This window comes from Globicephala melas, chromosome 6 (genome assembly GCF_963455315.2).
Source record: "Globicephala melas chromosome 6, mGloMel1.2, whole genome shotgun sequence".
In the NCBI taxonomy this organism is placed as follows: Eukaryota; Metazoa; Chordata; class Mammalia; order Artiodactyla; family Delphinidae; genus Globicephala; species Globicephala melas.
Genome location: NC_083319.1, coordinates 4,743,524 through 4,885,761, shown reverse-complemented (window position 1 = coordinate 4,885,761; position 142,238 = coordinate 4,743,524). Strand labels below are relative to the sequence as shown.

At 51.7% G+C, this 142,238-nt stretch overlaps 1 protein-coding gene across 4 annotated transcripts; it reads left to right on the top strand.

Moving 5' to 3' along the window:
* The first annotated feature begins 66,996 nt into the window (after positions 1 to 66,996).
* NTNG2 (netrin G2) lies at positions 66,997 to 141,798 on the top strand. 4 transcript variants are annotated; one of them, XM_060300258.2, is made up of 9 exons: positions 66,997 to 68,043; positions 72,021 to 72,711; positions 99,361 to 100,004; positions 128,275 to 128,447; positions 130,961 to 130,987; positions 136,841 to 136,942; positions 138,373 to 138,540; positions 139,960 to 140,094; positions 140,796 to 141,798. In XM_060300258.2, exons 2-9 carry the CDS (start codon positions 72,499 to 72,501, stop codon positions 141,029 to 141,031), a joined length of 1,698 nt encoding a protein of 565 aa, XP_060156241.1. In that variant the 5' UTR covers positions 66,997 to 68,043; positions 72,021 to 72,498; the 3' UTR covers positions 141,032 to 141,798. The 4 variants fall into 4 exon arrangements, with proteins under 4 accessions (XP_060156241.1, XP_060156239.1, XP_060156242.1 ...); XM_060300256.2 differs by having other exon boundaries at positions 71,650 to 72,711; XM_060300257.2 differs by lacking the exon at positions 66,997 to 68,043 and adding an exon at positions 68,112 to 68,721 and having other exon boundaries at positions 71,650 to 72,711.
* Positions 141,799 to 142,238: the final 440 nt, after the last annotated feature.

The window sequence follows — 142,238 nt, the reverse complement described above, 5'->3', positions numbered from 1 at the left end:
GATGTAGAGAATGGACTTGAGGACACGGGGAGGGGGAAGGGTAAGCTGGGACGAAGTGAGAGAGTAGCATGGACATATATACACTACCAAACGTAAAATAGATAGCTAGTGGGAAACAGCTGCATAGCACAGGGAGGTCAGCTCAGTGCTTTGTGACCACCTAGAGGTGTGGGATAGGGAGGGTGGGAGGGAGACGCAAGAGAGAGGAGATATGGGGATATATGTATACGTATAGCTGATTCACTTTGTTATAAAGCAGAAACCAACACAACATTGTAAAGCAATTATACCCCAATAAAGTTGTTAAAAAAAAATCACAGGTGAGTGAAAGAGCTTAACAACCGAGTGAATGGCTTCCATGTTTCCTTGAGAAGCCAAGAGTGTAATCCGTAAGATATTCTCCAGAATAATGAATTGGCATGGTCAGCTCTCTGAGTTAACGCCTCTAAAACATGGTCAAATAAATTTGTGCTTGTCTCTAAAAAAAAAAACAAAAAAACTGACATCTGACAAACTCAAAGACGTTAGACAAAATAACTATTGACCTATACTTTCTCACAAAACACTTGTGTCACGAAAGACCGAGAAGGACGGAGGAGCAGCCCCAAATTAAAGGAGACTAAAGAAGGCATCCCATAGAGCTTCCCTGGTGGCGCAGTGGTTTAGAGTCTGCCTGCTAGTGTAGGGGACGCGGGTTCGTGCCCCGGTCTGGGAAGATCCCGTATGCCACGGAGTGGCTGGGCCCGTGAGCCATGGCCGCTGAGTCTGCGCGTCCGGAGCCTGTGCTCCCCAGCAGGAGGGGCTGCGACGGTGAGAGGCCCACGTACCACAGAAAAAAAAAAAATGCCTCCTATAATCTGGGATTTTCTTTTGCTGACCCGATTGAGACAATTGGTGAAATCTGAATAAGTTTTGTAAGTTAGTTCATAGTATTTTATAGGTGATGATGTCATGATTTTGTTCATCGTATTGTGGTTATGGAAGAGGATATCCTTGTTTTGGGGGAAGTATACCCTGAAGGGCATAAAGGAGCATTGTTACGTCTGCATAAAAAAGAAAATAATATGGATATGTTTATTTAGAGAGAGAAGGACAAAGCAAATATGGTAAAATACTAACAGTTGTGGAAACCGGATGAGGAGTATACAGAAATTATTTGTACTATTCTTGCAATTGTAAGTCTGAAATTGTATCAAAATACTTTGTTTTCAATGGCCATCGATAAGGGGCATAGAAGGTGTAAACACGATCTAGGTGGCGAGAAAAGCCTTCAGTTCTACCAGGCTGTGCGGACCAGGATTTTTAAATTCTTTAGTTTATCTCAAGCCCACTTCCTTAATCATTCCGCCACTCTTCTCCTCCTCACTCCCCTCACACCCCCTCAATTAAAATTCTCTAGTTCTGGAACACTAAAGATAAATTCTGCTCAAACACTGGGCTCTGATGTAGCTCTCCATGAGTATTTAAATTTAAATACCATTAAAATGAATTAGTAGTCCCATAAGAAAGAAAGGTGTTTTATTGTCTTGGGTTTATAGAGTTGCTTTCATTTTCTGACATATACCTCACTTTTCTAGTGTGGCCATTTACAGTGTTTCCTAAGGAGAAAGGGTAGAGATAGCAGGAAACTTCTAGGTGTGGAATTTTAAACAAGTCACTGAGCCTCACTGAGCCTCAGTTTTCCCATCTGTAAAATAGGTCTAGTAATAATACCTTTTCTTATAAAATAGCTTTGGGATTTATAACACCTTGCAGGCAAAGCTTTTGAAATATTGTTCAGCATATAATAATCACTCAGAAGATCATAGCTGTTGGAGGATGTGCTGAGAAAGTTTCTGATGGGGCTGTGACGTGTGCTCCCATCCCCCACTTGAAGATTCTTTGCACAGAATCAAGACAGGATTAGCAAGAGATCTATTCAACTTATCTCTAATGACATGACCCTGTTGCCAAGAGCTTGTCAGTAAACTGTGTGCTATAATTCACTTTTTTTTTTTTTGCGGTACGCGGGCCTTTCACTGTTGTGGCCTCTCCCGTTGCAGAGCACAGACTCCAGACGCGCAGCCTCAGCGGCCATGGCTCACGGGCCCAGCCACTCCGCGGCATGTGAGACTTTCCCGGACCGGGGCTCGAACCTGTGTCCCCTGCATCGGCAGGCGGACTCTCAACCTCTGCGCCACCAGGGAAGCCCTATAATTCACTATTTTTAATGGCCTTTTCTTATCTCCTTTGTAGTGTAGGGGGGTTGTTTTTATTTTTTTACGGTTTCTGTAGAAAATAATTTTTAACTTTTCCAAAGTAAAGTATCCGTGTCTGTTGGCTTGTTTTGGTTGTGGCTTCAGTTCATTCATTCTTTCTAGGGGAAGAGTAGAGAAGGCTAACTCCATTATCGTTTTTACTCACCTGAGGCTTAGAGAGTGTGATTCCTGCTGTATATTTTGTCCCGGGGGGGGGGTGGGGTGGGAACTGTACCAGTCTATTTCTGCCCACACCCACGTGTATCTATAAACACGAAGTTTTGCGTACAATTTCAGGGGGTTCACAGCCCCCACTAAAGCCCAAGCATGAACCTCTGGTTAGAAACATGCTCTAAGGCAGACACCACGGGAGGATGGCCGGCAGCTAACTTGTAACCATCAGGTCTCCAATGCCTTGGGCACAATAGATGTTCACTCTGTGAAAGCAGTGAGTTAACCCAATATGTTATATTTGCTTCTTAGATCCTCTCTCCAAATTATTTCCTCTCTTTGTGTACTCAGATACCACCTCTCCTTCCTGCTCAGCCTTCCTCCTATCACCCACCCCGACACACACACATACAGACAATTAGATTTTCCTTTGTCTCATTCTCTGATTCAGTGGTTTAGACTCTGATTGGCGCAATAAAGTACAAATACGCTCTGCTCCCACCGTCATTAGTTTTCAGGGTTTCTCTTGGGCTCTGCTCTTCTGGGAAACTCAGAAATTGATCAGGGGAGATATACATTTCCCCTGAACCTAGTAAGGAGTCTTTCATCACGTCAACAAAAAACTTTTCATTATGGAAAGGAATGGACAGAGTTTCTCTAAGGTGTTGTAAATTCTTGAGAATGTTGGCACATATATGCTTGCATCTGTGTGTGTTTGTGGGATAAAAATTACTTCAAAGGAGTTCATTTTGAGACATATCAGACTTTAATTATTATGATCTTATGTTTGGGTAAAAGGCAGCACCCTGCTACGAATACCTTCCAGAACGAACAAGCCATTAGCTTGGTGCTAGCAGCTCAGGCGTATTAGAATGAGCAATCAGGATTAAAGTTGTTAAATTAAAGTTGGATTTAATTAAAATATGCTGCGACTCCCATCATATTCAGAGAGCATGTGTTAAGCATTCAGACTGAGAAAGCACCTTCATCAATTAATAATTATTAAGGATTCACTAGACGCAGAACACTGCATTGGACGGTTGGGCAGAATGTCACCAGATAGATTTAAAACCAACTTTTCCTTGGATAAGCCACAGCGGAACTGAGCCACCTGTCATAGTCAATGTGGCACAAGGCCTAAGACCTTGGGGGTGGCCCTGAGGATTACACTGAGGCAGCACACGGTGCTGGGGACACGGTAGGCATTCAAGTTAGTCGTTCAACAAATACAGATAATGAATGTGCTCGACATTTTGCTAAACACCTGGGGAACCAATGGTAAAACCAGGTCCAGCCTAGCCTGATAAATATCACTGAAAATATCTTGAAGTAGATAATGTGTTCTTCCCCATTCATCTGTTTAAGGCTCAGGGCATCAGTCATTTTTAAATTGCTTAGGACCAGGTTTACTCTAATTAATTTAAGCAAGTTTGGTAAAGAATCCTCTTTTGGTCTCTTCTGAACCTACCCCCACTCCTGTTTTCCTCTTTTTTCCTGCTTCTCATGATTTTGACACAGTGATGATGAGGATGGTAACAGGGATGATGGTGACCAAAGTGGTCCCAAGGACAGAGGATTCCTGGAGGTCAGGAAATCAGCCCAGGCTCGGCCCCACTGGGGTCTCTCAGTTAACCCTTTTGAACCTTAGTTCTTGCATCTAGAGAATAAGGAAGTGGGATGGCCCCCAGAGCGAACCATCAGCCGTGTAAGATTAGAGGAACTTTTTATTAATTCAAGAGAGGGGAAAGGGAGAGAATCATTTGCCTTTAATGCCAATCACAAGCACTGCCCCAGGGTTCCTGCACTCCCAACGCATTCATTTACCTGGAGACATCCACTGAGTGAAAGCATTAAATAAGGATCCAAAGAGAGCACATTCCTGTCCTCATGGCGTTCGCTCACAGCCTAGCAGGGGAGACAGTCACAAACGGGACATGAAAAGCAGTGAGGTTCACGTGTGGGGTAAGAGACCTGAATGGAGAATTTTGGAGGCCTTAGAGAGGGTGGTCACAGCGTCCTCCTACAGAGGGGAGGCCTGGGCGAAGCTTGCCGAGGTGACTAGGGGCTATTCAGGTGCAGTTGGGGTGGGGGAGGGGTAGAGGTAAGAGAGTTCAATAGACAGTTCTAAGTGGAGGTGTGATGTGTGGAGATTAGATCTGTGTTTGAAAGTCCATTCTCTAGCTGCAGAAGTGGTCAAGCCTAGAGGCAGAGAGACTAGGAAGCCGGGGGACCTGCACCTGCAGAGCAGACAACAAAGGACCACATGAGAGCCATACTCTTCCCATCTCAGGAAGCCAGGAGGTATTTTAAATATTTTAGTAAATTATTGATTGCCCATTCAGATGCTCACTTAATCAACAACGAGCGTGTTGTTAGGGACCTCCGCTTTCTGCCATGTTCATACGTAATTAAGTACAAAACATCTCGGGAATGGACCCTTTTACCAACACATTAGGCTGAATCAAAGTGGAACAGAACACAAGTTGTTTGCGCGGGCTTGACCGCAGCCCATTTGAGGGAGGAATTGCCTTCTGATTCCATTACTGTGTTAAGTGGATGGTGCATTTTAATTAAGAGGAACCATGGACGGCCAGCACCGGAAGCTACCAACCCTGGAACCCTCACCCAGAACCTGGGGGCAGATGCCGAGCTTGTGGGCTCCCAGGGAAAGCCAAGACGTGGGACAGCCGCAGCAGCGTGAGGATCTTTGTCTCAGAAGCTCTCACTCAGCACCCCTCCTCCCCGTCACATGCCCTTCCAGCTCCATGTCCCCTCCTCCAGTTCTCGGTAAGCCTCAGGAAAGACAACACAAAGAAGGCATATTGGATTCCCGACAAAGAAACGATCCATTCACCTTGGCGATGAAGTCTTATTTTTTTTTAATGTGTTGCTTTATTTTTCCTAATTACAAATACACGCTTCCTTTTGAAATCTTGGAAGGTGTAGACAAAGCCTACGTAAGAAGATAAAGTTATGCATAGTTCCACCTCTCGACATACTGGCTATTCACACTTCCACATTATTTTACAAAATTGTAAGCTTACTATTTTCTGACCTCCACTTTTTATAATAGAGCCTAAATACCTTTCCCTATCATGAAATAGTCTTCGAAAACATTTTATTTATTGCAAGGATTCCATTCGATGGTTTACAGAATTTCTTGAATCCCCTATTGTTGACCATCTAGGCTTTTCTACCTTAAACAATACAGCAGTGGACATCCTAACTTGTAAATTTTTGTGTGTAAAGTGAACCCATTCCTTGCAGTTGATGTCTGTTCACCATTTGGCTGCAAATCACTTTCCCTGTTTGGGGATAAGAGGTGTAGAGGAGAACCAGGAGACCAGTTTCCACCTCCTTGGTATCACCAGTCCATTCTTAGAAGGCAGTGGACAGGGGGCAGATGTAGAGGGAGCACAGGTCTGGGAGGACAGACAGACACATGTTCAGGTCCCAGCTGCACCATGTAGGAGTGATCCCATGAGAGAAGTGTTTGTCTGCAGCTAACAATCACAGGAAAAGCTAAAGGTAGTTTAAAGAGAGGAGGGCTTATTGGTCTCACGTGGTAAGTGGTCTAGAGGTACCTATGGGCTGATGTAGTGACTCATCAGGGACCCACACCCTTTCATCTCTCTGCCCCAGCACCCTCAGCCTCGTTTCTGTCACTTCTTGGTTGCAAGACAACTGGGTCCCAGCTCTGCCTTACAGGCGGGAAGAAGGAGGAAGGAGCAGAAGTGGCAGCAGCAGACTTGCGCTCACACCTCGTTGGCCAGAATGACGTCACATGGCTACCTTTACCTGCAAAGGAGGCTGGAAAATCAAGTTTTATCTTTCTTTTCCAGCACTGCTGTCCAATAGACACATAATGTGAGCCACATATTTTCTACTAGTCATAGTAAAAAAAGGTAGAGAGCCTCACACCTACTCGGATGGCTACTATTTTAAAAAAGAATGAAAGAAAATAAATTTTGCCAAGGATTTGGAGAAACTGGAACACTTGTATGCTGTTGGTGGGAAGGTAAAGTGGTGCAGTATGGAAAACAGTACGAAGGTTCCTCAAAAAATTAAAAATAGAACTGCTATATTATCTAGCAGTTCCACTCTGAGTATACATTCAAAAGAATCAAAACTAGGGTCTTGATATTTGTACACCCATGTTCATAGCAGCACTATTCACAATAGCCAAATGGTGGAAATAACCCAAATGTCCACCAATAGATGAATGGATAAGCAAATCATGGTATGTACATACAATGGACTATTATTCAGCCTTTAAAAGGAAGGAAATTCTGACACATGTCACAACATAGATGAACCCTGAAGACATTATGATAGTGAAATAAACCAGTCACAAAAAGATAAATACTGTATGATTTCTCTCATATGAGGTACCTAAAATAATTGAATTTATAGAGACAGAAAGTAGAATAGTGGTTGCCCCGGGCTGGGGATAGAGGAAAATGGGGGGTTGTTGTTTGATGGGGACCAAGTTTCAGTTTTGCAAGATGGAAAGAGTCCTGGAGATTCATTGCACAACAATGTGAATGTACTTAACGCTACTGAACTGTACACTTAAAAATGGTCAAATGGTCAGCTTTATGTTATACGTATCTTACCACGATTGAAAAAACTAAGGACAAACCAGGTGAAATTTCAACAATAGATTTTACTTAACCCAATATATCCAAGATACGATCATTTTAATATAAACATCACTAATGGGATCGTTTACATACTTTTTTGCCTACTAAATCTTTGAAATTCTTTGCGTGTAGCTAGTGGCTATACTATTGAACAGCACAGCCCTAGAATAAAGGCAGGCCAGGGAGAATCAGGAGTGGGAAACAGAGGTTGGGTCAGCCAGCTTGACCCTTGGTCAGGTTAATTAATCTCCCTGAGCTGGGGGATGGGACACGGGTGGTGTTCCGTGTGACTGATGCAAGAATTATGTTGGTTAATATGTGGAAAGCCCCCAGGAAACTGTCGGGCACAAAATAGCCGCTGCTGTAAATAGTAGTCATTGCTATTCATGTTTTCACGTATCCATGGAGAATGGAGATAACAATTAAAAAGGACATTATGAGAACTGTTTCTTTAAAAGTTTGTAAGGCAGTAAGGGAAATTTGAACATATCTTGTGGGGTTTTTTTAAGGGTCATCTTTTAGAGGGACACACTGAGCTACTTCTGGATAAGACGATATAATATACGAGCTTTGCTTCTCAATAATATGGGGGGACAGAGGTAAGTGAGGGAAAGGGTGAGAGAAGATTGACTGTCAGCTGATAATTGTTGAAGCTGGTGATGCGTTTGTGGGTTTCATTATATTGTTTGATATTTTTCCATAATGAAAAGTTTGTTTTCTTAGGGATATCATGTGAGTATTGAACACGCCTTGAGTTTTTCAGAGTCTAGGTCTTTTTTTTTTTTTTTTTTTTAAGGATTTGTTGGTTCTGTTGACAGCCTGGTAGACATCAGTGGTCTAAGTGGCTTCTTGGGCACCAAAAGCAGTCAGCACACTGTCCACTGTGACGGTCGTTGCTGGAAAGGGAGAAGAAAGCATGGTATGGCCCATAATCATTTTACTCCTCCTGTATAATTTCCCCAAGAAAGAGACTTCCATTTTCTCTCCACCCAAAATGTGACGGCTTGTGTTATCTGCGCTGAGTTGAAGGCTGTTTACGTGGTATTTGACTCTATTCAACGACTTGATTTTCAGGTGGGTTTTTGTGTTTTCTTTCCATAATTGAAAATATGTAAGAGCTAACTATAGTAATCACTTTTATTAAGTGTTCAGTTACTGAAAGGCAAAGAACTTTTTAAAAAATAACAGCTTCATTGAGATAGAATTCACATACCTTAAAATTCACTTTTTAAAGGTTTTTTTTTAGCATAGTCACAAAGTTGTACAACCATCGCCACTATCTAATTCCAGAACACTTTCTGCTCCCCTTAGTCCCTGGAAACCACTCATTATTTTCTGTCTCTGTGGACTTGCCTACTCTGCAAATTTCATAGAAATGGAATCGTATGATATATGGTCTTTTGTGTCTGGCTTTTTCACTCATAGTGTTTTCAAGGCTCGCCTATGTTGTAGCATTTATCAGTACTTCATTCTTTTGTGGCAGAAAGGAATAGATATGTCACCTTTTGTTTATCCATTAAACAGTTGATGGACATTTGGGTTGTTTCCACTTTTTTTGGCTATTATGAATAATATTTCTGTGTACAAGTTATTGTGTAGGTATATGTTTTCAGTTCTCTTGGATATTTATCTAGGAGTAGAATTGCTGGGTCAAATGTTAACTCTTTTTCAATTTTTGAGAAACTGCCAGGGTTTTCCGTAGTGTCTGCACCATTCTACATTCTCCACGTCCTCACCAACACTTTTCGATGTCTGCCTTGTTGCTTATGCCCACCCTAGTAGGTGTGAACTGAAATCTCATCGTGGTTTTGATTTGCGTTTCCCTGATGACTAATGACGTTGAACATCTTTTCTTATGCTTATTGGCCATTTGTATATCTTCTTTGGAGAACCGTCTATTCAAATCCTTCGTCCATTTTTAACTTCGTCTTTTTATGGTTGTGTTTTAAAAGGGCTTTTCAAATTAATTCTGAATAATACCTGACATTGTAGTGAGCATAACTGAGCACATAGTAAAAGTTCTTTGAGATATTCATCATACCACACCTCACCCAAACTGCTAACCAGCACCCCAATCTGTACTAGATATGACAAGCTTTCATTATGAATAGCTACCATAACCAAAATATCTCCAAACCCTTTCCATGAAAGAGAACAGAGGGAGGAGGAGGATGCCATTCGTTTTCATATCTTGTGTCTCCCGGGCAACTGCTGGCATCTGGCTGAGTGATAGCTCTCTGGGTACTGCTCTTAACAGGAGAGATATGAATGCAAGTCAGCTAAAATTCAAACTGCTATTAAGATCAAGGCCATATGAATGGTGACCACCGAGTCTGAAAAGAACTTATAGAAGGGAGAGTCACTTTATCTGGGAGGCAGAAAGGGCTCACGTAGGATGTAACGTTCAAGCTAATCCAGCTATTCTCAAGTCTGTCTGAAGGATATTCTGGGATTGATATCCATAGATTGATATCCACATCTTGATTCTCAAACATTTATTCAATAAATATTGATTAATCAAATATTATAAGCCCAGGGGATTCAGCAGGGTACACGGTGAGATACAGTCCCTGCCTTACAGAGCCTACATTCTAGTGAAGGGAAGCAGATGGTAAAAAAGAACAGCTGTAGCTATAATATGTCACGTAGTGAGAACGGTTCAGAGGGAAAATAAAGCAGGATGAATGGACAGAGAAACGAGGAGGCAGCCGTTCTTATATGTTGGTCTGATAAGGAGAGCTTTGAGTGGTAACTGGTGTGAGGTTAGGGATTGAGCTGGGTGGATACCTGTGGGAAGGGCATCCCTGCAGAAGAGAAGGCAAAGGAGAATTCACAGGAGACAAGATCACATGCAAACATCTACCGTGGAACAAAATAGCTCTTGGGCCACACATCAATGTTACGTTGATGCATTCCATCAGGTCTTTGTTGGAGTCATCTCGCTCATCTCACTTTAATTCTGGCGAGTTTGTTGTCATGTTGTTTGCTGGTGGAAGATGAGAGGGAACCAGTAGGAGCAGAAGGTCTGGGGGGTCTTCTGACTGAGTGGTGTGGTCTTTAGGCCTTTCCCTTTGAGAACCTCTGTACTGATGAGAATCTGGTTTTCAGCAAAGTCCATACCTCCGAACAGACCATACCTAGAAGCTGTGGAAGGAATAGAAGTTTGGGGATTCAAATGAAATAAACAAAATATTGGCCAAATCTGGCTTCACAGAGGTTCAAGACATCTTCTCCTTTGTCTCCTTTGTCCTCTCCCCTATGGACAGGTTCCTAAAAAATTATGATATTTCTTACTGGAGAGAACCTACCAAAGTCGCGTCCTCTTCTTTCCATAAAGGAGCTGGATGTGCTTCATTTGTAGCAGAGAAGATGAGAACAGGAAGAAGGTCGTGATGGTGACCCTCAACTTACCTTTGTGTCAACCATGGGGAAGACTCCTGTGTAATCTAGTGGCAATAATGAGAACCAGTTGTAGGGAGGAAGATCTCAACCTAACATTGCAAAGGACTTCCTAGAATCAGGAAGGCAGTGAGTCCAATGACTAAAGGTATTCAAGTAGAAAAGAAATGGGCATTTATCTGGAGTCTATGCCGGGGATTCCGACACTGGTTGGTAGGGTAGACCAGAACCCCCTTAGAGCTAAGAGTCTATAATCACATTGTACTGTCTTTCTTCTAGGTAAAAATCAAGACCATTCATGAATGGGAACCCCATGGAACAACTTGAAGGTCATTTACAGTGCACTCTAAGTGTTTTTCCTCGAGTTACATGCTGTTAAGGGGGCTTTAATTAAGCTTTCCCCGCCGGGCACAACCAGGCTGTTTGTGGTGAGTGCAATATGCCGTCCCAGAATATGTCAAACTTCATTTGCAAATTATCAGACTGCTGTTTTTTTCCCAGAGCCAATCTGCAGAGTAATACGTTCAATAACTTTTGCTCTTTTCACTCTCAAAGATAGGTCTCTTTTTGGAGTCGATAGCGCAATAAATGCGGAATCTGGTGCAAATTCCAATGGAAAGAAAAGATATTGTTATTTAAAGGCCAAATAACGGCTTAAAATTAGAGTTGTGAAGGCATTGAAAAACACCAGACTTCCCAGATGGCTTGGAGATAATTCACTGTGCACTCAGTCCGTTCACACGCTAAAAAAAATACTTTTGACTCTGTTTCTCCTCAGATTGAAAGTTGGTGCCTGCATTAAACATATGTGCTTCTCTCTTTAAATTTAGCTCTGAGTCATGTTGTATTACATTAGGAATTCAGCAGGCAGGCACTTGGAAAATGTACATCAATGCGTTTATTTTTAAATTAGACAAAAATAAAAATATATGTTTAAATATATTAGGCTGTATTTTTGCCCAGTTTCAAAATGGTTGTTCTCAAGAACAGATTAGATAAAAACAATAATAACGATGATGACACTCTGATTCTGGAACGCTGCCCATTCCCAAGGATCCCAGAGCAACTTGACAAATCCTATAGCTCCTCGCCCCCAGCCCAGCTAAGCACGGGATTCGTCATTGAAACCTCCGCCTCCATCAGGGACCAGGCAGCTCCCTTAACAGCTGCAGGGCGGCCTAATTAAGATGCTCCTTCCCCGAGAGTGTCGGGTTGCTGGGCAGAAGTCAGCTAGGGGTAGGGACGGTCAGAGGGGCAGAGGCGGACAGTCTGTGGGGACATCTTTAGCTTAGAGTCTACACTGCTGAATTATTGGGCACAGAAGGACAATGCTGGGTTCAAATCCTGCCCTGTCCCTCCTAATCCATGCATCCTTGGAAAAGTGATGGGATGGGGGCCTCATGTGGGTCTCAGCTTCCTCATCTGTGAAATGGAGAATGGTTCCCATTTAGGGGTTGCTGTGAGGACTGTTGAATAGAATTCATTGAATTAATTTAGTCATTCACACAGAACAAATGTATTAAGATCTATGGGACAAAGTGGTGAATAAAACGAACGGACCCACAGTCCCAGCCCTCATGATGCCTATGGTCTTAGTGGGTAGAGAGACACTTAAGGAATAATCATAGCCATCACTATTTAATCTGAATTATGATGAACACAAGAAGAGAGTTTGCAACGTGGGACCCATCCTGATCTGAAGGCTCAGGAGAGCTCCAGCAAAGAAGTTAAAGAATGCAAACTGTTGCGTGGTGCCCAGGCACGTAGTAGGTCCTTTTTAGTCCTTTGTATGGGTTTCCTACGGCTGCTGTGACAACTGAAAAGTTAGTGACTGAAAACAACACACACTTATTCTCTTACAGTTCTGGAGGTCATTGGTCCTGAATGGTTCTCACCTGGCTAAAATCATGGTCCCCGCAGGGCTGTGTTCTTTTTGGAAACCTGAGGTAAGAATCCGTTACCTTGCCACTTCCAGCTTCTAGAGGCCCCCTGCATTCCTTGACGTGGTCCCTTCCTTCATCTTTAAAGCACATCACTCCGACCTCTGCTTCCATCTCCACATCTCCCTTTTCTGACTTTGACCCCCACCTCTGCCTCCCTTTTATAGGGACCTTATGATTATACTGGGCCCAACTGAATAATCCTGGGTATTCTCTCTGTCTCAAAATCCCTAACTTAATCATCATGGCAAAGTCCCTTTTGCCATATAAGATAACACACTGACAGGTTTCAGGGATTGGTTGGGGGGAGGTTATTCTGTCTACCACAATTCATGAAGTTTAACATCCAAAAATAAGACTAAAAGAACAGAGAGAATAGAGGGGTGGAAGTTATTAAAAAAAAAAACTATGCACAGCAGTTTCCCAGAGCTGTATGTTTCCAGATTTAAAGAGCCTTCAGAGCGCCTAGCACAGAAGCATATCAAAAGCTCCAGAGAGAGAATGTCGTACTCAAAGGATCAGTGATCAGGCACTGAACTTTTTAACACCATCACTGGAAATTAGAAGATACAGTGCAGAACCTTCATAATCCCGAAGGAAAATAAATTCCCAGCCCAGAATTTATGAATAATTTTAGCAATTAAGTCTAAATGTGGACAAAATACATTTCAGATGTACTAGGTCTCAACAAATTTTCCTCTCATGTACCCTTTCTCAGGAAGCTACTAGAGGACGTGCCCCATCAAAATGAAAGCGTAGGGCTTCCCTGGTGGCGCAGTGGTTGAGAGTCCGCCTGCCAATGCAGGGGACACGGGCTCGTGCCCCGGTCCGGGAAGATCCCACATGCTGCGGAGAGGCTGGGCCCATGAGCCATGGCCGCTGAGGCTGCACATCTGGAGCCTGTGCTCCGCAACGGGAGAGGCCACAGCAGTGAGAGGCCCGCGTACAGAACAAAAAAAAAAGAAAGCGGAAACCAAGAAAGTAGAAAACAGAGAATCTAGAAAAGAGCAGATGTAACACAGGAGAAAGGCAAAGCTTACCCCAGACAACCCAGACCACTGGTGTGCTTGGCTCACAGGTGTGCATCAGGTTCAGCACAGCAATCAGGCCCAGGGTGTAGGGCTCAAAGCAAAACATGGAATTTATAGGTTCCTGAGGTTTTTATTATATCAACAAGAATTTTATAGTTATGATGTAGTTTGGAGATATAGTTAGCTACATAGAAAACTAAGCGACCAGAAAAATTACTAACTCTGAGAAACACAAAATTGTACGAAAATGTAATCATAGTACATTGTGTGGTCTTGGCAAACAATATTTACATAAAGCATAGGACAGTAAGCACTGCATATTGATTTAACTAGAATCTATGAGATTGAGAAGATGAGTAGAGGGGAAGTATGAGAGAGGTGGAGGCGGTGAGAGAGGGAGAGAGAGAAAGGGAGAGAGCGTGTGTAAGAGAGCTAAATCCTCATTTTCTCTAGTGGAAGTCAATTAGAAGTTGCCTACAGCTGAAAACTCGAGACGGCTAAAAGAGTTGAAGGTGGCTGCCTCTGGGGAAAAGATCAGGGTCAGCAAGGGGGACCAGTTTAAAAAATAAGCCTTATATGTCTTTTTGACTTTATAAACTATGTCCATGTATTAAAGTGATCTTCAATAAACTTTAAAAACATTTTTAAAGGAGAGAGATGGGAAGAATGCTCCCTGTAAAATGCGGCAGGTGGTGGGTTCTGGGAAATGTAGCCCCTCTGTCAGTTTCAGGTTTTCTCTGATTTCAGCCTCATTAAATGGTGGGAGGGAGATGATTTCAGTAAAGGACATTACATCTGTAGGAGGTCCGGCTAGGTCACAAAGCCCCCTGCCCTCCCCAGCAATCACAGTGGCTGCTGCCAGGAGATCAAGCAGGGTGGCGGACAGGGCCCTGTGAGGTGCAGGCAGCTGTCACTGCCTGGAATCCTCCCAGCAGGCCTGGTGGCCCCGGTGGAGGGGTCAGCTTGGGAGTGACAACGCTTCCTGGGACAGACCCGGGTGGGGAGGCAGAGAGGAGGACTGGAGAGAGACTGGGGAGATGGGGTGGGGGGATGGGGCTCTTTCTTGCATTCCACTCCTGACACTCACTGGGAATGTGAATATAATTCAGCTTGCTCCGGCAGCCCAGCCAGGGCCAGTCTCCATCCTCTGCTATCCTCACCTCTCTGTTCCACCTGAGACGAAGGAAAGGGGGCAGCCCTGGCATGGGGACTTACCTGGGGAGCAGAAGGAAATGTTGCCCTCCATCAACAAGGAGGTGTCTGGCTCCTAACGGGACTACTCCTGAGATCTGAGCAAGACCCCGCGCTGCACAGGCTCTGACACTCTGGTGGTGAAGAGTTTAAAGAACATGGTCGGGCTTCCCTGGTGGCGCAGTGGTTGAGAGTCCGCCTGCCGATGCAGGGGACCCGGGCTTGTGCCCCGGTCCGGGAGGATCCCACATGCCGCGGAGCGGCTGGGCCCGTGAGCCATGGCCGCTGGGCCTGCGCGTCCGGAGCCTGTGCTCCGCAGCGGCAGAGGCCACAACAGTGAGAGGCCCACGTACCGCAAAAAAAAAAAAAAAAAAGAGTTTAAAGAACATGGTCACTTCTAGTCCAGGGATGGGAGAATGGCAAGTGACTCTTGTTGGTTTCCTCTATCTCTCTTTTAAAATGTGATTATGATCACCATCGAATTATGCTGGGACCTCAAAAGCAAAGCACATTTAAGATGTGCTGTCAAAACATTGGAGCCCAGACTTCCAGGGCCTGACATCCTGAAAGGGAGATGGAAAACCAGTCTGGAGGCCCTTGAACAGCGGACTTCTCCCTCTTGAGCCCAGGGAAAAACAAGCTTAGCCCCCAAATTCTCCACGGAACTGAAACCCATGTTTTATGCAACTGACTAGCCTGGCTGATTAGTAACAGATATTTAAAAGGTGTGTATAGTGGAAGGGTGGGTTGTCTGGGGTCAAGTGAGTTTGGAAAATGCTACGTTAAACAAAGGAAGTGGGCAGGGATGCTAAATAGTTTAATATTCATTGTAAATATCCAAAGAAGGTTGTTCCTTTTGACAGTTGCACCTGTTTCCAAGAAGCATCCCATAGGGTTAGAATTCCATGGAAGATGCTTTGGAAAACACTGGCCAAGCATCTGGAGCACCTGAGGGCTTGGGAATCCTGAGCCCTCATCTGCAATGTGCTTGGTCAGAACACACATTCATGTTCTTCTCTGTTCCCCAACCCCCCACTCCGTGAGGCTACCCTGAAATGTTTGCAGGCGGGACTCTACCTTTTTCTCATGCACCAGCCATGTAGTGCCTGGTTTTCATACAAGACATCTTTGTTTTTAATTGATTTCTTTAGACACGGAGAAGAGCCTTGGGAAGTAGAACCTTAGGGGACCTGATTCTTCTGGTTCTTTCCTGAATTCTTGGATCTCTTTTCAACCCCCTCCCCCCCAAAAAAATTATCATGAGAATTTTTAGGCCACACCACCCTGAGAATCAGAATTGTTTAGTTTCATGCCTTAGGGCCGAGAAATACGTATTTGCTAATAAAAGTCCTCATGCAACAGTTTCAGAAAGGGCCCCTTTATACCTTTTTCAAAGTCAGAGTACCATAGGTCTACTTGCAAGAGTCTTCTCGTGCAGTATTTGTTTCAAGGCCATGGAAGGATACAGGTGACAAAGATAATCTCATGAATATCCCTTGGTTCATACTCTCCGAGGCCACTGACTTTGCACATCTGAGCCTGGTGTGCCATTAACCCTCTCTTCCTTCCTTCCTTCATTCATCTGTCCAACATATATTTAACTAAGCACCAGCTCTTGAGTCAGGCACTGAATGAGATGCCTGGATACGGTGAGCAAGACAGATGTGACCTCCGCCCCGGTGGAGTTGACAATCCAACTTCATAACTGATATTAAATATTTCCCGTGGGGCCACCATGTGTGGTTGTGCAGGGTGTTCACTGCACAAGGGTTCCAGGCCAAAGGGGAAAGTGGAAGCTGAAATCTACCCCTCAGTCCACTCACGAAGTCGATACAGTTTGGCGCTGCATCTATCTGGAGGGGCCCTTTTTCTGATTTGCACAGAGGTGCCGCTGTGTAGCTCAGCAGCAACTCTGACTTCCTGTAAGGTTATAGGGATTAGAGACCTGTAGGTAGCCTCCTGTCAACGATTTCTGGGTTTATTATTAGGGTCTTTAAGCCCCAATGTTGAGCTGAGTGGTTGTTAGTCCCACATTACAAACAGCAGGCTTGCACTAGCTCATCTGAGTAGTGAGAAAGAGAAGAGCGGACTTTGACCAATTCTATTAGAATGGGTGTCAATTATTTCCGGAAACAAGGTCTGTGTCCTCTAGCTATCCTTCGAGAAACTGGGGCATTCAGCCTTAACCACTCGGATTTGTAAATAAAAAGTTCCCCTTCCCGCACTGTCTGATCCATCCTGAATAGCACAGGTGTGTGTGGGGGCGGGGCCGGGGGCGGGGAGATCGGCAGAAGCGCACAAATTCCACCTGGCAATTTTTACCGCTTAAATTCAATGTTTTCTCATTCTGGGTGGGGGGAATACTCTTTTTTTTTTTTTTTTTTTTTGCGGTACGCGGGCCTCTCACTGTTGCGGCCTCTCCCGTTGCGGAGCACAGGCTCCGGACGCGCAGGCTCAGCGGCCATGGCTCACGGGCCCAGCCGCTCGGCGGCATGTGGGATCTTCCCGGACTGGGGCACGAACCCGTGTCCCCTGCATCGGCAGGCGGACTCTCAACCACTGCGCCACCAGGGAAGCCCGGGAATACTCTTTAAAAGCTGAATGGCAGCATTTGAGAAAGTGTTGAAGACAGAACGGGGGAAATGTGATCAATCTTTCTGATTTCCAAAGTGTGTTCTATGTTTGAGAGGGAGATCATTTTTGTGTGTGAGTTTCCTGGTTCAGTGCTTCCCAATTTTTAATGTGCAAATGAATCACCTTGATACTTCCTAAAACTCAAGTCATGATTCAGCAGGTGCCTTTCTAACAAGTGCCCAAGTAATGTGGATCCTGCTGGTCCACATACATCGCAAAGCCCTTGCATTCCACATGCTCTGGCATTGGAGACACCGGAGTTAGTGCCGTGCTCTGCCATGTACTCGCTGTGTGACCTAAGTGAGTTAATTACCTTCACTGAGCCTTCGCTTTTTCCTCTGTAAAACAGACAGATGAATACCCACTCCTTAACCTTCTTGTTAGGATCACATGAGATGACAGACACATGGACAGCAGCGTGATGTCTGGCACGTTGGAGGCACTCAATCAACGTGGGCATTATTTTCCCTCTGCCTTTTAAAAAAGGAATATCGGAAGAAGGGAGAAAACTTAGGAAAACAAAACCTCAGTTGTCACGGTCACCTGGTCTTTGTCACAGAGTCTAAGCCACAGGGGCTCAGAATCTGTGTTTCTAGTCTCAGTCTCCCCGAGGGCTGCGCCTGTGCGTGGCACCTAGTTGCTGAATGAATAAGGCACTTCCGTCAATAATAGTAGCTGTAGGTGGCAGTGGAGCCCACTTCCCCCCTATGGTGGCAAAATTAGAATATGTGGGAGGTGGGGGTAGAAACTAGATGAGAAATCTCTCTCTGAGGCTCTGATACCTCCCCCAAGGGACATCCCTTCTTCCCATTGAGGAATCAATAGTCCAAAGGAGCCTCCAGAAAACGTAATTTTGCCCTCTCTAAAATCATGCATTGCTCGGTACTGTTCTTTCATGTGAGTCCCCAGAGAGGAAAAGAACTGCAAGGGTGGCTTAGGAGGCTTTATCAGCTGTGCTGGGATGGAGAGTCTCCCTCCTGGGATCCCCAGCCTTGGAGACCTCATAGTTCCTTAATCTCCTCCCTGGGGTTTTAGCATGGAACTCTTTGTAGGGTTGGCAGGTCTTTGGCTAAAGACTTTGGCTAAAGTTGCACTGTCAACTTTGCAACTTGCTCTCACCAGTGTGTCTCACGGCTGCTCTGCCCCTGCCCCTGCCCAACCAGAGAGGTCTTGGCATCCTTCTGCCCAGGCATGAAAGTTCCAAGCCTTTGCCCCCCTCTCCAGGCCAGATTGAGCTGTCTCAACCTCGCCTTTCATTTTCTTTCTCTGTGGGTATAATTGTGTTGACAGCTACGAGGAACCAAATGTTTCCCTACATGGTTTAGAAGCGTGCGGCCCATGAGGTTCCTTTTCATTTTGTTGTTTTCACCAGGACTGCAATGAGCACAGCTGTCAGGAGGAAAACCTCAAAACATTTTGGGGAAATAGCAAACTTAGCATCCCAGCAATGTGTTACCATTAGACTAATGAATCAATCAGGCAGTCAAATCACATTTACTGCCTGAGAAGAATGTGCCTCGCTCTGAGCAGGTGTAGTTCAGGATGCCAAAGCCAGGGCCCCCTCTAGTACAGCCCAGCAGCAAATGAAGCCCAAACCCAAGCGAGAGCTGGGAGGAAATGGGGGGCAAACAAGGTGGGACACATGTCAGTTGACGGGTAGGCAAATTACCAAAAGCTGTGTTTAAGAGCTGAGAACTGGGAATTAGAAAGACAGCAAAGGTGGCAAGAGAAACAAACACACCATCTCCCTGAATCCATCAAACTACATCTCTCTCCAGTAGGACTGGATTAGATTTATTTTTTGTCTTAAAGGGATTTATATTTACCTGTTAAAAACAACTTCGAAAATAAAGAAGTGCATGAAAAAGAAAATTGTTCACAATCCCACTTTTGGCTGGATATACCATTTGTATATATCCTATTAATATGTGTTTACTAGCTTGTGTGGTTCAGAAGAACCTTGAACAATTGTTAAATAAATACATCCCTGCTCCTCTTTACCCTAGAGCAGCTTCCTGAAGCTGTCCACGTGAGAAGCAGTCCAATTGCCAACCAACATCTACAATTCTGAGCAACACGCTCATGACCCTTAAGGCTCGTATTAGAATTTGCTCTTTGTTTCTTACGTCCGCAGTATCTTAGTATGTGTGGTATGTCATCAAGTCATCAAGTCCTGATTGTTCCACCATCAAAATGTATTTCATATCCAATCACCTCTCACCACCTCCTCTGATGCTTCCCGTGTCACAATTATCTCTCATCTGGAATGTTGCTTTATCTTCCTCTCTGGTCTCTTTGCTTCCCATTTTTGCCTTCCTATGTTTCATTCTTCTCACAGAAGCCAAAAGCATCTTTTGGGATTGACATATACACACTACTATATATAAAATAGATAACTAATAAGGACCTACTGTATAGCACGGGAAACTCTACTCAGTACTCTGTAGTGACCTATATGGGAAAAGAATCTTAAAAAGAGTGGGTATATGTATATGCATAACTGATTCATTTTGCTGTACACCTGAAACTAACACAGCATTGTGAATCAACTATACTCCAATAAAAATTTTCTTAAAAACCTGTGAATCAGGTTATGTCATCCCCTTCTTGTAACTCTCCTGTGACTTCTCATTGCATTTAGAATGAAATCTAAACTCAGTGCTCTGCCCAAGAGGACCCCAGCCAACCTTCCCACCTTACCTCTTACCACCCTCTCCCAGGCTCACTCCATTCCAGCCCTGCTGGTCTTCTTGTTGTTCCCTGGATGTGCCAAGTTCATTCCCCACCACAGGACCTTTAGATATGCTCATCCATCTCCCAGGAATGCTTTTCCCACAGATCTTTGTATAACTGAAGGCTTTCCTCCGTGAAGACATTCTCTAACCACTCTTTCTTTAAGGGGGAAAAAAAAAAGCTAACTCTCCAAGCCTATTTTCTTTCTTTTTTAAAAAATATGATAGTTACTATGAAATTATTGTTAAAGTACACAGTCACTCTCAGAGAACCTTAAGCTGCAGACTTCCAGAATCTGAGAATCATAAAATTTTGGAACCTAAATTTCACAGTCATGGGATCTTCATTATGTCAAAGCTGAGAGTTGAAGATTTCAGAAATTGTCCATTCTAAGAAATTCACTGTATAGATGGAGAAACTGGTCCCACTGGGATTGAATGACTTGCTCAAGGTCCAACAGCTAAGGGGAGAACTAGGATAGAACCAGGTCTTCGAACTTCGAAGCAGTGCTATGCCTCTGTACCAGTGGTTTTCAAACTGGGTTTCCCAAGGCACCCAGAGTTCCTCAGAAGTAACATGAAGGTTATGCCTCAAGGGTAGAGGTAAGAAAAGGGATGGTCAGAGAGGGGATTCTCAGGCCCTCTTCAACTGAAAGAGTTCTACTTTTATCCCATTTATATTGAGAATTGAGTAGTTGTCTTTCTATTTTTTTTTAATTTTTTTTTTCAAGGAGGAATTTGAACTTTATTCTATGGATGTGTTTTAAAAAGAGAAGCAGCCTGATTAGATTTGAGATAAGGATACATTAGACAGCAGTCCTGAGAATCCTTGCAAATTCTCCTGGGGGGGAGGGGAGGGGACTTTGGGAGATAGTAGATTTGCCCAAGGCATAGACACTGGTGATCCAACAAGACCCCCACTAAGATCGGGAGATTGGAGATTTAAAACAAATTTTTAGGGTTTTTTTGAAATAACTATAGATTTACAGGAAAGTTGTTTTTTAAGAAGAGTTTTGTGTTCTTCTTTGCTCCTGCCAAAGTTTCAAAAACCTCTGTGCTATACACTATGCTCAATAAATAATCATGAGAGGCAACAAACAAATGAAGAAAACCCCCAAAACAAAACCCCACACACAATCACAGTGGTACAAATGAGATCTTTAGAGGTATTGGTTAGCAAACCCCAGGTTGATACATACATTCTAACTACATTTTCCTGCAGGTAGTTGTGGTGGATGCAGAGTGGTTAGGACGAGATCTGTCTACAACAAAACACAGTCTAAAAATCTGCATCTGAGCTCACTTCTCAAATAGAGCCTGGCAATTTCAGGTTCTGGACACAGAGAGGAAGAGAAAAGACTGTCCTAAAATGTACTTCTGGCATCATATCAGGAGCCAAATGTATTTACAAAGAAGGCATACACTCCTTTGTGACAATAACATGCCTGGAGGATTGGATCCCAGTCCTGATTAAGTCCTTCAGCGACACAAGGAAAATCTCTCCATTGATCACGACTGAAACTCCCAGTTACCACCCTCCAAAATGCATGTTTCCCATCTAGTGAGGCTACACCCCCAAAATTCAAAAAAAAAGTAACCAGGTCAGGATTCAGAAAGTAGCAATCAATGAGAATAAAAGGATTCACAACTGGTTGTGAAAATGCATTTGTCCAGGTCTGCAATGTCAATGTTGAAAAGTGGTAGAATTTTCATAGATAAGCTTCTTCCACTCTAGGACACTTTGTGAACAGGGAATAGGGCACCCAAAGAGTACACTCTTCCAGTTCCCTAACTTTCTCTTTGTGTCCTCCACCCTCTAGTAGGTTGATTAGAAAGACACATAAACACATAAAATGTGTTTGTAAAGCACCTTGGTCCCCACGATGGGAAATCTCACTTCCACTTTGCTCGGGTCCAGATTTGATTTCACTGCAGTTCAGCATTTCTGCGACAGCTGAAAGATTAAAGATAAGAGATATTACCTATGAAAGCTAAGAGCAGAAGTAATTCTCAAGAGTGACAAGCCCCTGTTTATAGAGGTCTCTTTGTTTCTAGTGGGTTTTCAACCCTGTGCAACCCTGTTCCCTTACTTTGCTTTTCTGTTTCTGGTTGTTTGTTTTTCACACCCATTCAACTCAAGAGTCATGAAAAGCCTTGACTCACAAGACAGCAACAATACATTATTTTTTAGCGTGCTTTATTTTCTTCATGGCTGGCGTGACTTTATAACTTATTATTCAAATGACACTATGAGAGTGAAAGGGGGTCACAATTAATAAATGGTCTATATTGTGTACATTCGGTTTCTGTCACTAGAGCATCCGAACTCCCTGAGGGCAGACTGTCCGGTTGCCGACGGTGTTATCAGCACCACGGACAGCGGCCCGTATAGGGCACGCAGGGAGTGGGCGGCAAGGCGGTGGACATAATGGGAGGTAGCTAATGGGGTGGCTCGGATACACCTAATGTGAAACTTGAATGACGAGCACGGGCTTGCTACATGAACAACTGGGACAAGAATATTCCAAGTGGAAAGTCTAGCTTGTGTAAAAACCGTGAGAAGAGAGTAAGACTACAGCTTGTTAGAAAAGCTGCAAGAATACCAGCATGGCTGCTGTGGGGAAGGCGGCTGGGAACGTGAGGAGGGATAACGCGCGCGTCCAGGGCCTCCTGGGGGTCGAGACTTTACCTCAAGGGATGTGGAAAGCCACTGAAGTTTATTCTATGGATGTGTTTAAGGGGAGCGGTGACTTAGTCACTTTTCTGGGTCCATCCACATTGAATGGGATCTATATACTTCAGGGTATTTTTTGCTTTACTATTTTTTTTTTTTTTTTTTTTTTTGTGGTACGCGGGCCTCTCACTGTTGTGGCCTCTCCCGTTGCGGAGCACAGGCTCCGGACGCGCAGGCTCAGCGGCCATGGCTCACGGGCCCAGCCTCTCCGCGGCATGTGGGATCTTCCCAGACTGGGGCATGAACCCGTGACCCCTGCATTGGCAGGCGGACTCTCAACCACTGCGCCACCAGGGAAGCCCTGCTTTACTTTTTAATAGACAATACTTTCACATCGTTCAAAATTTGGAAGGATTCACTGAAAAGTCTCTTTGCCCTCTTTTTTTCCTGGAGTCAACCATTGTTATTAATTTCTTTGAAGTCTTGTGCCTGTAAAAGTGTATACAGGGCTTCCCTGGTGGCGCAGTGGTTGGGGGGTCCGCCTGCCGGTGCGGGGGACACGGGTTCGTGCCCCGGTCCGGGAAGATCCCACATGCCGCGGAGCGGCTGGGCCCGTGAGCCATGGCCGCTGAGCCTGCGCGTCCGGAGCCTGTGCTCCGCAGCAGGAGGGGCTGCGACGGTGAGAGGCCCACGTACCGCAAAAAAAAAAAAAAAAAAAGTATATATATATATAGTTTATATATATATGATATATATTCATGTATATTTTTCCATCCTTTTGTTTAAAAAATAATGAAAGCATACTTTACACACTCTTCTGCATCTAGATTTTTTCATCTGATACAATGTATCTGGGAGATCTTCCTCATCAGTTGTAGATTTTAGTTTAGCATTCAAGGCATCTCATCTCTCTAAAACTGTTTCCTGCAATTTCTCATAATCCATCCTTTTCTGTGAGACCAGTTAATGTCTTTCATCTAAATCTTTAGATCATTCTTTTCTAAACTGTGTTTCACGTTTACTGACATTCTTTTCCCCACCCCACCTCCAGATGAGTTTGGGAAATGCCAGGTTAAACAAGGATAAGTAAGGTTTTGTATTTTCGTTTGTTTTACTGAAGAACTTCTCTGAACTTCAGTGGACTTTAATGTCCATGCAGACTCTCACAGAGGGCGTGTGGTGTGCAGCATTTCCCACCTGTCCTGGATTTTGAAACTCTTTCCCCAAGCATTTCAGGGAACTGAGGGGAGCTAATGAAAAGGCATTGAAAATGCTGTCTCAGACAGTATACCTCTCCCGTGGGCCCTACTAGATAAAGACTGACTAGTTCCTGCTACCCAACTCCCCTCCTTTTATGCTTGATGCTGACCAGTACTTTTCCCTTAATAGTTTCTCTCCAGACAGGTTAGAGCACAATCGATTGGGTTACCGCTTTCTAAGTCAGTCCTGATGCTATACCCTAGTCATCCTGATTAGATTTGAGTGTTTCCAAGTCAGCAAGGCATTCACAGACTATTTCTCCAAGAGCATAAATGTCTAAGTTTATATGTTCCATGCTGATTCTTACCAGATCCATGTTGAATGAGGGTCTTCAGCTCCAAACTTGGGGCACCTCACCCCAGCTTCCTAAGGACTAACTAAGGCCAGAGGGCTTTGGACCCCACCTCCGGTGTGCTCTCTACTGCCCCACAGAGCCTCCCCAGTCCCTGTTCCCATACTTGATTGTGAAGGATATTTTATTGGACACCAGTCTCCTCTCTCCAGCATAACTGAAAAGTCTTTCAAGTCAGAGACTTTGTTTTCTTCTTCTTTGCATGTTCTATATCAACATCCCTCCTGTACAGTGCCAGGCACACTGGAGTTGATTAATATTTAATTTCTTTTTACAATAACTTTATGGGAGAGGACTAGAGCTATGTCTATAGCTTCTCTCTCCGCTCAGAGAATAAAAGATGCATTGCCCCATGACAGCTCTGTAAACTAGTGTTCACGTGACCTGGCAGGCAGCAGGTACTCAGCAAAAGCAGATGGACACGGTCTGCCCATCTATTTGAATAGTCACAGAACCAAGGATTATAAAGGCTGGGGGGTGTTTCAGAGGCCATTGAATCTGTCTCCCCTCACTCTATTTAAAAGGAAGCTGTCAAAGCGGGTCAGAGCTTACCCAAGTCCACACAGAGCTGAGGCTCAAGTCCAGGTCTGCTGCCCTGCCCTGGCTGTCTGTCACTGGCAATGCTGCCTTGTTGGTAAAGTGGTGTAGGTGATGCCCACCTTGTAGGACTACTGCGAGGCCCACTCAGCTGATAGGGTGCATGTAGAGTTCTTAGTGCCTGGTGCTACTGCTTCCACTCAATGTGTGATGGTCATTATTGCTAAGCAAATGTCCTTCCACCCAATACCCTGTAAGCTTGAAAGAGTAAAGCTGATCTGCATTTCTAATGACTATCAGTGCCCAGTAGGCCCAGCAAGCACTTGACGATGATAACCCAGCAATCTGATGGCTCATGAAACTTCCATCTTACAGCCCTGTCCTCTTCCTAAGGACCAGAAGGTCGACTCTGAGGGAAAACTGGTTTCCTACGTGACTTTTTTAGACAAGACTCTAAACTTCCCTCTGCCTCAATCTCCCCTGTTGGCTCACTGAGCTTGGCCAAAGGAGGAAGATGCAGCAAAGCCTTGATTGATGGATTCATTAGGGCTTGGAAAAGACCTCTAGTCCTTAGAGCGAAGCACTGTTATTTAAAGAACACTGATGGAAGAGTGGAGTTAGGTATTCAAATCGCCCTCGGAGGACTGACAAGGCAGCCAGTCATTGTAGGGCGTTCAGAGGGCTAATTCCTTGCTTCAGTATTTAAGGTCTTCGAAAAAGCTACATCCATCTTCCAGGAAGAAAAGAAAAAATGTATTTGCTTCTTCCTGCTATCTAGAGATTATTTAGTGCTCTGATATTGACACTGCTTCTGTAGAAAGATTTAAAGATAAAAGTGCAATGTATTCAAGTGCTGATCATTTTTCATTGTCACTTAGTGACAGTACAGCCTGGAGTCGATCGCTGCAAATTTATCTTTTGTGATATCGATTGTGTGCCTGTGTGCCTAAGCTGTTGGCAAGTACCTGGCTTCATCAATGAGGGCACGCTGCAAGTGATGTGGGGGAAGGTATGGGCAAGAGAGAGGGGGCCCAGTGGGGACCCCGCCCCTAGCTTTCTGCTGTACCGGGGTCTGGATGGGCACTGCCAAGAAGGTCCTGGAGTAGGAGAGCTAGAACAGATTGACCAATAAATGCCTGTTTAATCATCGCGTGAAGTCCCTGAGGTGCAAAGGACAAAAAGGCCCAGAATGATTTGTGTCCTGACGTGTATTAAAAGTGTGCAGGGCTGGATTTTTAGGCTTCTTTGAAATTCGTCTCTCTTCCTTAAAGTGGTAAACAGCTTCCCAGTTTGGGAGGCAACTGAGCTCTAGCCAAAACCCACTTTTCTTCATAATGACAGCGATATCATTTACAGAGCACCTGCTATGTGCCAGGACCCTCACTGGAAGCTTCCCTGCATCCTTCTTACAAAGAGCAACCCTGCAGTGTGGGTGGGGGACTGCAGAAGTTGGAAGAGGTTGGTGGTCATTATCATGCATCTTACAGAGAAGGCTGAATCTTAAGAAGTTACAAGACTTGCCGCAGACCATCTGCCTTTCTCTCCTCAATCATTTTCATCTGTCTTATCTCCCTGGCCCTCTTTCCTTTGAAGCTTTGCCCCAAATCCCACCTAGTCTCCCTAATAGGAGTGGTTCTCACCAGACCACAAGCCCTCAATTAAAAAATAAATGACAGTAGAATATAATTGAAGAAGAAAAATCAAAAAGAAAGAAAAGCATTGGGTTAGAGTTAGGAATGTAGCGTTCTAGACCTGACTCTGCCACTAGCTTATATGGTGACTTGCTACTTAGCTACTGAGGACTCAGATTCCTCACTTGTAAAATGGAAATTAAATGATAGATTTCCTGTTGCATAGGGTTGATATGAAAGTGTACTGAGATAAAAGCATCAAGTGCTATTGCTAATTCACTAGTGTAATAAATATTTCCAGAGGCAGGACTAAAGTTGGGACACCCACTTGGTTCTGTGCAGATTATGTTTTCTAAGGCAGTGGAGAGCTCCCAGCTTTAGGGTTTGAATCCCTCTGCCACCTCTTGCTTATTGTGTGATCCCAGGCAAATCATTTAACCTCCCTGACCCTCAGTCTCTTTATCTGAACTATTGAGATAGTTGTTCCTGCTTCATAGGGCAGTTATGGGGACAGGAGATCACTTATGTAAAGATTCTCAGGAGGGGGTGCCCAGCCCAATGGGACACGTGTTGAAAACACAGCAGATACCAGAGGCACTCAAATGGCTTTCATATCCAGGGTCTCTGCTGTCTGCCCACCCATGCCTCGCTGCCTGCTGGCTTCCAAGTGCGCCTCCCCAAACTCCCCATATCTCTAGCCATCATGGACTTAAGCACTTCAGGTCCCATTAGAGACCACAGACCCATCCAGAAAAGGTCTACTTGAGCTCTACTTCAGGATGGCTGAAGCATCCTTGTTGTAAATGCCGGGAGTTTCTTTCTTTCTTTCTTTCTTTTCTGTAATTTAAGGCCAATTTTAATAGATTCATAAAAGTCATATATACAAAACACGTTAAACTAACCACTGTAGCCATATACTTTTTACACTGCATCATGTATCTCCTAACCTGGAACACAGCAGCCGTAAACTGAGGTCTGTCCCCCACTATCGGTGCTGTTAACGGGGAATGCTGGGAATTTCTAAGAAGGATGAGCTCTCACTGTCCTTGATAGGTAGTCTACATCACCTGTTTCTAAATTTCATCAATCATGCCTCCTCCAACCCAGCTAAATCATTCCTGCCTCCTCCCCATGACTAAACTTTTCAACACTGGTCCCCTCGTTTTGTCTGACATCCGTTTTGATGCTTCTAAGACAACCAGGAAATGGGGACCTCATCCCTGTCCCGCCCCAGCCATGGACAGCCTGAGTTTTGGAAACTGGAGAGTCCATAGAGATTATTGAGAGTCCAGCCTTCTTATTTTACAGATGGAAAAACTGAGGCCCAGGGAAGCGATGATCTCAGTAAAGTAACAAGATCAATGTTTTCAAGACAGTTTGGCCTTCTGGGTATAAATACATATAAAATTAAAATGAATAAGCCCTAGGACTTTATTGGATAAGTTAATGCACATCAGTGTCATGGTTAAGGTCAGGTGAGTAGAGTTATTAGCTTAGCCACAGTTTAATACTGTTTACTGAGCACTTCCCGCTGGTCAGGAAAAGGACTTCCAAGGCAGGTGATTTAACTCATTCAATTCTCACAGCAATCCGAGGAGGTGGGTGCTCTTACCTCCACTTCCCTCCCGAGAAGACTGAGGCTCAGAAAGGTTACATAACTTCTCCGTGGTCACACAGCAAACTAGAGGCAGAGCTGGGTTTCACATCCAGGTCTTTCTAACTCAAAGCCCATCACTTCAGTCTTGATGACATTTGAGATTGGAAGTCAGAAGAGTGGCAATAAAGCATGAAGAGGCTCGAATTCCAAAGATGGGAGAAGAAAGGGCAAAGAGCTATCTTTGGGGAGCAAGGAACTAGGCATAGCAGTTTGTAGAGTTGTCTCTTCTGCACTGGGAGCATCCTGGGCACAAGGTTGGGGCTTATTCATCTTTGTATTGGAGCATGGCACAGAGAAGGTGCTCAATAAATGTTTGGTGAATAATAAATGAAAAGTGTGGAACATAACTTTACCAAAGGGAAGACTGGGGGAAAAAAAGTACCACACAGAAAAACATATTATAGTCCAAAGTATATGCGTCACCAATATTACACACCGGGAGAATGAGAGTGTGTTGTCATGACCCCAGACAGACACAAAGTATAGACAACCGGCCAAGATGCTACCTCAAGCTGCTCATACAATGCCAGTGCTGCCAATTGTCTTGTGCATAGTGATAAGGTCATAAGAGTTACATTTACTGAATTCTTACCAAGGGTCAGGCCCAGCACTGAGCACTTTAAACAAATTGTTTCATTTAAGCCTCACATCAGCTCCCAACAGGTAGGTGCTGTGGCTAGTCCCACTTTACAGAGTAGAAAACTGAGTTTCAGAGAGGTTAGGTGATTTGCCCAAGGTCACACAGCTAGTAAGAGGTGAAGCTTGAACTTGAAACCTCATCTGCTAATTTCAAAGGTCTGTTAACTCAAAATTAACCAGTTAAATTGAAGTTATTGTCTGATTGTCCTTGTCATTGAATTGCAGACTTGAGACCCAAACAGCCATCAGCCTGGGAGCCAACACTTGAAAAATATTGTCCTAGTGTCAGTGTATCAGAACTTGACAATGATCTACATCTTACCTTCTGGTTCTTGTTATTCATCTTCATCTTTCCAGATCCCTCTCCCCAACTCTTTAATCACTGCTTGTCACCTGCTGATCTCCTGGAGTTTTTTTTTTTTTCCTATTTTTTTTGGAGGGGGGAGGGGTGGGAGGATTTGTGCAATCATCTGGAGGGTATCTTCCTAGAAAAGAATATAATCACAACAGCACCCTCTTCTAGATTCCTTTAGAGGCAGGTGGTCACTGAAGCACCCGTATTACGTTCACTAGAGTCTAAGTTCTGGGAAGACAGGGCCCATGTCCGTTTGGATGCTGGCAGTGTAGTGGATGCCCACAAAATATTTGTTGAACAAATGAATTTAATATCTCCATTGAGCAGAAATGGTACTAACATCTCCAAGCTGGGTAAGATGCCTTCTGCAGTGCATCAACATCCTTGATTTCCAGGTCTCTGGGAAACATTTCCAGCTTCCAGAGCTGTAATTTTTTCTTTCATCCAGAAAACCACACAGGGCTGTCTGCTGGGTCAGCCTGACTGGCCTGACTCCACTGGCCTTCCAGGGGCCAGACTTTCCTGGTCTACAGTGCCCTCCCAGAGGATGAAGCTCCTGGGAAATGTATATCTAGTTTCCATGGAATCAGGATGACCTCAGAAAGGAAATTCCCTACTGCCCTGTAAGGACACTTTCCTAAGCAGAGGTTCTGGAGTCTGAGTGACCTGTGTGGCCCAGGATGGAGTCTTTGGAGTCTATGAAACTCTGGGGGAGCAGGGGGCATGGAGATCCCACTATCAGCATGCATGTCTTCTTTGGAATGTCCTTCCTAATCTTGACCATTTTCCCCCACTTTGCACTTCAGCTAAGGTTGTTCTCTGCCTGAACCTCTTCCAGCATTATTTTTGCATTGTTCTTTTCTCCAGGGAATATCCCGTTTTAGACTTTCCTCACAATTGAATTTGTCTTTCTCCCTCTGAGCCAAATCTTATTTTGTTATTTTCCATTGATATCTTTAACCCCCTCTGAGGCACCTGCAACACTTCTCTGCCCTTCTGGGTGATAGTAGCACCTCTCAATTAAGGACCTTCTGCAAATTTCATTAGCATGCTGTTTACTCCATTTTCTAGATCATTATTAAAGATGTTTAAGAAGAGCGAAACAAACAGCAATTCCACACACCTTCAGCAAAGCTGTGCTCTGTCATTTATCTTTGGTTTGTCCGTGTGCATAGCTCCATTTCCAAAGTAATGCTCTTCTCCATCCTGTGTTGAATTTATTTCGTAAGGAAAGTCTCATGACATATTATGGTAAACATTTTACTAAAATTGAATCTGATAACTACCCCCTGTATGTGTGGTGCCAGCAGAAGGATGAGTTAGCTCGAGGACCTGCTTGTTTTCAGTAGAAACATTGCCAGGGAACCCATGGTCTTTGGGACACTAGCTGAGTTTCCACGAATCTCTCTATCACCTGGTCAACCAGCCGAGACCTTGTATTAAATACCTACTGGATTCTGACTTCCACTGTGCTGGGATGAGATAACGTGGAAGAAGTGACCTTTGTCCTCAAGAATCTTACAGTTCAACTGAGCAGAGAGAACATTCATACACGCATGTACCCACCACACAGAGAGCCATGAACAGGTCTGGGTTCTGATGAAAGCAGCATACGATCAGGTACAGGCTGCATTGAAAAATACTTGAGTGTGGCATGTGTTTTTAAACCTTAACTTTTTTTGTTTTGTTTTGTTTTTTGCGGTACACGGGCCTCTCACTGTTGTGGCCTCTCCCGTTGCGGAGCACAGGCTCCGGACGCGCAGGCTCAGCGGCCATGGCTCACGGGCCCAGCCGCTCTGCGGCATGTGGGATCTTCTCGGACCGGGGCACGAACCCGTGTCCCCTGCATCGGCAGGCAGACTCTCCACCATTGCGCCACCAGGGAAGCCCCAAACCTTAAGTTTTTATTATGGGAAATTTAAACATGCACGAAACGCAGAACGAGTATGAGTCCACAGGCACTCATCATTCAGTTTCAACAGTTACAACATTTTACCGTTCTTTTTTTCTTTAATAAATTTATTTATTTATTTATGGCTGCGTTGGGTCTTCGTTGCTGCGCGTGGGCTTTCTCTAGTTGCAGCGAGTGGGAGCTATTCTTCGTTGCGGTGCACAGGCTTCTCCCTGCAGTGGCTTCTCTTGTTGCGGAGCATGGGCTCTAGGCTCCCGGGCTTCAGTAGTTGCAGCACGCAGGCTCAGTAGTTGTGGCTCGTGGGGTCTAGAGCCCAGGCTCAGTAGTTGTGGCGCATGGCCTTAGTTGCTACGTGGCATGTGGGATCTTCCCGGACCAGGTCTTGAACCCGTGTTCCCTGCATTGGCAGGCAGATTCTTAACCACTAGCACCACCCGGGAAGTCCCCATTTTACCATTCTTATCCCATCTCCTTGCCTCTCCTTTTTGCTTTTTTTTTTGGGGGGGGAGGACACTTTAAAGCAAATCTCAGACATGATATCATTAACATCAGTAATGACTTCAGAATATACCTCTAACCAATAAGGACTTAAAAAGAAAAATAACCATAATACCATTATCATATCCAACACAATTCAACTATACTCCAATACAAAATAAAAAATTTTTAATTTTTAAACAATAGCTTGTGCAGTTATGTTCATGTAGGTATTTGTAAAATTCGATATGCAACATAAAATGTAATAAATTTGGATGTGAATTTAATTTCAATAAACCATAAATATATGAAGCATATTTCAAAAAAGGATAATTCCTTATGACAGATCATCTAATACTTGGTTTCCTTGTTCAATTCTTCCCCTTGATGTCTAAAAACTGTCTTTTTACAGTTGGTTCATATGAATCAGGACCCAAATAAGGACCACATGATGTATTTGGTGGACATGCCTCTTCATCTACAACATACCCTTTTCTAAAATTAATTAATTACTAATTTTAATTTATTTTTTATTTTTGGCTGCGTTGGGGCTTCGTTGATGCGCACGGGCTTCCTCTAGTTGCAGCAAGCAGGGGCTGCTTTTCGTTGCGGTGCGAGGGCTTCTCATTGTGGTGGCTTCTCTTGCTGCGGAACATGGGCTTTAAGCGTGTGGGCTTCAGTAGTTGCAGCACGCGGGCTCAGTAGCTGTGGCACACGGGCTAAGTTGCTCCGCGGCATGTGGGATCTTCCCGGACTGGGGCTCGAACCTGTGTCCCATGCATTGGCAGGAAGATTCTTAACCACTGCACCATCAGGAAAGTCCTGGGATTCTTTTGTATGGCAAATTGTTCCTCTGCAGATGAAAAAAACATATACATTGCATTGGCCAAAATGTTCGTTCAGGTTTTTCCATAACATCTTATGGAAAAACCTGAACGAACCTTTTGGCCAACCCAATATTATTCAGCTTAGCAACAATTACAAAATATATTTATACAAATCTATAGTAAACATCTATTAACCCAAATGTGCTATGTCTGGGAAGGGCCCTGAAGGGAAGGGAAGCACAAACAAAAGAGAACAAGAGCCACACTTCCCTGGTGGTGCAGTGGTTACGAATCTGCCTGCCAATGCAGGGGACACAGGTTCGGGCCCTGGTCCGGGAAGATCCCACATGCCTCAGAGCAACTAACTCAGTGCCACAACTACTGAGCCTGTGCTCTAGAGCCTGCGAGCCACAACTACTGAGCCCATGTGCCACAACTACTGAAGCCTGTGCGCATAGAGCCTGTGCTCCACAACAAGAGAAGCCACCGCAATGAGAAGGTCATGCACCGCAACAAAGAGTAGCCCCTGCTCGCTGCAACTAGAGAAAGCCTGTGCGCATCAACGAAGACCCAACGCAGTCAAAATAAATAAATTAATAAATTAAAAATTTATTTTAAAAAAAAGAGAGAACAAGAGGACCAGAAGTATAAGGAAATCCCAGCCAGCGTTAGAGAAGCTGAGAAGGCCCAGAGTGGGTGGTGGGTGGCTACAAGAAAAGATGGCTGAAAATGTGTCTCCACCAGCCCTACACTCCTCTGTGTTTAAGGCTCCACGGATCGCTGGGGTGAGAGGGAAGCAAGGCCTGACGTGTGACACCCAGCCAAGATGGAACGGCTCAATCTGACACGATCCGTATGAGAGTTCTGCCTCCATTTGGAGCAAAGGCTTCAACTTTTGAGCCCAAGTCTCCTCCCCAGGGACCTGGGTTCACAGCTCTCATCTCAAGGGTCACTGCGGTGTGAAGCTAAAGGACAGCGGTGTCTGCTGCTCGGCCGGGGCTCCGTGGAGAGAGCTGTGTCGTGCGCCTGGTGGGGCTCAGCTCAGTCTGTAGCTCACCAGGCAGATGACCCGTTCTCTCTGCCTGACAGCAGGTCATCGCCTGGGGAAACTATCAAATTGATCGGCTCTGGTAACAGGTTGATCGGGTGTGGGGATGGGGGGGCGGTATGGGAAAAGGGAGCAGTTCGTTCTGAGTCCTGCGGGGAGGTGGCCTTATGGTTGCGTTCCAAGTTTGGGTGAGTGATTTGAGAACAACTTCCCTGTCTTTTCTGAGATATTTGTACCACATTCAGATCATCTTGCACTTCTGGTCTCAGGTTTATCCTGTATAATGTTCCCAAAATACTAAGTAGGTTAGGTAATTCCTCCAGGGCCCTCGGATGCTCTGCCCCGATGTGCTGACGGTGCATTTGTTTACCCAGAGGGAACCAGGTGAGGAGAGAGCCTGGGCCCCTCCTTCCCGGGAGTACCTCTCAGAATCTGTGTAGCTTGTCCACACGCAGAACTGCAGGGTTCCATTCACTCAACCTTAAGACGGGGGAGAAGGACCTCAGCTTGCCCCTCTCGCCCCTCCCTCCCCTGCCGCCCCTCCACAAAGGGATTTGGAGGGAAAAGTTGAAATCCTCCGTAAATGATTTGGGCCTATCACAAGAGAGCGGCAAAAGAGATACGAGCTGCTATGGGCATCATCTCAATATTGATCAAGGCTTACAGTGCTTAATTCTTTACTGTTATCAAGTCTCTCTTAACTCCCAGCCGTCTTCAGTCCTTGTTCATTTCAGCTTTCTGTCGAAACAAGGTCAGCGTGGCAGCTGTTGGGGCACTGGGGGCCGTATCTCATCTCCCTCCTCTTATATTAGTAGACGCTTTGTCCCGCCACTCTTCCCTTTTCCATGGCCAGCCCCCAGCAGATGGTATGGTTTCAGGAGACCACCAGAGACACGACAAAGCTTTTCTAAGTCCATTAGAAATCCATTATTTAGGGCAGCTGCCCCTACTTCCTCCCCATTCCCTCTCCCCTGACCACTAAGATCTCATATCAGGAAACTCGATGTTTGGTTTCCTGAGGGAAAAAGCCTGTCTGCATCCAGAAAGTGACACCACGTGCCATCCGATGTCGGAATGAAGGTCTTCCTGTTTGGACGCCTGGGAGCAAAATAGCTGTTTGCACTCGGCACCATCTCAATTCCAAACTCACCTGCCGGTGGACTTGAGAGCGCGCCAAGTCCTGGCAGGGAAAGAAAGCGGGAAACGGAGCGATGTCTGAGTCCTTCAAAGCCGGCGATTCAGACAGAACTCTACTGCTAGTGATTTCAGCCATCGGCTAACTTCGTTTCAAAGAGCAGATCTCAACAGTCTATGCTTCTCTCCACAAGCCCCCAAAATAAAGCCGGCCGATCATGAAGAGTTGCCCCTCCTCTGTTTCTTGTTCTCAAAGCTGACTTGAGTTTCTTTCTGAACACGAGGATTTCCTCCACCCCCTGCCAGGGACCCCCTTGTCCCTGAAATGTGAAAAAGAAAGCAGCAACAGAGAGCTGATGTCTTCGCAATGAACGAAGACAGCGACGGGCAGCCTGGCCCGCTGCCTCGCTGGAGATCTGCCACCGTACACGCTCCTTCTCTCAAAGCAAGGCTCACAAAGTGCTCATTCCAGCTTCTCCAATCACATCGTCATTGTATTAATAACTTAGCCCTAGGGTGGGGTTGTCTCTGCTGGCGAGTGGCTTTGGGGCTTCAAGGTATCAACATACTCACGCTCCCAATTTATCAGCCTGGCTGATAGAGCATCAGAGCTTTCTAGGGAGGTGTCGGGGAGGGGGACCTGGAATAACCTCCGTTCCTCCGCTGAATGGAATCCCTGAGACGGGAAACACAGTCCAGCCTGTCCTGCATCGCTGACCTTCCTAGAACATTTGTGAGAAGACTTTAGCTTAGACCTTGGAGTCAGTTAGACACTGCCCCACTCCCACCCCCGCCCCCCAGCCAGGGATCAAGGGCAAAGGGCGGATGGCTGGTATAGCAAACCTGATGATTTGGATTTGTGAAATCTGGTACGGGGACCCCCAGTGGAGTCTCCTTATGGTTTATTTCACTGCCTGCCAACATGTGGGACGCATGGCCCTGGTGGTGAGTGGAAGAGCGTCAGTGGAGTCGAGCCTGATGTTAGGTAATGTGAAATCACAGTAAGAATTACTCTCTTTCCCGTTCTTTTTCAAACGTCACGTTGCTTAAAGGGAAATCTGTGACTCTGGGGCTCCTGAATCTTTCACGCCTCCCTAATATCTGCTAATCTCCCTCCTTAACAAGGAGACCTGTCCCCAGGCTCCCCGGCCTACGATGGGAACAGTACCTCCTGAAACTGACAGCCTTGTTGGGTTTTTGTTGTATTTATTTTTATAGTTACCTTATGTTTGCAGCCAGTTGTACTGATTTCCCATTTAGCATTGTGATATAAAGTTTCTATTTAAAACAAATATTATTAGGTTAAACATTAGATGATTCAAAATTTAAATTTTGGGCACAAACCCATGCCCCCTGCATCAGCAGGCAGACTCTCAACCACTGCGCCACCAGGGAAGCCCCGTGAGCCTTGCTTTGAGAGAAGGAGCGTGTACCGTGGCAGAATGCTTGGAGTTTAGGGAACCTGGCTCTGTTTGAGTTGTTATGGGAGATAAGGCCCTGAAAACTGCCCCCAGAGTGGTGCTGGGAGAAGGAATGGGGGCTGGGGCAGGCAGGACTGCTCTGGGAAGCCGGAGATCACTGCTTCTCTCTTGTGGTCATTTTCTCCTCCTTTCCCTCCCCTCCCATCACAGGTGTGGGGGGTTGTACTAAAGAGACCCCTCCTCCCATTCCCCTGGTGTCAAAAACTCCCTTTCCTTCAGGGAACTATAATGATTGGTCCATGAGTGGTCATGCGACTCAAGCCAGACCAATAGAAGTCCTTCCCTGAAAGTTTTCATACTGAATCTAGGGGGGAAAGTCCTCATTTTCCTACAATTCCTTGGTAAGAAATTATAAGGCTGTGGCTGCCCTATAGCTGCTCTTTCTGAGAGGATGGTGTTCATCCACAGAGAAGAGTTGAGATGGGAGACAGAGAGGCAGAAATAGAAATCCTTGATTCTGTTCAAGTCCCTGGATCTAGGGAACCCTGCCACCAACCCCTCTATTTTTGTTGACTGCTGACCTAAAGCAATGCATGCCTTTTGTGCTTAAGATGGTTTGGGGTACATTTCTCTCATTTACCTCTAAGAGAGCCCTGACTAATTAAGCACATGAAAAGGTGCTTGACATTATTAGTCATCAGGGGATTGCAAATCGGAACCCCAGTGAGATACTCTACACCCACTAAGATGGCTAGAATCAAAAAGACAGAAAACAGCAAGTGTTGACAAGGATGTGGAGAAGTCAGAACACTCACACATGGCGGCCACTTTGGAAAACAGTCTGGCAGATCCCCAAAGGGTGAAACATAGAGCTACCATTTGATCTAACAATCCCCCTCCCAGGTATATATCCAAGAGAAATGAAAACGTGTCCACACAAAAACATGTACGTGCACGTTCACAGCAGTATTATTCATAATAGTCAAAAGGTAGAAACAACCCAAAGGTCCATCGGCTATTGAGTGGATCAACAGAATGTGCTCTATGTCTGTTCAGTAGAATGTTTTTAGGCAATGAAAAGGAGCGAAATACTGATACGTGCCACCACAGAGATGAACCTGGAAAACCCTATGCTGAGTGAAAGAAGCCAGCCGCCAAAAACCTCACATATTGTAGGATTCCATTTATAGGAAATGTCCGGAATAGGCAAATCTCTAGAGACAGAAAGTAGATTAGTTGCTACCTAGGGTGGGGGCTGGGGGTCGGGGCGACTGGGGGAGGTGACTGGGGAGGGAGGGTGACAGCTAAGGGGAGAAGGATTTCTTTTTAAGACAATGAAAATGTTCTACAATTGATTGTGCTGATAGATGAACAATTTGTGAATACACTAAGAAGTCATTGAATTGTATAATTTAAGTGGATGAATTGTATAGTATGTTAATTATATCTCAATAAAGCTGTTTTTTTAATAAAAGGAGCCCTGAGTAATACAGTGGTTATGGGTTGAAAGAAGACTTGGGAGAAGAGTGCAACTTGGGAGTTTATGAAATTTGTGCAAACACCTCCCTCTGCATCAGGCTCTGCCCCAGGCGTTGCTTGAACCCACCCCAGCCCCGCCACAGCTAGTTGAACCATCTCCATTGCCTCTGCCAGCTGTGGGTCCTGGACCTAATGCAGGACCTCAGAGGCCACAGCAACAGGGGATGGGACCTGATGGCTGTCACCCTTTTGATCTGGGTCTTTTATTTTGCATAGAATTTAAATATGCAGATCAGGAGGAAGGGAAGGAAGGGCATTCTGGGCGGGGGTCAGGAGTAGTGGGGAGGTGGGGAGAACAGCCCAAGCACAGGCAGAGAGGTGGGAACTTGTGGCTCAGGTACCAGGAATGACAGGTGGCTGAGTTTGGAGTAAGGGGTCTATGGGATAGGAGAAGGAGGAAACCTCAGGGGCAGGGAAGCCACTTTTCTTTCGAGCTCCCCTGTGACATTCGTCTCATGATGGTCCTCAGTAAAAACTCACTGATCGGACTTCCCTGGTGGCACAGTGATTAAGAATCCGCCTGCCAATACAGGGGACATGGGTTCGATCCCTGGTCCGGGAAGATCCCACATGCCGCGGAGCAACAAAGCCCGTGAGCCGCAACTACAGAGCCTGTGCTCTAGAGCCCACGAGCCACAACTACTGAGCCCATGTGCCACAACTACTGAAGCCCACGTGCCTGGAGCCCGTGCTCCGCGACAAGAGAAGCCACCGCAATGAGAAGCCCGCGCACCGCAACAAAGAGTAGCCCCTGCTCACCACAACTAGAGAAAGCCCGTGTGCAGCAACAAAGACCCAACGCAGCCAAAAATAAATAAATAAATTTATAGCAAACAAACAAACAAAAAGACTCACTGATCCATCATCTCTCTGGGTCTAAATTTAACTCTGTCTGACCAAGACTGGAATTGTATCCAGGTGTCTCACCACTCCTTCTTTGTGTCCACCTAAGGAAGCAGGATTCATCCTCCCCATGGCTGTGCCTGTATGATGCCAACGCGTGGGCTGATGTGGTCCACCTGGCCCAAAACAGCGTTTGGAAGAACAGAGTCAGACTAGCTGCCTCACTAACAAATAAAAATAATAACTAATAGCTGACATTTGCTGCTTTCATATTGTGCCTCACACACATGCCTTATCTCACTGAATCCTCGTACCAACCTAGGAGGTGGGTCATATCCCCATTTTATAAATAAGGAAAACGAGGCACAGAGAATCTAAATGCCAGTTGTTAATGGGTTAATTAATATATTAATTTAAACCATCTTCTTGGTGGTCCCCTTGTAGGCAGTTTAAATGAAATGTAGGTCTATTGCGTCACTTCTTATAGAACATGGATGACAGAGAGTAGGAAATAAGAACAGCTCACCAGTTTCGGGCCAGGCAGAACTCCGAGTGCTTTGCATGAATTATCTGTGGGGAGTTCTTTCCAAAGGGCTGTGAGGTGTTTTTTCTCACCCATGCTTTGCAAGTGAAACACAATTCAAGCAATTTCAGTGACTTGGCTAAGGTCACTAGTAAGTGGCAGAACGGGGACCCAACCCAGGGCCCCGTGACTCCAAGTCCCACCGCCCTGCCCATCCAGCCTGAGCGCATGGAGCTCTGTGGCACAGGGGCGCCCGCCGCTGAGATCAGTCACGAGTCCCACGGTCCCTGCACTGCCCGTGGCGCCCTACCCTGGGCCCAGCCTTTCCTGAGGCCTCCTGGTCTCTCGGCATTTTCCTCCAGGCCGACTCAGCACAGAGCAGAACTCTGCCGGTAGGACGGCCACTCCTGAACCCTGGCGTAAGTTGGGGCCTGGCTTCCCGTGTGAGGCAAGGCTGGGGTGGAGCAAAGGAAGCAGGAGATGGGAACTTCTCAGCTTCCCGACCTAGAAGTGGGGATATTTAGGTTACTTCAAGAGCAAAGGAGAAGTCCGGGAAAGACCTTATGAATGGGGAAAGTGCTAGAAAAAGGTCAGGCTAGAGATGGGTATGGTTAGTAAAGCCATAGAGACCTCCCTGGCAGTTCAGTGGTTAAGACTCCGTGCTTCCAATACAGGGGGCACGGGTGCGACCCCTGGCCAGGGAACTAAGATCCCACATGCTGCGCGGCACGGCCAAAAAATAAAATAAAGCATTGCAGTAATAAAGATTAAAAAACATTGAAAACAAATAATTTCATATACTGTATTTCCTTTAACCAGCTGGTCACAAACTCTTCAGAAACCCGGATTCCAGCCCTGAATGAGTGAGATTTAGGAGCAGAAGGCTGAGTGCGCGAACGTTTGTGCCAGGCTCTGTGCAAAATGCCTTTGGACGCTCAACCTTCCTTCCCAGCAGCCCTGGAAGTGAGGAGGGCTGTCCTCATTCTCAGGTGACGGCAGAGGCTTAGAGAGGGGAGGGAAGTAGCCAGGGGTTATGCGCATAAGGAAGGGGAGCTCTGCTCACAGCCAGGAATCTGACAACACACCTGCCCTCCTGCCTGATCTTTGTAACAGCAGGTAATGACATGGTCCCCCAATCAAAACTATGCAAGAAGTTGTACACTGAGCAGTCTGGCTTTTCCCCACCATCCTTCCCCTACCTCCCCTCCACTGTTGGCAAGCATTTTATGACCTTCTTATTTATCCTCTGGGTTCTATATGCAAGCACAAGCAAATATATGTAATATATCTGTCTCTCTCTGCCCTGAACTGCCCTGTAAGAAATTGGATGACTCTGACGCTGCCATGCTGAAGAGACCCATGGCAGGCGTGCAGAGGGACAGGTCCCCCAGCTACCCCAGCTGTTTGAGACAGACGTGTGAGTGGGCGAGCCCCTGGAAGATTCCAGCTCCAGCCACTGTCTAACTGCAACCCTGTCTGGGACCCCAAGCAGGAACTGCCTAGCTGAGCCCAGTCAGGTCCCAACTGTGAGAGACTACAGTCCCGTTTTCATGCTGTTTAAGCCACTAAGGTATGCAATAGTTTTGTTACACAGAGTCAGAAAACATGGGTCAAGGATGCAGTTGGTAATTTGGGCTGGAAGTATAGCAGGGAGATCAGAGGTCTGTTGGCAGGAATCTTGGTTCCAGGTGTCCCATGGCTACGGCTGATTGGAGCTGGGATTGTGAGGAAGACGATGCTTTTCTTTTTTATTGGAGTGTATCGTTGATTGACAATGTCGTGTCAGTTTCTGCTTATACAGAAACTGACAGTTTATACATACGGTTTATAAACTGTTTATTTATACAGTTTATACATATACATATATCCACTCTTTTTTAGATCCTTTTCCCATATAGGTCATTACAGAGTATGGAGTAGATTTCCCTGTGCTATACAGCAGGTTCTTATTAGTTATCTATTTTATAAGCAGTAGTTCATATATGTCAATCCCAATCTCCCAATTTATCCCTCCCCTCCTTCTCCCCTGGTAACCATAGGATTGTTTTCTACGTCTGTGACACTATTTCTGTTTTGTAAATAAGTTCATTTGTATCAGTTTTTTAGATTCCTCATATAAGTGATATCATATGATATTTGTCTTTCTCTGTCTGACTTACCTCACTCAGTATGCAACCTAAACGTCCATCAACAGAGGAATGGATAAAGATGTGGTGCATATACACAATGGAATATTACTCAGCCATAAAAAAGAATGAAATAATGTCATTTGCAGCAACATGGATGGACCTAGAGGAAGAGGATTTTTATGGCGGCAGCTTGGGCGCCCCCCACCTTTACTCCATGCCCCCTCCCTCCCCACCACTAGGACCCCCTCTGCTACTCCATAGCGTCCACCCTTTGTCAACCTCATGAATCAAGTCTGCTTTGGGAGAATAATCTGCATCGCGTCAGTGTTTTTCCTTCTAGGGCTGTGAGCTAAACCTAAACCTTAAACCTGAGTTCTTCTTGTGAAAGGAAAGATTTTACTCCATGATAAAAGGATTGAAGAAATCATTAAGCAGGGAGAGGAGGAATGTCAGAGGACAAGGATGGGGTCAGCACTGCACTGGAGTTGCAGGTCAATCACCAGGGCTGATTATTCAATTTTCAGGAATTTTGTGAGCTGGTTGCTAAACACAGCCGTTATTAAAAATAGAATTACAGGGCTTCCCTGGTGGCGCTGTGTTTGAGAGTCCGCCTGCCGATGCCGGGGACACGGGTTCGTGCCCCGGTCTGGGAGGATCCCACATGCCGCGGAGCGGCTGGGCCCATGAGCCATGGCCGCTGAGCCTGCGCGTCCGGAGCCTGTGCTCTGCAATGGGAGAGGCCACAACAGTAGGAGGCCCGCATACCGAAAAAAAAAAAAAAAAGAATTACATAAACTTATAATTCAATAAATAATATTAAAAGCAAAGGTAATAAGTACCCTAAACTCATCCCTTCCTAATTTTTTAACACAGTTTTCAATTGCCTGTGCCCTTGATTGTATTTACATCTATTGTGTGTGTGGTGGAAATACTGCATAAGGATGGCCGCCCAGCATCTCTTCCTGACCCCATGGTCAACAGCATCACGTTGGCAGTGTGAAACCAGCCACTGTGGGAGTATTTACACCATGGAAATTGGCCAACACGACAAATCAGAGCTTTGTTTTTCCTCCTTGAGAACAAGTTGCAAAACCACTTTGATTCTGGGGAAATGATTTGGAGACAGGATTGAGATAGGGTCAGACCAGATTGACACCCCCTGCAGCCAGATGTCTCATAGAGTTGCATCTGGCAGCACGTGGTTTCACATGATGTAATGACAAGACACACGTGTTGTTCTCTCCAAGGCCTGCAGAGCCGGTTGTCCCCTTCTCCACATTTTGTTTAGTGTAATGATATGTTCCTCTGGCTTGTGTGAACAGTCTCAGGCTGTGGGTTCAGGCCCTCTCCCCGCCCATTGCAGATACAGATGCCCTGTGGCCCTCACTGAGCCACACACATCCAGGAAGTAGGGGACAGAAAAGAGGTGAAGTCAAAGGACCTCTCAACCATTGGCTCCCTCGACCCTCTCATTTAGACCTTTAATCTTCACTTTCCCATCTCCCCTCATCACTACTGGGGCAACTCAACACAACAAAACCCACACCTATTCTTTATTCAAAACTATTTTTATTGAGGTGAAATCCATATAACATAAAATTAACCATTTCAAAGTTTCATTCATTGGCATTTAGTACATTCACGATGTTATGCAATGACCACCCTATCTTGTTCTAAAACATTTCCATCACCCCAAAGTAGAACCCCTCACCCATTACGCAGTCCCTCCCCCAGCCCCTGGCAACTGCTAATCTGTGGTCTGTGTCTATGAACCTGTCTCCTCTGGCTATCTCATAAAAGTGGAATCAGACAATATTTGTCATTTGGTGGCTGGCTTTTTTCACTTAGCGTATGTTTTCAAAGTTCATCCATGTTGTAGCATGTTACCGGTACTTTGTTTCTTTTTATGGCTAAATAATATTCCATTGTATGGATAGACCACATTTGTTTAACTGTTTATTGTCCATTGATGGACGTTTGGGCTATTTCCACCTTTTGGTTATTGTGGATAGTGCTGCTGTGTACATGTACTTGTTTTTGTATCTGTTTTCAATTGCTTTGGGTCTATACCTAGGAGCGGAATTGCTGGGTCATATGGTAATTCCATGTTTAAGTTTTTGAGGAATCACTGGTGCCCACACCTATTCTTGCCTAGTGATATTGAGAGCAGAGAATTCCTTGAGTGGCCACATCAATCATCACATCCCCAGGGTCACACAGATCTGGGTCCTCATGTGGAACGCTGAGCTCCTCTTTAACTCTGTCTGATACCATGTAAAATGGGAATGATAATGGAACTTACCTCTTAGGGAGATAGAGAGCATTCGCTGAGTTAATACACGTCTTCTTCACCCAGTGCCCGGCCCACAAGGAGCCCTCCGTTAATGGTCGTGGTTCTCACGGTAATGCCAATAACTGTGGCTGAAACGTAAAATGACACGGCTGGGAGAACTTTGGAGACCATCTCATCCAAGGGGACACAAAAGCCCGGGGGCACTCATCCTATGTGTCAGCTCTGGTACAGGTCTTATTTGCCTCCTTTCCTAGTGGCCTTGACCCTGGTGCGGTTCTGACCAGAAAGAGATGGTGGGGGCTGGTGAGAATGCCTCCCTCCTCTGCCAACTCCAGGAGCCCATGCAGGGGTAAGCCGGCCCCCACCAGCTGCCCTCCCCCTCCGTCGCCCTCCCCCTCAGCCTGCTGATCCAGCTCGGCCCTGGTAGCAGCACCAGGATAGGCAGCTAAATTGGGGGGTGGCTGAACTAACCGACCCGCAGAACCCTGAGGTCACAGGAAGAATCAGAGAGGGGCCACCCCCTCTCCTGCTGGGTCACATCTCAACTGAATGTTGACTCCCAAGGACAGCATCTAGAAGCCCGGCTCTGGAGTCCTGGGGGATGGAGCTTGGCCCACAGGTAGCGAGGCCCTGGGCCAGTCCTGAGACCTCCAGGTCTGTTTCCACCTCTCCGAAAAGGGATGATAATGGGACCAAGTCCATCGTGTTTGGAAAGTTCAGTCCTCAGTGCCTTCACATCAACTCACAATCCACATAACACAATAAGCATGCTGCCCAGGCAGAGCAAGTGCCCAGTTAGTGGTGGTTTTAGTCAGTTAGTACTAGCTTGTAAGATTGCAGGCACCACTAGTGATAATATAGAAAAGTGAGAGGGAAGGTCATGTTAATAGACCTGGAAGGGGAAAGTCACCTGTGCCAGGAGACAGAGGCCTGGAACCTTATAGCCATGCGAGCTCGGGCAAATCCTTTCCCTCATGGGTCTCAGTGCCCTCATCTGTGAAATGGAGGGAAGGGCCCTGGGGATATCTCCGAGGTCCCTTCCAGCACTGGGATGTGAAGATCCCAGGACGGCCTCCCACAGATGCTCTGGTGTCCCCAGATCCCCCAGGGGCAGCTGGCTCACCACCTCAACCCACCCCACAGGCTGTGACTCGCCCGCCCCCAGGCTCTCCTCCCTGCTGGAGACGGTGTTCCTTCCCAGAGAAGGGTCCAAACAGCTCTCCTGCCACTTGTGCCCCGCTGATGGGGGAGCAGTCTTGGTGCAGAGGCTTTTAAACCTTCCTGGTTGCAGCCAGTATAGATTAGCCTCGCTCCTTAGTGGGATTCTTCTGCGCTCACCGCCCGCGTCCCCTGCTCCTTCCCCCATTACTCTGGGCCTTCCTCTCTGTGGCTGGCGGGCTGGGGTGCTGGGGACCCTGAGCCCCTGCCTGTCAAGAAGGACAGCTGATTTCTGAGCTCCCTGTCTGCGGGTGTTGGCTCAAGTCCTCCGGGCCCTCTCCCAAGCCAGCTAAGCCTCGCCCCCCAGGAAAGACCCTGCGACGTCTTTCCTCCCTCCTAGGTCCCTGCAAGCATGTGTGGGTGGACTTCCCACAGCACCGGAGCCTGCCTTCTTGTTCTTGCCAAAGAACCCCCAAATGTCACTGGTGAATGTTCTCCCACCTCACTCCTGGGTTTCCTCATCTTTGGGTAATGATGGTGGCTTTCAGGCCGGTCTGTTGCTATGGAATTCAAACTTATGACAGCTTGGTACCGTTTCGTTACCCATCAGCCTTTTGTTCCCCTGACTTCCTTTACAGTCAACTCAATAAAAATGTCACCTCGCCCTCCTCTTTTTAGTATTTATATTTCAGATCGATGTGAGGCCCGAAGCCTGTCAATTGCCCTCTGATGAGCTGCAAAAAGGAGATGAAAACGGCTAGTGGACCCGGGGAAGTCACCGGGAAAATGAATCAAGTCTTTTTCACACATGGCAGCGTCCTTTTTTTTTTTCCATTGAAGTATAGGTGTTTACAATGTTGTGTTAGTTCCTGATGTATAGCAAAATGATTCCGATATCTATATATTATATATATAATGTATATGTATATTCTTTTTCAGATTCTTTGCCATTATAGGTTTGCTATTACAATGTATTGAATAGAGTCCCCTGTGCTATATGGTAGGACCTTGTTGTTTATCTATTTTATATATAGTATCAATAGTTTGTATCTGCTAATCCCCAACTCCTAATTTAACCCTCCCCACCCCCTTTCTTTTACAAAACAGAAACTCACAGACATAGAAAACAAGCTTACGGTTACCAAAGGGGAAAAGAAGGGCAACATCTTTTATTTCTACAATTGCGATGTCTGCCTCTGTTACCTTCCTGCGGCGTGAGGGGACTGCGTGTCCACTCCTTGGTGCTCTGAATCCTGCCAATTTGTACCGGGTTGTCACAAGCCCTCACAGCAGCCTCGCAGGAAAACTCAGCCTGAGGAGCAGTGCAGAAACGGCTCCTGGGTCATATGTATATGTATAACGGATTCACTTTGTTATAAAGCAGAAACTAACACACCATTGTAAAGCAATTATACTCCAATAAAGATGTAAAAAAAAGAAAGAAACAGCTCCTGGGTGGGTGCCCGGTTCCTGGCACACAAAGGAAGCTGAAATCGCCTGCTCCTGGCTCTTCTGGGATGAGAACGTGCTTTTGCTGGGGCATGTGCTCCTGATGGCCAATCGATACACAAGTTGGGAGATCAACTGCCCTCGGTTTAGGTTTCCAATAGCCCCCTCCTCAGTCCATCAATAAAGCGGGAAAGATGGTCATCTCTAACATGGTACTGGCCCCAGGGCTGCTTTCACGGATGCCAGAACACCCCCCCGAGGCCCGGAAGGGAAGACGACTGTCTGAAGGCTGGACTTAGGCATCCACACGGGGACGCCGAGACGGGCCATAAACACGCAGCTCGGAGACCGGGAGCTCAGCCCTGCTCTCGTCCACGTCCTCTGGATGGTGAGGCAATGGGGATAAAAAGGACGACAGTCGAGGCTTTTGAAGCCGGGAGAAAAGTGTCACAAAGACATGGCAAAGGGGGCGGAGGGGGGTCAGGGAAGAGATTGTGTTTGTTCGTTTGTTGTTTTTTATTTGTTTTGTTTTGGCTACGCCATGCGGCACGTGGGATCTTAGTTGACCGACCAGGGATCGAACCCATGCCCCCTGCAGTGGAAGCGAGGAGTCCTAACCACTGGACCGCAAGGGAATTCCTTCGTGTTTTTAAAAATAGTTTATAAATTAGGAAGCAACAGACCATAATGACTAAGAGCATAGACTTTGGAGCTGGACAGGCCTGAATTCCAGGTCTGGTTTCTCTACCTCTTCACTGTGTGATTTTGGGCAAATGACTTAACATCTCTGGGCCATTGATTTCCTTACCTGTAAATGGAGGGTAATAATCGTGCGTGATGGGCTGGTGGGAGGTTAAACAGCATAATACAGGCAGAGACTGGCCACCCGTCTGAGCTAGAGAAAGTGCTCGGTCCTTTTTAGTTGGTGCAAAATTTGACCCTTGCTCTGTGCCAGGCACTTTGAAGCCCTTTTCTGTACATTAACTCATTGGATCCTCAATAATGGGGTAGCTAGCCAGGCGTCACAATAGTTTCTAGAAAATTTCTTGCAAAATCTGAGAACTTGACTGGTATCCATGCCAGGTTTAGAGCCATTTCTCTCTTTTTTTCTTGTGCTATTAAAATTTTAATTTATTTTTTAAATTGAGAATGACTTTAATAGCAAATACAAAACACCATGTCAAGTTGAGACAGAGAGATCATGGAAAAAAGGATAATGCATTAGATTCAGACACTTTTATTTCCTCTTTTAATTGAGGTATAGTTGACTTACAGTGTTGTGTTAGATTCAGGTTACAGCAAAGTGATTCAGTTATACATATATACATATATATATTCTTTTTCAGATTCTTTTCAATTATAGGTTATTACAAGATACTGAATATAGTTCTCTGTGCTGTATAGTAAAATCCCTCTTAGAGAGGGAGGGGGAGGGGCTATGATTAGAAATGCCGGGGCAGGGGACCAAGGGCCACCTGAAGGAGGCAGAGCGCGCGCAGCTCGTGTCTTCTTGCCTGGCTGCTCACACACGCGTTTTCTTTTCTAGCCTCTTCTTTTGTTTGTTTCCTGAGGTGAAATTCACATAATATAAATGAACCATTTTAAAGTGAACAGTTGAACGGCATTTAGCCCCTTCACGGTGTTGTGAGACCACCTCCTCTGTCTAGTTCCAAAGCGTTTTCATCACCCCCAGGTGAAACCCCGTCCCCGTGAGCAGTCATTCCCAGCTTCTCCTCCCCCAGCCCCCAGCAGCCACCATCTGCTTTGTCTCTGCGGATTTGCCTGTTCTGGACGCTGCATATAAATGGGATCAGACAGGATGTGGCCTTTCGCCTCTGCGGCTCCTTGCACTTCGCGTAACGATTCTGAGGTTCATCTGTGTTGTACAATGTATCAGTACTTTATTCATCTTTACAGCTGAATAATATTCCATGGTAGAGATCGACCCCCTTTTGTTTATCCACCATCCATTGACGGACACTTGGGTCGCTTCCACGTTTTGCTGGTTGTACATTGTGCTGCTGTGAAGGTGGGCACGCAACTCACGTACTCCCGCTCTGTGCTACTCTGATCTGCAATTCTCAAACCTGTTCGCTTCTCTCTTTCTGCCCTTGCACAGGCCTGTCCATGCCTCTCCCCTCTCTATTGACTCCTACCCACACTGCAGGGCTCAGTTTCATGCCACTTCCTCCAGGAAGCCACCCTGCTGCACTTGGGCTGGCTGGTGGTCTCCTATACCACCCGGCCATCTCCAGGCAAGCCCTTCTGCACATGGTGGTTATTGCTGGAGCAGCCGTCTTCCCCGATGGGAATGTGGCTCTGTGATGGCTCTGATCGTCATTGCATCCTCAGAGCCTATTAAAGTACTGGGTGCGTAGTAGGTATTCCTAAAATGTTTGTTGAATGAATACGTGACCATCATCTCTGCAATTGCCAGGTCTTCTGTGGCAGCCTCGTGGATTGTCTGACCTGGGAGCAATTGCCAGATGGCAGGCTGGAGTGGGGCTCCTTGTGGGGAGGGGAGCTGCCACCTCCAGTTACTATTCCCAATGGCCCCTTGGGAGACTTGTTGATTAAAAATGTAGTATGAAAATGGGAGCAAAACTGCCATTAAAAATGATCAGAATCCTGCTCATTATTCTATTTGGAACGATGCTATTAATATTAATGACCCTTAAAAATACTTCATATACAGGCACTTTCCCCTCCTGCAATGCGGTCTTGTTCCTACCCAGACTCTCCAAAGCTTAGGTTCTTCCCCCAGCTCATCCCCTCTGGGGAGGGGGGCGCACCAGGACAGAGTTCCTACCACTCGCTCATTCAGGGACTCTCACCATTATTTTCCCCACCCCCAGCCACCCATGCGGGCAACTCAGCAAGTGCTGTCCCCCGCCCCCTACCCCGCCCGGGAAGCAGGGAATATGGGCCTTTTTACAGTTTTATTTTGTAGTTAAGCGCCATGGTGGTTTCTGGGAAGGGGAGGGCAAGGTCTGGCGCTGGGGGAGAAGGCTAAGCTTTCCCTAATCAGAGGGCAGCAGAGAGATGACACAGACGGAATGAAAAGGGCCGCTTCAGTAGAGGAAATGAAAGGAAATCATTCACGGGAGGGCAGAGTGAAATGTCCTGTGGGGCGGCCTCCTCTGGAGCCCATCCGCCCCGTGGCAGCTTCAGCTGGGGGACACCGGACCACAGCCCGAGAAGCCTCCAATTAAAAATATTAACCCCGACGCCAGGGGTCCGACCCAGGGCCTGGTCACGGGGGGAGCAGCGGCTCTGCTGTTTGAGGAAGACTTGGGGGGCAGCACGAAATTGGGGGAGGAAGTGGTGAGAACTCAGCCTTACTGGTCGTTTTGCCTGTCCTGGTGGGAGCAAACCATTCTTGGCACTTGGTGCCTGTTTCCTGCCCTTGTGGCGTATCGACCATCCACCTGCCACTTAGGGACCCCTACTTCTGAGGCCAAAGGCATGGCCTCGACCCCACTGAACTCCTCAGCGTGGGGAGCCTGCCCACCGTGCTCACTGGTGGAGCATGGACCCTGCATACAGCAGGTGCTCCGTAAACACTTTCTGAATGATAATGATATGACATCATCACTGGTTACTTGGCCCTAATTCATTATCAGCAAGATCCCCAGCTGTCTTTGGAAATGATCAAGGGGAGGGGCGGAGAGCATTTAAGCATCTTTATGCATCTTGGGTGTGTTTCTTAGGCTTACATTTCTTAATAAATGTATTTATGGCAGGAATTTAGCAGGCATTTTTTTTCTCCAGGTCCAAGACGTGTTAATCACTTTTTCTTCCCCTTTCAACAGAATTGACATTTATTGGGCACTGGGCACGCACCCGGGCCTGTTCTGAGGGCTTTACTTAACCCTCACACACCTGGGAGGCAAGTGTGAAGGCAGCCTTACCCCACAGCTAGTTAAGCGCAACTTCCTCAGTATGTCCCAAAGAACAGGCACTCGCCCCCTCTTCCCCACGCGCAGACCTGCACATACACACGCGCACACGCACATGCACACCTGCACCTACACAGCTTCATGGTCATGTTTAGTAATTGGCTAATATAAAAAGCTTCTACAAAGCATCACGTGTTACAAGAATCCCTCACTTCACCCCACAGGTACATTCCTCACCTTGTGGCCTTGATCAGGAAACTGAGGCTCAGAGAGGTTAAGGAACTTCCTGAAGTCTCACAGCTAGAAATCAGCAGACTATAGGATATGGTGTTTGTTTAAATGCCAATGTGTTTGAAACCCAGCCCAGCGGGATCTTCTGATTTGCTCTCATGTGACCTGCCCCCTGCCCTTCTCTGGCAGCAGGCTGGTGCTCTCCACACCTCCCTTGCCTGGAGCACCACAGGCTGCCCCTGGCACCGTCTGGTGGCACAGGTAGGCGGCGCACTCCGCACCTTGTCAGATGGCTGCACTCTCTCTAGATGATCAGGCCAGGCTTCCCCAGCCTACTGGTCTGTCTTCAGTCCTCTTTAATTAAACAGCAGCTCTCCCTGGAAAGCAATTGAATTATCCGATTATGCGCTCCTAACCTGATTGCTCTGGTTCACGCAGGGGGCTTGGAGACTCCGGTGTGGGTGGGGTACCAGAGGACCCCCTCCCATTCCCACCTCCCTCCCCTGCCCCACCCTACCCTACTTACCCAGGGCCGGGTCTGTGGTTGGTTGGGTATTGTCCCAAATAGTGACCAATCTGGGACCCCACGGCTATGTCTCCCAGGGCCTCCGCTGCCATTAAACTCTCCCGAGTGGCTGCTTCTCCAATGCCAATGGCTGCGAAGGACCGCCCCCAATCCCCCTCAACACTTAAGCTCTCGGATCTCTCTGTGGCCCCTACAATATTAAGCTCCTGGGTCTGCTGATCCGTTTGTGTAGTACTCCTCCTCAAGCTTTCTCGTAGGCATCTCCTGTGTACAGGCACCCGGCCAGCAACTGGGCATGGGAGACAGAATCTGCTGTCACCTGGCCACAGTCCCCGGGCGTGGCCTTCACCCCGAGCAACCAAGGCGGGCACCGCCAGGTTCACCCCGCCTCTGCCAGGGCGCAGCTCAGATCTCCACCCAGAGGGGTGTTCAAGATGTCATTGTGAAAATAAATAATAACTATTCAGATACAATTCTAATGCTGTGTGCAGATGTAGTAATAACTCTGCTATTGAGTGAGCTTCCTATAGGTAGCAAGTGCTAGGTGCTTTATAATTAAATGCGGCTGTTGCTGTATTTTGCTTTTGAATTTGAAAATATTTCAAACCTACACAAGAATAGTAAAATTAGTCCCTGTATACCCTTTGCCTAAGTTCACCAACTGTTAACTTTTTGCCCCGTGTGCTTTATGGCTTTCTCTCTCTCTCCCCACGTGAACATACATGATCCTCATAGCCGCTATTGTTGGTGTTTTGCTGAATCATTTGAGATGAAGTTGCGGACATCACACCCCTTCACCAGCAATTGTATGAAGCTTGTGTATCCTAAGAACAGGGACATTTCTCTTTCTTTCTTTCTTTCTTTTTTTTTTTACATATTTTAAAATTTATGGAGGTCAAATTCATATAATGTAAAATTAACCATTTTAAAGAGAACAATTCAGTGACATTTAGTACATTAACGATGCTGTGCAACCACCGCCTCTACCTAGTTCTAGAACGTTTCCATCCTTCCAAGATAAAACTCTATAACCATTAAGCAATTGCTCCCAACCCTCTTCCCCCGTCCCGGGCAACCACCCATCTTCCTTCTGAGGGACACTCTCTTTAAACAGCCTCAAGATGGTGATCAGATTCAGGAATTTAATATTGATAGAATACTGCTTCCCTATATACAGCCCAGGTGCACATTTTGCTAATTTTCCCAATACTGTTATTTTCAGCAATTTTATTTTTTCCCTTGACCCAGGATCCAGTCCAAGAATCCACACCACATCAAGTTGTTCTGTCTAATCTTTCAGTCCCTTTAGACCAGTTCCTCTGCCCTTAAAAAAAGAAAAAATATATATATATATATTATTTTTTGAGGAAAATATTTAGATTTACAGAAAAGTTGCAAAGATAGTACAGAGCGTTCTCTATACCCTCCACCTAGTTTCCCATCATGTTATCAGCTCGTATAACCAAGATACATTTATCAATACTAAGAAATTAACATTGGCACAGCACTATTTTTTTAATATATTTTTAAAAATTTAATTAATTTATTTTTGGCTGCGTTGGGTCTTGGTTGCTGAGCACAGGCTTTCTCTAGTTGTGGCGAGCAGGGGCTACTCTTCATTGTGGTGCGCACGCTTCTCATTGCGGTGGCTTCTCTTGTTGCAGAGCATGGGCTCTAGGCGCACGGGCTTCAGTAGTTGTGGCACGTGGGTTCAGTAGTTGTGGCTTACGGGCTCTAGAGCACAGGCTCAGTAGTTGTGGCGCACAGGCTTAGTTGCTCCGCAGCATGTGGGATCTTTCTGTACCAGGGCTCGAACCCACGTCCCCTGCGCTGGCAGGCGGATCCTTAACCACTGCGCCACCAGGGGAGCTCCCGGCCCAGCCTTGTTAACTGAGCGTCAGACTTTGGATTTCACCTGTTTTTCCACTAATGTCTTTTTCCTCTTCTATGATCCAACTTTGCACTTAGCCGTAGCCGGTTTTTTTTGTTCTTCTAGAGGCTGACCAATGTTAATTAGGTCCTTCACGTGCCCGTGTCATTTTATCTATTTATTTTATAATTATTATTATTATTTTTTTGGCCACGCGGCTGGCAGGATTTTTGTTCCCCGACCAGGGATTGAACCTGGGCCCTCGGCAGTGAGAGGTGGGGTCCTAACCACTGGACCGCCAGGGAATTCCCGTGTGCCTGCGTCATTTTAAACAACTCTACGATGTAGGTGTGTTATCGTTGTTCTAGAGAGGAGAGAAAACTGAGATCAGAGGTGACGCGACTCGTCCAAGGTCACTCAGTAAATGAGGCAGGATTCAAACCCCATCAGTCTGGCTCAGGCTTGCTCTCCTTCATCCACATGATGACTGCCACACACACACACACACACACACTCACACAGACACACACATCACACACACACACATAGAGACGTGGCTTTATGAATTTATTGAGCAACTGGGTAGTGCAAAAGTTTTTCACAAAGCATCAAATGTTTAAAGGATCCTCGCTTTCCCCAACAGGTCCATTCCTGAAAAGTTAACTGTAGTTCTCTAGAAGAATTCACTAGAAAGTAGGTTTTTATTGATGGCTTGCTAAGTGCTTTGCATGTGTTTCTTCATTGGATCAGTACAGAATCCTGGGTGGGATGTGTTGTTACACCCATTTTGTAGATGTGAAAATTGAACCACAGAGAAGGGAATGGGCTCGTTCCAGGTCAAACAGCAAGGTCTTAGATGAGCTGGGATTCAAACTCAGTTCTTTTTGTCCCCACTGCCCCATCCATAACCACTAGGCTTGACTTGGTTTTAGGTCTAAAAGGCCCCCACCGTTCTGCATCGTAGCCCAGGGGCCCTCAGGAGCGTTGGGTGGAACGGCCAGAGAGGCTCCGGGATCCGGCCAAGCAAGGCTGCCCACTCTCCTGTCCCTGGGGCTCCAGCGTCTCCTGAAGCTGTTCAGCTGGTTCACTTTGTCATCACACAAATATGCTAATCCTGGGGCCCCGCTTTAATAATGGGTCCAGCTGGTAGGAGCTTTTCTTTCAGGGAAGTGCGAACGCTGTTGCCATGGAATGCAGCCTTATACCCAGGGAGCAGGCATTACCGGGAGCAGAAGCCGCTCTGGGTTGTTTTTCCCTTTATCCAAATCTCATTTCTCTCCGTGTGTTTCACCGTGGATCTTCATTTCAGTCCTCATGGAAAACTGGCGCACGAATGACGGTTTGAGTCAAGGCTCTCAGGGCTTCGTCTTCCCCGCTCTCCATATGTTTACACGCCACCCCTTCTGGGACAGGAGGCGGGGATGCGATGGTTATTTTTCCCACCCTGTGTGAAAATAGCAGGCAAGCAGTGAGTAGAACGGGATTGGTCCAACAAGCCAAACATCGACTCCTCTTTCTCAACAGGACAGCCGTCCCCAGACTGCTCCTCCGCCACCCTTAGCTCCTGCTAAAACTTGGTTTAAAAAGTCTCTTACCACAGAGGACAGACTTGTGGTTGCCAAGGGGTGGGGGGAGGGGAGGGAAGGATTGGGAGTGCGGGATTAACAGATGCAAACGATTACGTACAGGATGCATAAACAAGATGATCCTATTGTATAGCACAGGAAACTATATTCAATATCCTGTGAAAAACCATAATGGAAAACAATATGAAAAAGAATATATACATATGTATAACTGAATCCCTTTGCTGTACAGCAGAAATTAACACAGCATTGTAAATCAGCTACACTTCAATAAAATTTTTTTTTAATTTTTAATAAAATAATTTTTTTAAAGTCTCTAACGAGAAAGACATGCTGGGGACCTCCGTAGTGTTTGGCTTGGTGTGTATACACGTGAGCGCTCCTCTCCTGTCACACTGTGCACTGTGGCCTCTAGCTCTGGCTTTGGAATCAGTTGTCCTGGAGTCCACTTCCCACTAGCTGGGTGATCTTGGGCCAGTGACTTAACTACTCTGAACCTCCGTTTTCTCCTTTGTGAACAAAGAGGAACAAACGGTTACAGCACAAGGCAGTGGGTATCAGGGTGATGGTTATAAAGCACAGCCCCTGGCACCAACCAGCTGCTTGGCGATGGGAGCTGGGAACAGCATCACTTTTCCTTTCTATTACCACTCTCTCCTCCCTCCCTTGATAAAGCTGGTGGGGCTGTGAGGGTGGGGAGGTAGGGGACGGAATAAAGGACTCAGATGAGTCATAAGTGGTCTCTGCCTTCAAGTGCTTCACAGCCTAGTCCAGGACGTGGGCCGTATGTCCAAATAGCTCCGACGTTAAGTCAGCTCGTGACCATGATACTCACGGTCAGTGTTTGCTGAGCGCTCACAGTGCGTACGGTTTTGAGGTGTGCTTTGTGCGCGATCAATTCTAATCGCTCTAATTCCTGTGGGGGAGGGGCTATTCCTACTCCCATCGTGCAGATAAGGAGACTGAGGTCCAAAACCACGCATCTCCTGAGGGTAGGGGCTGAGATTCCAAGCCAGTCACCTGCAGTGTCTTAGTGTCATCGCCACACTGTGCCATCTCCCCAGAGGAGCAGTCCAGGGACCTCCAGGTCAGGAGCTGACATTAGTTTCCAAGCCAAAGGCCGAGCCTCGGTGCCAGGCTCTGAAGCCACGTGGGACTTGCTGGACACCTAGGAATGCAGAGGGCCCAGGCTTGGGCTCAAACCCATTTAAGTGCCTACTATTTTGTTCCCAGTGGAAGACAGACCTGGGCAGGGAACATCTCAGGTATGTCGGGGAAACAGCCTGGCTCCCCCTGACTGAGGCAAGGAGGGGATGGTGGAGGTGAGCCGGGCTAACCTCTAAGTGTCATTTTTAAGCCTTACCTTCTAGACAATGAGAAGCTGAGTGTAGCCAGGTGTGGAGTAAAAGGGGGAAGAAAGGGGCATGGGGGTGACCGATAGGTATCGGGAATTAAACCATCTTCTGAAGGTCTTGGGAGATCTTAAGCACTGACTGATCGGAGGCGTCCTCAAACTGTTCTTTTTCACCTCCCCAACTAAAACATAAGCTCGCTGAGGTCGAGTGGAGGGTCATATCTCTTGGGTGCTCATGGAGCCAGCAGGGTCACCAATGTCCAAAGATTAGATGCTGCTTGGTGGTGCCAATCCCTCCTGCCGTGCACCAGCTGGCCCTGGGTCTCTGATTGCTTTCCTTTCTTCCTCCTCCTCTCGTGCACAGGAAATCACGAGGACGGCCGGGACACAGGATGAAGAAAACCCAGGCCGGTGGGGTGGGGACAGGGCTGGGGGTGGGGGGTACTACCCGACATGGGCCAAGTGCGGCCGCGTTTTCTCTTCTCTGCGACAGGAGTTCTTGGCGCCCCTTGATCTGCCGTGGGATTTCCAGACAGGGTGGGAGATGCACTGTTTTGATTAGTAGTGATGCCAAGTCATACACACACAGACCTCTCCACCTCTTCTCAGGATGCTGAGAAGATCTTTCAGAGTTGTGATCGCCTCCAAGTCTACATGTATACATGGCGAGAGCTGACAGTTGAGGCAATTCTATTCGGGAGAGAGAGAGAAAGTGGCAGGGAGAAAGATGGGCTGGGGGTGCAGGAGAGGAGAGAGAGGGAGGGAGAGGAAGCAAGTGTGTGCACTAGCAAGAACTAGAAGGAAATTTCATTTTAAATATTCCAATTAGCAACTATACTGATCCTATTAATCGACGAATTCCTCAGCTTCACCCGCGTGCACAGGAGACATCACACTTCTCACTTGCTGCTCGTCTATTGAGGCGGCAAACGTTTATTGAGCACCTACTCTGCGCTAGGCACTGGGAGGTCTGTTGACTTGGACGGGAAAGCATTCCCAAGTGGAGCTTGTAGTCCACTGGGGGTGTGGGGGGAGGGGGACCAGTAACAATACAGTGTGGGAGGGCTCCCTAGGAGTGGAAGCGAAGGCTCTAGCGGGAACTGCGGGGTCCTGGATGCCCCATCATCGTCCTGTATCTGCCTCCCAACACATCCAAGGTCATTCCCCAGACAAGACACATGGAACAGTCTCAGAGGGTACTTGGATGAACAGCCATCACTTCTTAACACCTGCTAGGGGTCCGCCCTTGGCATAACAACCCTTTCAATGCTGCATAGTTGCTATACTTTTCTCCTGTTCAGAGATGAGGGGACTCAGAGAGGTGATGTTTCTCACAAGGAAGCTAATGGATGGCAGAATGGGGACTTAAACTTGTTCGCTCCCAAGGTCTTACCCTTTCAGACCTCTTTCCATCAGCACCTGCTGCCTATGGACAGCCCCAGGTAGGTAGAGTCTTCTTGAGGAAGGGCAGGTGGGAAAGAGGAGGGAGGGAGAGGGAAGTCTGGAGTCAAGAACATCTAACATCTTGTGATGCTGAAACTCAAGAGCCCCCTGACTCAGCAGGATATAAATAACCCCGGCTCATCCCTGGAGGGCGACTCGGCCAGGGTTGAGAACAACAGAGTTGTATCTACCCGCCCTGATGCCCGTGGCACCCCATACCCCACCTGTCCTCAACTTGTTTCTCCCCATACCTGGCTGGAAGCTTCCTAGAGCAGATGCTGGTCTGTATCTCTAGCCCCCATACAGAAGGCACTCAACAAATAACTGTGGAGTGAGTGAATGGATGGTTGGATGGGTAAATAAACTGACCCCCAAATTTCCCAGAGCATCACTACTAGTTCCTTTCCCTACTTTATCGTCCAATTGCACCTAATACGTGTTCAATAAATGCAATTTGCTCAGTTCATGTTTAAAATCGCCCTCAATTAGAAGCATTTCCCAAGCATCTATTTGTGTCTGGTACAGTTCTGGGCTCTCCATGGGGGAGGGACAAAGGCTCATCCCCACACTCAGGGGATGAAAAAGGAGAACTACGTGAGGTCCGCCCTGCCTGACCCCTCTCCCAGACAGACATGATGAAACCATCACCAGGCAGCCATAACTAATCGATCACACCACTGTGTCCTGATGCCCTGGGATCTCGCTCAACACAGCCCTCCAGATGGTCAACATTGCCCACTGGAATTGGCCCCTTCTCTCTGCCCCGCTACACTTCTCCATCCTGGAGTCTACCTGAGAGAGAGCACACAGGGCAACCAGAGGAACTCTCCCTCTCTATAAGCAGAAGCCCGTGTTCGCTCTGGTTCTAAAATGCGGAGTGGTGGGTGGGCTTGGCTGGGGAGAAGTTTTTGGTGACAGGAGAACACAGGCTCTGAGAGGCCACTGCAACTCTGTGGGTGGGTGCTGCGCTCCAAGGCGTCCATGGGACCAGAAATCACCTTCCTGCCCTGCTGTGGGGAGACCCCAAAGGGGCCAATCCAACGAACTGGACCCTGAGGGCTGCCACCCCTAGAGGACCCTGGAGGACTGGGGAGAACCACGGCACCCCAAACTCTGGGCTCTGTGTGTATGTGGGGACGTGTGTGATCAGCAGTGGTCATGAGAATGGTAGACCACCTGTGAGCCAATCAATGCAGGTGCCAGGTGCGTGCAGGAATGCAGGTAGCTGCTGCGTTGGGGGGGGGGTGTCTAGAGGGTTCCAAGGAAGGGTCCTGGGTGGGCCGGGAAGCGGGTGGTGGGGGTTCCCCCAGGGCTCAGGACAGGTAAATGCACGAAACATTTCAATGTTTCAACAATCGGCATCCAGTTGAACAGAAGCAGGCCCTGCGTGGGGTTGCCTCATGCTAAGAGGGTCTTTCTGGAAACGGTCCTGTCACATCTGGCCAAGGAGTTCCTGTCTGTGCCCAGGACCCCGCAGGCACAGAGTAGTTGCCCAGCACGTGTTGGCTCTTTAGCTGCAAAAGCAGGCCTCCATGCCGTGTGCTACAAAGGCATTTCTGGAGCCATCTCAGGCCCCTTTACCTGCCGCCACCTCTACATCCCCCGTGGCCATGCTTGGGTCTCACCTGTGCGTGCACGAGGCGTGTTAAGTCAGGCTTCTAACAAGCCCGCTCCTGACGCATGTCTCCCCTCTCCTTAGGGACTTGTCACTCTGTTGATCGTTCAGGGAAACATTTGTAGTGGGAGAGCTCAGACTCCTGAGTAGGGAGGCTGGCGGTTCATCTGAAAATGTTAGGGCTGGAAGGACCCTAGGGCGTCACCAGCTCAACCCCCGTCACTTGACAGTGCAGATCCTGAGGCCTAGAGAGGGGGACCCGGGGCTCAGTCAGGGTCCCCAAAAGATCCTGGGGGACAGAACTGCAGAGAGAATCTCCCCAGTGCCCAGTCAAGGGCACTGACTGTGGGGTCAGGCGGGTCTGGGTTTGAATCCCAGTGCACCATTGGAGCAAGATGTTTACCTCTCTGAGCCTCAATTTCCCCATATGGAAGGTGGAGGCAGATAAGAGCGCCTCCCCCAGGGTCTGGCACGTGGTCTGTTATCAGTCACTGGAGATTTCTTTAAGAAACCCCAGCAGGCTCCCGACTCTGGCCAGCAGCAGTGGCTGTAACTTAAGGACCAACAGTGGGCCTGGGGGGTAAAGGGGAGGGGCTTGGAAGACAGGGGGTCGTGCCTCCAGCTTTGCTGTAGACCGAGATTTAAGCTGGCCTCAGAGGATGAACTCAGCTGGATCGGGGCATGGGGGTACATCACCCAATTTGACTTGAAATTATACTCCTTCTGGCTTCTGGCGTCCCCCTAGCTTAGCTGTCTCATGAGTTCAAAGCCAAAGGTGGCATCTCCCCTCTGAGGCAGGGCGAGTGCCTCCTGTCCCTGGAGGATCAAAGGGCTTCTCTAGGGGAAGGGAGGGCCTCTAGTGTCAAGGGTCAACTGATACCTGGCAGCCTGGTCACACTCGGGGTTTACCACACCCCTCTGAGCTCCCCGCAACCATGATTTCATTATTTTTTTAAAAAAATTCTTATTTGAAGATCTAATAGGCTTTATCCAACAATTTATGAATCAGGCAGCAGCCCATCCAGCAGGTAGGAAAGTGCTCCCCCTGTGGCTTCATGCTGAAATCCTCACAACAGCCCTGTGAGGTGGGTACCATTATTATCTCTGAACCCTGCCCGTGAGCATCACTTTCTGCAAATGCAGCCTAAGCCCCTCACACGGGGTCTGGACTGTGCCTGGTGTGGTGACGGGGGTGCACCACGGCTTGCTCAGCACCCACCCCACGGACGCCTGTCTCAGGACCTTGTAGGCCTCCGTAGACACTTCCACAGCAGCCAGAGTTGCTTGGTGGTCAGAACTCTGCAGAGGGGTCCCTGCTGAGACGCAGGGCAGTGGCCAGGAAAGGGGTGAGCCTTGACGAGCCACAGAACTGCCCTGTCAGCAAATTCGGTTTCGGGAATTAGCAGGGTCAAGATGAAAGGAAATCTGATACAGAGCTTTTGTTTTTCCAGATTAAAAAGAAAAAAAAAACTTCTGGGCATCCTCCATGGGTTGGGATGTTAGAAGCCATGTCCTTCCGACCATCAGATGGATGGTGGGTCAGGAGAGCAGGTGGCTAACCTTCCCAGCCCTGCACGCTCTGCACTTACCGACCGATGGTGGAAAATGAGTGGGGTGGGACCAGGATGCATCCCCGCGTGAAGACAAAGCCTCATGACGGCCCTGCGGAGCTGAGGAGCCTCTCTGGGAATGGGGGCAGCAAGGGTTAAGCGTGGCCATCCTAGAGGTCAGGGGTGACAGCCGGCAAAGTCAATGGAGGGAGGGAGCAGTGTCAGCTGCGAGCTGTCTCCATCCATTAGGCCGAGTGCCATTAAGTGAGAAAGCAAAGCGGGTTCCCAAGATGGAGAGTCAAACTTGAGGAGCAAGGGTACCCACAGCTGTCTAGAGAGCCCCCATCCTGACGCCCTCCTTTGGGCAGAAAAGACTGACCAAGAGGTTTAAGAAAGAGAGATGCTGTCTCCCATTATCAGTGCCCGAAAGCCCGCACAGACATGGCTGGTGAGGAGCAGCGCCCCTGCGGCCCCGTTTGGCAGGACCCAGACCAGGGGCCAAGGTCGCAGGGCTCTTAGAATTCAGGGGTTGATGGCAGAGAAATTTGCATGCCGAGGTGGCCTCCACGCGGTGGCCAATTTAACAAGGGAATTGTTGCCTGCAACACGGCTCGTGTCAGTGTGTGTGTGACCAGGAGAGAGGGAGTCCGAGGGCATGTCTTTCTGTTTATTTGTTTCTCTCTCTCACTGTGGGGTGTCTTTCGGAATTTCCAGCTGCCTTTGGTTACAGGGCCCCTTGCTTTCAGCCTGCTCACGCAGACGATCGACTGCTGGGGACTCGGCAAGCTGGCACATGATGGGGACCTGAGTGGGGCTGGGATGCTCAGAAGGCCGCTCCCTCTCTGTCAGCTCCCCAGGAGGAGTGAGAGGGAGAGGACAGGTATTTCTATAACTGGGTGAACTGTTTTTGCGATCAGCACACGTCTGAGAGGAAGGCTGCCTCTGCTGCGCCCAGATCACCTGCCTGGCAAGAAAGAAAAATGTTTTCCTCTAGGTGAGGAGTTGGGGTGGGAGGGGTCTGCAGGAGGTGGGAGGGCTGCTTCCTCCCTGCTGGCAGTGTGTCCCTCCCCCCGCCCCCCGCTGGGGCGCACCTTCCCCCCACCCCCCAGCCCCCTTAGCTGCCCACACACCTGGGGGTGGGCAGGATCCAGATCCTGCAGGGGTGGTCGCGACTCCTTCCTCAACTCCCCAGATCTCCGGCCTCCCACCCCCATGCTGAGAGCTGGGTGGGATGCAGGTGGAGAAGCAACCTCCCAAGGGCGGATTTGTGAGAAGAGGTCCACGGGAGGAGAGCTGGGGCTTGTATCCCCATGTATTTCCCAGACTTGACGAACCCCATTTTCTTTCGACACAGAGTAGTGTCCTCTGCTGGGCCACAGGCTCCCAAAGGGCTCTGGAACCCCCTCATCGCTGGAAGGAAGGTCCCTCACCCAGAACCAACACTGATCAGGCACTTACTACTGCCAGCGTTGGAGGATTTTTACGTGCGTTTCTCCGTGAATCCTCCCCAAACCCCAGGAAGTAGGTGCTATCATTATCCCCGCTTGAGGGGTGAGGAAACTGGGACTCAGGCAGGAGGGAGTTGAGGTCTGGGTCCTCACGAGCCTGGGTCTTATTTTTCTTGGTGCTCATGGTTTGACCTTTCCTTGTCTCCTATCCTGATAACTAGGATTTGCCTCTGCAGTTTTTTTCGTTTTTTTTTTTTTGCGGTACGCGGGCCTCTCACTGTCGTGGCCTCTCCCGTTGTGGAGCACAGGCTCTGGACGCGCAGGGTCAGCGGCCATGGCTCATGGGCCCAGCCGCTCCGCGGCATGTGGTATCTTCCCGGACTGGGGCACGAACCCGTGTCCCCTGCATCGGCAGGCGGACTCTCAACCACTGCGCCCCCAAGGAAGCCCACCTCTGCAGTTATTTTAGTCTGTCCAGTGTTTTTTGGCAACATGGCCAGGCTGGCACACTTACACTGGGCCTACACACGGGCTCATGTACATGTGTGCGCAGACACACACACACGAACATACGTACACATAAATGCTCACACTTCCCCAGACTCCACCGCCTCCCTGACTCCGCCTGACAGTGTCTAGCACATAGTAGGTGCTTAGTAAACCTCTGTGGGCCGCACAGGCAGCCTGACACTTGCGACACGGATAATCTGTTAGAATTGCCACACTCCAAAGGCAGGACCCAGTGGTTTTGTCGCCATTTGCATCCCTGGGTGCTGGCGCACAGTAGGTGCCCTGCAGGGTGATGTCCCCCGAGGTCTAAGCTGGCAGGGTCAGGGTAGTGACCAGCCCCACTGCGAGAGGGAAGCCGATGCTCCTTTGCACCCCCATCCCCCAGGCTGAGGAAGCCCAGAGAATCTGGAGTCTACTCAGGAGCAGCAGTTGGTTCTGCCTGTGGGGCCTGCAGACAGTGCCTGCAGACTGCACTCTGGGCACCCACTGGGCTGAAGCCCTGGCTGTCTGCTGGTCCCCCTGGAAACTCGGTGGGGGGCTGTTCTCTTTGTGGCAGCCACCCCTCCTGAAGCAGCTGAGCAGCTCTGCCAGGAGGAGCCGGGGCTCTTCCTCCTGGGCTGAGCTCTCTCCCTGCCCACCTGCCTGGGGCCCAGGAACAGGACAGTCCCTTGTGGAGAGGGAAGGACACCCAGCCTGGCTTGAGAGGATGGGGCAGGGGAGATTCCGCAGGCAAAAGTAGGCATCCCAGTGCCACGCCCACCCATTCGACGGAGCCTGTCTGATCAGCCAGGAACTCATTTGCCGTGTGCCAAACCTCTCTGGATCCCTGGGTCTTCTGCTGCCAAGTGGGGTCTGCAATGCCAGCTCTCTCCCAGGATCATCAGGAAGAAAACAATCCCGGAACGATAAGCTTAGGACACAGACCGTACATCAGCGAGCGTGGCCATGAGGCCTGTGTTCAAACACTGCCCCTGCCCCAATCCCTAACTGAACCACCCAGGACAATGTTCTCATCTGAACAGCGGGGCCGATAAAAGCATCTTTCCCAGGGTGGTGGCACAGCAGAAATGTGAGAACATCAGTAAGTGCTGTGCACCAGGCCTGCTGTGGAATACCAGAGCCACCTTGTGTTAAGCACTTTCTAGAAGCCAAACAGGTTTCAAGCATTCGCTCATTAAACCCTTACATCAAGCCCAGGCGTTGGGTGCTATTACGATCCCCATTTTCCAGAGGAGGCAACTGAGGTTGGGTGAGTCCTTTGCCCAAGGTCACACAACTAGGAAATGGTGAGCGGGAGTGTGAGCCCGGGGCTGCTTGATTCTGAAGCCCTGAATCCCAACAGTGACTATAACACGTGCTCATCTAAGATCTGAAAGGTACCCTCAAAATCAACTGGTCCACCCATTTTACAGCTGAGGAAACTGAGGCCCAGAGAAGGGAAGAGATTAGCCTAGTCACAGAGCAGCTGCTGCTGGAACCAGACCTACAACACCCACAGTTACGGCTCACATTTATTGAGCACGTACTATGTGCCATCTTTGAAGTGCTGCACGTGCATCATTGCATGTAAATCTTATAATAACCCTAGGAAGAGAGAGACTTTTATTATTTCCATTTTTCATTCAGGTAAACTGAGGCAGAGAGGGGCAGTAGCTTACTCAAGGTCACGCAGCTAATTGACAGGAGCGGTAGGACCCACACCCAAAGAGTCAAGCTCTAGAGCCATTGTCCACTTCCACGTGTGGCACCAGCTCCCCGCAGAGCCCGAGCTGGCCTTGCCTCGCAGCTGGATCCTAGGCAGACTTACCCGCCAAGGGAGTGGGGTCTGCAGGGTTCCTAGGGCATGGCCACCATGAGGCAAGGCAGGACGAAGCAGGAGTCCCCAGCTGGGTAGGCACTGCCTGAGCTGGGAGATGGGCACGGAGCTGGGGCTGGCGAGCCCAGTCTGCCCCAAAACCCTTACCTCCTGCCTCTGCAAAGACAAGCTTATCCAAAAAAATGCAGGCAAGCTAAGAACACGTTTTGCTTTATGAGTCTCTTGTTGTAGGCAGTGCACATCTTGGGAGATGTGTGGATGAAAGGCACCATATAAAATGCAATCAATTATGAATCACCATTACTGAATTAATCACATGTATGATTAATACAGTAATAATAATTAATGCGAGTATGGTCTAGAGATTAGAGCAGAGAACTGGCAGGGAGGAGTCGGGGTGCTTCTGGCAGCCTCTGCCACTACCTGGAGGTGTCACCTTGGGGGAATGCCCTGGGCTTGGATCGTGGTCTCTCTCCTCCTGGCCCTGCCTTGGCTGTAGAAGTCAGGGGCCCAGGGTTGCCCCCAAACCCCTAGATGATCCTGGGGTAGTTCCCAGGGTCTCACCTCCTACTTCCAGCGCATCTCCACTGCTCAAGGTCAAGGGGACAAATCAAAACCTTGGTCTGGCATAACTGAGAATGGATTGAATCAAGTGAACGGTGAGAACATGGTGCGCGTGCCTTTTGAGCCTACACTTGACCCTTTGGTCAGCGGTGTGAGCTCATTTTATCTGTCTGTCTTTTAGTCCGTCTGCATCAGGATTTGCCTTCTCTCAGAAATCCCCGAAGGGGCTGGACCTCATCTGTAACCTCTTATTGCAAAGCTAGTAGATCGCTTTTGAGCGTGACTTTATAATTTCCTGTTATTTTTCTATCCCATCCATGCCTATTCCCCCACTGTAAAGGAGGCAAGTAACACAGAAAGAATATATATGTAATAAGGCATGTCTTCCCCCATCTCCCCTGCTCATACTGTGGTAGCTTTAGTTTACATATGTGTATATATATGTACAGGTACATATGTATCTTTATATGCATACAGCCCCTTTGTTTAAAAAACATAGATGGAACAAAATTACATGCATTATTCTGCAGTTGCTTTTTTGATAATAGATTCCACATACACAGCTGGAATTAAAACTGTGCAGTGGAGCCAATATCCCATCAGTGAAGAGGACCATTCGGCTCTGCTGTGAGAGGGGAGCCAGCAATTATTTGCGGGGGAGACTCATTCACACTTTCCTGCCCCTGGTGCTCAGCTTCTCGTCATTGCTGGGGAAAGGTCATTTGTCGTAAGATACCTTAATGAAATTTAAAAACGAACATCCCTTGACCACCTGGTCCCTACATGGCTGGAATCCTATTTGTTTCCCATCTTGGAAAAGAAGCACTTTATTAGTCACTTGAAAGAGATGCTGTCTCCCAGAGGTTGCTATGGCCTGCTGTCAACTCGGGATCACCGCGCAGGGACTACCTTCTGGGGTAACTCCCCTCATTACGCAGATGGAGAAACTGAGGCTAAGAGCGGGGAAGTAATGGCCCCAGGCCACATAGCTAGTAGGGGCTATTATTCTGACTCTCGGGTCAGTACTCTTTCCACGATTCCATAATTTCCGGGATCTGGAAATGGGGAGACCAGAAGACAGGTTGGGGAATGGGTCTCTGAAAATGCCGGTCGGCGTCAGCTCGCCGGCGAGGCGGGAAGTGCTGGGGAGAGGAGGGCTGCAGAGGCAATTTAAACATTGTTTCCGCGGCATGTAGCTTTGCACATGGGTCACTTAAACCATCTGGGAAATAACAGGAATACGCCCTGGGTCCCTCCACTATGTTTAGGTGAACCACAAATCAGAAGCCCCCTCCGCCATGTCCTGTTGGCTGTCCTGACAGCATCCAGTCTCGGTGATGATGGAGGAGCAAGGCGTTTCCCAGGAATTGACGGCCCTGCCTGGGGGCGACAGCAGGCTGAGGGCCTACCCAGGTCATCACTCACCCTGCCTGTGTGGGAGCCCCCCACTGTGCCCTTCACTACTGCCTGCAGGCCAAATGCTTGAAAGTCAAATTGCTGAGATGTGTTCTTCTCCTCCAAGGAGCTTTCTCCTACTGGATGCTTTGAGGCCTCGGGACCAGGTAAGCAGGGGCTGGCTTGCATCTGCTCTCCTGGACAGCTTTGCATGTGTTGGAGGAGAGGGGATCTCTAGTGGGAGGGATCTGAGAGCACTGCAGGAGGAGGCACTCGATGGCCTTTTTGTGACCGCTCTTTGGAGAAGGAAAGACTCACCATTCACATCTCACAGGTGGGGAAACTGAGGCCCAGAAACGATCTGTGCTGTGCCCCAAGTTACCCAGCAAGTCAGGAGGGGCACCACCGGGAAGCCCAAGAGCCCTGCATCCCAGGCCAGAGTCTTCCTCAGCTGTGTGACCTTGGGCAAGTTACTTAACATCTCTAAGCTTCATCTATAACTTGGGACTTTACTGACAGGAGTTAAGTCACAGGTCTGCTGGGAAGAATCAGTGGATAATACACATAAGGTGGTTTGCATGGATCCTGGCATAAAGCAGGTATTCAATAAAAGTTAAATTATTATTATTATTAAAGCAGATGACAGTCTTTAATTCCGTGTCCTCTGCCTGCTCTGTGACAACAGTCTAAACGTTATTCAGCAATACAGCCCCCTCTGCAAGCTTAGGGGGGGCCCAAAGCAGGGGAGGGTTAAGGTGGAGGTAAGAGGTGGCAGAGGGTATGGCACTCAGGGCCACATCCTTTGCTCTTCTTCCTGACACCCTCTGTGACCTTGGACCTTGGACCAGTCTCTCTCTCTCTCTCTCTCTCTCTCTCTCTCTCTCTCTCTCTCTCTCCCTCTCCCTGTCCTCAGGCTCTTTGTTCTTGATGCGCCAAATGACCGTGCTGGCTGCCTGAGCGCTGCAGTGAGAACCCACCCCCAGGAAGCCAGGAGCACCTGAAAACCACAGGTCTCCCCTGGAAGATGGAGGAAGCTCTCCCCACAGGCCTGGGAGGCAGCCTGGAAGGAAACCTCCAGGGGGTTGAAGAGCCCAGGGCTGCCCAGGGTGCCCAGCTCCCTGGCCTCTGCCCTGGGCTCTGCAGGAGTCCTCGCACGGGCTCCTCCCAGGCTTACCAGGGAGTGAGGCCTCTCCTGCCCCCCTACTCCGCACTCCCTCCGGAGCTGGCTTGGCTTCGTCAAAAGCAGGGCCCATCAGGGTGGAGGCGGCGATGTGTCAGCTGGTATTCAGGCTCTGGTTGTGCGCTCAGATCGCTCCCTCTCCATCTCCCCCAATCCACCCACCCACCCTTTTACCCACTGCTTGGGGCCTTCTGGGTGGCAGCACTTCCCAGAGGGAGACCGAGCTGCAGCCTTGAGCCCTTGGCTGTTGGGGGGTGGGCGGACTGACTCACTTGGCCCCCTCCCCGGGGCCGATGGGGCAGCTCCCACACCCATGGGCGCTGGCAGCCTGTCAGGCCCCTGGGTTTCGGAAAAGGAAGCCGCAGCCCCGCGGCGCCTGACCCGAGCTGGCTGAGAATGCGCTCTGCGCGCCGGGACCCGCTGGCCCCCGGGCCGGGAGGAGATGTTTAGGCTGCGACCCCCCAGAGCAGGCTCGCTCCCGCGGCCGCCCGCTGGGGCCACCCTGGCCGCGGGCCCGCCGGGACGCCCCTGCTCGCAGAGCCCCTCCCCGGGCCGTGGCGCGTCCCCCGAGTCTCGCAGTATTTCCTTCCTGCACCTTTAAGAAGACCGTTGCTCCGTGGTGGGATGGTGTGTTAAAGCCACACAGAGGAAGTTACGCAGCCCGGATCAGACCGAGAGATAAAAGCCCCGATGGTGATCGTGAGTGATGGCAAGAGGATTTAGCCTCGGCATTAACTTGGAGCGGAGTGCAGGGGGGCAGTGAAACGCCCCGCCATCTGGCCCGCGCCGCGCCGGGGGGATGCCCCGGCGCCCCGACGAGCAGCCGCGAAGCCCACCCGGGCCGGGGGCTGCCCGGTGCCCGAGCGCGGGTCCCCTCCGAGCCGCCCAGGGGGCCCCAAAAGTTTGCACTTGTTAGCGGCGACCTCCCGCTCGGCCGGGGCGGGCGATGCGGGCGGCTGGGGCGGGCCCCTCCCCCGGCCCGCGTCTCCGGGACGGCTGCGGGCGGCCCCCCCGGCGGCCGGAGGGCTCCCCAGCCCCGATCTGACGGCCGCGGCGGCGGCGGCCACAGCGGCAGCGGGAGCAGCGCGGGGAAGCAGAACCGGCTCGCAGCCCTCGGCCCTCGCCCCACCCAGCGCCAGCCAGACGGGGGAGGCGGAGCGCCGAGGGTGGCGGTCCTCGGCCTCCCGGGTCTCCGCTCCGGGAAGCCGCTCCGAGCCGGGGTAAGGCTGGAGGGGAGAGCCCGGGAGGCGAGCGGGGGAGCGGGGGGGGGGAGAGATGCTGCAGCTTTGCCAGGCTGGTTTCATTTTTAAAGGGCTTCGGTGACCATGCAGGCTTTCCCGCGGCCCAGGAGCCACTTAAAGCGGCCCAGCAAAGGCTCGGATGCAAAAGTTATTTGGTGGCGGCCGTTACTAGCGCAGGACTGGAGTCGCTTGGAGAGGGGTGTGTGAGTGTGCATTTGTGGCAGTATCTTAAAGGAGTAGCTTGTCTTCCTGGCTGGCTTTTTCCCACCAGGGTCTTTTTCCATCGTTTGTGAGAGTGAGTGGTGGGGATGGGTGTTACCAGAATGCCTGGATGTGTTTGTGAAAAGGAAATTAACCCTTCTCGCGCGCCATTCCCCTACCCCAATTTAATCGCCACCCCGATTCCTCCCATCCCCTTCCCCTCTCTGAAAACTGGGTATGTGTGAGTTGCACAGAGAAACTCTGTCTTCCAGCGGCGGCTAGAAACTTCTTTCCGTGCCCTGGAGGGGTGGGCTAATGGGGAGGGTTATGTGCCTGGACCGGCTTGGGGACAGCGTGGAGTCGAACCTCCAGCTGGGTGGCACGCAGATGGTGGGAGCAGAGGCCGCGGGAAGGCGGGAAGAGGACCGTGGACTCGCGGCGTCCGCGGGCTCCGGAGTAAGTTGTCCGCCTGGGCTGGGGGCGGCAGCGCTGGGGAAAAGGATGCAACGAATTCCCCGGCGCTTTGCTGGGCGTCTTCTAAGTAAGGGAGGCGGTGCCAGGTGTGAGTGCACCCTCGGTGCCCGCCGGGCCTTTTTGAAAGGCGTGATTATTAATTGCTCCCGTGGCTTGCACTCAACTTCGGGAAGACAAAAAGCAACTGCGGGATTGCCAGGCACGTCCCCGTGCGATGTCCGCCGTTTGCAGCCCACCCGAAGCACGGACTCCGAACCCTTGGCGTCCAAGGCTGGGAGCTGACCCCCATCTCCACACCCCCCCTCCCCCCGGCCCCAGCCGAGGCCTCCTCCTCGCGCCCCACCCCCCGCGCTCAACTCTTCGGGGCTGTCTGGGCGCTGAGAGGGCGTGGGGGGCGCCCGGGAGCCCAAGAAGGCTCCCATTCCGGGGCTGGGGGCACTGGGGCCGCCGGAAATGGGATGCTCACTCGTGCGGCCGCGTTGAGCGGGGCACCTACTGGACCGGCGCGGGCTGAGGGAGGTTTAGGGTTGGGAGGATGGGGTGGGACTGGAAGGTGATCGCGACCGGGAGCGGGCTCCCCTTTCCTTCCTGGCTCCCAGCACCCTCCCCTGAAGGCAGATATCACCCCCCTCGACTGTCCCCGCTGGGAAAGGAGAAGAAACTTGGGGGTGGGCTGGGTCCTGGGAGAAGCCCCCAGCGCCCCCTCTCCAGGGACCACCCCTCCCCCAGGGGCTCCGCGTCCACCAAGGCAAGTTTCCCACGAGGCGAGGGCGCAGCCGGCAACTCCGGGAGGAGCCTGCTTCCAGCCCAGCCAGCTCGAGAGGCGCTAATTCAATAAGACAGAAAAATCTGAGTTCAGAAATCCTGGTAAAATCTAATTTTCGGGTTTTAATAACCTGGCTTTCAGCCCCCTCGGCTCCTGAGGACTCTTAAAAGAAAAGAAAGCGCATTGATTCGATTTGTTTCTGGGAGCTGCAGTTTCTTAATAATATCAGGTGAAGATTTATTTTCCAAGGAGTAAACTATCCGCCGGGATACAACCTCTTACTCTGAAATTTCCCACACTGGCTTCTCACTCCGTGCTTTCCTCCTCGCTGTTCCGGAGACGCTTGCATCTCTCCCCCTCCCTTTTTTTCTGTTTGGCAAAAACTGACTGTAACATTCTCATGCTGAGCTCGCAATTCCCTTACGATGCCAGCAACGCCCAACTGATTGACTAGTTGTAAACATATTTATTACCCCCCCCCGCAGATTTTGATGTTGTTGGCTCCCCCACCCCATCTTCCAGGGAATGCATGGCGTTTAAGCCTGCGGAACTGCAAAGCAATGAATAGGCTTGCGAGGCGCGCTGCCCCTTCGATCTCGCGGGCCTCCTGGCCTCCGGGCCTCACTGCCTCCCCACGCCCGCCTGCGTCCAGTGCGGTCCAGGCCGGAGGCAGCACTCTGGTCCTGCAGACGAAGGAAGCCCGCGTCCGGGCGCACCCTGCGAGCCGCAGTCGGGTGCCCTACCTGGGAGCGAACAGTCAGGAGCCCGCGGCTGGAAGAAGGAGTGAGGAATGTGCTGTTTTCTGGGCAGCGCGAAGCTCAGACAGAGGCATCCAAACCTTTGCCGGCCGCGCTATCTTATTTTTACTACATTTTCTCAGGTTGTAAAAATAGTCTCCAGGCGGGTTCTTTCTGAGAGTTTTCTAGCAAGAAGCACATTCAAGGCCGGACAGGCTCTGTAACACTGTTTCTCTTTAAACAGCCAGAGGTGAGATGTGAAACTGTGTCCCCCTCGGCTCATTCATCTGCATCAAGAGCTCTTCAGCCAGAGAGAGGGGCAGGGGCTGCCTTAATGCAGATTTATGATGTCCCCAGCCTGGAGCTTTGGGGCAGAGGCTGGGGGCTTCTCCTGGGGAGGCACGGGGCGGCCAGCCCCCATTTGGACAATGTCCCCCCACTCCGGTTTGTCATTTTTGGCAGGAGTGCGTTTGTGTCTGGGTGGAGAATGGAGGTTCATGGAAACGTCGTGGACCTTCTAGGTACAATGGCTGAAGAGTCAGCAGTTTGGGAATTTAGATGCAATAATCGTAGACGTAATAACCAGAATTAATAACACATGCGCTTCTGCTGCGACTCATTGCAGTAACCTTTGCCCTATTGGCTAGATCCCACACTGGGGACCAAATTCTCCTGGTGATATATCAAGTGTCCCGGAACACCCCGCACTATTGGAGTCGTGCTTTTCGCAATGTAACATTCATCTTAGTTATGTCTATTTAGGGCTTTTAAATAATTACCGGTAGCTTAAAATAGTAAAGCAATAATCATAATTGTGACCTGTTTATAAACATACCCTCTAAGGGATGATTGCAAAATTTTGGCCTTGATCGGAAAAAGCGAATATGACAAATCATTGTCACTTCCGTCCAAGTCTTCAACATCCCTAGTTTCTTACAGTTAAAAATTAAATTCACCATTTCAGAATTTTGGAGGTGTATTTACTGGCACCCAGTTCGTAATTGTCGGCCCGCGCGTGGACCGTTCTTAACCTGAACCTGTCCTCACAGCCTCGTCGGCATCTGTAATTAATTACAGCCTCATCTGCGGTTTTGACATTTTGACTTGTCAGGCATGAGAAAGCCACCATTCATCTCGGCTCCTGGGGCTGCTTTAGAAAGTCACTGACCCCAAACAGGGGCACTTCTGCCGACCCCAACACCCCCATAAATATGGAGAAAGCGCATCACCTTTTTAATAACGTGCCCCATCTTCAAATGTGCATCTCCTATATTAATAAAAATAACCCAGTTTCCTCGGGACACCTTGCTAATAATGCAGCCTCATCTTTTGCACATTTTGCCAGAGAGCTTTTGTTCTTATACATCTTTACTCTCCCCCCCCCTTTCTCTATTTAACTTGTTGCAGGTGTTGTTGCTAACGAGCTCTCTCTCCTCCGTTCTTACAATGAAAGACAAGCCAGACCCCGGGTACCTGGATGGATTGGGAGCTGAAGTCTCAGAAACTTCCTAATAAGTTGCCCATGGCTACCAGCCAAGGTCAGCTGGTTCCCATTAGCGCCTGTCCCCACCAAAGACGAGCCAAATAAGTTGCTCCCCAGTTAACACCTCAGTCGCTTTTTTTATGCTCCAGTCCAGCTGCACAATTGTTGTCACTTTAAGCCCACATGAAAAGAAATCTCTTTTATGGGTCCAAAATGCCAAGTCCAATCCCATAGAGGGAACGTGTTTGCAGCAAACAGGTACACCTCCTGATTTTACTTTATCTTTACAACGCAGGCCGGAGGGTTGTTTTGCAGTTGTGTTGAGTGCACATCACACATTCAGGGCCCTTTAAAGACCCGGGTTGATTGGAAGGACCAAAATTAAAAGCAATCTGATCCGGCCTCACGCCAGATCCCTGCGGATTTTCTCCCTATCCCATTTCCATCCACCGTCACAATTTGAGAGTCTGCCTGATCTGATCAGATTCCCCTCTGGGAGAGGTGTGATGCCAAGGTTAGGAGGACGCCAAGTTGTGGGCAACTTCTCGATCTGCCCATCAGCAGTCTGAGAAACGCTGGCTCTGAGTTTTCCACATCGGCCTCTTGGAAAAAACAAGTTCCTCGCTGTTTGCAACCTGGCAGAGTCCCTGGGACATCCGGCCTCCGTCGCCTGGTAGACGTGGCTTTTCCATGCTGAGGCGGCGAGGCCCTCCTGACCCAGTCGCCTCATCTCCGGTCCCTTTCTGGGCCTCGCCCCTGGGGACTGCGCCGCCATGCTGCACCTGCTGGCTCTTTTCCTGCACTGCCTCCCGCTGGCCTCTGGGGACTACGACATCTGCAAATCCTGGGTGACCACGGATGAAGGCCCCACCTGGGAGTTCTATGCCTGCCAGCCCAAGGTGATGAGCCTGAAGGACTATGTCAAGGTGAAGGTGGAGCCCTCCGGCATCACGTGTGGAGACCCCCCTGAGAGATTCTGCTCCCACGTAAGTCAGCCCCACCCCGCCGTTCTGTTCGCTCAGGCCAAGTGGGTGGGGGTCTGGGCCGGACCCTGGGGGTGGGTGAGCAGAGCGGGAGGACCAAGATGCAAGGTTGGCTCTCCTGCATGTAGGTTTGGGATCAGGTCTCTGTCCCAGCTTGGAAACGTGCCAAAGCAAAGGCGGCCCTGAGGATGCTGGGGTCACGTGACATGGTTCTTTGGGGTGGGGAGATTCTTGGCCAGGTGATCGCTAGATCCTCTCCTCTTGGGAAAACCACAGTACTAGTCCGCTCCCCAGCCTTGCAGATAAGCCCCGCCTCTCTCGTAGGAAGTCAGCATCTGGGCGAGCGAGCAGAGTACTATTTGCAGCGTTGCACTCTGACCTCCCTCGGTTCGTCCCTCTGTGGTACCACCTCCTCTTCCACCCAATCCAATCCAGCAAACAGGTTTGCCGAGCGAGGGAATGCCAAGCACCGGGCCGGCGCTTCGCAGGGGGGGTTTTGATGGCAGTGCAGAGGGGATTCGTAAGGGAGGACGGAAGGGGTCAGAGCAGGGCGGGCGGTGTGGCTGGTACCATTTCTGATTCCACCCCTATGTGCAGTGACCACAGTCGCTGGCTAAGTCAGGGGGGAGGCAGGCTTTCAGGCGTTGTCACCTGAGTCCCTAGTTAGAGAAAGTTGGAGTCTTAGAGCCACGGAGTACATCAGTACTCAAGTAACATTAACAACAACAACAACAACAATAATAATAGTGGGGACCATTTGTGCAAGCCCCTGAGTGTGGAGGCTAAGAGCTCAATACGAGTCATTCCATGGAGTCCTCCACTCGGCTGAGCTGGGCTGATCCTGTGTTGTACAAAGTAGGAGTTTCAGGGGGTGAGCTCTGGACCAGTGGCATCTCTGGGCCACTACTCCATCACCTGTGAAGTGTGTACACTAACAGCACACACTCAAGTCGCTGTAAGGAGTAAGTGAGCTAATGCACCCTAAACTGCGCAGACTAGGGTCTGGCGCAGAGCAAGTGCCCCTAGGTGTTAGCTATTGTCATCCCCATTGTACAGATGGAGAAACTGAGGTCCAAAGTCACAGCCCAGGAAGTGATGAAGCTATGATTTGAGTGTCTGGCTCCAGAGTCACTGAGCTAATCTGCCTCCCGAGAGACACCTTCCCACTGGGCAGGGCCCCGGGTCGGGTGGGAGGCTGGACAGGGGAGCCAGGCTGCAGGAGCCACAGGAAGGGCTCAGTGTCATCCTCGGGCGGCTGCTGCCTTCACGTGTCCTGCGGGGAGCCACCAGGTCTCTGGGTTTATGGCTGGACAGAGCCGATGTCCCCACTCGGCTCCTGAGGAGGCGCTTGGGTCCTATCCTAGAGCAGTCAGCCTGGGAAGGTAGGTTCCCACTTGGATGGTCAGCAGTCAGGAGGCTGTCACTGTGGGTGGTGGCTGGGCTGGGGGGAGCTAGCTGGGGAGAGAGAGAGGGAGGGAGGAGAAAGCAGCAAAGGGCCAGGAGCCAGGGACTGGAGAGTCCCACTGCACTGAGGACCCCAGGGCTTTGCTGGCTCAGGGACAGTCAAGGGGGCTGGCCCCTGAAGGTCAGGGCCAAGGCCAGCACTGGGGGAGCCCAGCTCTGAGTCCACATCTGAAGCTGGCTGCCCACCCCAGCTCATGTAAGGACTTCTCCACACACTCCCTGAGCAGAGTCAACCGCTGCCTCTTGTATTCAGAGTCTTGACTGTATTTCTTCTTTTGAATATTAATCGTCTTAATGTGCTGAGGGCGGGGCCGTGGGGCGGGGTGCCTAAATCATAAATCACTGGACCAGCTTCTGGTCAAGGCTTGAGGGGTGGAGATGACCATCAAATGCAAGTCTGAGGCCCTCTCCTGGCCAAAGCTGGCTCAGGATGCCCTTGGCCCCGGGCCTCCGCCCTGCCCCCACTCTCACACACAGAGAACCCAGCGCAGCTGCCGGGGTGGAGTGGTCACCCCGCCACAGTCCTGATGCCACCCAGCATGGGTCCTTGAGCTGTGCAAGGAGCATTCATGCCCCTCCTGTCCTCTCCTGGGAAGACCGGTGAGGAGGGAGCAGGGGAGGAACAGCATCTCCCTCGGTGTCCTGACACCTGTCTGATGGACTTAAATATTTCATGATGGGCTGCCATCCGGCTCTGCCCTTGATTACAAACGTGCAGCCAACGAGGATGGGGAGGCTGCCTAGGCTGGCTTCTGCAGGGAGGAGGGGGTCACGTCCAGATGGATTCAAACCCCTACCCCACCCCACTGTTTACTGCAGCTTCCCTAAGCAGGTTCTGTGCATGTCTCATTAAATCACCTCTAGGATGCTCTGAGGTGGGGACTCTTCTAATCCCATTGTAGGGATTAGAAAGCGTGGGCTAAATCCCGCCAAGGTCACTCGGTCTGGAGGGTGGGCTGGGACCTTGTACGTGGCCAGGACCCGTGCTTATGCACCCGACGGCCCAGCCTTCCCTCTCTGAGCTTTGGTGAAGCAGAGATGGTGATGTAGGCAAGTCACAGTGCCAGTGGAAAGATGCAGCCTGGCCATGGGTGTCCTGGCACGTAGTAGGTACTCAATGTGTGGTAGCTGTTATTTGCTTACCATTGTGGCTATTATGTCCTTGGTTGTGTCCGAGCCTTTGTCTCTTTGCCTCTCTCCAGCCTTGGGGACACCACGCCCTGTATTCCTGGTCTCAGGGCAGCAGGTGGTGGATGTGTGCTCAGGAAGCGTTCACTCCTCTAGCCATGGCCGGTGGTGCCACCAGGGGGCGCCCTAGTGGTACCCAGGTGGCCCTCTGCCCCCTTAGCCTTACAGTAGCCCAGTGGGTCCCTGTTTCCTGGCACCCCTCCTGCGGCGAGTGCTGGGCCTGTCTTAACATCCACCCAAACGGAGCATGAGCCCTGGGGCACCCTGAGGTTGCAAGAGGGGCCACGGAACGACTGCCCCTTTCAGACTTCAGTGTGCAGACCCTCTCTCCCCCCCGGACTTGTGTACTTCCGCAAGGCCACCTGAGAACTGAATTGTAAATTCCAGCCTGGGGAGGAAGGCGAGCGGGGAGGAAGACCAAGATAAATGAACAAAAAACCTATTGGCTCCAAATGCACAATGAGAATTAATAGGGCTGAGCTCTCAACCAAGGATTCTTGGGCAAGGGCGAAATTTCAATGAGGGCTGCGGGAGAAGGCGGGCGGCCTCCCACCCCTGACTCCCAGGGCCTGGTTGGAGAGGGCCAAGCCTTCTGAGAAGGAGGGAAAGGCAGCGCCCGCAAGGGCTTCTCAGCCCCTAGCAGGACCCCTTTGGGATGGGGAGGGCACTGTTGGGTTAGGGGAGCAGCCCCGCAGAGCTTCGAAAGAGCGGTCGCCGGCCAGCTGCCTGCGCTGCCGTGAAAGGTAGGGGGAAACCCTGTCCTCACGCCTTGAGGCTCAGGAGAGAGACGGTGAGAAAAGAGGGTGGGGGGCATAGACCAGGCAGGTGGTGTTGAAAATGATCCTACAGCTAGCTACACACTGCTGCCTGAAGTGTAGTCCCTGGACTCACCTTGTTAGAGATGCAGACCCCCGGGCCCCGCCCCAGACCCGCTGAGCCAGAGCTGCATTTTAACGAGAAGTCCAGGTAATTCGGATGCACGCGGGGAACGCTCTGAGGAACGCTGCTCTACGTGATCTGTCAGTCATGGGTGATACTTACTATTGATGATGGACAGACAGGAGGCCTGTGGTTGCCACGGGACCTTTGCAGGGTAAGGAGGTGTCGCCACTGCAGAAGGAGGAAAGCAGAGAGCAGGAGGGGTGGAGGTCCCAGGGGTGAGGGGTGAAGCTGGGAGCTCAGATTCCTGAATGCGGGAGACCTGGCGGAAGGTTCCAGAAAGGTGGTGTGCTATCCCGACAAGAGCCACAGGCCTGGAATCTGAAGACCGGAGCTTGCATCCCAGCTTTGCTGCTTGTGGGCTGGGTGATCTGGGGCAAGTCTTTCAATTTTCTGAGCCTCAGTTTCCCCACGTAATGGGACATGGCTGCCTTGCCCTGCCCCTGACTTCCTGGGAGAAGGAAGCGCTTTTCAGAATATCTGAAAGCGCTTAGAGAGCGCAAGTTCTCTTCTAGGGTGAGGCTTTGGTGGTGTCGTTGATCCAGTCTTGAGCATCTTGCTTTTTCCACGGTGAAATAGCTGAACATTAAATGTTTCATCTAAGGAGACTTGAGCACACAGAGGTGCCTGGGTCTTGGTGCACAGGAAAACCCAGAGATGGTCACGAAGGCGCATCTTAGAGCCCACGTCTTCCTCAGAACCTGCTTTGCCTTCTCTGCGCCTCCGTATACCCAGACGCAGAGTAAATGGCCCCATCCCTACCCCATGGGGTCTGCTGGGCTGATGACTGCAGACGGCCGGTGGGTCCCGGGGGCCTCAAGCCCCTCCCCACCATGACACTGAACACCACGTGCAGAATCAAGGTCACAGATGCCACGCCTCCTGCCAGACCTTGATGTTCACGAAACGTTTCCATCCAGCAGCACTGAGCTCACCAGCCCACTGGCTCGGGTCTCCTTTCCCCTCTGTGTTCTGCCCCCAAACCCACAGAGGACAGCCTGGGGAACACCCTTCCCCACCCCTCCCTCCTCTCCCCGTCACAGCCCTCCCGTCCCGTTTCCGGGGCTGACCTCATGCCAGGTACAGCTGTGATGGGACAGTGCAATAACTCCTGCAAATCCAAATAAACAACAAGAGAAACACAGCAGGTGTTAAGGGTGGTGCACAACTAACTAGGAGTGGGTGAGACTGAGACCTAACGTAAGGAGCTTGAGAAGGATGAGGGCGTGACCCGCTCCCCCCCCCCCCCACCGCACCATATGCTCTAGCTCACCACAGGGTTTCCTGCCTCCTTGCCTTGGCCCGTGCTGCCTCCTCCGCCTTCTTTGCTTCCTTCATTTCCGAGGCTTTCGTGTTTACCTAGATTACCTCAGTTTTTGAGGTTCAGGTTGGACCCCCCCCCAGGAGGCCGTCCTTGACTCCCTAGCCCAGGTGGATTAGAAGGCCCCATCTGGTCACAACTGTGTCATTGGGCTTACAGAAGTGGCCTACTGGTTAAGAGTTCAGGCTCTAGAGGCAGAGAGGTAGAGGTTGGAATCCCCTGCTGTGTGACCTTTGGCATGAAGCTTAACCTCTCTGAGTCTCATTTCCTTAAATGGGACTATTGATGGAAATATGCATTTGGAACCGTCATGAGCACAGTGCCTGGAGTCAATGGTCAATCCATGCTCGTTATTCTACTCCTGATGTTTGCCTCCCCCTTGGACTGTGAGCTCCCCAGAGGCAGGGCTGCCTTGTTTATCTTTGCATCCCTCCCTCTTGGCTCAGTTAATGCTCAGAAGGCATTTACTGAATCAATGGATGGGTGGGTGGAGGGACAGTGTGATCCAGGAAGGCTTCTCGGAGGAGGAGAGATCGGGGCTGGCTCTTACAGGAATAACTAGGGTTTCAATCAGGACAGAGGAGGCACCAAAGGCCTCTACTTATCTCCATTTGAGTCCCTGTTCTGTAGGATTTTCAATCAGTTGACACCAGGAGGTCTGCACAGTTCTGTCCTTAAGCAGGAAGTGGTGTTGGAACCTGAGCTTCCCCCAGCCCTTAGTTAAAGCCACTCAGTCTCTTGAAGTGCCTGAGGCAGGGCCCAGCCTGGGACAAGAATAGTTCCATGCATGACATCTTGTTGCTTGGTAAAGTCTCCTTCCTGGGGAGCAGACGAGTGACAGGATGGGAGCAGCGCTGCCTCCGAGGGCCGGGCCCACACGACTGAGATCCTGGCCTCTTACTCTTCTTAAGAGTCCAGACACTCCATGGAGGGTAGGGGGCAGGGCCTCTGGAGTGCCAGGGGGAAGGGAAATGGCCTGGAGGACACATCTTTCCAAAGAGTGTCAGAGACTTAGAGGTTCTAGAACTTTTCCCCAGGCTCATCCGCCTCTTCCCTCTCTACATTCCCTGGCCCTGATTTTTCATATATTTTCATTTTTCTCCCTTAATGCACGTATAACACAAGCTGTCTTGTTAAGTCCCACGTGTGACGAGGCAGGGGGTGGATGGATGGATGGACAGGCAGGCCACTCCAGCTGTGGGTGAGAACTTGAGGTTTGGGATGGGGCAAACGGGGGCCCATGCTCATCCCACCCCTTCTGGGTTGTGGGACTTTGGATAAGTCCCTCGTGCTCTGAGCCTCGGTTTTCTCATCTGAAAATTGGGATGATGCTAAACACAATCTCAAAGGAAGGTCGTACGGATGAGATGAGACAAAGCGTGTAGCCCTCAGCTGGGTGCCTGGCACAAAATGAATGTTTCCCGAAAGGGATTTTTTTTCCCCCATCCTAGAATTTAGCGTGAGAGACAAAAGGAGTGAAGGTAGAAAATAACAGAAGAGGAGCCTATTAGCCAAGTGTGTAAGGTGGGGTAGAGTCAGCATATGCTGTGGGAGTTCAGAGGGGGAAGGCAGGGCACCGGGTTGGTCTGGGTTGGTCTATGACCTTGAAGGGTTGGAGGATTCAGAAGAGTGATGATGAAGCAGAAAGAATGGCAATTGCAGAGATGCAGGTAGGGCTCCGTGTGACATGAGGGGGGAGCGTGTGGGTGATGGGGAGGGGATGACCCACTCCACCTGTTTGTTTCATCACTCCACCCCCCACCCCGCTCCCTGTAAGCCTCTGGGTGGGACTGTTATTGTGCCATTGGATGGAGGAATAGACCAAGGTTCCCCAAGGCCCACTAATGGTGGAGCTGGGATGCAACCTTCCTCTGCCTGGTTCCTAACTACTCTCTAGTGTCAGGGGGGTTAGGCCAAGGGTGTCGGGGGAGGAGGGGAGGGGCAGAGCAGTGGGCATGCAGAGACCTGAGGGAGCCCGCAGGGCATGGGATTCCTGAGCCACAGGGCCGAACAGAGCTTGGCAGGCTCAAAGAAGCAGGTTCCCTCACCCTCACTGCCCCAGTAACGGGGTCCAGGCTGCAAAGCTCTGTTCCTGTCCCACAGCCCAGGACCCAGGCTTTCCTGCCTCAGATCTGGCCAGGGCCCACTTGGCCCACGAGGATGCTCAGCTCCCACCTGGAGGGGACCGGAGTGATGGGGAAAGTGGGAAATGCAGATGATGCATGGGTCTGTTCAGCTTTGGTTCGCAGGTTCTGATTTGTTTTTCATCACAGCGTATTTGCTTAAATATATGCAAACGTGTTTCTAATTCCCCAAGCACACACCAACTGCTGGCGCTGGTGGGGGGTGGGGCGTGCCAGAGTAGCATGAGCGCAGGATGCGAGTGGGGCAGTGCTGGGCCCGACAGAGTCTCCTCGCTGCTGAGACAGCTCCTTAGCCTCAGTTTCCCCAACTGTGCAACGATGGGGTTTGGCTAGATTAACCACTTCACCCAGCATCCCTGCGTGATTGTAAGATACATTCTCGGAGTTTGGTAAAAATCTATGCTGGGGTTCAGCCTTGGTCTCAAACAGACAAAGTGAGGGGCTCCAGTGCAGACAGTAGGGTTCCAAGTGCATATCCTGTGCTCAGCACAGCACTAGGCTTTTTTTCAAGTTTAAATCCCTTTATTATAGTAGTCTATTCAAGGAAAATCAAAACAAAGAAAAACAAAGCTGAGGGCTAAAAACATAACGGTACATCACATCATTTCCCCTTGGTTTCTGCTTCTAAATTCTTTTGCAAATTTTTTAATTGAGGTATAATTGACATAGAAGATGGCATCCGTTTTAGGTGTACTGTACGACGTGATGATCTGAGGTAGGTACATGTTGTGAAAGGATTACCACTGTAAGTTTAGTTAATATCCATCACCACGCACCGTTAAAATGTTTTTCTTGTGGTGAAGGCATTTAAAAATATTTTTTAATTAAAAGAATTGAGGTGATCGTCACCTAACATGAAATGAACCATTCAGTTTTTTAAAGTTGGGGTAAAACATATGACATAAAATTTGCCTTTTGAACCATTTTTAAGTCGTGCCATTTAGCACATGCATGATGTTGTGTAACCAGACGGGAAACCCCGTCTCCCTCAGCAGCCACTCCCCGTTCCTCCTTCCCCCAGCCCCTGGCAACCACTAGTCTGCCTTCTGTCTCTCACATTTGCCTATTCCAGACATTTCATGTAAATGGAATCATGCAGTGTGTGACTTTTTGTATCTGGCTTCCTTCACTCGGCATAACGTGCTCAAGCTTCATCCATGTCGTAGCTCGTACCAGTACTTCATTCCTTTTTACGGCCGAATAATATTCCACCGTATGCGCTACCACGTTTTGTTTATCCATTCATCGGTTGCTGGGCATTTGGGTTGTTTCCACTTTGGGGCTATTATGAATAATATTGTTAGGAACATTTACGGACAAGGTTTTGAGTGGACATATGTTTTCATTCCTCTTGGGTCTATACCTAGGCGTGGAATTGCTGGGTCATATGGTAATTTTATTTTTTGTTTGTTTATTTTTTAAATAAGTTTATTTATGTGTTTGTTTATCTTTGGCTGCGTTGGGTCTTCATTGCTGCGCGCGGGCTTTCTCTCCGGTTGCAGCGAGACGGGGCCCCTCTTCATTGCAGTGTGCAGGCTTCTCATTGCGTTGGCTTCTCTTTGTTGCGGAGCATGGGCTCTAGGCGCACGGGCTTCGGTAGTTGTGGCACGTGGGCTCAGTAGTTGTGGCTCGTGGGCTCTAGAGCACAGGCTCAGTAGTTGTGGTGCACGGGCTTAGTTGCTCCGCGGCATGTGGGATCTTCCCGGACCAGGGCTCAAACCCGTGTCCCCTGCATTGGCAGGCGGATTCTTAACCACTGTGCCACCAGGGAAGTCCCCATATGGTAATTTTAGATTTAAGTTTTTAAGGAAATGCCGAACTGTTTTCCAGGGCAGCTGCACCATATTACATTCCTACCAGCTCTGTACAAGGGTTCCAATTTCTCCAGGTCCTTGCCAACGTCTGTCATTTTCCATTTTTGTTTTTTACTGTAATGGCTAACCTGGTTGCTGTGAAGTGGTATCTCATTAGGATTTTGATTTTCATGTCCCTAAGGACTAATGATGCTGGATATTATGTGCTTATTGACCATTTATATATCTTCTTTGGAGAAATATATATTCAAGTCTTTTGCCCATTTTTTCATTGGGTTGTCTTTTTGTTGTTGAGTAGTACATGTTTTTTATATATTCTGGATACTAAATCCTTATCAGATATATGATTTGCAAATATTTCCCCCATTCTACAGATAATCTTTCATTCTCTTGATTGTGTCCTTTTAGGCACAATTTCTTTTTTTATTTTAGTGAAGTCTAATTCGTCTCTTTTTTCCTTGTGCTTTTGGTGTCGTATCTAAGGACTCATTGCTAAATTCAAGCTCACGAGTGCTTACCCCTATGTTTTCTTCTAAGACTTCAATAGTTTTCGCTCTTATAGTTAGATCTTTGATCCATTTTGAGTTAATTTTTGTATATGATGTCAGACAAGCGTCCAACTTCAGTCTTTTACATGTGGATATACGCTTTTCCCAACACCACGTGTTGAAAAGACTATTCTTTCCCCATGGAATGGTCTTGACACCCTTGTCGAAAATCAGTTGACCATAGACGTGTGGGTTTATTTCTGGACTCTCAGATCTATTCCACTGAGGCACTGAGCGGTCTATGTGCGGTATTTCATCTAACCCTCCCAAATATCCCTCATGGTGGAAACAACCTTTATCTTACTGTCCCCATTTTACAGATGAGAAAACTGAGAGTCTAATACTGAGTGGCAAAGTCCAGGCCCAAACTCAGACCCTAGTCCTTCAACCTCCCGAGGAGGGAGGAAGTCCAAATGCTCACCCCTCCTCCCTCCCTTTCTCTCCCACCTCCGTCCTTTCCTCCCTCTTTTGCTCCTTTTTTCCTAACTTATCCTTTAAGCTGGGATGTTAACTGTGATTCCCAGAGAAGGGTATCTGGGGAGGGGATGTCATGACCTGTGACCTCTCTGGTCTCCAAATATCTCCTGCCTCCACTTCACCTCCTCCCCTCCCCTGCTCATCAGGGCACCAGATTCTGTGTCTCCATCTTTGCACAAAGTAGGCGATAAAGAAACGCTGGTGATAATTATCCCTCATCTCAAGTAGATGGTGCAGTTGGGAAGGGGTCTTAGAGATTACCTAAACCAGAGGAACCCCGATATCTCTAAGCACATTACAGTGGGACTAACTACTCAAGGGAAAGTGGGTGCCTGGAACCTGGCTGCTGGTACCCTCTGCCCCTGCCCCGGACCCCTGAGCCCCCACCCCCGGAAATCCTAGGGCTCCTGTGAACACAATACGAAACCACTAATAGTGTCCAACGTCTGCCCCATTTCCTACATGGGGAAACTGAGGCCCGACGGGATGGACTGACTTCCTCGGGCCCCAGTGAGGGAGCAGCAGACCCGGGAGGTTCAACCGTAAGCTATGGACTGGAGCCCTGGGGACATGAGGCCCTCCACACCAGGTCCCCGTACATCCAGTCACCTCCTGGATTTGACCACATGCGGTGGCATTCGGTGGGGGACCTGGAACGCCTCCCAGCGCGCGGTGGAGCCACACCTTCAAGGTAGGCATGGCCGTAAGGTTAAGGTTTGCTCTCTGGCCTGCTCAGGTGAGCTCTCACACCTGTGTGTAGCCCCTGGTGACCCAGCCCTGCTCAGAGCTGGCTCTTGCAGGCCCTGGGGATCTTAAGGCCCCTGCCCTGGCCCGTCCGCAAGCTGTGGTTCTCCTTGCTGTGGCAGCACTGTGAAAGGTGGACAGGAAGGGGATGTTTGTGGGAGGTGGGCAAGGCCAGGGGTGAGGCAGGATGGGGGGCAGAAGGTTAGGGATCAAAGTCAGCCTCGGCGATTACCCTCCGATGTCGGGCTGGGGTGCATGTGGTCCAACCCCGGCCCGCAGGTGGGAGCTTCAGGAAGCAAGAGCCGGGGACACACTCTCATGTGTCTCACCACACGCTGGTGTCTCTCCCACCCGCCCCATCTCGTGGGTTTTGGCTGCCATTTCCCGAGGCCTCCCTGTGGGCCGGGTACCCTGCATGTGCACTTTCTGTGCATGGCGTTTGTGTTTTCTCCGCAGCACTGGGACGGGTATACTGCAGATGAAGGGAGGGAGGCTCAGAGAGGTGGAGAGACTTACCCAAGTTTGCACAGCAGCGACAAAGCCAGGATCTGTCTCCGGGGCCTTGACCACTGTCCCATCCTGCCTTGTCAAAAGTCGGGATCACTGTCCTTGGGGACCCGAGATCCCAAGGTGCAACCACGTCACCCCTCAGGGCCTCGCTGGTAGGAAGGAATTAAATCCACGTTTGTGGATCCCTCCAGATCTACACCTGGGGCTTTCTAGAGCTGCCCTTCCTATTAAAGCGTCCTGGGCCCGTCTGCAAGGACCTGGCATTCTTCTCCCCCAGCGCAGTTTGTCCTGGGGGCTTTGGGACAATTTGGACCCCCTCGGTCCTGCATTCCAGCTCCCTCCTGTTGCCTGAATCACTTGTCCACTTGACTCCAAGTGTCAACCAGGGAAATAAAAGGAAATGAAACACGACCAGGGCATTTCCCCTCGGTCGTAGCAGAAGTCCGTTTTGGGGCAAAAGATGAAAAGGAGGAGAATGAGAGATGGAGCCTGCAGGTAACCCCAGAGCCTCGTCAGCCACGGCAGCACGCCCCCGCCTGAGCCCACAGAAAGGGCATGGTGCCCACGTGGGAGACTGCAGGTTCCTGAATTGTCCGCTCCTTCTGGGGAATCAAGAGACAGCAAAGGCAGGTGACGGCAGGAGGAGAAGCCAGTGGGCCAAAGAGCATGCCCTGTTCCCACCCCAGGCACCATCTAAAACCCCTTGCCAACAGCTCCAAGGCTGGCGTCTTGCTGGGTCTGGGCTTCTGGGGAACCAGGCTCCACGCTGGACTGGCTGCCAGGGGCTGGGTGCCCTTGGGTCTCGTCCCCGCTTTGGGGTGTAAACTTCCTGCCTTCACCAGAGGGGGTCTATGTATTCACCCTCCAGACCCCACTGCATTCCTAGATCTTGCTTCTGGCTTTTGGGACTTTCAGACTTAGAGAGAGGAAGAGGGAGAGGCATGGAGAGAGCAATAACCTCCCAGGCACTGGAGGACCCGGAGGGGATGGGCAGAGGCAGGACACCAACCTCAGCTCAGCTGCAAAACCCCAGAGCAGTGCCTCCTTCTCTGGCGGGGTCTCCGCCCCTTTGAGAATCCATGGTGCTCTTCCTGGAACAATGCGTGTGCGTGCACACACACACACACACACACACACACACACACACGGTTGCAAACACTCACAAGGCTTCCCAGACCACCCTGAGTCCACATGTGGGCCCCTGTGGGCCCCTATGCTGCCTCTGGGGGCTCTTAAGCGCAGGAAAATCACCATTTGTCTTCTTGTAACTGACTGATCCTGTTGCCTGAGGCTTTTCCTGATTCCACATCTTCCACCACCTCTTCAGACCAGCAAAAGCTCATATTTATTGAGTGCCTACTGCATACCAAGCACTTGACCTGAAGTTGCTCGTTGAACCCACCCAGAACACTTAACGACAGATCCTATATTTATACCCATTTTCAATATGAGGAACCTGAGGTTCAGAGAGGTTAAGCCACTTGCTCAAAGTCACACAGCTTCCAAGTAGAGGAGCCTGGCACCTCCACTCCAGGCTCCCTGGACCCAGTGCCTAGCTCCTAACCAGGCTGCTTAGCTGACCTGAGGCGCTCTGAATCTCTGTCTCATGGTTGGATTGAGGTGGTTGTTGTGTGTGTATGTGCGTGTGCGCATGTGTGCACGTATGTGTGGCCATTTCGCTGGGGGAGTGTACTGTCCCTGTCTGCCCCTCCTCCCCCAACACTCCTCGGCAGCCTGAGCAAGGAGGGCTGGGGAGGAGTGACGGCAGCGTTTTGCCCACCCCCTCTACCCCTTGAGACATGATGGAGTCTGCTAATCCGATGATTTGATAATTCACTTATTTCATGTCTATCTGGCAGTGTGTGGGCTCCCACGCACCAGCTCCAGGGAAGGCGAGATGGCTTTGCCTGGAGGAATCCGATCTGTTTTTCTGGGGAAGGAGTGGGGAAAAAATACACCCAAGAATGGACAATAATGGACCTAAAAATAGAGGGTGGAGGGAAGTGGGGGCGGGGAGCCAGGCATCTGCCTTCCACTGGGCCTGCTTGCACCCGGCAGCTCCTCCCCTCCCACCCGTGGGTTCCCCAAGGGTCTGGCTGCCTCTCAGCCTGGGGGAGAGGCATGGGAATGGGGAGCGGAAGGAAAGCAAGACTGGGAGCCAGGTGCCGCTCCAAGATGGAGAATTGTCCCATTGAAGGGTCCTCCGGGCTGTGGCCTTGACCTTGGCTGCACGTCAGAGTCTCCTGGGGAGCTGTAACTGGCCAATGCCTGGGAAGGGACCTACCCCTGAAGGTCTGATGTGGTTGGTCCGGGGTTCCCCGAGGTGAGTCAACGTGAGAACCACTCTAAGGGGTGTCTCCACAGCAGGAATAGGGGTTCAGATCTGGGGGCTCTCTCCTGCTTTGCCCCCAGGTCTCCTAAACCTTGAGACAGCCTTTCTGAAGGCCCCAAACCCAGATGGCCCGCTGGGACTCCAGAGGAGTGAAGGCAGGGGACAGGGAGCTGTGCAGACTCTTGGTTCTGTCCGGGTCCCCATCCCACTTGAGTGTCCTCAGCTGAGCCTCACAGTGGACTCACCTGGGAGCTCTTAACATCCCCCCCCCCAACCTGCCGGGGCTGCAACCCCACCTGCTACTGCAGTGTCTCTAGGGTGGGCCTGGGCCGAGGATTTATTCAAGCTGGGTGGTCCCAGGATGAAACCAAGTTTGAGAACCAACATTTCAGTCTTGCCCAGGACGGCACTGGGTCCCTTCCAGCTATAAGCATCTTGTCTTTTCATCTTCAGCATCTTGGTTTTTTGAATTCAAAGACTAGAGGGGGAGAGGGATTGCTCTCAGAATCTTTCCTTCCATCTGAGCTGCAGGCACCCCATCCTTGCTCTGGCTTCCTGGGACCTGAAGGGTGCTGGCCGCCACCTTACCCTTTGTTCCCAGGTTCTTAACCTCTCTTTCTGAAAGGAGGCTGCCCAGCCAGAGTCAGGGCTTTCCCTGCAGCTGCTAAATGTCAAGGCTGCCGGCTGGCTCCAGGCCTCCCCTTCCACCTTATCTCCTGCTGCCTACCAGGCTCCTGGTCCATCCAAGCACATTAACTCCTCTCTACCTGTGGCTTTTGCACGTCTGGTCTGGCCCTTCTCTTGATCCCGCTACATAGCGCACCCTCCCCACAGCCCGGTCAAATCTCCCTCCACCTGTCCATATCCAACCCACCCACCCTTGTGGGCCTGTCCTTCTGAAACCCCACCTCCTCCAGGAAGCCTTCCTGACCTTCCCAGCCAGTTCCCCTCCAGGCTTGTCATCCGTGCCATATTCTGGTGGTCACAGCACGGTGGTCAATGCTCCCATAAGGGGTCAAAGGTTACTGCAGGTATGACCTTGAGTCAGTGCCTGGCCTCTGGGGGCCTCAGTCCCCTCAGCTATAAAGCAGGGATGATGGTGAGAGCTGGGCTGACATCACTGTACAGGTGTCCTTCTTTGGACCAACTGTAGCAGGCGCCCCTACCTGGCCACGCATCTGAGTCACTGCAGGGGGTTTTGAGTGGTTGGTTGTTTGGTGGCTTGGTTCGCGTTCAACCTGGAGCAGAACTTCTGGCCTTAGTGCCCAGAGACACTTTCATCTCTTTCTTCTTCCCAAGGATGTGGATGGGCAGCCAGGTCTGATGGCAGCTTCTTCGGGACCATTTTGCACATTAGAGATAGTTGTTGAATAAGTGAAGGAATAAATAAATGAAACCTTACCAGCTCAGGCTTGCCTCTCTCACCACCACCAAGGGCTTCATCGGTAGAGCGATGCACCTGTCCAGTTGTGCCCGGGGTGGGGCAGGCCCAGACACTTCTTCCTCTTTCCTCTACCCGACCGCTTCTTACGCCTCAGAGACCAGCAAGAAGAAGCCCTAGAAAGTCTCAGCTTGTGGCCATTGGCACAGTCAGGTCCCATCCGTCCAGGCGCTGCATCCACTCCTGACACCTCCTTTTCAATGCGGAGGACCTGGAGAGGGGACCCGCCCGGGAGGGGGAGTCGCTCTGCAAACCTTAATTAAGCATCTTGCGTGTGACAGGCCCCACTCCTGTCTTCACAGAGCACACAGTGGGGAGGGGACCACACAGTAATTAACAGAAGAAGTCGCTAAGGAAAACCGATCAAGTGCCCATCTCGGGGAGGGAGGTGTTGGCCAGGGCGTTCTCCGAGGAAGGGAGGGTTAGCAGACACCTGCAAAGGGGTGGAGGAGAGGAGCTCCAGACAGAGGTGGTGAAGCCCAGGGGGGATGGGGGATGGGCATCAAGATAGGAAGGAGAGATTCCGGGGTCCAAAACAAGGTGGAAATTGACCTCAATGGGATCATACAATGATTTGTAAGAATTCTGTATACGTTTTGTAGGCTCCGTGGCACAAAAGTTCATTTCATCTTCCCTAAACCAAGGAATGACCCTACGGGCTGAGGCAGGGTAGCATAGCGGGCTCCTTATAGAGCATATGTTGTGGAGCTTCTAACACCAGTTCTGCCCTTTGCTCAGCAAAGTGCCATTGAATAAGTTTTCTAACCTATCGGTGCCTTGGCTTCTCCGTTTTGAAAATAATTATTAGGATCGTCATGAATAGAGGAAAGGAAATTTCACACGAAAAATCACAATCTCAATGTCTGGTGCTAAGAAAAGTACTCAGTAGGGAAGTTTAAAAAAGAAAAACGGAAGCAAGGCAAGATGAGAAGCGAGATAGGTGGGCGAGGTGGGCAGAGCCAGGACCAGCTTGGGTTTGCAATTTATCCGAAGAGGGTGCTCTGGGGTGCAGCTCTGGGGTGCAGAAGCGCACGGCTGCTTTCTAGACTGTGCCTGGTGGCAGGTCGGGGCGGGGAGGCCGGAGGGGTTGGTGGTGGCAGGGGGTGGACAGGACAACTGTCATTGGAGGGGGATGCCGGGATCAACCCTCTTGGACCCTCCCCTTTCAGCCGGTGGTCCCACCAGCCTTGGGGCTCTTTCAGGACCCACCGAGGCCCCATTGCTCTTCAGCAAGAAAACCAAGGGCAGCTCTCAGAGAGGAGGAGAGGGGCTCTGCAAAGGCCCCAGGGGTCTGGGGAAGGCGGCTCCCCTGAGTACTCCAGCCAGGCCCCTCGGAGGGGGCTGCTCGTCCCCCTGCCTCCCCGCCCCCCGCCCCCAGCACTGCATCCTCCAAGCCGCTTTTTTTCCTCCGTGATAAAATATTCATGTCAGCAGAGCAGGCCCTCTTTGGGAAGGCTGCCTGTGTCTAGCTTCTGCTTTGTACAAGCTTTTAAAGAGCAGGGCGCTTTTCCTACTCTCTAAGCATTTTCTAAGTCCTCAATCAATAATGCACTTTACCCAGCTTCTCTGAATGCAGCTTTTCTTCCTCTCTGCGCCCCTCCCCCCACCCTGCCCCGATTTCTCTCTCTTTCTCTCTTTCCTTCTTCCTTTTGTCCGTCTGTCTCTCCCTATTTACTTTTATTTACTTTTTTTCTAAACGTGTTCCACGAAAGCGTTGAGCTGTTTGGGTGGCGAGCCTCGGATGGGGAGTGGGGTGGGCAGGCAGGGAGGATGGGGAGAGGCCAGGGCCGCCGCCAAGCGGGAGGGTCCTCGGATGAACAGGTGGAGTCTGCGTGCGAGGCGGGGCGAGGAGGAACGCTGAGCCTGCCCGCTGGCCCTGGTGGGGAAGCGTTTGAGCTCCTGGCACGGGGGAAGAGGAGGGCTTGGGCTAATCCGGCCTCTCACTCTCCTTTTTCTAATCAATTAGAAAATGTTTACAGCATAACCAGAGGAAAGAGGACAAACACGTAGAAGAAAGGGGGCCTGGAGCAAAGGCAATATGCAGAGTGTGAGTCCAAATACATCGCCAAACTTTCTAAGGAGCCAGCAGTCCAGATTGGCCTATCTGCTTTTTATAGTAATGAGCTCCCTGTCGTGGAAGGTATGCAAATGAAGAGCTGCCATCCCTTGTCTGAGAGAGATGCCGACGTGGATCTGATCAGTTATGTGGTACCCAGTGAGGGGCTGGGGTGCAGCAGGTGCCCGTGGGGGTTGGTCCTACAGGGATCAACCCAGGCACTCTTCAGCTGGGATAGAATTTCCCACCCCAAACACTCCTAAAAATCTGGCTGTGGCAAGAATCTGCATATGCCCAGGACGGAGTGAAATATTTCCTTTTTTTTTTTTAAGGAGTACAATTTTGAGTTCCTGGAGAGATTAACCCTTGTCTAGCCAGAGTCTTGGCAAGACCTCACCCCACCCTCTCTGGCTGTTCAGCTGATGGACAGCCTCTCTGGGTCTGCAGTGGTGGAAGCAGTGTTTGGCGTTGCGTCCTTGTCCGTCTCCTGGACAGCTCGTCCGCCAGGGCAGCCCTATGCCTCAGGTGGTCAGAAAGGCTGGCTAGCTGGGTCTGTTGGGGAAGTCAGAGTCAGGGCGAGGAGGACTGGGGAAGTGGGTCCCTGCCCCGCTGCTAGAACAGCACCTGGGCCGGCTGCTTTCCACTCCCCTCAGTAACCGCACAGTCCTCCCTGGGTGATGCCGGGAGGGTCGCTTACCCTCTCTGAGTCGCATCAGAGCAATGGGATCCAGTGAGGCACGTTAGGAAGGGCGCATTGGGACTTCCCTGGAGTTCAGTGGTTAGGACTCTGCGCTTCCGCTGCAGGGGGCACGGCTTCGATCCCTGGTTGGGGAAAGAAGATCCCGCATGACTCGCGGTGGAGCCAAAATATTAAAAAAAAGAAGAAAAGGGCATGTTGAATAACTGCTCAACAGATACCATCCTTAGATACAACTGTCAAGGATCCTCACCGAGTTTGGAAATACTCATCAAATGCCACTTTGTGCAAATCACTACTGCGAGTGCGGGGTGGCAAGGATGAGCCAGACCCGGCCCCTGCTGTCCCAGAGTCCAGTCTCAGTCTCGGAAGGTTCCGGAAGGAGTTAAATGTGGGCAGGGGTGAAATGAAAGGGGGGCTGGAGCAGAGTGGAGGGCTGCTCCGAGCAGCTGCAGAACTGAAGTGCGTTTCCTAAGTTACGGCCTGGCCGGGCCAGGCTCAGGAGGTGGCCCGTGACTCCGGGTCCAAGGCAGACCTTGGACCAGGAGATGCCCACGGTGGCTGGCTCGGGATCAGGGTCTGGGGTGGGCGTGGGGAGGACATCACTGTGGCTTCTGGAGAGTCATTGCCAGGATGGATGAGCCCTGGGAAGACACCTTCCCCTGCCTGAGTAACGGCCAGGCTGGGAAGAAATGGCTCCAAGGAGAAACAAAACCAGAAAATTACAAGAGGAGCCTCCCTGGCCAGCTGCAGCTCCTGCCTCGAAATAACATGAGGGTCGGTTTCTGCTGATTCACGAGCAGGGAAGGGTGACCTTGCTGCTGTCCAGGGCTTTTGGGAAAGAAACCAGAAAAAGGGAAAGGAGAGAGGCCTGGGGGATCGGGTTGGGAGGAGTTAGAGGCGGGACAGGGATCAATGAAACTGCAGAAGGAGAAGGGGGCGGGGCAGGGGGAGGAGCAGAGGGAGGGAGGGAGGAGAGAGTTAGAGACCTCAGCGCGGCTAGAATTAGAATCGGCTCCCAACAGAATCTCCGTTTCCGATTTGTTAATAATTTATCCCCGCTGCAACTTTTCTTACCAATAAATAGGAAATAATTTGTTAAGGAGAATTCCCCCGGCACCCTGGCTTTCTCCCTGGGATGAGGGCATGGGGATGTGTCTCTGCATCCTTTCATCGAACTGGTGTGGGCAGCCGAGGAACTTGGACTTGGGGAGGTGAGAGTCAGAGCTCAGTCGTTTCATGAATGGGGAAACCGAGGCACAGACAGGGCAAGGCCCCACCCAAGGTCACACACGGGGTCAGGGACAGTCTCCGGGATCCCAACTCCATGATCTCATGGGTCGGCGACCAGGTCCAAAGAGTTTCCCCCTGAAGTTCTAGAAGCGTCATCCAAGGCGGAGGTGGGGCTAGCTCCTCTGTGGGTTGACTTCCCCCCACCGTTGCTCCTGCCTAAGTCCTGTTCTGTAAGACGGAGCTGTGCTGCCCCGCCTTCCCCTAAGCGCCCCGCCAGGGTCCCCGGGGAAGGCCGTGTTCCGAGTCCTTGCCCAGCCCCCCTTGCCCAGGGCTCTCCCTGGCAGCCCCCCGCCTCCAGCCTCCCACCCGCAGATGCCCCAGCCCCAGCTGAGGTTGGTGGGGCTGAGGAAGAGACTTCAGCTAGCAACTTGGCAGACAGGTTCAAAAAAATCTGTCAGCTGCTAAACTGTTCCCTGGGTTCGCCCACACGCCTCGGTGACACCCAAGCCTCTGGGGAGTGGCGCACGGCTGGGGCGCCAGCCGCCTTTCCCTCTGGGTGAGGGGCACAGTTCCTGACTTGTGTCCAAGCCCGACGCCCTGGCTTCTTGTCCCACCTCGGCCACCGCGGAGCCCCGTGACCTTGAGACATTGCTCAGTCCCCTTCCTTTGCAGAATGTAAGTAAAAGGACCCCATCCTCCAGGATAAAGCATATGCAGGGCTTAAGCATGGCCGTGGACCTTGCGCTTGGCCCAGGCCACGGGGCCGGTGATAGTCAAGATGCTCTCCCTACATCCCTTGTCCACAAGCCCGGGCCACCCAGAGTGCTTGCCACGTGGCACCTGGTGCAATTCTCAGGACCGCCCATGAAGTCAGCATTCGCAGCCTCCCTGGACTTTCATTCACTGGACAGAGCTTTCCTGAGTCCCCAGAAAGTGCCAAGGTCTGGGCTGCAGTGGGGAAGGAGGCGGGGGGGGGGTGGCCACGGCCCTCCTGGTACTTCCCCTGCAGTTGGGAACCTAAGGCTCACGGCAGTGGAGCGACTGCTCAAGTGCCCAGTGAGCGGCCAAGCCCTGTACCCGCCCTCCCAGTTACAGAGGGCAAAGCCCTTCCTGCCACACTGTGGCCCGCTGCTCCGCAAAGACCCGGACCTGATCTGGCGATGTCCGGCAGTGGTGTGATTTTGTCCCAACACAGGTTTGGATGGCAAGGCCAGTCTGCATGAAGTTGTTTATTCCTCCTCCTAAGACTTGCTTACAATTCCGGTGACTGCCCCGTCCATGCTCTCCATGGTTAAGGACCCAGAAAAACAGGTAGCCAGACTTCCCCCAGGCAGGTTACCTCCATCTCTGCTAACAGTCAGCTTTCCCACTCGATGATATATATATTTGTAAACTTTTTCATTTAAAAAACTTAATTAATTAATTTATCGGCTGCGTTGGGTCTTCATTGCTGCGCGTGGGCTTTCTCTAGTTGCGGCGAGCAGGGGCTACTCTTCGTTGCGGTGCGCGGGCTTCTCATTGCAGTGGCTTCTCTTGTTGCGGAGCACGGGCTCTAGGCGTGTGGGCTTCAGTGGTTGTGGCTCGCGGGCTCAGTATTTGTGGCTCGCGGGCTCTAGGCACGCAGGCTCAGTAGTTGTGGTGCACGGGCTTAGTTGCTCTGCGGCATGTGGGATCTTCCCGGACCAGGGCTCGAGCCCGTGTCCCCTGCATTGGCAGGCGGATTCTCAACCACTGCGCCACCACGGAAGCCCTCGATGATATTTTTTGCTGGTAGCTTGTCTCTGCTCTTTACAGCCTGGCCTCTGACTCTGACTCCAGCTGCACCCTTTGCACAAAAAAATAACATAAAAGCAAAAGCACTGAAGAGACAGTTGCAAGGTCTCTTCAATGAAAAGCCTGGTATGAAATGTTTCTCTGTAGAACAGTTGGTCCAGGTGACTCCTGCTCAGTGTCTGTGGAGGAGATTTGTCCCCACCCTGTTCTCTGCCGTGCTGGTGCCCAGGCTGACTGCCTTCCCCTCGCCCTGCACCCCGGCCTTCACCCCTCCAGCTGTGCTGCCCCACTTTGCAGGTGAGTTGCCTTTGTGTATCTGTAGAGATAAGTGAGCCACAGATATGATGGGCTTGGTTTCCCCAAGATTTCCTTGCTGGGGTCCCACAGGATCCAGAGGAAGTGATGCAGGGCTGGCAAGTACTTGGTTTCTTGTCTGGGAAATGGAGATGCCCTACCTCCTGGGAGTGCCAGGAGGATGCGGCCGGGATGGATGTGCAGTGTCCAGCCCGCCCTGGCCCATGGTTGGCATTCAGTGAATGTCATGATCGTCACGCCCTTTCAAGCCAGCAGTCCCCACTGTGGTCAGTGTCGTGTGCGAAGTTCCTGGCTTTGCCGTGAAGGGGCCAGGTGCCCTTCAGCCTTACTTCTTCCCCTGGAAGGTTGCTGGGAAAACCCTTGACCTAGTGTACGTGAAGCTGCTATTTAATCATAATTGCTACCATTTGAGGACATTTTCTAGGCATTTCATACAGATTATCTCATGTGATATTGGATGAGAAAATAAAGACTCAGAGAGGCAAAGCAACTTTCTCAAGGTCACACAGCCTCAAGGGGTTGAGCCAAGATTGAGGCCAAGGCTTTCAGACCCCAACACCAGTTTCCTTAACTGTTTGACCCCAGAACAGGGGTTCCTAACTGGGGAAATGGGACCCCACGAGTCCCCTAAGTGGAAAACGTGATGTGTTACATTTTTCCAGAGAACATCCTAAGGTTTTTTTTTTTTTTTTGCGGTACGCGGGCCTCTCACTGTTGTGGCCTCTCCCGTTGCGGAGCACAGGCTCCGGATACACAGGCTCAGCGGCCATGGCTCACGGGCCCAGCCGCTCCGCGGCATGCAGGATCCTCCCGGACCGGGGCACGAACCCGTGTCCCCTGCATCGGCAGGCGGACTCTCAACCACTGCGCCACCAGGGAAGCCCCCATCCTAAGGTTTTTAAACAGGGGTATGATTTTTTGGTTTTGGTGATATTCATGAAATGTCTAAAGAAACAATGACGACTTTTGATAATATCAAAGTTTGGCCCTGCTGTCATCCTGAGAAGTTAGGGGTGTGCCCCAAACATCCCTGGCTCTTTCTCCCCGGTATTAGGCCACTTTATCTTGACGGTGATTAGTTAATCTGATCTCATAGAGTAGAAACGTGCAGACCTAGGAGGCCTGCCAGCGCTGCCCCCCTGCCGGCCCCTCCCTCACACTCTCAGCGATCAGCGGCGCTCAGGGTGCGGGGCTCGGGGGTGAAACGGCCTTCACACCCCAGGCTTCCTCCTCGGCATCCTCCCTAGTGGACAGGAGGAAAATGAGGGTATGAGCCCGTGGCGCTCGGGAAGGACCGTGGGCGTGAAGCCGCCTTCAGTGGGGGGCACTCTGGCCCCTCAACGGTTAAATGGAATTCCGAGATCTTGGGGTGGGAGGGCGGTGGAAGAAAAAGAGAAATAGGAGAGAGGGAATTGTGTTGGCGATGGCTTGGGATTTATTTATTGTGCTCGCTGTTGATTAAGCCCGCTCACTCCGCAGCAGGAGCAGAGTTGGTAAATACACAGGCTGATTCATTAGTTTCTGACCATCTGCTTCCCGGGCTGAGGCCGGGGCGGGGGCGGGGGGGCAGTGAGCCCTGCAGGCTAGGGCAGCCAGGTTGGAGCCCCCCGTCCCTCTGCAGAGCTGGCTGTGTCAGTCTTCCTGATGACAGACAGGCCGGGTGTGTGGGGGGGGCGTGAGGGATCCAATATCCCGCCATGGGGACCACAGGAGGCTGGGCAGGTGAGGGAACATAGGCAGGGGGATGGAGAAGGACCAGAGGAGGGACTTCCCTGGAGGTCCAGTGGTTAGGACTCCACACTCTCACTGCGGAGGGCCCAGGTTCAATCCCTGGTCGGGGAACTAGGGTCCCACAAGCCACGCGGTGTGGCCAAAAAAAAAAAAAAGGACCAGGGGAGAGGTGAGGTGTTTCACAGCAGCTGGGGGTTGACAGGAATAATATCAACATTCCATATGAGGTCTATGACTATTAATCTAATTATCATTCTATTAATAACTAATTAATAGGATGACCAAATAACTGTAACTTAGTGACTGGTCACTGAGGTCCAAGCCCTATAGGGAGGCTTCACTACACTGTCCCAGATAAGCACACTAACAATCCTGTGATGAATGACGAGGGAACTGGGTTCAAAAGTGAATCAGGCAAGGAGGGCTTCCTGGAGGAAGTACATAGGGAAAGCTCTAAAAACCCAGAGGAGGGAAAGCAGCTGCAGGGGCACAAGCTCAGAGGTGAGAGGGGATGAGACAGCCGGGGAAAAGGCCCAGCTTCAGTGCTGGGTGGATAGCTTTCCAGGTGGGCAGAGTAGCATGATGCCACCTGGTACCAGCGTATTGAGAAGCGGGCCGGTAGAGGAGGGCCCCAGAGAGAGCGTCTGGCCGTTCCTCCCACCCTGACCCACGCTTTGCTCACTTGGGGTGAGGCATGTATTAGTTTGCTAGGGCCTGCGTGGCTTAAACCACAGAAATTTATTTTCTCAGGTTCTGGAGGCTGGAAGTCCAAGGTCAAGGTCTGACCCTTGAAAACCAAGGCAGGCTAGTTTCTTCTGAGGCTTCTCTCCATGACTTGCCCATGGGCCCCTGTTGCTGCTTCTTCACATGGTCATTCTGTGTGCACGTGCCCCAGGGGTCTGTGTATCCAAATTTTCCCTTCTTGTAAGGACACCAGTCAGATTGGATTAGGGCCCACCCTAAGGGCCTCATTTTAATGTAATCACCTTTAAAGGCCCTATTTCCAAATACAGTCACATTCAGAAGTACTGGGGGTTCAGGCTTCAACATATGAATTTGGGGGGTGGGGGCGCACAGTATACTCCATAACAAGTTGCCAGGGGCAGTAGAAGAAGGGAAGCTGTGGGAAGAGGATGATTGCTGGGTCGGGGGAGGGGAGGATGCCCACTTGGGTGCAAACTGTGTCTTCCGGTCCCCAGTGTCCAGGTGTGAGCTCTGAGCCAGCTGAGGGCCTGGGGAACAGGCTGTCCCCCACAGGCAGGCCTGCCCCCCTTTCATCACCAGGCCTGGACTCTACAAGCCACTGAGCCATCCCCATGGGGCCTTTCAGCCTCTCCCCGTTCCGGGCGACGTCACAAGAGCACCAGCTGGAGTGCGGGGAAGCTTGGACCCCCACGGGCCGAGCCAGGCCCCTCTCCCTGCCATGTTGTGCGTGAGGTCCCTAGAGTTCCAGAACACCTCTGAGGTCGTCCAGGACACAAGCAGGCTCGTCCTCAAACCCCTCCCACCCTCAGGGAGTCCTGGGCCAGTCCTGCCCCACCCTGGGCCTCGGTTTCCCCATTTGCTCAGTGAGGGGGGTGGACTCAATGCTGTACCCCTTCCACCCCAAGTTTTCCGGGTCCTGGGAATCAGCAGGTCTGGCCAGGTGGGGTGGATAGTGGTACCACAGGGGACCCAGGACAGAGCTATTTTGGTGGGACCTGCCTCAGTAAACCCCAGAGCCAAGCTGCCCGCTGAGGATCCCTGGGTGGCCTAGGAGCTGGTCCTCCACTAACAGGCTTCAAAGGTGATGGCCCAGGGTCGCTGCGGTGATACCGGCTCGGCCCCTCGGGAGACAAGGCGCCCACGGCCACTGGGAGCCGAATGCCTCCTTTTAGAATGTGACGCTTTAACTCAGATCGAAGCCGCTTTTGTCTGAGCAAACCGGGGTCCTGAAATATTCATCAAAGGAGCTGCAATTGGTCCGGGCGCGTGCGGTTCTCAGTGACGGTGTTTCCTATTAATTAATAGCCTTTATTTTTTAGAGCAGTCTTAGGTTTACCGAAAATGGAGCAGACAGTCCAGAGAGCCCCTAAGACCCGTTCCCCATACAGCTGCCCCATTATCCACAGCTTGCATTAGCGTGCTACCTTTGTTACATGGATGTGTCGTCATTAACGCAAGCCCACGTTGACGGTAGGGCTCCCTCCTGGCGTTGCACAAATGTACCATGTCATTTATCCAGCATGACAGTGTCATACAAGATGGCTTCACTGCCCTAAAAATTCCCTGGGCTCCCCCCTATTCATCCCTCCAACCCCCGGCAACCACCACGTTAGTGATATTTTCAGGCCTCTGGGTGAGTTCACACGGCAGACCAGACCCGGGGGATGGATTTGAACTGCGGAGGAGGGAAGCCCCGGCTGGAGCCCGCTGGGCCAGGGAGTGGGCTGCCAGCTTTTGGAGGCGGGGGTGAGGGGAGAGGAAGCATGTGGGGGCCGTGCCCTGCCTTACCCAGACAGTGTCCCCCAGTGGGCCAGCCAGGCACGTGCCAAGGAAAGGACTGCCACAAGACGCACCCCCTTGAGAGGAACCCGGGCTGTGCGTGAGGCAGACACGCATGCTGTGGGGACAGAGAGCAGGCCCCAGTGACAGACAGGCCACAGTGCGGCCCCCAGCTCTTCCTAGCAGGGCCTCGGGCAAGGGCCACCACCTTCCAAAGCCCGGGTTGCTTCATCCCGAGCATGGAGTTGACACTCCCACACTGTGAGCATTGGTGGTTAGCTAGTTACTGAACAGGAGAGAAATGAGATAATGTGCTGGGCACCAGGTGGACTTCTTCCACTGCCCCTCCTGTTGCTACTAATTGTATTGTCTGAAGGGTCGAGAAGGCGTCTCTGTGTAGGAGATGTTTCAAGAGTCAAATGTCCATCCACAGATGAATGGATAAAGAAGATGTGGCACATATATACAATAGAACATTACTCAGCCATAAAAAGAAACAAAATAGAGCTATTTGTAGTGAGGTGGATGGACCTAGAGACTGTCATACAGAGTGAAGTAAGTCAGAAAGAGAGAAACAAATACCGTATGCTAACACATATGTATGGAATCTAAAAAAAATGGTGCTGAAGAACCTAGGGGAAGGGCAGGAATGAAGACGCAGACGTAGAGAATAGACTTGAGGGCACGGGGAGGGGGAAGGGTAAGCTGGGACGAAGTGAGAGAGTGGCATGGACATATATACACTATCAAATGTAAAACAGATAGCTAGTGGGAAGCAGCCGCATAGCACAGGGAGATCAGCTCTGTGCTTTGTGACCACCTAGAGGGGTGGGATGGGGAGGGTGGGAGGGAGACGCAAGAGGGAGGAGATATGGGGATATATGTATACGTATAGCTGATTCACTTTGTTATACAGCAGAAATTAACACACCATTGTAAAGCAATTATACTCCAATAAAGATGACAAAAAAAAGTGTGAGTAGGAATTTGGAGGCAGACAGAGAGTGGAAGGGCATGTCAAGGAGAGGGGATGCCATCTGCAAAGGCTCAGAGGCACAGACAAGGGAGGCTTGGAGGACAGGAGTGCTCAGGTGGGAGGCCAGGAACAGTGGCTCCAGATATGGTGGGAGGAGGTCAGAGTCAATGAGGTAAAGCGGTAGGGCTTTATCCTCTGGGCAGTGGGGAGCCATGGAGGGTCTCAGAGCAGTGACTAGCTCCCGCCATTCTTGATTGTCTGAGCTTAGAGTAGGAACGAATGTTTTCTTGGGAGGGAATAGAGCTGCATGTCTTTATGGGCTTTGGAAGAGAGAGGCTTCCTGGTGCCCGGACGTCGGAGCACAGGCTCTGAGACCTCTGGGCAGACACCGGGGCTGGGCTGGGACAAGGCTCCCGGGCCCCCCAGAACAGTCAGCATCCACCCTGGTCTTCTCCCCACCCGCAGGAGAACCCCTACCTGTGCAGCAACGAGTGTGACGCCTCCAACCCGGACCTGGCTCACCCGCCCCGGCTCATGTTGGACAGGGAGGATGAGGGCCTGGCCACCTACTGGCAGAGTGTCCCGTGGAGCCGCTACCCCAGCCCGCTGGAGGCCAACATCACCCTGTCGTGGAACAAGAGCCTGGAGCTGACGGACGACGTGGTGGTGACGTTCGAGTACGGCCGGCCCACCGCCATGGTCCTGGAGAAGTCGCTGGACAACGGGCGCACGTGGCAGCCCTACCAGTTCTACGCAGAGGACTGCATGGAGGCCTTCGGCATGCCCGCCCGCCGCGCCCGCGACCTGTCGGCGTCGGGTGCCCACCGGGTGCTGTGCACGGAGGAGTACTCGCGCTGGGCCGGCTCCAAGAAGGAGAAGCACGTGCGCTTCGAGGTACGGGACCGCTTCGCCATCTTCGCCGGCCCCAACCTGCGCAACATGGACAACTTGTACACGCGGCTGGAGAGCGCCAAGGGCCTCAAGGAATTCTTCACCCTCACCGACCTGCGCATGCGGCTGCTGCGCCCGGCGCTGGGCGGCACGTATGTGCAGCGGGAGAACCTCTACAAGTACTTCTACGCCATCTCCAACATCGAGGTCATGGGCAGGTAAGGCCCGGGGGTGACCTGGTACCCAGGATGTTACCTGCTTGCCGGGATATTACCAGATACGTGGAATGTTACCTGAGGCCTAGGATGTTACGTGATACCTGGGACATTACCTGGTGTTGCATCAAAGGGGCTACCTGCGATTTTCCATGGAGGGAGGTGAATGCTGGATGATGAATGTCCTCCGTAGGGCCCAGGCTACCTCTAGCCACAGGGCTGGGAGGTCTGGAGAGGATGGGTGGAGCTGAGCAGACCTGGGCAGTGTGGGTGGGGTTTGAGCTAAAGCCTGGTGCTCGGGAGGTACAACGTAACTGGCCACGGACTCAATGAACGGGCACTTGTGTCTGGGGGGTGCCCGAGACCACCTTCAGGCTCCAGGATTTGCTAGAAGGACTCACAGAGCCTAGCAAAGCTGTTATACCCACAGCTGCTGTGGTTACAATGAAAGGATACAGATTACAGTCAGCAACAGACAAAGGTTCAGAGGGCAGGCTCTGGGAGAGAGCAGTGCGAGCTTCCGGTCATCCTCTCCCGGTGCAGCAACGGTGACAGCGCGTGCGGAGTAGCGCCAGCCAGGGGAGCTTGCCCGAGCCTGGGTATCCAGGGGTGTTATTGGGAATTGGTTATGTAGGTGTGGCTGACTGCCCACGTGGTTGACCTTGGGCCCCAATTCCTTGACCCACAGGTCATGCTGATACTGCATGGCCCCAGGCCGCCATCATAAATCACATCATTAGTGTCAATTATCTGGAGTGGCCCCAGGCCCCAGATAAACAAAGACTCTTAATAGGCAGGACATTCCAAGGCTCATAAACTCCTCCCAGGATCTAGTTAAGGGCCAGACTTTTCTTTGGACTCTGTAGCGTGTGGACAGCCCAACCCTGCCGAGTTAGTCCTTTACTCACAGCTTTGGAGAAGAAGATGTTTTGTGGACACTTTGGGGGGAGGCAAAGGACCATCACAGGAGGTAAAAACAGCCTTTGATTCCCAGGAACTCTGTAGATTGCAGATGATAAAATGGTCGCACGCTGTCCCAGATCATCTGTTCATTCGACAGATGACCTGCTGGTCAGTAGGGCCAAGGCCTTTATCCCCAGCCACGGATATAACACCCTGGTCTGCACTCAAGAGCGAGGCTTGCGGGGGGCGGGGGGCATCGCGGGTAACCAAGGGGTCAATCATAAGGGGCAGCAGCGTGTAACACAGGAGCTCTCTAAGTGTGGTTCCTGGACCAGCAGCATTACCGTCACTTGGAAACGCGTTAGAAATGCAAATTCTCGGGCCCCGTGCCAGGCCTGCTGTACCGTAAACCCCAGGGGTGAGGCCCAGCAGTCTGTGTTTTAATAAGCTCTCTGGAGGGTTCGGATACACGCACGTTCGAGAACCGCTGCTGTGGCAGTCGGAGTAGGCATTCTGGAGCCAGATGGCCTGGGGTGAATTCCCGGCCCTGCCGTCGACGGGCTGTGAGCCTCCGGACGAGGACCTCTCCGCGCCTCAGTTTCCCCATCCGTAGAACAGGGATGATAACGAACATGCTTGTCTCACTGCATCGTGGTAAGCTAATTGAGTTAGAGTTAGAGCTGATGAGATACTCAGAACTACTGTGAGCTTGTGTTTATTACATCGCAGTTTACACGACTGTGGGTTAGCATGTCACACATGCTAAAAAAGTGTTTATTGAATAAAATACATAGTGTTCAAAATAATGGCGTCCGAGAGCTGGGGCAGGTTGAGGAAGGACCAAGTTGAGACCCAAGGGTGTTGGGGCATAATTAGGGCCAGGAGCATGGCTTAGGCCAGTTTGGGCAGGGGCTGTACCAGAACCCAGCTGGGACAACATACCTTGGGCAGCTTTCCACGACAGGCTCTGCAGACTGCCCGAGTATATAATTACTGATGAGTGCAAAAACCAGTTTGCTGCATGGTGTGTATAGTATAATCCCATTTTTGTAAAATATGTAATATGCCCGCACACGTGATTTCTCTGTTGACATTGACATTGGAAAGAAGCCCTTTCGGGCCTGGGAGCATCGTGGATGTGGGGAAAGGCTAGAAGCTTGTGTACTAATGTCTCACTGTGGTCACACCTGCGGAGTAGGGGTGGGCAGGGGCGGTGTGGGGTTTTGGTTTTCCGCTGTGTCTGCATTTTATTTTCCTTTGACTCTGTGTGGATTCCAGGTGGGCCAAGGCAAAGGCAAGCGATTCATGAGGTGGGGTCAGTTCAAGGCCAGCAGGTGGCAGTGAGGCAGGTGCACATTCAGGGGCCTGTGGTTCTGACACCCGTGACTCCTAGCCCACCCGCACTTGGGGCAGGCTGTTTTATTTTTTATTTATTTTTTTATTTTTTATTTTTTTTTGCGGTACGCGGGCCTCTCACTGTTGTGGCCTCTCCCATTGCGGAGCACAGGCTCTGGATGCGCAGGCTCAGCGGCCATGGCTCACGGGCCCAGCCGCTCCGCGGCATGTGGGATCTTCCCGGACCGGGGCACGAACCCGTGTCCCCTTCATCGGCAGGTGGACTCTCAACCACTGCGCCACCAGGGAAGCCCAGGGGGCAGGCTATTTTAAACCAGGAGTGGTCTGGAGACCGCCTGATATGTGGCAGCTGTTGCGGTAGCGGGGAGTCAAGGATCAATGTCCTGCTCCTGCTTCTCAGATCCGTGTGCAGGCTTTGGGCTGTGGGCCATCTTGGTGACCTCTGCCAGCCCTGGGGATGCGATGGTCTGGTTCTCTTAAGACCCTCCCATCCGCCGACCCAACAGCTTAGCAGTTCAGAGGTAGGAACAAGATCCCCACCCCTTCTGGGGGCTGTGGCCCCTTTTCTGACCTCCTTGGGCTGCTGTGGGGGTGTCCCTCATCTTCAGGCGTCTAATCAAGGGCCCGCCTGCCCCTTCGTTAGGCGGCTCGTGCAGGGTCCTAAGGTCCAGGCCGGCTGCAGGGTCTGCGCTGGATGGTGACAGCCAGGACCTGTAGTGCCCCTTACACCTCAGCCAGGGGTGAAGGTCATTTTTCTCTTAGGAGGGACTCTGAGATGCAGAAGTGGGGCAGATCGTATTTGGGAAGGGACAGAGGGACAGCGGCGGGGGGGCAGGAAAGAGTCTCAGCTTTTCAGCCTCATCTAGATCAAGAGGGCTGTTCTGGTGCCAGGTGACCTGGGGGTCAGGTGAGCTGGGTTCCAGCCCCGCCCCTCTGCTCCCCTCTCTGGACCTCAGTTTCCTGTCTGTAACCTGAGGCCTGGGGCTGCCAGGGCGGTCCCTGCCCGGCAGCTCCCAGCTCCCGCTGGCACCCAGCCTCTGTGGGTGGTGGGCATTAGCTGTAGTGGTGGTGAAAGCACGCAATCAATTCACAGATAAAGTAAGTACTCTTCAGGCGGCTGGTTGGCAGGAAAGTGGCAGCTTGGCTAATCGATTAATTAGATCTGGTCAGATGCTTCAGCAACGGGCTGTGACTTCCTCTACTTTTCCTTTTTAAATTCCAGGTGGGAAAGTCCAGCTGTGCCTGGGAGCCAGAGAGGCCAGAGAGGCAGGATGGGGTGGCAAAGGTGCCCGTGGGCCCACCCAGATGATGCCCTTGGTGTTCCTGAGTAGTGACCTGAGGATCCCCGGGCTGTCGGGTGCTGGGATTTCAGACTGAACCTGTTCTGGTATTTGCTCAGAATTTCATGACCCAGAGTTACACGGTGCCTCCCCCTGTGGCCTGCTAACAATAGTAGCTGATACTTATTGAGTGTTTGCTATGGGCTCCTTTCCTGTTGAGCAGTGAGCTCAGGGCTCACATGCATCTTAGTTAATCAATAGTCATTCACTTCCCACAAGGTTATTAAATCTCTAAGACCCCACAAGCTGGAGCATTGAGCAAGCCGGACCTGATCTCCGCCCCATAGAGCCTTTCCCACGGGGACGACATTCCCCTCCACCTCGTGTTTTTAGATAAGGAGGCCGAGGTCAAGGGACATAAGTAGATCACACAGCGAAACTGACCACCAAACAGTCAAGGTGCAACCCTAGTGTGCCCAAGCTCAAGTCCATCTCTCTATGGAATCTAAGGGTCTTTGATACCATGGGTGCTTCCAGCCCTGTCACTCATGTCACCTATTTCCAGCCAGCAAGCACCTGGCTCTGGGGGAGGAGGATGGAGCAGATGGAGAAGCCCAGGCCCCTGGGGGTGAGGACCTGGTACAAATTAGGGGGTGAAAGGAAGAAGGAGAGCAAACCGCAGCCCCACAGGGCAGCGGTGCAGGGAGCAAAGTAGCTTCCAGCACCTGGAGGTCCCACCACCGGCCTCCCCTCCCTTCAGGACCAGGCAAAACAGCTTTGCCAGTCCTGCTTACTCTGGGTCTGAGACAAAGAGAAGAGGGGGTCCCGCCCATTAAGTTGCTCCCATTCCTGGAAAGCTCCCATTCCTGGAAAGCTGGGAAGGGGCGGGAGCGATTTTCTCCTTCCACACACAGGGAAACTCAGGTGTGGACTGGGAGAGCAGCTGGCTTTAACTGGGCAAGTCCGGGGCGGCACCGGATTTGAGGAGGAATGAGACGGTGCTTGGAGAAGAGACAAGGCCCCCACCTGCACCCCCAACACAGTGGTCAAGGGCAGCCAGGCCCACATCCAACCAGCTTCATACAGGAGAGCATTTTACTTTATTTATTTATTTTTTAAATATTTATTTATTTTATTTTTGGCCGCGTCGGGTCTTAGTTGCGGCACATGGGGTCCTTCGTTGCCGCATGCGGGATCTGGCATGCGGGATCTTCCGTTGCAGCGCGTGGGCTTCTCTCTAGTTGCGGCATGCAGACTTGGTTGCCCCACGGCATGTGGGATCTTAGTTCCCCAACCAGGGATCAAACCCCCGTCCCCTGCATTGGAAGGTGGATTCTTAACCACTGGACCGCCAGGGAAATCCTCAGGAGGGCATTTTAAAACGACGGGCTCCCCAGCCCCACTGCTAAGAGCTCTGGATCCCATAAGTTTGGGGCGAGGTCCAGAAGAGATTCTTTACAAATCTCCGCGAGGGAGTGGAGAGTTGGGAACCCCCAGGTAGAAGCTGGCATCATTAGACCAACCAGGGTTTGAATCCTGCCTCCATCACTGATTAGCTGGATCACCTTAACCTGTCTAAGCCTCAGTTTTCCCGTCTGCAAAATGGAGATATGATAACGACCTCACCAGCTTGGGGTGAGGCTTCAGTGAAACGATATATTTGAAGAGCTTACCCTAGTGTCCCATTCCTCTGGCTAGGTGGCCGGAGAGGTCAGGGAGAGAGGCAGACCAGATGTTGCCGCATCTTCTGATGTTGTGAGAGAAGGCACACAGCAGAAATATATGTGAAATCACTTGCTTTTTGAAATACTGGCACCTACTGAAAATCCTGTGCAGGTAAAACAAAACACACCTGCAACCCAAGGCAGCTCACAAGCTGTCAGTGTGCCCCCTCTGCTCTGAGACCTGCCTGTCTTCTCACAGCGGTGACAACATAGCTGCTACACTCACAGTATTCTGCAGGCCTCTGGCAGGGCGGGCACCTGGGATCTGGACAAACTCCGGGTAAACAGCCTGCTGACTCTGGGTCTGGGGCAGAGGGAAGGGGAAATGGTCATCCTATTCTCACCCTCAGGCCCTGCCCCAGGGCAAAGTCCTCCACCCAGAAAACTCTTGGAGGCTCCAGGGAACCAGTCCAGCTGGGCCTTAGCCAGCCAAGGACAGGAAAGGAAGAGTGAGTTCCTCGTTCTTGGAGGTATTCAAGCCAAGCAGGGTGGTGTTGGTGGGAGATGACGGAGAGAGGTCCCATGCATCAGATGAAGGTCCTGTGCACCTGATCTGTTCACCATTGATTAAGTGAACAGGAACTATAGATACCATTTTAAAATTTGGTAGGTGTGAGAATCCACTGGCTTTCCCAGATGCTGCTGGGGTCTGGCTTCTCATCCAAGGCCCTGGGCCAGCCGGCACCTGCCTGGTTTTCTCCTCCCTTGACCCCCTGCCCCTTTCTTGCCTTCTTGTCTTCTTCCATAAACGTCCTGCCATATTGATCACCCAGTAACTAAAGATAGACGGAACTTAGGACAAGAATAGAAAACGCAGGAGGGAAGCAGGCTTTGTGCATGTGTGTGTGTGTGTGTGTGTGTGTGTGTGTGTGTGGAGGGGAGGGGGAGGGGGAGGGGATCAGAGCGAGCAGAGGCCTTTCCACTTACTGCACGGACTTGCCCCGCCCTCCGTCTAGTCTCTTCCGTTGCTGATCCCCAGGGAACATGGGTGAGAAGGGAAGCGTGTGATTTTTATTCTGCCTGCACTGACCCTTGTAGCTCTGTGACCCCCACCTGGGGTTGGGGGGTGGGGCTCCCCCCTTCAGGAACATTAGCTGTCATTGCCGAGCAGCTCTTATGGGCCATATGGTATTCTAAGTCCCGCATGTGTGTCTCCTCATTGAGTCCTGCCCCTTGAGGGTCCTTGTCCCCAGTATGCGGATGAGGAAACTGAGGCTTGGAGGTTAAGAAATAGATGGAGGTGCCCCCTTAGGATGACTACCGTCAGAAAAACAGAAAACAACGAGTGTTGGCAAGGATGTGGACAAAGACGAACCCATGTGCACTATTGGTAGGAATGTAAAATGGCGCAGCGGCTGTGGAAAACAGTGTTTTGGTTCCTCAAAAAATTAAACATAGAATTCCCATATGGTCCAGCAGTTCCACTCCGGGTTATACACCCAAAAGAACTGAAAGCAGAGACTTGAATAGATATTTGTGCACCCATGTTCCCGGCAGCATTACTCGCATAGTGGAAAGGTGGAAATAACCCAAGTGTCCGTCAACTGATGATGGAGTAACAAAATGTGGTCTATACATACCATGGAATATTATTCAGCCTTGAAAAGGAAGGACATCCTGACACCTGCTACAACACGGATGATATAAACCAGACACAGAAGGACAAATACTGTGTGAGTCCACATAGGTAAGGCACCAGGAATAGGCAAGTTCGTAGAGATGGAAAATAGGATAAGGTTGCCAGGGGCTGGAGGGAGGGGGGAATGGAGAGTTCCTTAGACGGTGTAAAGTTTCTGTTTGGGATGATGTAAGTGTTCTGGAAAGGATTTTTTTTTTTTTTAACGGATCAAAATCATTTATTTATTTATTTATTTAAACATCTTTATTGGGGTATAATTGCTTTACAATGGTGTGTTGGTTTCTGCTCTATAACAAAGTGAATCAGTTATGCATATACATATGTTCCCATATCTCTTCCGTCTTGCATCTCCCTCCCTCCCACCCTCCCTATCCCACCCCTCTAGGTGGTCACAAAGCACCGAGCTGATCTCCCTGTGCTATGCGGCTGCTTCCCACTAGCTATCTATTTTACGTCTGGTAGTGTATATATGTCCATGCCGCTCTCTCACTTTGTCACAGCTCACCCTTCCCCCTCCCCATGGAAAAGGATATCTTTTAAAGGTAATTGCTTTTATTTGTTTGTTTGTTAATTTTATTTTATTTTTGGCTGTGCTGCACAGCTTGCAGGATCTTAGTTCCCCGACTAGGGATTGACCCCTGGCCACGGTGGTGAAAGCACTGAGTTCTAACCACTAGACCACCAGGGAAGTCCCTAGAAAAGGATATTGATGGTAGTTGCACAATAACGTGAATGTACTTAATGTCACTGAATTATCCACTTTAAAATGGCAAAATAGTAAGTTTTATGTTATGTATATTTTAACACACACACACACACACACACACACACACACACACAAGAAGAAAAAGAAATAGGTGGATGGCTTCCATGTCAGACTGTCCAGGTGCAAATCCTGGCTCAGGTGTGACCCAGGGCAAGTTTCTTAACTTGTCTGTGGCTCCTTTCCCACCTCCATAAAATGGAGATAATAACCATGGAGTTTGTTTGTTTGTTTCATTTTTGGCTGCATTGGGTCTTCGTTGCTGTGCACGGGCTTTCTCTAGTTGCAGTGAGCAGGGGCTACTCTTCGTTGTGGAGCACAGGCTTCTCGTTGCGGTGGCTTCTCTTTTTGCGGAGCATGGGCTCTAGGCACACGGGCTTCAGTAGTTGTGGCATGCAGGCTCAGTAGTTGTGGCTCATGGGCTCTAGAGCACAGACTCAGTAGCTGTGGCTCACGAGCTTAGCTGCTCCGCGGCACGTGGGATCTTCCCAGACCAGGGCTCGAACCCACGTCCCCTGCATTGGCAAGCGCATTCTCAACCACTGCACCACCAGGGAAGTCCCATAACCATGGAGTTTAAATCAGACAACCCGTGAAGAGGCTCAGAGCCGTGGCCAGGCCGTGGTAAACATGCAGTAAGTGCTAGGGTCACCACTGTGTCAATAAAACACCAGGATCCCAGGGCACGGCCTGGAGTTCCTTCTACGGGGCCCGTGCTTTCAGGAGAGTGGGCCTTAATGGTCCTGGACTCCCGGAAATACATGCTAAGCATCGTGTGGGTGTGAGGTCGGCCCGACTGAGGGCCTTAGTTTTCATTCCATTGCCAAAGGGGTTCGTGATCCCCAAACGTTTGGAGAGTCAGTTTCGTGTTCTATTTTTTATTTTTTCAACCCAACATGTGTGTTCCCAGCTCATTAAGGACAGAGATTTTGTTAGGCACAGTTTACACCCTTTAACCGAACCTGCCAATCTTCCTGAACCACTCCCTCCCACCAAAGATGGGACACGCACCATACTGTCGTCTGCTGAGGAATGGGGCGGGGGCAGAGCTGTGCTGAGGATATGGGGGGGTGTCCACTGCCAAGTGTGGCAGGGGGACCCATGGGGCATTTGTCCAGGCTCCTTTGGGTACCTCTGGGCTGCTCACCTACCAGGTGTGGCCCCAGCCCTGGTGGGAGGGGGCAGCAGGGGGGTCCTGGGTTTGGCTGGGGTCTCAGAAGATATGGGGCCCCGGTGGGTGAGTTAGGGATGGAATCCCTGACAGTGATGCCTTCCAACAGTGCTGGGGAGAACGAGCGCCCCCCTTTCTCTCGCTGAGGGGGGAGGATTTCCTTCTGAGAGTTTTGTCACTGTCGTATTAATTCATTCAATGGATATTTTTAAAGGGCACTTGTATTAGTTAGTCTCCTAGGGCTGCCATCACCAAGTACCACAGATCAGGTGGGCTTAAAACAACAGAAATGTATTGCCTTAGAGTTCTGGGGGCTTGAAGTCTGAAATCAAGGTGGTGGCAGGGCCATGCTCTTTCCAAAACCTGTCAGGGAGAATCCGTTCTCCGAGCTGCTGGGGGAAGCCAGCATCTTTGGCATCCCCTGGCTGTAGATGCATCATCTCATGCCTTCGTCTGTCTTCTCGTGGCCGTCTTCTCTCTGTGCCTCTGTCTCGATAGAGTGTTCTCCCCTTATCTCTTCTTCTTAGAAGGACAGCAGTCGTACTGGACTAAGGGCTCACCCTACTCCAGTATCACTTCATCTTAATTTGTATCTTTTTTTTTTTGGCGGTACGCAGGCCTCTCACTGCTGTGGCCTCTCCCGTTGCGGAGCACAGGCTCCGGACGCGCAGGCTCAGCGGCCATGGCTCACGGGCCCAGCCGCTCCGCGGAACGCGGCATCCTCCCGGACCAGGGCACGAACCCGTGTCCCCTCCATCAGCAGGCGGACTCTCAACCGCTGCGCCACCAGGGAAGCCCCTTAATTTATATCTTAATCACATCTGCAAAGACCCTGTTTCCATATCAGGTCGCAGTCACAGGCACCAGGATAGATAGAACGTCAATCTATCTTTTTGGGGGACACAATTCGATCCATAACAGGTACCTACTATGTGTCCAACACAGTCAGGTGCTTCAGATCCAAGAGCCCCACGGGGTTTACGGTCTAGCAGGGAGATGGGAATAAACAAAACAAACCACCACAGGTGACTCAAGGTGCTGGGAAGGTGACAAACCGAGGGGGCCATAGGGAGGGTGGCTGGGAGGGGCGACCTGACACCAGGCCCCAGGTGGTGGGGGAAGCCCCCCGAGGAAGAAGCTTTGCAGGCGGAAGGGGGAGCCGGAGCAGGCGGAGGTGCGTTTCCGGCAGGGGAACCGCAGGTGCAAAGGCCCTGCCTTCAACTCACGGGTGATGCCTTCTAAGAGCTTAATATGACGTGGCTAGAGTGTGTGAGCGCCGTGAGAGCAGAGGGGACAGGGCCAGGTGGTGCTAGCCCTGCAGCCTCGGGAGGGAGTTGGTTTTGTTCTAAGTTCAGGGAAAGCCATTGCAGGATTTTAGACGGGGAGGTCACGCTCTCTGATTTCTGATGCTTGGCCGGCCGCTTGAGCTGGGAGGGGCAGCTGGAGGGAGACCAGGCAGTTTCCGCCAAGACAAAGCACAGCCTGGACTGGGTTCTGGATGTGGAGATGGGAGCCGAGGGCTGCCTGGGGATGGAGTTGACCGAGTGGCTGGTAGGAGGCATCCAGGGGAGCCCCGGGTTCTGGCTGGAGACCCTGGGTGGATGGAGATTGTACCTAGTGAAGTGGGGACAGCCGGTGGAGGAAGAAGTTTCTGGAAGAAATTTTTGAATATGTTTACATTTTGCTTTGTATATTATCATCCAGTAAAATTGACCTTTGGGGGTGCAGTTCTATGAATTTTAACCCACGTAGATTCATAGGCCCACCAGCACAATCAAGACACAGAACAGTCCATCTCCCCAGAGAGCTCCCTCGAGCTGCCCCCCTTGTAGCCACACCCTCCTCTCCCGGCCCCCCCCCACCCCGTCCTCAGCAAACACTGATCTCTGTCACTACAGCTTTGTCTTTTTGAAAACGTCTTGTAAATGGAGTCGCACAGCATGTGAGAGGCTTCCTTTGCTCGGCACAGTGCCCTCAAGGTGCTCGTGTTGTTGCCGTCAAGCATGGTCCTTTTTATTGCCGGGGAGCATCCTGCCCCCAGCACTGCAGTTCCGTCCATTGTTGCAGGAAGGGGGACCCCTTCCAGGGCCCAGGTGGGCTCTTGTCTAACACTTGGCAATGAATCGTCCGAGGAGACACACGTGCTGACAAAGCAGGAGACTTTATTGGGAAGGGGCACCCGGACGGAGAGCAGCAGGGTAAGGGAGCCCAGGAGCCCTGCTCTGCCACGTGGCTCGCAGTCTCGGGGTTTATGGTGATGAGGTGAGTTTCCGGGTGGTATCTGGCCAATCATCTTGCTTCACCCATATTTTTTCTGACTCAGGGTCCTTCCTGGTGGCGCGCGCATCTCTCAGCCAAGATGGATTCCAGCGCGAGGGTTTCTGGGAGGTTGGTAGGACATATTATGGGCTGGCGTCTCCTTCCCCTTTTGGGCCCCTCCCAAATTCTTCTGGCCAGTTTTTGGCTGCAGCACCGGGTTACTTATCAGGACCTCCTGTTGTGAGACAACTCAGGGAAGCAGTCATCGTCATGCCGTCATGCCGGGCCAAGGTGAGCGGTTTCAATCAACGGTTCCCTAACACATTCGCTCAGAGAAGGGAATTTCAGTTGCTTCCAGTTTGGGGCAGCTATGAATAGAGCAGCTCTGAAAATTCGTGTAAAGGTTTGGGTATGAACATAAGCTTTCATTTCTCTTGAGTGAATCCCCGGGTGTGGGATTGTAGGGTCATATGATACATGTGTGTTTAACTTTATAAGAAACTGCAGAACGGTTTTCCCAAGTGGCTGTGCCCCCAGAGGAAGAGTTCTGGTTTTTTAAAATTTTATTTTATTTATTTATTTTTTTTTTTTGCGGTACGTGGGCCTCTCACTGTTGTGGCCTCTCCCGTTGTGGAGCACAGGCTCCGGACGCGCAGGCTCAGCGGCCATGGCTCACGGGCCCAGCCGCTCCGCGGCACGTGGGATCCTTCCGGACCGGGGCACGAACCCGCGTCCCCTGCATCGGCAGGCGGACTCTCAACCACTGCGCCACCAGGGAAGCCCCAGAGTTCTGTTTTGACCTGTTGCTGTGAGGTGCCCTTGAGGCATGGGAGCATTTGGACGTCCAAGTCTGAAGGGCAGGCAACCCAGTCCTGGGCTTAGAGATGACCCCCGACGCCATGGGAGCGTGTGAGGCTCTGAGAACAAGGAGGAAGGTGAGGGCTGGCCTGGGATGGAGCTCTGGGAAGTTGGGCGGTGAAGGCAGCACATGGAGAGCAAGGAGCCATAGAGGGGAGAAAATCGGGAAGGATGGTGCCCCAAAGCCCAGCGGGCGGAGCATGTCCAGGGGGCATGGGCATCAGTGTCCAGTGCCACTGAGGGGTCCAGACAGAGGATGGCCAGGTGGGTCCGTGGACTTAGCAACATGGAGGTCAAAGGTGACCTTGGGAGGGCAGATTTGGGGGAGTCGGGGACAAAGCCCATCTTGGGTGGATTCCAGGGTGAATGCAGAAGATGTTAAAAGGATGAATGAGGGGTAAAAAAACCAAACGTGGTGTCGATAAGGCTTTCCAGAGGTTTGATCATGAAAGGGAGCAGGGAAATGGAGTACAAGCTGGTGGGGAGTTTGAGGGAAGGAAAGGGTTCTTCCTGAAAAGAGGGAGGGACCGCAGCACCCTGGGGTTCTGGTGATGATGCCGAGAAAACAGAAAGGAACAGCAGGGGAAACTGCTGGAGAAAGCCATCAGCGAGGGGCAGAGGGCCTGAGAGGATGGGGGTGGGGGGGGCGGGCTTCCATGATGTACAAGGAGAAGAGAACAGGTGCGAGCTGACAGACAATATTTCGGCCAGAAACCCCGCATCTTACACTTCTAAAGACCCCATATCGTCCCGGCAACCGAAGGCAGCCATCCTCGGGGCTCCGAGGTCTCTTTGTAATGAGTCGATAGCGGCACATCTTGGTGTCAAAGAGAAGATTGCGTTTGAATTCAGACTCTTTCATTTGCTAGTTTATGGTCCAGGGCAAGTCTCTTCAATTTTCCCGAGCCTCAGTTTCCCCATCTGTGAAATGGGATCCTACTGTTTGGAGGACTGTCTGAGCACTTGTAGGTCAGTTCAAGGCCTGACGTGCAGTAGGTGCTTGCGAAATGGGAGCCCTTGTTATTTGCAAGGAGTCAGTATTTAGTTACCTGAACAAAACCCCATTTCCACGGGTGCATGGCTCACCTGGGGGACCCTCTCCAGCCAAGTTGAATCCCTGGATCTCTGCTCCTGTCTGGCTCTCTGCCCCGCCCCCAGCTTGGGGATTGGAGGGACCTTATTAGCTGTAACTGGGGCTAATGAGGCATGGGCAGGACAGACAGGGCTGGAGTGGGGGCTCCTGCCCTGGCTGGGCCGCTTCTCTACCCCACAACAGGGGGAGCCCAGAGTGGGTCATTTTGAAGGCTTGCTGGCACGCTGCCCATATCAAACATGTTTTATTTATTTATTTTTAATTAATTTATTTATTTGGTCACGTCGGGTCTTAGTCGCGGCACGCGGGATCTTCATTGTGGCATGCGGAATATAGTTCCCTGACCAGGGATTGAACCCGGGCCCCCTGCATTGGGAGCACGGAGTCTTAACCACTGGACCACCAGGGAAGTCCCTCAGCACGTTTTAGATTTACAGGTGCTCCCTTATATGTACACACGTACCTGCCCCACCTGCACGCGTGAATCCACTTCCACAAGCAGCGGTCACACACACACATCACACGCTCCACCGCCTTCACGCAGCCCAGGGCACAGAGGCTGACCCGCAGGACGAGCCGAGCCTTCTGCAGAAGCCCAGGGTCGACGAGGGGCCTCGTCTGGGCTGCCCTGGCCTCGGGGAGTCCGGGTGCCTCTCCCCCATTTGGAGTTGCCTCTTTCCACTCTGTGGGGAAATGCCCACCTCTGGATTCCTTTTTTTAAAATATCTTTTTTTAAATTGAAGTATAGTCGATTTGCAATGTTGTGTTAATTTCTGGTGTACAGCAAAGTGACTCAGTTATACATATATATATATATATATATATACATTCTTTTTTATATATTCTTTCCCATTATAGTTTAATCATAGGATAACTATATCGTATCGAATATAGTTCCTTGTGCTATACAGGAGGGCCTTGTTGTTTATCCATTCTATATATAAAAGCTTACATCTGCTAACCCCAACCTCTCACTCCACCCCTCCCCCAACCCTCTCCCCCTTGGCAACCACAAGTCTGTTCTGTACGTCTGTGAATCTGTTTCTGTTTCATAGTTAGGTTCATTTGTGTCATGTTTTAGATTCCACATATAAGTGATATCACATAGTATTTGTCTTTCTCTTTCTGACTTACTTCCCTTAGTATGACAATCTCTAGGTCCATCTGTGTTGCTGCAAATGGCATTATTTCATTCTTTTTTACGGCTGAGTAGTATTCCATTGTATGTACGCACCACATCTTCTTTACCCATTCCTCTGTCAATAGACATTTACGTTGTTCCGTGTCTTGGCTATTGTGAATAGTGCTGCTATGAACATAGGGGCGCGTGTAGCTTTTTGAATTAGAGTTTCGTCTGGATATATACCCAGCAGTTCGATTGCTGGATCATATGGTAATTCTGTTTTTAGTTTCTGAGGAACCTCCATACTGTTCTCCATAGTAGCAGCACCAACTTACATTCCCACCAACAGTGTAGGGGGGGTTCCATTTTCTCCACACCTTCTCCAGCATTTGTTATTTGTAGACTTTTTAATGATGGCCATTCTGACCGGTGTGACCACCTCTGGATTCCTACCCACCTCTCCCATCCCACTCTGTCAGCCTGAGCAGTTTCCTACATGGACCCCATCACTACCCCTGCCCCACGGAGAGGGGCATCAGGATTTTGTTTGGGGAGGGGACTGGGCTTGCCCCCTTCAGCCTTGCCCCTTCCACGTGGAGGTTTTTCCCCAAGCCCAAACCCAGTCACGTCACTGCCCTGAACAACACCCTTCAGTGGCTTCCCATTGACCTTAGAAACTCCGTTCCCGTGGACCACACATCCTTCCTCTCGCCTCCCTGGGCAGCCTGGGCCCTGAGTCCTCACAGGCCAGCCCCCCGCCCGGAGCTGGGGCCCTCTGACTCGCCTCAGGGCTGCTCCTCCTGCCTGCAGCACAACGCACCCCGTCCTCCCCTCCTGTCTGGCAAACGCCTCATTCCTCAGGGCTTGGCTCGCAGGGCGCCTCTCCGGGCTCCCCGCAGGCTGGAGAGCTGGGCGGCCAGCCCTTGCCTCCCCTCCTCTGGCCGTCAAAGAGCACAGCAATCCCACTGCATTGTCACAGGTGCGTGGCTGCACGCACACTCCTGTACCCAGCCGCCCTCCCCCTTCCCCACCCTGGGCTCTGAGCTCTGAGAGGACAGGGTCTGGGTCTGTGCTCTTGACCCTGTGAGGCCACAGCACTGAGAACCAGGCAGGAATGCTGTGCATTCGTTGAAATGATTCGCTCATTCGTTCATGAACAAATGGGTCTTAATATTCGTAACTCTTTCGGAGGAGAAGGGGTCTGGAATCCGGGAGCCAGGAGGTGGGTAGACAAAACCAACGGGCTGGCCCTCCACCATCACGCCCAGCACCCCTCACATTTCCCCCCTCTCCCCCGACCCAGGCCTGGCCCTTCCCTCCAGGGTGTTGAGCCCTCCCACAGGGGAAGAGGTGAGCTTGCTTTAGTCAACCAGCCTGGTCATACCCACCGTGTGTCCCCCAAGCCACACGCCCGAGCCCCCCAGCACCCCTCCATCAGCCTCTCTCCTGTTGGCTGGGAAGCTGCCTCTGGCTTCATAATGGGTAATAGGATTTATCAATAGACTGGAGGAGGTGATGTATGTTAAAGCACTTAATATAAAAGGACTTCGCACAGAAGCCCAAATCTGATTTGGCAATGAACTCAGCTGCCAGCCTGACTGCGTTCCAGGAGATGCAGCAGCTGGCGTTTATCCACGTGACCCTGAGAGAGCCAGGTCACGCCAGGTGGCCGAGGCCTTGCACACCCGCGCCCCGCCGCTCGGCTTTCAGTGTCCCCTCTTCTCGGGGTCTCAGGGCTTGACTTGAAGCCTTTTGACCCAGACGGTTCAAATTCTCCAGCATCCAGGAGCCCTCTTTCCACTAGTACCCTAGCCCTGCCCCCATTCCACTAATTAGCTATGAGTCCAATATTTTATAGGCTTCCCTTAGCGAGATCCCCAGCTATGGCCTTCTCATTGCTGGTCACCTCTTGATCCAGCCTCTCTGGGATCAGGAGAGGTTCTCCTGACCATCGCTTGCTTCCTTGAAGGCTGCCAATCTCTCCACGCTGCTGTGTACCAGCCAAAGACACGGTCTCTCCCTTAATCCCCCAAAGAAGATCTAACACCCCCAGGCCACGGTGATCCTTCGCACGTGGACTCACAGGCTGGGGCGAGCCCAGGAGAATGATCACGTACAAAGAGAACACTTCAAAGGATGGCCATTAGCCAGCACTGACCTGGAGACCCAGCCATTGGCCGTGGCCGCCGGCTGCCTGGGAGGGGCAGCCCCTGGACCACCTCTGTCGTGAGCCCCCAGCCCCCTCTCATGGCTGCATCCTTCCTCCCTGGAGTCCAGGCCTCCAGCCCCAGATGCATGAGCCCCTCCACAAGGGAAGTGCCCTTCTCGAGGTCAGCCTTCTCCCTCATGTGTCCACCCTCACGTGCTAACATCTCCAGGCCAGCATAGGCTCGGGGTTCGCTTCCCTATAAACCCAGCAGCCCACTGAACTGTTTTTCCCCAAACAAAAGAACAGTCTTTCCCCAGAAATAAATGCTCTCTCTGACAAGAGAAATGGGAAGGCGCTGCTGGAGGCTTTCAAATAGAAACTTGTTTCAAGCGACTCTGACCTTCAAGGTGTCCAGAAATACGCCCATCCGCTCCCAGAAGGCTGCACACGCAATGCCGTTTGGACAAGGGGTGAAGTGGGGGAGACGCCAGGAAGAGGCGATCAATTACCAAGACCGCCTGGGGTCCTGGGCTCTCCCGAGCGCCCCACCTGTGCTCACCGAGGGGTCCCTGTGACTGCCCTGAGATCCTGGCAAGTTTGACCATCGAGGGGAACCAGCCCCGGCCCCCTCCTCCCTGCCCGGCTCCGGCCCCCGGCTCTCTCGCTCGCCTAAACTTACCACTTCCCCATCTTTCCCCCAGGAGCCGATGACATCACTCTTTCCGGCAGCCAGGAGTTGACCTACATTCCTCCACCCTCCTGTCTGGGAGGCGCTCCAAACACCCCGCTTCTCTCACCCTGTGGAGAGGAGGGCCCGGCTCACGATTTTGATTTTCGTGGCGCACTGGTGCCAGGCCCGTGTCCAGATGGCACTCCCGCCGGCAGGGCCCAGGGCGCTGCCCGCCCCTCCCTGCGGGGCAGGGCACGCTGGCGCCTGGTACGGGCTGGTGCCCCTGCCGTCCGACGACTGCTTCGTGCTTCGCGCGGCTGTCAGGCCCCCGGCCGGGCCCGGCAGGTGGACAGGAGGGGGTGAAGTCAGCGTGTCGGTCTCCTCCTGGCAGGAGCAGGGCACATTTCCCTGAGAACTCAGGTTGTCTGGGGTGGCCTTCCCGTGCAGGTGAGGCTCAGTCCTGCCTCCGTCATGGTCCCCTGGGGCTCGTTAGGGACTCATCAACTAGAGAAAAAGAAACAACTTAGCGACTTAGAGGAGAAGGCAGCCGTGGCCTCCTCTCTGGAGGGCAGGCAGCCCGGCCAGCTTCTGATGGGTGGGTGGGGACACCCAGGCCAGGCCTTGAGAGGGGTCAGGGGTCGGGCCAGAGGGCCATGGCTCACCATGTGGGTGAGTAGGGGTAGGGCTGCCAGATAAAACGCAGGATACCAGCTAAATCCGAAATTCCGGTGAGCCACGAACAATGTTTTTAGTGTAAGCGTGTGTCCCAGATATTTCATGGGACATACAGGCAAACCTTGTTTTATTGCTCTCACTTTATTGAACTTCGCAGATAATGTGTTTTTTTATAAATTGAAGGTTTGTGGCAACGCTGCATCGAGCAATTCTGTCGGTGCTGGTTTTCCAGCAGCGTTTGCTCAGTTCAGGTCTCTGTGTCGCATGTTGGTAATTCTCGCACTACTTCAAACTTTCTTTCATTATTATTACATTGGTTGTGGTGAACAGTGATCTGTGATGTTACTGCTGCAACTCACCAAAGGCTCAGTTGATGGTTAACATTTTTCGCAATATAATATTTTTTTAGTCAAGGTAGGTACATTTTTTAAGACATAATACTATTGCACACTTAATAGACTACAGTATAGTGTAAACGTAACTTTTATATGCACTGGAAAACCAGAATAATTCATGTGGTTCACTTTATTGCGATATTTGCTTTATTGGTCTGGAATTGAACCCGCAATATCTCCGAGACACGCCTGTACTTATACTAAAAAATGATTCAGTGTCTACCTGAAATTCAAAGTTAACCAGGCATGCTATATTTTTATTTGCTAAATCTGGCAATTGTAGTGACAGGAGGCCCTTCATGGAAGTGACTCTCAGAGGACAGTGGGCGCGTCCCAAGGGGCCTGGAGAAAAGGCCAGCTGATCTCAGCGGGGGGGGGGGGGGGCTCTGGAGTAGGGTGTTGGCAGGACAGCATGGATAAGGGGACCTGTTCCTCGGGGCTGGGCACCTGGGGGCTGCCGAATAAGGACAATCTTTGTTCCTGGGAATCCCCCCAGATTCCCACTGATGTCACTTGTTGGCTATTAGCAATGGCAAAGCAGCTGGTATTTATGGGGGGCTCCCTATGTGCCCGACCCTGTGCTGAGCACGCCCCATGGGCCAGCCCATCTTCATCCTCTCAATAGCCCTGTCCCGTGGAAACCGTCAAGTCCCCCGATTTATGGACCCGGAGACTAAGACCCTGCGGTCACCTGCCACCACACTGCTCCAGCCACGATACTGCCTGGCTTTCACTGAGCCGTTAAGGCTCATCCATGCCAGATGCTGTGCAAAGAGCCTCTGTGCATCGTCTCCTCCCTCCCTTCCTTTCCTCCTTCGTTCATTCAGCCGCTATCGATTGAGAGCCCACTGCGTGCCAAACAGTATATTAGGCACCCATGAACAACTAAATAGAAAAGTTGAAAAGCTAAGATGTAATTCAACCCTTCCAAACTGCAAGCGAAAGGTCTGAGATCCGGAGAAGTGACTCGCTCGAGGTCACCCAGGCAGATCAGGAGCAGGGAATCTGCTCTGACTCTGGCTACTGACTCAGTGTCTCTGTTCCTCCGTTACCCCCCATTCTTACGGAGCCACTCCTGCTGCCATCCAAAGGGTCAAAGCCCTGGGATTCTGTGATGGGGCAGGCAGCAGATCCTGATGGGCTGGGAGTGGACTGCTGGCCAGCCTTGCCCTGTCCCTCTCTCATTATTAAATAATATTCCCTGATGGATGAGCCGAAAAGTGCTGTGTAGCGGGGTCAGGCGGCTCAGATGATGGTTTTCTGGTGAGATTGATGGTTCTCAAAGGTCAAATTCAGAAAGTAATTCCCTAGGAAAATTGATCGCGTGGATGCAGAAATACTCGGGCCAGCGGCAGAGCCAGGAGTCTGGACCACCCACCTGCGTCTAGACGCAGGCTGCAGTTGGCGTTAGAAAGAAAGTTAGGAAAGGGAGCTTCTTTCTCCAGCATTTCCTAGGCTGAGGCTGGGCCTCCGAATTGGTAGTGGGCTTGGGGGAGTATCTGTCCGGTGGCCCCTCCCCACTGGCCTTCATTATCCAAGTGGAATCAACATAAGGCAAGTGCCGGGAGAGACAGGCCAATAGAATATGGTGATGAAATCCAAGTCCGGCACCCGACAGTTCTGGGTTCAAATCCAGCCTCTTCCACCCAGAGACCTGGGGGTGAGTTCGTGACACTTGACCTACTACAATCTTATATCCTTACCTGTAAAATGGGAAGAGTGATGCCTTCTGGGTTTTCACAAGGATTCAGTTAATAATGCACGTCACCTGTCCACCTATGAGTGCTCTATATTTATATATGCTTGCTTATTTATTTTAATTTCATCTCCCGAGGGCCTTCTGGAATAGGGAAGGGAAACCTCAGGACAGCAGCCTGAGGGCGGGGAGGAAAGGACATGACTGTGTCCTTTGGGGGAACTGTGGGCAGGTTGGATTTCTCTGAGCCTATGTCTGTGTGAGAGCCAGCACTGGAGGACCCCAGGCCGCCACCCCCTTCTTAAAGTGGGGCTCACCAGCTGTGTGGCCTTGCGCCTCTTGCTGAACTTCTCTGTGCCTCATTTTCTTGTCTGTAAAATAGAGATAATAGCAATAAACCTTTCATGAGGTTCTTGTGAAGAACCGACACATTTGTTCAAAGAAAGCTCTCAGGACCCCGTCTCTAGACACTCATAAAGATAAGAAATGAGAAAACCAACAGGACACTAGCGTTTGCCCAGCGCTTACATGCATGTCTTCAGGGCCATGTCTCAGTTGCTCCTTAGGACAACCATATGAGGTAGGTGCCACTGCCATCCCTATTTTACAGATGAGAAAACAGAGGCCGAGGAACTTCAGCAACCCTCCTAAGGTCACACAGGAAGTGGCAGAACATCCCAGGCTAGGGCGACGAGGGGCCAGGGCTACCATTTTACAATCAGCAGGAAAGGCAAGAGGAGTATGAACCCCAAATGAGCACCTGTGTGCGAGGCTGGGTGACACGGCAGATGCATTACTTATGTCCATTCGCTCATCCCCTATTCAGGAATGACCGAGGTCACCGATCCTCACAACAGCCCGTGGTGTGACCAGGGTTGTTGCTCCCCATTCTCCAGGTGAGAAAACTAGGACTCAGATTAGTGAAGAATTTGTGCAGGGCCACCCAGCATGTGCACTGGGAGCGGGTCGAAGCCCTGCCCGCTGATCCCAGGACCCCAGTGCCCGCCACACTGGGCCACCACGGCATGCGGACGTTCAGTGTGGGCTCTGGCGTCAGGCTGCCCGGATTCAAGTCTTGGGTCTGCCCCTTACCAGCTGGAGGGCCTCAGGCAGCTCACTTCACCGCTCCAGGCCGCAGTTTCCCCGTCTGTATAATGCAGATAATAACAGTATGTCATTCATAGGATGGTTGGTAAAGGCTGAAGTGTTTATCCGTGAGTTCTCAGAATGGTGCCTTATATCAGCTGTGTTCACCCAGCAAGACTTTCTTTAAGGTGCAACGTGCTAGGTTGATACAAATAGTAAAACAAACCTTTGAAGCTTTGCAGGAGAGAGATTGCAGTAAAACCCTGGTTCCCAGGCTTTAGTCACTCAGGTAACGCCCTCACTACTTCCCATATTTTCCAGTTAGTTATTCATTTGTTTGTTTAGCAACAGATGTACTGAAATGTAATTTACAAGCCGTAACATATCCATTTAAAGTGCACAATTCAGTGGCTTTTGGTATATTCACAGAGTTGTGCAACCATCCCTATGGTCAACTTTAGGGCATTTTCGTTTCCCCAAAAAGAAACCCTGTACCATCTATCAGTCACTCCCATTCTCCCCTCTCCCCAGCCCCTGGCAACCACGAGTCTACTTTCTGTCTGTTCTGGGCATTTCATATCAGTGGAATCATACAATATGTGGCCTTTTGTGTCTGGCTCCTTCGTGTAGCATGATGTCTTCCAGGTTCACCCACGCTGTAGCAGGTGTCGTGCTTTGTTCCTTTTTATGGGTGAATAATATTCCATGGTGTATATACACCACATTTGGTTTTTCTGTTGATGGACATATGAGTTGTTTCTACCTTGTGACTATTATGAATAACACTGCAGTGAACATTCATGTACATGTTTTTGTGCAGATGTGTTTTCGTTTCTCTTGGGTATATACTTGGGAGGGGAATTGCTGGGTCATATGGTGAGTCAGTTTCACTTTTGAGGAAAGTTTTCCAAAGTCACTCACAACACTTTACATCCCCACCGGCAGTGTACGCGGCTTCCATTTCCTCCAGATTCTCACAATCATTTTCTTGTTATTATCTGTGGTTTTGACACTAGCCATTCGAAGGATGTGAGGTGGTAACCTTGTAATTTGCTTGCATTTCTGTGATGGTTAGTGATGTGAGCATGTGCTTGTTGGCCATTTGTGTATCTTCTTGGAAGAAATACCTATTCAAATCCTTTCCTAATTTGAAAAATTGAGTTGCTTTTTTATTATTGAGTTGTAAGGGTTCATTATATGTTCTTAGATGTAAGTCTCTCACCAGAGAGAAGATTTTTCTCCCATTCTGTGGGTTATCTGTTCACTTTCCTGATGGCGTCCTCTGAAACACAAAAGTATTTAATTTTGATGAAGTCCAATGTATCTATTTTTTCTTCTGTTACTTGTACTTTTGGTGTCATGTGTAAGAAATCACTGTTTAATCCAAAGTCATGAAGATTTACCCCTGTGTTTCCTTTTCAGAGTTATCTAGTTTTAGCTCTTACATATAGGTTTTTGATCCTTTTTTTTTTTTTTTTTTGCTGTACGCGGGCCTCTCACTGGTGTGGCCTCTCCCGCTGCGGAGCACAGGCTCCAGACGCGCAGGCTCAGCGGCCATGGCTCACGGGCCCAGCCGCTCCGCGGCATGTGGGATCTTCCCGGACGGGGGCACGAACCCGCGTCCCCTGCATCGGCAGGCGGACTCCCAACCACCGCGCCACCAGGGAAGCCCCTTTTGATCCATTTTGAGTTAACTTTTGTTTATGGCGTGAGGTTGAGTTCTAATGTCAGGCTTTTGCATAAGGATATTGCACATGATTTATTTATTTACTTAATAATTTCTTCAAATAATATGCTTTTAAACTTTGACCTTTGGCCAAATAACATTTTTGAGATTCCCAGGCTTGGTGAGTCTGTCACTTAAAAAAAAAAAAATACTGTGTAATCAAAAATAAACAAAATCGATTAAACTCTTTTATAGTTCTAGCCCGCATCTCCCCCAGTCATGTCGTATGCTCCACTTTGGGAGATGATGCTTATTGCAATGAGCATTGGGACGAGGGAAGGTATAGCAGGGGCTGATGGGAGGTCCTCCCTGCAGAAGCGACATTTGGCCTTGAACCTGACACGCCCACTAGGTGTTAGCTTTAGGAGAAAGGGGCGGAGCCTGGCAGCTCGATCCAAGCGGAGGGAACTGCATTGCGCAGAGGTCTAGAGGAAAGCAGGATCAGAACACATGCTGGACAGAGATGGGAAGGGACACAGAGACATGGAGAGACATAGAGGGACACAAAGAGAGACCCAGAAAGGTGAAGCCCCCCCACCCAACACACACAGCGCATTACTCCCTGCAATGCGCTCCCTGCAAAAGTCAGGAAGTCTGAGAAGCGGTTCCATTGACTGGGTTCTGTTTCTGTGCCAGCCCTGGCGAGGCTTCCCCCACACTGTGTGGGCTCCTCCTGGCAGCCCTGCCCAGCAGGGAACTTCTTCTCTCCCCGATAGAGGAGGCACAGTGCTCATTCCAGGGCTCAACCGGGGAGGGCAGGGAAGCCAAGACACCCTCTGGGAGATGAAGATGGTGGGCGGGGCTGGCCAGCACGGGGTGGGGCAGAGCCAGGGTCAGGGAAGGAAGTCTGGATTTGGATCCAGAGTAACCTCTAAACTGCACGACCTTGGGCAGGCTTCTCCCCGGCTGTACCCCGAGCCCCCGCCAGACCTGTCGAGCTCTCACATTCTGTGACTCCCTCTACCATCATCATTATAACATGCTACTCAGAGTCAGCTGCCCTTTTACAAATTTTTAACAAGCCAAGGTCAGTGTTAACACCCAAAGTTGAGATGGCAATCTTTGTTTTCTGTAGCTGATATCTGAAAATATCTGATCCTCGGGCCAGAGGCATGGGGTACATTCCTGGTTCCACCCAGCTGGGGTGTTCCTCTCCAGCTAGCTCAGTGGTATGGTAAATAGGAATTCAGATGAAAAAATTAAAACCTTCTGAGGTCAAATACCAGAAGGTTTGTTTTGCAAACAAACTTTTGTTAGACAAAGTCAGCAGGTTTCTTTCCTGCAGGACTTGTCAGAGCCTTTAATATGCTAATGTGCACTGGGACCCTGGGTGGAGGGTGGCAGTCAGGGAGCAGAATGTGAGGGCATTAGGAGAGCATCATATGTGTTGACCAATAAGGTTTAAACACAGAACCTTTCTTTGCCATGGACCATCCTTGGGGTCTAGTGTTCCCAGGAAGAAGGGTCCCCAGTGCCAGCGGGTGCCTGCCCAGCCCTCTCTGTGCCTTTCCCAGAGCTGAGCACATAGTAGACTCACAGTACATATGTGGTAATCGATTGGAACTCCAGGGAAAGAGTGAACAGGCTTTCTCATGCTCTGTTTGTTTCAGCTTTGTGCTGCAGTAAAACCTTGACAGGGCTAAGTGTCCAGGGAAGATGGAGTTAAAATAGCACAGACTTTAGCACTGGCTAATTTCCTTGGACAGGGCCTTCACTCTACATCAGAATTCTATTCCAGAGAGTTCAGAAAACCTCCTTGAACCTGGGACTTGAGAGTCACGAACAGTGCGTGGTGTGTAACATGGAGCGACGGTTTCCCAAACAGGACCCTGACGTACTTGCTTCTCCTCCTGAGAGGAAAGGCCTGTGTGAGCTCAAGAACCAGCCTCCTTCCCCGCCTGGCCTGACTTCCAGTTTTCAAAAACCATTTGTTATCTACTTATAATAAGTAACACCTGCTCACTATAGAGAATGCAGGAAACGTGCAAAGTGACAAAGAAGGAAATAGAAATAATAACTATAATCATTTATAATCCCACCCCTCCCTCAGGACAAGTACAGGAATACCTAGATGTATTGTCTACTGGTGTTTCGGGTATGGATATATGTACTTAAACATAATCAGAAGCTGCATGTACTAGTCTGCTTGGGCTGCCATAATGGAGTGCCACAGACTGGGGAGCTTTAACAACAGACATTTCTTTATTTTCTCACAATTTTGGAAGTTAGAAGTCCAAGATCAAGATGCTACCAGGGTTGGTTTCTGGTGAGACCCCTCTTTCTGGCTTGCAGATGGCCAATTTCTCACTGTGTCCTCACATGGTGGAGAGAGAGCTCTGAGGTCTCTTCCTCCTCTTGTAAGGGCACCAACCCTAGGGGATTAGGGCCCCACCCTTCTGACCTCCTTGAACTTTAATTACCTCTCTAAGGGGTCTCTCTCCAAATACAGTTGCATTGGGGCATTAGGGCTTCAACATGTGAATTTGGTGGGGGGGACACAATTCAGTCCATAACACTATAATACCTACAGTTTGGTATCTTACATTTTTACAATCCATATTCTAAGCCACATTAGCCTCTTGGACTCTGGAGTTGGATATCTCTGCGTTCCAGTTTCAGTCACAGTTCTGGACAGCCCTGTGACTCTGGGCAAGATACTTAACCTCTCTGAGCCTCCATTTCCTCGTCTGTAAAATGAAGGTGACAATAGTACCAGCGTATGGTCTTTTCATTTCTATCTGGAACATTCCCCAAGGCTTGAAGTAGCCTTTGACAACATAATATTTAATGGCTTTATAATACTCCATAGCATGGAGGTGCCCAATTTCCTGTAACCATTCCTCAAGATGATATGAGGGCAGAGAGAAGCTATGAGAAGGAAGGCAGCCCCGGCACTTCTGAAGCCAGCAGGCAGCAGGTTAACTCCAAGCTGCAGGGCTGCTAGGAACCTGGCAACCAGTTTTCCCCATTTGGGATCCTTGCCCGGGAAGGCCGGCCTCACAGCAGTGCTCCAGTCAGATGGAGTCAGAGAAGGCAGGAGGGGAGGCAGGACTGATTTATGAAGCGGGAAGATGCAGGGAGTTAAATATTCATCGTGTGAATAAGCAGAGGCTAAGGGGAGACGCTCTGTCCGGGAGGAGTGTCCCTCAGGGGAAGGTGGGGTTTGAAGAGAAGGGGGAAATTACGAGCTGGAGAAGAAATGCTGGTTTAGCATTCGGGGAACAATCTTTGAGACGATGAGATCCAGAGAGGGGAAATGTTGCACACGCCGGGCGTCACTGGTGGGACGTAGGCGCCTCCGCCCTGGTCCACCCCACTGCCCTCTGCTGCCAGCCAGGCACAGCTTCCTCCCCGCTCTCCATACCCTGGCTCTGGTCCCCCTGACAAAGCATGCTCCATGAGGCGACCGCGGTGATACATAAAATAAGAGCCAGAGCGGGACGCCTCCAACCTTCCAATGGCTTGCAGAACACAACCCAGCCTCCGAACCACGGTCTGGCCTCCTCTTCCCCCTTACCTCATCTTACACCTTACAGGTTGAGCTCTTCTCGGCCCTAGGGTCTTCCCCAGTGCTCTTGTCTCCTTCCAGAAGGTTCTCCCCTCCTTGCCTGAGTAACTCTCGATGTTAAATTGTTCTTCCTGGAAGCCTATCCTGCTGCCCCCAGACTAAGTTAAGACCCACCCATGATCCCCTCTCCTTTGTAGAACACGTGGGCACCTATAACAATCGGCACTAATGAAAGATTTGCATGATCATTATTTTTAAATTAAGTCTATATTAAATTTTAGGGTTTAGGTTTACAGAAAATTGAGCAGATCATGCAAAGAGTTCCTGACACCCGGGTTCCCCACCCAGTTCCACCTGTTATTAACATCTTGCATTAGCGTGATACGTTTGTTATAGTTGATGAACCAGCATTGATACAGTGTTGTCAACTCAAGTCCACAGCTGACACTAGGGCTCTGCCTTGCTGCTCCGTGCTTCTATGGGCTTTGACAAATGTGTAACGCCGTGTGTCCGCCGTGACAGTGTCACGTACAGAATCACTTTGCTGCCCTAAAAATCCCCTGGGCGCCACCTATTCATCCTTCCCGTCCCTCCCCCAATCACTGATCTTTTGATCGTCTCCCCGCTGGACCCTATCCTCCATCAGAGCAGGGACCCCATCTGCTTTGTCGACCATTATACTCACCATTCCCAGCTCGGAGCCTGGCACATAACAGGTGCCCTATACACATTTTTCTTTGTGTATTTTAATAAAAAGAAAACCCTACCAAACACATTATTCTGCAATTTGCTTTTCACAAATATTGACAATATATCTTGGAAATCTTCCCATATGAGAATAGGGAGCACTCTGTCTCTCTAACTTTTTCTTGTGGACGATTTCCAACATGCATACGAAAATAGAATCTACTATGATGAACCAAGTTCACCCAAGTTCAGCAATTCACTCATAGCCTTTCTTGTTTCGTCTGTATCTCTGCCCATGTTTTCCCTTTCTGTGTTCTTCCGAAGCAGATCCCAGACATCAGATACTTTCATCTGTAAATACTCGTGTGTGTCCCTAAAGCCAAGGACTTCTAAAGATGTAACCACAGTACCACCATTGCACTTAATAAACATTAATTTAATATCACCAGATGTAGTCAGTGTTCACATTTCCAGTTGTCTCACGAATATACATTGTTTATCTGAGTTTAGAGGTTGTCTGACCGAGATCCAGATGAGGTCCACGATCTGCACTTGACTGCTTTGCCTTTGAGGTTTCTCCTGATCTGGGTCCCTTCTCCCTCCATGTCAAGTTTTGCCCCTTGCAATTCATCCGTCTTATAAACTATATCATCACTTCCGGGTTTTGTTGCTTGCGTCCCCCTGATGGTGTTTAGTATGTTTCTCTGTCCTCTGTATTTCCTATAAGTTTGTAGCTGGATCCAGAGCGTTGATCAGATTCAAGTTCAGTTTGCCTTGACGAGACTTTTTCTTTGGTTGTCTCTCTCTATTGATGCTCTGTGCCAAGAGCTATCCGTTCGGTAGGGGATGCTACGTGGTGACTTTCAAATTCTGTCCTTCCTTCTTCAGTTATCAGCTGGAATGCTTCTATAAAAAGAAACATCCCCTCATCAACTACTGGTTACCTGGAGGTACCCTTTTTATAGGACGGGCGAGACAAATGCTTGATTCTTTCCCTTTATTTACTGGTTTCAGAATGATGAGTTGCCTATAAATATTTGAATGAATGAATGAATAATACATGTGTGGATGAATTGACAGGGTTTGGGGAGTTGGGATTTCTTTCTGCCCTCAAGGGCATGGGTGTGGGCCGCGGCTGAGAGCAGAGGTACAGCCTGGGGCCAGGTCCACGTCTCCACAACCAGGGACAGGTAACTCTTGCTACCTGTCAACCCTCCGTGGTTGAGAGCAAAGGTGACCAGAAGCTGCGTTACTAAAAATTCAGCACCTGGGACAAGGGCATCTCATCACGCCCCCCACCCCCCTCACTGAGAGGTAGGAGCCAGGGACCCCTCATGCTGGGGAAGGACTCAAAATGTTGAATCCGGGAGCATTTGTCCCGAAGGAGAGTCGTGGCAGGTTGGACAGATGGCCTCAAGAGATCCTTCCAGGCCACCCTCCAAGCCCCTCCAGAGAGCTGGAAGAGCCCGCCCACACGCTCACTGACGCCTTGCCCCCTCCGTGTCCCCCCAGGTGCAAGTGCAACCTGCACGCCAACCTGTGCTCCGTGCGCGAGGGCAGCCTGCAGTGCGAGTGTGAACACAACACCACAGGCCCTGACTGCGGCAAGTGCAAGAGGAGCTTCCGCACACGGTCCTGGCGGGCTGGCTCCTACCTGCCACTGCCCCACGGCTCTCCCAATGCGTGTGCGTACACAGAGCGGCCGCTGCACCCGGGACCCCCCCCCCCGCCCACTGCCCCCTCAGACCAGTGAGGCCATGGTCTCCCCTAGCCTTCGACCTCAGGAGCTGTGGATCCCATCACGCACACACATGCACACACATGTACTCCCTACAAAGGTGTGCACACAGAAACAGGCACGCATGCACACGTGGGCACACATGCGCACACACACATATGCACACACAGGCACACCCTTGTTACCAAGCTCCTAAGCGCCAGGCTTTGTCGTCAAGAACCTCTAGCACACCTTCATCCTGCTGGAAACCTGAGATGAGCATCCTTCCGCTGGCCTCTTCCCCTTCTTGTCCCCAGGGCAGGAGAGAAGGCCCAGAGGGTGTCAGGGAGGAGGGGTAGGGAGTCCTCGCTCCGGGCTAACCGTGGAGAGCAGCGCCATCCCTCATCACCAGTGTTTATGGGGCATTTGCATAGCCAAGTGCTATGGGGTCCCCACTCCCTCAGCCCTTAGGGGGGCCCCAGGAAGCGGGTCTCCTGTTACCCCATTTAACAGAGGGCTCCTCCGAGGGCCTGGCCCGTGCCGTCTGCATGGCCCTCTCCTCTCCCGGCTCAGCCTTCCTGTGCCAGAGGTCATCCTCGGGGTGCGCCCACACACGCCTGCACTATGAACACGCTTTGGGGGCCCCCATCACTGGCCCCCAACATAGTCCCTGGGTATCCCCCTGAAATCAAGAGTCCCAGGGAGCCCCCAGCTGCCATGGACAAGGGGGCCTGGGCTGGCCCCAGAGTGGGACTCCCCAGCTGCTCCCGCCCCAGTGATTTGCTGACACTGGTCAAGTGCTTTGACAAGGAGGCTGCACCGGGCACCTTCCATACACAGCTTCTCAACCCTCACAGTAACCCCTCGGGTGCTATTTTCATTATTATCCCACCCTCCAGATGAACAAACAGAGCCCCAGTGACCCTCAGTGCCCTCCTAATTTAGCAGCAAGTTAGATGCCACCACTGGACCCAGCTCCAAAGCCAGGCTGGGCCGCCGGCACCGCTCAGCTCGCCCCTCCTGGGCACGCTCCCAGGAGCCCCTCCATCGGCACCCCCGCGACCAACCGGTGAAAGATTTATGCAACTTTAGGCTGACAAAGCCGGAAGCCTCGCAACAAGGCTGTGACAGGCATGTTGTGCGTGTGCGGGCAACGCTTAAGAAGCCTTTGAAGGGTGACCTCCCAGAGTCACGGCACCTGCCGGCCTGCAAAGGCGCGGAGAGCGCTCTGGGTGACAGCCCAGCGCCGCCCAGCTCCCCCCTCACCGCCTGCCCAGCCCACCTCTTTGTTGCCAGAATCGTTTCTTGAACACGTTCCTTCATCGCTGTCACCTCCCTCTGGCTCGCAGGCTCATCCCTTCATCTGTCCTGCTGGCCTCCCCACCTCCCTGCTTCCTCTCTGGACCCTGTTCTCCTCCTGGAAGGATCCCCCAAGGTCCCCCGGCACCCACAGACTAAGACCCTTACCTGCAGGTCATGCACTGTGGGCCCCCAGGTGCATCCTCCCAGGCCTCCCTCACTGTCCCGCCGCCAGGGTCACCAGGGAAGGTCCTCATGCCACACGTCCCCCTGCCCACATCTCGGCATCCACCCCAGGGCTCCCGGGGCACGGAGGGGTGTCCTCACGCTCCGTCCTTTGTCAGGACCGCCTGGAGGGGAAGCTGTGGCCCTGGCTCCTTCCTTCTGAGACTGACGATTCCCGCCCTGGTACCCAAAGTCCCAGGTCAAACTGTGGCCTTGGGCCCCTCTCATCCCCAGGGCACAGACAGAGAGGCCCGGGTCGGAGTCAGGCCTCTGCCACTCACAGCTGTGTGGCCTTGGACAAGCCATTTCTCCGCCTGAGCCCTGTTTTCTCAGCTGTAGAATCAGGACCCTAATAAAAGCCCCTGTGGGGCTGTGTGAGGACTGAACGGCCCAGGTGGGGACAGCACTCAGCACGTGCCGACGTGCAGAAAGCTCTCAACACGTGGCAGGCGCTGCGATCATCTTCCAATCAGTCGTTCAGCCGTCCCTGCATTTCCTCAGGTGGGAGCATGCACCACGGTTTCCCTCTGGTGGTAACTTCCATCAGAGCTTCCAGTAAACCAGTCTGTCCCCGTGACTGGGGACCCTCATGTTTTCTGAAATCCCATCACTCCTGAGAGAATGGCCACCCGCCTCCTTGTCCTGCACTGGAGGACCCGAGAGTCTAAAATCAAACGAGAAGGGTGCCTGTGAAGCCCCCAGCGGAGGCTTATCAGCAGGTCCCCTGATAGGGTAAGTCACAGCGCTGAGACTCAGTTTCTCCATCTGCAAGATGGGCTCATAGGGGCCCCTCCCTCTCAGGGCGCCAGTGAGGATGGAATGGATGATCTGACCCAATCCCTGCACGGAGAGGTGCCCAGGCCCCCTGATTTCCTTTCCCCAGCCCTGCCACCCCCTCCTCTGCAGGGAGGAGGTGGCCGGGCCCCTTACTCTGCTGTGACCCTTCTCTCTCCGCAGGTGCCGCCGCAGGCTCTGCCGTTGGCAGTAAGTACACACCTGGGTCACCACCACCCTGGGAAGGCGACTGGGGCCCTCAGTGCATGAGGCTCTTTGCATGTCCTGGGAAGAGCAGGAGAGAAGAGACAGGGCTTTCCTGTCCCCCTGGGTCCATAGGCCTCACCACCCGCTCCTCTAATCCATTTGCTTCTTCCCCCTCCTTCGTGTCTCACAGTTCCTCCCCCTAGCTTCTCAGCTGGTGCTGCTTTGGAAAGGTCCCCTGGCCCCCCGGGGGCACTCTCTGCCCCTCCCTCTCCTGCCAGGCAAGAGTGGGGGTCACCTTCCCCGACCAGTGGCAGAACCCCTCCCCCCCAGTCTGACCATGGGGTTCGGCCTCCCTCCGGGCAGCCCGCAGCTATCACCTCTGCAGCCGCTCGCCCACGGGGAGGCTGAGGGAAGTGAGCCCGGATCCCGACGCGTCCAGGTCAGCTCAGGCCCCAGAGCAGCCAGACCATCTGAAGGAGGGTCAGGGGAGTCCCGAGAGCTCCACAGGGAAGGTGAGGCAGGGCGGTAGGGGGTGACCACCTATCACGAAGTCATCAGCCAGCACGCACAGTGCCAGGCGTCGGCTAAGCAGGATACTCGTACTATCGCATTTCATCCTTGAAGCCACCGCCCCCCTAGGTGGGTATCGCCATCTGCTCTCAGATTCAGCAGGAGAGAACTTGTCAAACAGCCAGCCAGTGCAGACCCCAAGTCTCAGGAAGGCTTCCAGGGGCGCCGCCTCCCTCCGCCAGGGCTCTTTGGGGCCACACTCAGCCCCGGGGCTGCTCCCTGCGGGGCACCAGCGGGCGGAGAGGGGGCCAGAGGAAGCTGGACCTGGCGGGGACGCTGGTCCACTCGTGGGGGTCTTAAGTTGCCCCTCTGCGTTGCTCCACACCCACCAACTCCCCCACCCTCTCTTGCTTTTCTCATCTCTTACCAGGCATCAGCAGGTCCCGGAAAGACCCCGTCCCCAAAGCCCCTGTGGCCGCTGTGGCCGTGAGGGGGGACCCCACCATTCCTGCCCCTTCCACATCCACTTCTTGGGCCCCCATGGCCCCCAGCACCCCACAGCCCACAGGTGGGTGCCCAGCTACAGCCCCAGCTGCCCTGCCCTTCCCCACTTCTGGCCCGAGTCCCTGCCTCTCTCTGTGATGTGCGATGATGTGGGAGCATCAGCCCTGGGGAGGGCAGGGGCTTGGCTTTTAGCGTAGAGAATGCTAGATCCTAGAGCCGCAAGGGCGTGGCGCCAAGAGCCCTCCGGGCTGCCTGGACACACCTGTCACTGGGCCCAGCCAGGGCATCCAGGGCTCCCATGAAAGTCCTGCATCCTCTTCCTGCTGCCCACCCACGCCAGGGCACTGCTCAGCCTGGCCAAAAGGCGGGGTGACCTAGCAGGGGGCGCCCAGGGGAGCCGGCCCAGGCCCCGCCCCCACCAGCCATCCTAGCCCCGGCTCTGCCCCCTGCCCATCAGCAGCTGACCCCCAGGAACAGACAGTGCAGGGTTAGCCAAGAAGGTAGACTCCTCAGATCAGCAAGGCGGAAGGGAGCCTCTGAGCTGGCGTTTTCAGACTCTGGGCTGCTGGGCCTTTCGGGGCAGGGCCAGGCCAGGGGTGTGTTCAAGGCTTGGGGTGCTGGGGTGGCCCCCTTGTCTCACCCGGCCTCACTTGGGGCATCCCACCGGCTCCTGCCTACCGCGAGTGCCAGGAGTCTGAAAGGACTCATCCCTCCCAGAGGATGCCGGGAAGATGTGGCCAAGGTCCCTGGTCCCCAACAGTGTGCCCCGCCTCTGCCCCACCCCCTCTGCAGGGAGGAGGCGGCGGGGTAAGGTGCCCCTTACTCCTTGGGCAGAGAGAGAGAACTTGTCAAACAGCCAGCCAGTGCAGAGGCCCTTCCTCTCTCTGACGCTCGTGGACCCTTGGAAGGGTGGTGTTTCCAACGGGCAGAGACCCCTCTGTCCCCTGGGGAGGGATCCCCGACACTCCGGCTTTGGCCTGTTGGGGGTCGGTGCTCAGAACGCTCCCAGCCAGTGAATGCCGTGGAAAACGCCCAGCTCCTCCACTGGACCAGAGGGTGACACATCACACTTCTTTTCTTTCTCCCTCCTTCCCTTCTCCACGGGAGACATCTGCGGGGGGCAGGGGGCCAGCCGGGAGATTCGAGGATTTCGGGATGGCCTCTTGGCCCAGGAATCCTCTCTGGGATGGAGGACGTGTGTCACTCTGGAAATCCGGGCTCCGGGCACAAGTTGGTCCAGCCGCCTGAGACTTGCGCTTTTTTTGCTGAGCTTGTGATGGGCACACGGGACCAAAAATAGTCGTGGTAGGTCCCGTGTCTGCCTGCAGACGGTGATCCGTCTGGGTGGGAGGCCAGACGCTCACACACACACATTGAGGAACCCGGACCCCGTTTCTGGAGCTGCTTCTGACGTGGTACGAGGGGTGCAAACTGCAAAGCTAGGAATTAAGGAAAGCATCAGAGTCAGGGCGGTGAGCCTGGACGAGAGAAGGTTTGAATCGTGAGGGTCCCCAGGACTCAGGTGGTGAGAAGGACGTGCCCCTCCCTCCAGGCAGGACCGTCCTTCAGTGGGGTCGTGGTCCACTTTGCATCCTGAGTTCAGTGCCAGGCTGCAGGTATTAAGAGAAAAAGGCGGCTGCGGTGTGACAGCCGGTGGCCTGAGTGTCCCAAGCCTTGGGGATCATCAGACCTCCTTAGCAACCGAAGCCTGTGCCTGGGCCCCCATTCCCCCCACCCCACGAGTCGTGACTCGCTGCAGCTAGTGGAGCTCGGACGTCTCCTGGGCCAGGAGCTTGTACTCTATTCCTTGCTCTCAGCCCCGTGAGATGGGACTGTTATTTTCGTAGTCCCGTAGGTGAGGATATGAAGGCTTAGGAAGAAGCAGCTGGATTTTCATGGTATGTAAATTATACTTAATAAAGCTGTTTTGAAAAAACAAAAAAGAAGTAGTTGCTCAAGATTACAGGCAGGACCTGAACTCGGGGCTCACCGACTCCCGATGCTTCCTGCCCACTCAGCCACCCAGTGCCACGGCCCCGAGGCCTCGGGGGTCTGGGAGGTGGTGCCGCCTTTAAGGCCTGGCTTGCACAGCTCCCCAGCTCCGAAGGAACAGACGGGGCCTCCATCTGGCCCTGGCAAGTGACACAGGTCATTGCGAGAAGGTTCCTCCTGCATACCTGAGCCTGTCCCTGGACAGCCCAGTCTTTTCCACCCCCAGGCCCCCATGAAGGTCCTGATTCTCTCCAGGTACCTCCCAAGAAGTGCTTCAGGCGCTCTGGCCCAAGTCCACCTGGGCCCTTGAACCCCTGGCCCAGATGTTTCTCCCTTCTGCCAGTGTCAAGCTGTCCGGAGGGCAGGGGCTGCCGGCAGAAAGGCTGTTCAAGACCATCGACCCTCTCCCCAGCTTGGCCGCCGAGGGTGGTGGGAGAGAGGCTGCAAAGCACAGTGCCTTCAGGGCGGGTTTATCGCCGCCCTAATTAAGCCCTTGCCAATTTGGACACCGGCAGCCTCTTCTCATTGAACATCGCATAAATGTCCATTTCATGTCCAGAGGCTCTTGGGTCCCAGCTGGAAAGTCTCCCACACTTCTTAGCTGGTAGATTTTCTTTTTCTTTCCCCACCAACCGGCATCGTGCGTAATCCCTTTAAGAAGCGGAAAAAATCCGACTTCTCCCTTGTCCCTCTGGGTTTGTCCTTTGAAATTCGGCACAGAATGATTCCTTGCCTTGCCAGCTCTACCTGCGTCCCCTGCTGTGTGTCCAGTTAGTCTTGGAGATGGGCACGGTGGCATTTGGGGGCTGACTTACGTTGGGGTCCCTGGTGAAAATGGGCCCAATCTAGGGGTCAGGGAGGATGCTCCAGTCCCTAGATTGGGGTTGGACAGGAAGAGGACCCTCTGGACACGTTTGATGTCTTAGCCAGAACACATGCCCCCTTTACGGCCATTGGCCAGAGACTTCAGCGCAGAGAGGTCTGGGCCCAGATACATGGGACTTGATCTAACTCTAGCCTTCAGTGTGAACGGGGGCCACACAGGGAGGGAGATTCAAGAATCAGGTGTCCCGCTGAAGAAAGGACTGCCCAAAGTACGCAGGTTCTCGGGCATGGGTCCCGCTTCCATCCGGTGTCCGTGTGCCCTTCATAGGCTGCCGTAGTGTAGACGCTGCCTCGCCTGTAGATTTGAACCCAGTTCTATTTGGCCAGCGTAGGCAGAGCTGCTTCTTATAGTACTGCTTCTTGTAAGGGGCCTGTATGCGGTGATGCCTCAGTAGGTCCCCAGGATACGCCCAGCCCCAGCCCCTTGCATAACTTGGTTTCTCCTCTTCTTTCCCCTAAGAGTGGATCAGGCCATCTACTGCTGCCCCCCTCTGGGCGAGCGCCCCCTGGCCTATGGGGAGCGGGGAGCTCCTTCTGAGACTGTAGTGGAGGGAGCAGGGGCACGGGGTGGGGACGCAGGGTGGCAAGGGGCCCAAGGGCGCCGAGGGGAGGGGCCTTGGAGCTCTGCCTGCCCCTACCCCCAACTCTCACCTACTTAGCCCGAGTGATATCACCACACCCGACCCCTTTCAGTCCTACACTCTAACCCTAACCCTGAGCCCCAAGGGCTTCCGGGGCAAGTGGAGACCCTGTCCTGATGACAGTAACCCTCTCTCTCCCACCATCGTGCTCACAGGACACCCTGGGCGCGGTGGAGCTCAGAGTCAGAGAGGGCTTCCTGCAGGGGGTTGGCTGTGAGTAGATGAAGGGGAAGGTAGCCTTCCAGGCGGCAGGACCAGCTGGGGCAAAGGCTTGGCGGTGGGATGGCAGGGAGAAGCGGCCTGACTGAGCGAGATGCGGGGAGGGGTCGTGGAAGGCACTGAGACCGAGCCCAGAGCCTCGTTCTCCCACCGCAGTGGGAAGAAACACGTGGGGGCCCACGGGCTCATTTGTAGCCATCGTGGGCACACCCAGGAGGCACACAGGGCCTGCCTGAGTCTCCGAGATGGGACGCTGTCCCCGGTCCCGGCTTACGGTTCCCTGGACGTTGAGCCCTAATGCCTGGCTTAGGCAGCAACCCAGCCCACACCTCCAGTTCCCTCCCGCGCCAGCTGTGAGTGGTGAGCAGGGCTTTGGGCGCCCCCTGCTGGCAAGCAGTTCCGGAGCCGAACCCACAACGGTGAGGGTCTGCAGTTCCCAGCAACCTGGCCGGCCTCTGAGTCAGGGCGTCCTCCCCGGAGAGCAGGCTGAAGCAACCACTTCCCGGCCCTGGACCCACTGGGGCACGACAGCCTCCCAGGTGGAAGCCGAGGAGACCGTGGCATGCTCCCCCGCAAATACGGGGCTGGGATTCTGGGCAGTGGAAGGCAGGGCAGTCTGTGCTCATGGCTGGACGGGGAAGGACTCACTCTGGCTGGAGCAGGGAGTTTGCTTCAGAAAGGAAGGGAGATGGCCAAATCTCGAATACCAGCTACAGACGCTGGACGTGATGCTCCCGGGAGTTTGGAGAGGAGAGGGGACAGCAAGAGTACCAGGGTGTGCAAAGCAATGTTTTCAACCAGTCAAAAAATTGTCCAGCTTCAGCTAAGTATTTAGCACAATATAAGGGATGCGGCAGATAGAGAATACTTTGGAAGGATGAATCCAGCTGGATGTGTAGATGGTGTCCAAGGCGGGACCAAAGGCAGGCCCGGTTCTGCGTGTGCTCCTGGTTGTGCTGTGTCGTCTCTGAGCAGGTGACAAAGCTGCTCAGAGCTTGCCCAGGGCACCTTGGGAGCCTGTGCTGAGCTCTACCTCGACCAGGACAGCCCACCCTGGGCAGCTGGACCACAGCTGATGAAAGAGCTTCTTTCTCATCTCTCCAAGCTGCGGGCACCTCCGCCGCTGCCCCCGCCCCCGCCAAGGCCTCCAGACTTTTCCAGCTCAGGCCCAAATCTCCTCAAGTGATGCCTATTGAAGAATTCGAAGGTAAGAGGAAGGCCCCGGGGCTGATCAGCCCCTCCTCCGGCCCCTCTCCCCCCACCTCCACTGGAAAAAAACAAAACAAAACAATGCAGTGCGTGGACCGATGCCCCCTCCCCGAGTAGCTGGGTCAAGGTGAAACGGAGCCTCTCTCTCGCCTCCGGTCCCCCCTCCCCAAGGGAGCTGGGAGCAGGTATGAGTCCGAAGTACAGTGGGCTAGCACGGGGGCAGGCACAGGAGCTGCCAGGAATAACCTGTCCTGGCTTCCCTGGGAGGTGTGGCCCAGGGGCTCGTCTTGGCTGAAGCAAGATCTGGGACACCTGGAGGATGCCTCACCTTCTCACTGTCCCTGGAGGGACAAGGTGAAGGGGACAGGTCCAGGAGGCCATGGTGTGGGAATGCTCACCGTCTCCTCCTGGGCACATGTCAGAGGCTCATTTCTCCGAGGTCTCCCATGCCCTTGACCTCAACATCTGGTCAGTCCCTCCTTCTCGCATCACAAAATGGGGGTTGGATCCTCTAGAGATACACAGATGGTGTCTCACAGCGGGGAGCCGGCATCCTTTCTTGTTCAAGGGGGTGTTGAGCCTCTTAGGAGGGACACCAAGGGATGCCCCCCTCTGTGGCAGGGAAGGTGACCCTCCTCACCAAACCCCGCCCCTTGATGATGTCATGGGAACCACCTCCAAACCCCGGGGCCTTTGCCCCAGGTGGTCACAGGTGCCTCCAGTGAGAGTCAGAAGCTGGGCCAGGGCTAGGAGGAGTCAAGGTGAGATGCTGGGGGCACAAACTTTAAGGCAGCATTCACTCTCAGGGTCGTGCAAGAGCAGGCCCTCTGATGCCAATGAGATTTGCAGAACAGCTCAGGCTAATAAGAAAGGGTCCTGCAGGTGGGTGTTTTCCTTCCAACCAACTTCCAAAGCAGCATGGGGAGGAAGCTCCTGGCCCTTTCCATCCTCTCCAGCGTTCATGCATGCGTCTACCCTTCATTGAATCACTGGGGTACCATGGTGAACGCCATGAACCCGGGCACCGCCCTCCCTGAGCTCACGGTCTGATGGCATGACCCATCTTCCCTGCATGAATCATATCTAACCACCCGCAGCATCACGAGGGCCTCCCTCCAGAAAGCACTTTGCCCTGGTACCCGGCCAGGCTTTTAGCGGATGCTGCCCACTGGCCCTCCCTGGTGCCCTGTCCATGGGGCCAGGTGGTAATCTGTGAGCTGGGCCTACACTGGTTCTCGTTCGGGCTCGAAGCTAGCAGGCCCATCTCTCCCCACATGGTACAGAAGTGTCAGAGACCCAGGGCACCATCCTGTGCCAGGTCCTACCCCTGGCCTCCGTTTTCCGGAATGCACCAGGGAGGGGCAGCGAGAAGGCACGCTTGCCATTTGTTCTCTGACCCTTGGTGTTTCTCACGTTTGGCCGGCCCAGACTGCGAGTGCTACGGCCACTCCAATCGCTGCAGCTACATCGACTTCCTGAACGTGGTGACCTGCGTCAGCTGCAAGCACAACACACGAGGCCAGCACTGCCAGCACTGCCGTCTGGGCTACTACCGCAACGGCTCCGCGGAGCTGGACGACGAGAACGTGTGCATTGGTGAGCCCTCGGCTGGGAGGCGGGGGCCCCGCACGCGAGTGTGTGGACCAGGGTGCGAGGCAGAAGAGCAGCGTTAGACGGGATCTGGGCACCCCTGCATTGGAATCCCCGGGGGAGGCTGGGGAAATGCCAATTCCTGGGCCCACTCTAAATACAGAATCCGCTCTATTAATAACCTACCTCCGCATGTGGTCCTCCCTGCAGGCACTGGCATTTCAGAACCACTAGTTCCAGTCAAAGACGGGTTCTAGGGCTTGCCGGGCTGTGTGCCTTTGGGCAATTCTCTTCCCCCCTCTGGGGCTGTTTCCCTGTTTGTAAAATAGGGAGGTGGATCAGATCAAGGGTTTTCAACCATTTTGGGGGAACTGAAGCTTTTCTTCAAATGAATTCTTTTCTCACACTTTATATGCCCTCCACCCCCAGTGGGCAGACGGTTGGCTTTCTTTAAACTCTGCTCCAGGGATGGCTTTTGGGGTAAAGAAGGAAATCTACAGGGGCCCTGGGCCCTGGGCCCAGGCAGAGGCAGGCCATCCCAAAAGACCGAACATGTGGCCCACAAACAACACCCACTAGTCTGGAAGACTGTCTCCCGTAGAGGCCAGTTCTCAGCCCTCCGATGCCCAGCGCCCTTGGGAACCCATTGCCCATCCCCCGCCCAGCAGGCCAGCCCCGGCTGTGCACAGGAGGAGCCGCCCGCAAAGCTGCAGCTGTCAGTCTGCATTATGGCAGCGGCCTTCAGATAATTTCATCACAACTCTAAAGTGATCCCAACGGAACTGTGCTGCCCACGTCACACCAGCCAGCAGCAGGGACAGGGCAGGGCCTCTGGATCCGATTAGAGGCGTCTCCCCCAGCGCCTCCTCTTGCCTTGCCTGTCTGCCTCCGCCCCCCACCCCCGGGCCCGGCACTAGGCGACAAGGACTCCCAGAGTGGGGGCTTTCGGCTTCTCCCACGGAGCAGGGCGAGCGGGAGGCCTCTGGGGCTGCTCCTCCACCCGCCCTGGAGAGGAGCTTCGGAGGCCGACTACACCCTGACCCCGCCGCACACACACCCCGGCCCCCAGGACGGATGGCCGGTGGCCTCCGCTGAGGCTCCTCCCACCTGTCAGTCATAGCTCTTTGGAGCCGGGAGGGATCAGCGCCCGTTCCAGTTACAGAAGCGGAGACGCAGGCCCAGGGACGGGAAGGGGCTGGTCCGGGCCATGCAGCGCCAGAGCCAGAGAGGGGAAGGGGCTTAGTGGATGTGAGAAAATGAAAACTGTCCCCTCGAGATCTGGACGCCCCAGGCGTCCCCACCCCGCCGTCCAGCGGCGGGTGCGGAGATCCTGCTGGGAGGGTTGCCGGGGCCGGGCGGGGTGGGCCCGTGCGGACGGCGCCCGCACGTCGCCCCTGATCGCTCGCCGTGCGCGTGTCCGTCCAGAGTGTAACTGCAACCAGATCGGCTCCGTGCACGACCGGTGCAACGAGACCGGCTTCTGCGAGTGCCGCGAGGGCGCGGCGGGGCCGAAGTGCGACGACTGCCTCCCCACGCACTACTGGCGCCAGGGCTGCTACCGTGAGTGCGCACCGCCCCCCTGCGCGGGGCCGCGTGCTGTGGGGCCCGGGGCGGGGCCTCGAGGCCGCCCAGGTCGGGTCCGGGTCCGGGTCGGTGGGTGGGTCCCAGGGGCGGGACCTGGTGCTTCCGGGGCGGGGCCCTGTAGGTGGGCGGGGCCTGGTGTTGTCCGAAGCAGGGTCCGGGTGGTGGGCGGGGCCTGATGCTAGCTGGTGTAGAGTCGGTAGCGGGAAGGAGCTTGGAGGCCAAAGTGGAGACGGGCGTTGGCTGCAGTTGGGTGGAGGCTGGCGGATTTGCGGGGAGGGAGGGAGGGAGGTAGTCCGAGGAAGTGAGGGGCTAGCGGAGACCCGACGTTAGCCACGGGAAGAGGGTGGAAGGGCGCCCCAGGCACGTGGAGTAGCACGTGCTAAGCTCTGGACGGGAGAGCAGGTGCGTCTGAAGAACCGCACCAAGGCCAGTGCCGGGACCGGGGCGGGGAGAGCCGGGCAGCGGCGGGAGGGAGGCAAGGTCCCGGTCTCGCGCGGCCCTTGGTACCATCCCCGCCGGGACACTTCGCGCCAATGCGCCCTGAGTCTCCAACACCCCCGGTCCAGGCCGCGCCCCCAGTGTTCGCACGTCCCAGGGGCTGAAACTCCAGCGCGGGGCGGGGAGAGGGAGGGCTGGACCGGGCCGCCACCCGAGTTAACCGCTCCTCCGCTCCGCAGCCAACGTGTGCGACGACGACCAGCTGCTGTGCCAGAACGGCGGCACCTGCGTGCAGAACCAGCGCTGCGCCTGCCCGCGCGGCTACACCGGCGTGCGCTGCGAGCAGCCCCGCTGCGACCCCGGCGCCGCCGACGGCGGCCTGGACTGCGACCGCGCGCCCGGGGCCGCCCCGTGCCCCGCCACGCTGCTCGGCTGCCTGCTGCTGCTGCGGCTGGCCACCTGCCTGGACTGCTGAGACCCGCGGAGAAACCCCGGCCGGGGGTGGGGGGAGGCGGTCCGTGCGCCCCGCCGCGCCCTGCGCCCCGCGCCCGGAGAGCCGGGAGCCCGGGGGCCGGCGTCGGAGGCCCGGCGGCCAGAAGGGTGCGGCCCGAGCTGCTCCCAGGTGCTACTCAGCAGAGTCCTCCCGCCCCGTCCCCCCGAAGTGGCACCTGCCCCCGCCCCGGCGCTGCAGCAGGGGATGCTGTGTGGTCGCGGCCCCAGCGGCCCGCGATTTCGGTCTTAGTTTTTCTTTTATATTACCCACCGACCCTTTCCTTTTTTTTTTTTTTTTTTAGCTGGCGGTGAGACAGGGGCGTGGGAGAAGCTGCTCATCCCAACAGCCCCAGGTCCTGCCTCCTGCTTCCCTCTCCCCCCCACCCCCCCACCCCACACACACGACTGTTGCAGACACCCCCTGCGCCTGTCCCTGGCTCACCATCAGCCAGCGGACCCGAAAATCCAGTTGCCTACACCTCTAGTCGCTGACTTGATTCTCTTTTCTATTCTTTGTTTTCCCTTACAACCCACCAGACCCCAGGCCTTTCCAGAGGCCTGGTGACCAAGGAGCTCGCTGTCTGGGGGAAGGGAGTTAGGAAGGAGGGTTGGGAGGGCTGGAAACTTACTTTTGTAGAGAACTATTTTTGTTTGTATTAACCGCCCCTATAAGGAGGGACAAAGAGCGGGGACGCTGGACACCACGGGGGTGGTTGATGGTGTATAATCTGACAGTAAAGAATCTGCTCACTGCTGCCTCCAGGGCCTGTTTTCTTTCTGTTCTTTTTTACCCAGCAAGTGTGGGAGTTAAAGGGGAGTCCACAAAATAGCCTTAAAGAAGCAATTTCGCGCTCAAGGCCGTCCCTTCCCCAGGCCCTTCTGTGAATGACAGGCAGGCGTAGCCACCGGAGCTCTCTCACCATGTGGCCAGGCCTGGCCCTGCAGAGACCTACAATGTTCCCCAAACTTGGGAGGTTATCTCCCTCCTTCCCCCACCACCAAAAAAAAATCCAGAGCTTATTGGCACTTTGCCTTGGTTGTCCTCAAATTTAAAAGCATGTGGTGGACATTGATACCTTCGCTGAAAAGTGCAAGGCAAGCGACTGACAGAGCCGTCTAACAGGGCTCGACTCTGATGCTCCGGTTTATAAATCAGGATGGGGGGTCCTATCAGGCCTGCTGGACCCCAG

Excerpts from the sequence above, each read along its gene's own strand:
- NTNG2 (XM_060300258.2), top strand. The coding sequence starts at position 72,499 with ATGCTGCACCTGCTGGCTCTTTTCCTGCACTGCCTCCCGCTGGCCTCT. Across the intron at positions 72,712-99,360 it reads CTGAGAGATTCTGCTCCCAC|GAGAACCCCTACCTGTGCAG; the intron begins GTAAGTCAGCCC and ends CCCCACCCGCAG. Across the intron at positions 100,005-128,274 it reads AACATCGAGGTCATGGGCAG|GTGCAAGTGCAACCTGCACG; the intron begins GTAAGGCCCGGG and ends GTGTCCCCCCAG.